At 36.2% G+C, this 144,179-nt stretch overlaps 1 protein-coding gene across 1 annotated transcript; it reads left to right on the top strand.

The window, feature by feature from the left end:
- Positions 1 to 19,569: 19,569 nt before the first annotated feature.
- Positions 19,570 to 108,486, top strand: Vlet (COMM domain containing 10 protein valette). Its single transcript, XM_090401690.1, has 7 exons — positions 19,570 to 19,796; positions 39,895 to 39,985; positions 49,301 to 49,411; positions 66,508 to 66,579; positions 75,199 to 75,282; positions 82,866 to 83,030; positions 108,311 to 108,486. Exons 1-7 carry the CDS (start codon positions 19,765 to 19,767, stop codon positions 108,347 to 108,349), a joined length of 594 nt encoding a protein of 197 aa, XP_090257816.1. The 5' UTR covers positions 19,570 to 19,764; the 3' UTR covers positions 108,350 to 108,486.
- The last annotated feature ends 35,693 nt before the right edge of the window (positions 108,487 to 144,179 follow it).

Below are 144,179 nucleotides of genomic sequence, written 5' to 3' on the forward strand. Positions count from 1 at the left end.
AATAATTTAGTCGGAGGATGGCATTAATGATGGCTACCAGATGCATAACCCCTTTGCGGGGAAGTAACTTGCGTACCTTCTTTGTTATTCCATCTGGACCCGGAGCCTTTTTGTTATTTAGTTTTTTTAAAATCTCATATATTTCTGTTGGTGACACGGATTTGTTATTGGATTGGAGTGAGCCATTTTGAGTTATTTAACGCACTTGGGTGTGAATTTTACTTACGAAATTTATATCTGTATTGATATAATTGGGGCTGCATTGTTTTGCTAAACTGTCAGAAAATGCTTCAGCTTTTTCCTCGTCGTTGTAGACAACATTAGATTCACCTTGGATTGGAGGGAATGTAAAACGCTTTGAACGGGGTGATTTCATCATTTTTCATATTGATTGATCCTCTGTGTTTAATTGGTGAATTTTGTTATTCCAGAGTTGGTGTCGGTGGTCCTTTAGGGCATATTGAACCTGGTTTGTTGCTCTATTGACTGCTTATTTATCCGCTGGGTCCATTGTTCTCTGATATTGTCTTCTTGATCTGGGATAAGACGTTTTATATCCTCTGGGAGTTTATTTGATGGTGCACATTTGGTTATACTTGTTACCTGTGTTATAGCTGTCAGTAGTTGTTTTTTAAGATTTTTCACTGCTTTTTTCTATATCTTCGGCAGATGTTATATGCGGTATTGGACCAAGGTTTTCCTGGAAGGCTGAGGGAAGTTAATTCCAATTTATAAATGTGGTGTTGTTTTCCATTAAATCTTGTATGGTGCCTAGTCGTAATATGATGGGGTTATGATCAGAACTTAAGTCGTTGATTGCTTGTATTTGATAGCTGTGCGCTATGTTTTTTAATATGGCTATATCTACACCAGGACGTCTGATTGCTCCGTAATGTGTAGGTTCAGTGGGTCCTATTACTTTTATATTTCTTGAAGTGGTGTAAGAGTTGAGTATTCTTCCGTTGATATTTGAGTTTCTGCTGTTCCAGACTGAATGTTTGGCATTAAAATCTGCGGCTGTAATCACTGTTCTGCCTGTATTTAGTGTTACATCTAATTCAGATTCAAGGAGTTTTTTATTTGGGGGGTTGTAGGCTGCATATATCGTAACGCTGCTTGTGTTTTCCATATGTATTTCTATTCCTGTAGTTTCCATGTGTTCTGTTTGGGGTTCGGCTATTTAATTATGTTTTATGTTTCTTTCCACAAAGATGGCAGTGCCTCCACCTCTAGCAAAGCATCTGTCTATACGGTAAGTGCTATAACCATTGATTCTAATTTTGTCACTTAATCGAAGATGTGTTTCATTCATGAGGATGATGTCTGTTGGGATTCTGCTGCAAACTCCTGCAGCTTCTGTAATTTGATAGATAAGCCATTTGCGTTCCATGAAACAATTTGTAACGATTTCGGTTTTCTTTTAGGCTTATCCATTAAGAGTTTCCATAAAGAGCGATTGTGTGTGTGTTTGGTTTCACCTTGGCTTCCTGAGTTGGGTTGGTTTGTCGGGTTCAGCAAGCATTACGCATAAGTTGCTTGTTATGTTCAGTAGGATAGGTTTATTGGTTTGCTATGACTGATTTGATTTTGAGTCTTTTTGGAAGGTTGATCGTGTAACTTCAGCATACGATCTTCCATTCGTTGTGGAGACTATGGTTTGATTGGAGGACATGCGTTCTTGAAGAGGTTTACTGGTTTTGAGTTGTATCTTTTGGTTTTGGGGAAATGCTATACAGCCCCTATCGTTTTCATGTTGTGGTCCTCCGCAGTTTGCACACATTGCTGGAAGTGTGTGTGGGGGGTTTATGGCATTCATTTGATGCGTGTTTGCCACCACATTTCACGCAACGAAATTCTGCCTTGCAGCATTGTTGTGCATGCCCAATCTTCTGGCATCTATAACACTGGGTTGTAGTTGATTTATGTTTCAATGCTTCAACTTTTATGATTAGATCACAGATGGTTTGGAGATTGTATATATGTTTTTGGTCTTTGCTTATTTCCACCAGAATTAGGGAATAGGGTGTTTTATCAGCTCTCCTCGTTCGGCTGACTTTAATTGGGCTAAATCCTTTAAATTGGAGTTCTACAGTGAGGTCTTCTATTTGTAATGTTTTAGTAACTCCCCTTAATACTTCTTTTAAATTTTTCTTACTGTTGAGTGCAAAAGCATGGTATGGCAGGTTGTTGTTGTCTAGAAGTTTGGTTATTTTTCTGTAGTCTGATGACGTTTTAGGCTGTATGCATATCCCTTCTTCTGTGTTTGTTGTTTTCATGAAGGTACCCTTTCTTTAAGCTCATTATCTGGTTCTATCTCTGCTGTTTTGCGTGTATCTGCAGTAGAGGAGATTTTCCTTTTCTTTTTGCCCGTTTGGAATTCTGTGTTGATTTCCAAAAACTGCAGAGTGTTATCTAGCGATGCAGCATGCTCTATATTCGTGGAGTGTCTTCTGGTTCAGTCAACATACTTCCATCATTTAAATCATCCATCCTATCCTCTGTGACTGCTGTAGGGGGGGATGTATCTAACAGTTTTACTTTCCCTTGCCAGTTGTCGCTCAATAGTTTTCCTAATCTTAGAAATTCTCTGTAAACTCTTTCGAATATGCTTTCATTTGAGTGGTTTTGACATGTCTGATAGGAGATAATAACCCTGTTAGAATAAAGTTTTGAGAAATGGGTACTAGAGCCCAATGTAAATATCCCGTAGATCAATTCGATCTACCAGCATAGGTAATAAACTTTTGCACTTAAAAGTTTTCAAAACAAAATTACTATCGAATCTAAACCAAAACTCAAGACATTATTTGTCAAACTAAACGATATTACATTCACTAGGCTTTATACGATTCAGCTAATCCTAATCTTAACTCCTAATCCGCGATAGCTACCTGGAATCAAAACTGAAATCATCTTATCATAATCACAACACTAACAAGCGAGCCGCACAATGAAACAATTGAAAATTGACAATTGACATTTGTGTCTTTAGGGGTGAAGCAAGATGCTTTTCATATTCCCCGCTATCTGTTGTGGTTACAATAAGGGTAAAATTTATGAGCAGTTTGCTCGCCCTGAATGGGCATGGAGAAGGAGGTTAATATAGCTTTTGGAGGTTAATATAGCTTTTGGTCTTCTATGTTTGAATATGTCCGTTGCCTCGTATGCTGCAACTTGCTGAACCAAATCGTTGGGGGTGTGTGGACGTCTTTAGGAAAAACTTGGATGCTAAGGATTGTAGAAAAGAGAAAATATAGGGATTATTCGTGTCTCTATGAAGTTGATTGTTTCTAACATACCACGGGGCGTTCGAATCATTCTCAAGCACTTATTCTGCACTCGTATTTTAATAATGTTAGTATTAAAGGTGCGGCTCCAGGGCTGGAGAGGCATAGCTGATTATAGGACGAATCGTCATCTGGTATAGCTGCAATTTGATTATTATGTTGCTGAGCATGCTATTTCTGTTAATTAGGAGATAGACTGAGCTATGGCTTTAGATGCCTTTGCACACATAGACTTGACGTGTTGGTTGAAAGATAGCTTTTTGTCGAGAATTACACTCACGTATTTTGTTTCTGTCTGCCAGGGAATTTTAGTATTGAATAGTAACACATCTCCTGCAGGAGACATTGGCCTTTTCGAGAAAATAATGGCTGAACGTTTTTTGGGAGTTGGCTTCCAATCTCCATTTAGAGAACCAACTCTCCAGCTTTAGAAGGTTTTCTTGAAGCTTTCTGGTAATGAAATGGGGTCTGAGAGATCTGGTTAGCATTGCTGTATCGTCTGCATACAGGGCCAAAATGGAAGACATCGGATTGTGCGGGATGTCTGATATGTATACAGAAAACAGCAATAGGCCCTGTGGCACTCCAGCAAAGATATAGCGCTGGGACGATGTAGAACCGTTGATTTTGACTTGCATCGATCTATTTTGAAGATATGAATGGATCAGATGAACAACCACTTTTAGTGAGGTACCGGCTGAGATAAGTTTGTGTAGGAGTCCAACATGCCAGATTTTGTCAAATGCTTTGGATAGATCTGGGAAAATAGCTCCTGTGCACTGGTACCAGTTATAGCTGGTGGTGATATATTTCACAATTCTGTTTATTTGCTGAGTAATACTATGGTGTTGCCGAAAACCAAACTATTCTTTAGGGAGAATGTTTAGGTCATTTACTGAGGTTTGGAGTCGTGAGAGGATGACCTCCACAATCTTACCCAGATTAGAGATGAGACTGAGTGGACGATAATTTTGCGGTAGGTGTGGGTCCTTGCCTGGCTTATGTATAGGGATTACATCAGCCAGTTTCCAGGTGGAAGGAAAATAGTGAAATCTTAAGATTGCATTTAACATACTGGTCAAGTGCACTACAGCTTTTCGAGGCAGCAGCTTAATCACCCTATTTGAGATGCGCTCTGGTCCAGGAGCTTTATTGTTCTTAAGATTTTTTAATAATACCATTTAATTCAACAGGTGATGTGGGTGCAATATGGTCAGCACTAGTATCTGGGAGATTTAATGTGTGTCTGACCTGTCTGTGGATTTTATACAAGTGATTGAAATCTAAGTTGTTATAAGAAGGTTTGCACTGCTCCTTTAGATTCTTTAGTATGGCTTCTGCCTTATCTACATCTGTGTGAACTAAGCCCTGTTTTGAGATTATGTGGGGAAGGATCTGTTTTTATTTCTGATGTTTCTCAGTAATCCCCAGATAGAGTGATCAGTAGGTGAGAAAGAGGCTAACTTTTTATCCCAAACTTAGTTTCATTGAGTTTTAAGTGCATCCCTTACTTCCCCATTCAATCTATTAAGAACTGTTTTGTCCTGAGGAGCGCGAGTGTTACGAAATCTCTTCCTAGCTCTGTACGTCTCTCTCTCTCTCTCTCTCTGATCAGGTCCATAATATCTTCAGGCAAACGATCAGGCTTTGGAACAGGTTTGTGGAAGGTTGCAACTGTTACAGCGGACTTAATCTGTTGGGCGAGGCTAGTCACTGCAGATTCCACACCTTCTGCTGTGCATATGTGAGGGACAAGTCCAATTTGATCCCTAAGTGCTTTAGACAATCTCTCCCACGATATGCCTCAGTGAGAGGGAGGAAACAGGTGTTCTTGTTCTCCCAATTGTAGTAGAATTGGATTGTGATCCGATGACAACTCGTTTAGTGATTTAAGGCTGTACTGAAGTTTAATGTCTTGAAGGATAGCTATATCCAAGATGTCAGCAATGCCAAACGTACTGAGATGAGTTGGTTCGGTAGGTCCAGCTACAACAGCATAGTTTGATCGTGTGTAGATGGAAAGGATTCGGCCATTTTTATTGGTAGATTTACTGTTCCAGACAGGATGTTTTGCATTGAAGTAACCAGCGTTGACGACCGGTCCTTTTGCTCCAAGGATGGCATCCAGATCTGAGGTCAACAATGTCTTTAATGGAGGGTTGTAAGCAGAAAAAATTTTAATGTTTCCAGTTGAGTTTGTGAGGACATTAATTCCTGTGATTTCGGGGTTGGTGGTTGTAGGGTTGGTTATCGAATGATGGTTGATATAGTTTTTGATAAGGGTGGCTGTACATACACCTCTCTACCCAAGTCTGTTGTTTCTGTAAATCTGATACCCTTTGATTTTTAGGTTGTCAGCAGGCCTCAGGTGAGTTTTATTGATCAGAAATATATTTGGGTTATATCTATTATTGAATTCCTGGATATCTAACACTTTATTTTTGATACCGTTGGCATTCCAAGCGATAATCCTAAGCGAATCTGGGGCGATTTTTTTCCTATGCATCAGAGAGTGCAGATAATATGGATTTGGTTTGCTGTAAGAATCTTTTTGTAACACTTAGTGATGGATTTGAGTTGCTGAAATCCTGCAGCATGTTTGAAAGAGAAGATATGATAATAGCTGATACATTTGAATGTATATTTGCCACTTTCTGGGTTTGTACTATCTGTTTGGAGCGGGCCACATCAGCAATGTTCTCACTTGATGTTGAAGATTCATTTTCTTAAGGGGCTCAGTTAATGGTGAGCGAGCACCTGTTGTCATGTTCTCACTTTTGGAGGACTGAGGAGCCTGAACTTCATGAACTCTCGCACTAGATGACGAGGTAGATTGATTATTTGGATCGTTCCATCTGTTTTGGGAGTGATGTATACACCCTCTATAATTAGCAGGGTGAGGACCCCCACAATTAGCGCACTTAGATGGGGTCTATTTTGGCTTGGCGCAGGTGTTTGTGGGGTGATTCTCGCCACATTTTAGGCATCTGTACTGGTCTTTTGCATAGCTTCTGCGCATGGCCAAATTTTTGACATCTGTGGCACTGCCCAGAAGATGCTCCCTTTTTCAATGGTTCTCAGGTGATTTTAAGTCCGCAGATTGATTTTAGATTGTATATGTCTTTGTAAATATTATGAATTTCTACTAAGACTAGAGGCATAGGTGTCTTGTTTGATCTGAACATTCTAGTGACCTTTATGGGAGGTAGATCCTATAAGTTGAGGTCAGTAACTATTTCATCCGTGTCAATGAATGAAACAATAGAATTAGAAAATTTTATTATAAGATTGGCTGATTAATAATAATATGGTGTGTAAACAATTTCAAGAAAAAATAATCTTCGAAATAATATTTACAAAAATCGAAAAAGCAAATTTTAATTTTAATTTTTTTTTAATATTAATTTTCTTCATAAAAACCGGTCGGACACCCAATAAGTAACCGCATTATAAACTCACACTTTTTTCTTGATAAAGAAGGAATTCATAAGATTATTTCTGTTGAAAAACTTCTCAAACGAACGCTGTTATCTCTTTAATTTATGATATGTTCTGTAATGAATTGACAGTAAATCGATTGCATCATGTTGTTCCGATCGACCTCTGTGCAGTCTTCTACACAAAACAATTTTCCACGACTACAAAACCTTCGCTTGTTCAAAAACACATCAACAAGTTCATTCCCTTTTTTTCCCTTAAATACTTGCCCAAATACGCCAGTGACATGCTATGTAGGTTTCTCAGCCTCTATCGTATGGGATCAATAAAAACCAAAACATTGGAAGATTGGAAAATCAAGCAAAATCCACTTTAAGTGAAGAATTAAAAATGAAACCAAAAAGGTGGAAGCATCGCAGTTCTCCAGAAAGTTGTGTCACCGTCCAACCATACGAAACACTCTTTCCAAGATTTGGAATTGTAAATTCCTTGGGCCTCTTCGTCTATAATGTGTTTCGCCAATATAACACGATTTAATCAGAATTGTACGCTTGTTGGGACTGGGGTATTCGCTAGCTGCAAGTTTAGCAAATTCTTCCACATATTCAGTAGGAGGTGGTTTGTTGAGCATTTTTAACACGCAATTTATGCACGGGAATTACACGGCGTTTCTTAAACTTTTGAGGCTTTTATATTTGAGTTCTAATTTGAGTTCAGTATGGAATAACTTAGCTTGTTTCATTCACACGCTATCCAAACAAGTCCACCCATCACGCCGACGTTATCAAAACTATTCCATCATCGCACGATCACGGTAAGTATTCTTACCAATTTTAGTTGTGTTATTTAACACTCATTTGCTTCTTAGAATCATTATCTGTAAAAAATTTCAATACTTTTTTAAATAGAGAATCAGTACCAGCCTGCAAAGGTTAGTCAATTGGTAGAGCCTCTGCTACTAATGGCTCTCAGTTAAGTAAGTTTGAGCGCGGTTAGTAGTTGGAAGGAAACCAATCGTTCGATGCTGTTGGCACACTCTCCCTCGATGAGTCTTTGGACTCCCTGGAGGTGTCAAATTATAATAATAATAATAATAATAATTATAATTATAATATGTATCCCAATGTTTTCGCACAAAAACATTATGATAGAATCGTTTCAACACTTCTAGCTTATCTCACAGCGATGGCAGTTGTGATGTTGTTGCGATCTGATTGGTTTGCGACCTCTGCCAGGTCTGACTCCCAACGATCCGTTTCTTCCAAACGACTAATCATTTGTTGCAGAGCCACAGAGAGTTTTCGTTCACTAGGCCGCGATAGGTGGTGCTGCGAGGAGTGGGCACTCATAATTGTTTGCATCAGCAGTTGGTAGTGAGCCCTTGATTTCGAGGCATTTTCTGATATTCTTCTCGCAGCTAACCTCTTGGTACTGCTTGTAGGCAAGGTAAAGTAGAGTGGTGTTGTCAAAAAGAAACAGATCGTTGGGAGTCAGACCTGGTAGAGGTCGCAAACCAATGAGATCGCAACAAGTGAGTGAAGTTGTTACTGCCGTTGTGGTGCATGTCATGCTGTATCAAGACACATGGATGTGCCTTACACAAATGTCTGGAAATTTCTACAGAAGATTCTGATTTTCTACCCATTCAAGATCACCCTGATATAGGAGTTGCACTCGCAGGATTTTGAAAGCTGACTGACATTCGCTTGAACATTTCTTGCTCGGGTGGAGTTGGACGCTGCGCAGCCATGGATGATTTTGTGTGGAGATGAGATTCACTTTCACCAGAACGAAGCTGTGAATATCCACAGTAACCGAAGATGGTCTATGCCAGGGGTGGCCAACCTTTTATAGGTCATGCGTCAATTTTTTCATTTTTTTAGTTAAGATGTGCCATACAAACTTATACTACTTTTCAGGCCTTTTAAAACATGGTATATGGATATATTTAACAGTTATGCATAAAATGATTTTTTATATATATGGTAATATAGACACTTTTAGCAGTTTTAAATAAAAGGATTTCATATAAAGACAATATAAACATTAATTATTTTATTGACTTTTGAAATTGCTTTGCTTTTGCTAAGCTTGTAATGTTTGGAGTTAAATCAGTTACAGAAAGCATCAAACAGTTTTTCAAATTTGAATCAGTCAGTCGCGACCGTAGTTTGTTCTTAATCATTTTCATTGATGAAAATGCTTGTTCGCATCTGTATGTAGTTCCAAAACGATATGACTTTGAGCAAATTTTCTGAGTTTTGGAAAATGTTCACAGGGCAACGATCGCCAGAAATTAATTATATCAGATGCATCTGGGAGTGATGGAAGTTCATTATATTTCATTTTCAATAATGAATTGGTTTTGAGATCAATAAATTCCATTTGTATGTTACTAGGTATCGTCAAGATTTTTTGTTCAGTAAGCTAAAAGGGATTTATAAATGCAAGTATGCAGTATGTTTTGGCAAAATTGCTAAAAAGACTGTTAAAGGACTCTTGCAATAATCTGAGTTTCTCAGTATATTCTGTAAAGTTGCCATTATCTTCAAAAGATTCACTATGTTCTTTTAAATGTGGTAATTGCCTTAAACCCCCGTTTTCTAACTGGGGAGGAACAGTTTTAATTTCATTTTGAATGCCCTGATGTCATTTATTAATCTAGGAAACAATTTGTTCTTGCTCTGGAGTTTCAAATTTAGATCATTGAGGTGGCTGGAAACATCAACTAAAAATGCTACATCAAATAGCCATTTCTCATCATACATTTTTCCTCATGCAGCTCATCCTTCTCTTCCAGAAAATTCTGAACATTTTCTTTCAGCTTCCAAAATCTACCGAGAACTTGTCCCTTAGAAAGCCAGCGCACCTCACAATGAAGGATGAGATCACCATATTCCATATCCAGCAGTTCACAATATTCTCTGAATTCTCTTCTGTTTAACCCTTTTGCTCTAATTTTATTCACACACTTTACAACTGGTATCATACCATGCTTCAAATTTAGAGTTTTTCCACACAGAGATTCTTCATGTATAATACAGTGATACTTTAATAGAGAACGACCTAAAAACCTTTTAAGTAAAGTTACAGTCCCAGAAACTCTACCTACCATTGAGGGTGCTCCATCAGTGAACACTGATCAGCTTACAAGAATCTAGTTGTTGATTTTCTAGACATGACTTTACTTTGTCAAATATGTCTGACCCTCTGGATTTTCCATGAAGTGACTCAAGACCGATAGGTTCTTCAAAGATGTTAAAATTACAATCAATTCCTTTAAAAAAAATGCTTAATTGGACTACAACACACATGTCAGCGGATTCGTCCAAGGCTAAAGAAAAGAAAGAACAAGAATGAACATGGTCTTTCAATTGCTCAGTAACACATGGGAAAGTTCTTCGATGCGTCTTGTAATTGTTTGCTTGGACAGAGCAATTTGGTTTACTTTTCTTTCAACATTCTTATCACCAAGACATTTTGCAAATTTTTCGAGACAGGGCTCAACAACTTCCTCTCCATCAGAAAAAGGCTTGTGTTTTTTAGCCAACACAAAGGCAATTTCATAAGATGCTTCCAGCATTGCCACACTTTCACAAGTTCGTTTCACAAATATATTTTGTCTCTTCAGTTTTTCTTCTAATTCAGCTTGATGTTTTCTATAGTGTTTGTTAAGATCATGCCTTCTATTATCTGAGAAAGTGCTTTCACAAACAATGCGCAAGGTTTTCCTGAAGGACTCTCAATAAATAAGAACTCATTTTCCCACGGATCATTAAACTGGAGCTTGCTATCACCTTCTGCTCATTTTCCTTTGCAAAGTAATGGGTAACTGACTGTAAAAAAATATATTTCAAAAAGTAAAGCTTATTATTAAATAATTTATTTAAATTATTTTATCGTTTTAAACATTATGAATATTCAAAAACAGTTCTACAAGTTTAAGATAAGATTCCTGTTTTCATGAAAGCCTAATATAGTTCTATAAGTTTAAAAATCATATAAATATTTTTTTCAAGGAGAGTCTCGTCTCTCTCTCGTAATATATTATGTCCAATGAAATACGAGATCGCTTCCTGCCATAAAAAAGTTGATCAGCTGGCAATCCCACACACAACCCAAACATCATCATTACGAAAGCTTTGCTGATGATCAGTTAATTTTTAGGAATAAACCTACTATACGTAAATAAAAAGGAAAGATATTATATTAAAAAACATAAAAACACGCACATAAAAATACAAAGAATAATTGTAGATTTCAGTAATCAGCAAATTAGGGGAGCGGGCAAGAACTTCACATACGCGTTCAAATTGAAAAAAATTATTTTTAAATTTACAGAACTATATTATGCCTTTATGAAAACAGAAATCTTATCTTAAATTTAAAGAACTGTTAATAAAAACATATAAGTTCGAAAACACAGTTGTTCACTCACATCGAATTAGAAGTTCATCGAACATTATGACACGAGGGTCTGATTGAGTAATTGGTGACGCATGTCAGCATTTGCCGGTGCCTGTTGCTTCAAGAACAAGTATAATAAGTGCGCACTCTAGAATTCAGTGATAGGTTAATTGTGTATATATATATATAAAGGTCCTTAGTCCTTATAAGGACTGGCTTAAAGGGGCGAAGCAAGAATGCTTTTCATCTTCCCCGTTATCTGTAGAGGACAGTGTAGGGATAAGGTGTTATTGAGCTATTAAAGCTCTGATCATAGCAGGAGGGTAACAGCAATAACCGAGCCTCAGTTAGAACTTCATTGGCTACAGCACTGCCATCTATTACCCTTCAAGGGTATTAATCCATATCTTTTATATAAAGGTTTTAGTAATACAGAGCCTTATCAACTTTACCTATAAAAAAAGTTGCAACAAGGTGTTATTATTTTTAATAAAAATCTCTGGAGGAGATACAGCTGAAAATTAGTTTTTTATCTTGGGTAATGTATGTTAGGGATACTAAGTAATTTTATAAACTTAGTTAGTTTACTCCTAATCCCAAGTAAGCAAACAGTTAAGTTTGCACCTGAACGTAGTTCAAGTCTAAAGGTGGTGCAACTCATAGTAAAGGTGGGAAAAGCTGTGATCACTATTCTTAGTATTTTCCATAATGTAAAGCACATCTCAAAGTGGCGCATGCGCCATAGGTTGGCCACCCCTGGGCTACGCAAAATCTGCATGCAATCCAACAAATCGGTTGGATTGCACTATACGGTTAAACCGATTGGATTCAAGGGTTGTTCTGTTACAGTTAATCCGTTAATGCTCTACCATGACGCTAATCGCACTTAAGAGAATAAGAACATGGTAGGGATTTACATAAAAGGCAAAATATCGTTCGTGTTATGATCCTTGAAAAATTGTTAGGTATTTTGTGTATTTTATCCACTTCAGATGGTAGGGATGTTAAGCGATAGGCAAAGGCGAACGAGTTCATGCTGAAATATCATTAGATATAAATTTCTGATATTAAAGTTTAGCAATCGGACATTGCATTACAGGGAGTAATGCAATTTAACATAATTCGTTGTTCAGAAAAATTCGTTTCTCAAGGGAATGTGTCATGATTCATATAATGGTATTTTGCAAGGAAATAAAATAAAAGTTCATATTTATTTTAATAAACCGTATATTAAAATATATATAAATATTTAACATAATGATCTTCAATGCAAGCATCTAAAAATTGCACAAAACTAATTTCGGCAATATTGTCAGTAATATGAAAGAACGTAAATTGTCTTGTTCCATTGCACTGATTTGAATAATAAAAACACAGAATATTTATTATAACTGCTAAATAAATTCATTGCAAAGGCTGACCTTTGGTCATTTTAGGACTGATTATTTATTTTCATACATGTGAAATTCGATTCATCTTTGAGAAGAAATCCAATAAATAAATTGTGCAACAAAAAAGTTTAAATATCAAAGGACAATGAAGAAATTCCAAGTAATAACACAGTATACTTCAAGTCAACTGATACAAAGGTCTCTCTCTCTCTCTCTCTCTCTCTCTCTCTCTCTCTCTCTCTTAGAGTTAAACCGGTAAAGGCTCTACAATCACCATTAAGGGATTATTGGGAATGGATGGTAATTGCAGATGAAAAAGCGAATGTTGTAATGTTTTGATTCACGAAAAATCCTAAGATATTTAAGTATTTCATCCACTTGCCGGTTGGGACGTTAACACGCAGTTCTGTTCTATTACCAACAATAAAGATCGTCCTACACTCCTATTTTTATTTTATTTTATTTTTAATGTTCTGATATCGTTTCTTTATCAGTTTCATCTTCTTGTATCGATTTGCTCACCAAGCTTGTGCTGGGATAACGCATGTTAAATCAATAGCCTCTAAAAAATTTGTATTTTTTAAGTTAAAATGCTGCCAGCTCTAGAATATTGTTCTCGCATTTAGAATGATGCACTTGAAACCACTAAATTTTTGATAGTAAGCAGAACAAGGCAATCCTCTCATACATGAACACACTATCACAGATCCCTTCAGTAACTTTCTCATAAGCACTGTTTCTATATTTTGTGCCTTTTTTAATATGTACTTTTTATGGGAATTGCTCAGCTGATATTGATATGTATGCTACTATCATTTCACTGATCGAATCATTTAAGAACTAAAGTATCCACATGTCTATATCTATGTATCACAATCTCCAGGCATATTTTTCCAACATCTCATATATATATATATATATATATATATATATTAGGAGAATTCATTTTTACTCGGTTGGAATATTATAAAATAAGTTTAATGACTATTACCGAGAGAAAAGATGGCAAGATATATTTAACAAGATACTACTAGTTTACTAGTTTCGTTACAAGAACATCGTCAGGTATCATACTCAAAGAAGTATATAAAAAATTACAGAGACTTAAAATTGTACTAACAGAACAAGTGAAAAACAGTAGCATGTTTGAAAAAATGCAAGTATGAGTTCTATACAAACGAATACTACGCGCTGTCGCGAGTGCGCCAGTACTGAACAGAAGCAACGTGTGCGTCCGAGTGATTGTAACTCAGGCTGTTGTTGATATGAGAGGAATCTAGAGAAATTTCTCTTGATTCAACAATCTTTCTTTCGAGTTCATCGTAGCACACATGGATATTAGCAGTTTGAGTCCAGTTTACAATGTGCTGGCGGCCTTCGTCTGAGTTAGCAGAAAAGAGAACGTGGCTAGAGAGAGCGCTAGCTCTAGTCCTGTTATAAGAGATATCTCTACGGTGTTCATCCAAACGTAGAAGGATGGATTTAGCAGTCTGTCCATAATATGGCTTTCCGCAATCACACAAAATCTTGTAGACTCCTGGAAACTGAGTAGGAAGATGTTTCTGTTTATGTTTGCAAAGTAATGAACGAAGTTTTGGAAGCGTAGTGTAGCACGTTTTGAAGTTAAATTTCTTTAGAATCTTTGCCAATTTTGGTGAGTCTACAAGATTTTGTGTGATTGCGGAAAGCCATATTACGGACAGACTGCTAAATCCATCCTTCTACGTTTGGATGAACACCGTAGAGATATCTCCTATAACAGGACTAGAGCTAGCGCTCTCTCTAGCCACGTTCTCTTTTCTGCTAACTCAGACGAAGGCCGCCAGCACATTGTAAACTGGACTCAAACTGCTAATATCCATGTGTGCTACGATGAACTCGAAAGAAGGATTGTTGAATCAAGAGAAATTTCTCTAGATTCCTCTCATATCAACAACAGCCTGAGTTACAATCACTCGGACGCACACGTTGCTTCTGTTCAGTACTGGCGCACTCGCGACAGCGCGTAGTATTCGTTTGTATAGAACTCATACTTGCATTTTTTCAAACATGCTACTGTTTTTCACTTGTTCTGTTAGTACAATTTTAAGTCTCTGTAATTTTTTATATACTTCTTTGAGTATGATACCTAACGATGTTCTTGTAACGAAACTAGTAAACTAGTAGTATCTTGTTAAATATATCTTGCCATCTTTTCTCTCGGTAATAGTCATTAAACTTATTTTATATAAAAAAAAAAAAAAAAAAATCAGCTAACGCCTTTTTATTCCCGTATACGGGGAGTAGGCGAGGCCATTTAGCCCTATCTAACTTTTGGAGACTGAGTGGGCAGTTCAATCTCCACTGGTACCCAATCAGAGACAGATGGCCCAAGGCTATCACTAATTAAGCGGTACGCAGTGAAGAGAGACGGCTCAAATGTGCCGCCATCTCGTGGTCTCTAACCCTAACACAATAATGTGGGTTCTACGGTCGATTTTCTGGAGTTTACAGGACGAAAAACCCGAGTTTCCGGGAGGAAACTCGGGTTTTTATATATTATACAGGGTGTTCGGGATAAATTTGACAGTTTCGTAAGGAAAAAGAAAATCTTCTTTGTATCTATTAAATTTAATGAATTGACAAAAAAACATTACAGGCAGAGTTAATTACAATACTATCAACAAGATTTACTCAAAATAACCACCATTAGCATCGATCACAGCTTCAATTCTGCTTCGGAACCTCGAACAAGCTGATGCTACAGTCTCCCTGGGAAGGGCTGCAAAAACTGTTTGAATTTTATCCATTAACTGGGCTTTTGTATTACTGGAAGTGCGATTGGTGTCTTTTTCAACTGCGCCCCATACAAAATAATCCATGGGGTTAAGGTCTGGGGTGTTTGGAGGCCAAACATTTGGACTGGTGAAGTCGTAGAAATTTTCAGACAACCATTTTTGACTTTTCCCAGAGGTGTGGCAAGGGGCCGAATCCTGCTGCCATACATACGGCCTACCATTGGCTACCCTTGTTATCCAGGGCTTGACTACAGTTAGCAACTCCACGAACAAAGCCCGAATTCCAATGCCAGGGTTCTTCAACACCTGTTCCTGCAGATTTGCGAGGAATTCTGCTGTACGAACGCAATCAGATCGTCTGCTAGGGATCTTTCTTCTTGCTACATCCTCGTAGTCACCATTGCAAGTCTCTAGTTCATGCCTGATTGTTTTTACTGTATTCAGGGAGCATTGGGCAGCAGTCGTAATATCCTTATTTTGATGGCGGGCACGAATCATCATGATACAAGTTATTCTCTTCCATGATTCAGGTGGGTTCCAGCTATCCATCCTTTCTGACATCTTGTATATGAATGAAGAAGGGTCCAAACTTTTAAATGAAGAGAAGTGTGTGTTAATACATGTAACTTACGGAAAAATATAATTAATTATAAATATGTCAAATTTATCCCGAACACCCTATATATATATATATATATATATATATATGTGTGTGAAAGAATGAAACATATTTTTTAATAAGAATTGAATGACTTGAACCGAGATTTATGTGAAAAGGTTTTAATATAAAAACACGACTAGTTTCGGTTGTAACAGCCTTCATCAGGTGACATTATAAAAGAACGAAAAAAGAAAAAACACTAAAACACTGAAGCTTAAATAAACTATGAACATCATGGAGAGTCTCTGTACATAATTGAAATTAAATTCTTTCGTTTGTTGTATTGTTGGGAAAGTATATGCTAGTAGTATCTCGTGAACGCCAGTCATGATTACAGCTGAATGGCTATCTGGGAGGTTGTAGCTGAAGTTATTATTTAGATGAACAGGATTGAAGATGATTTCCCTAGATTCCACAATTTTTCTCTCTAGTTCATCATTGCAACGGAAAATGTTAATAGATTTTCATAAAGTCTGCTGGGAAAAATCTACTGATATTCCTTATTTTGGGCAGACAGACAAATCTGTTGAATTGCGTATGGAAGAACACAGGAGAGACATTACTTGCAAGAGATAGAGAGCCAGTGCATTATCAAGTCATATCCTTTTCTCGGCTAATCCTAATAATGAAACCCAAAGTCACAAAGTCTGCTGGGAAAAATCTATTAACATCTTCCATTGCAATGATGAACTAGAGAGAAAAATCGTGCAATCTAGGGAAATCATCTTCAATCTTGTTCATCTAAATAATAACTTGAGCTACAACCTCCCAGATAGTCATCCAGCTGTAATCATGTACTGGCGTTCACGAGATACTACTATAGCACGTACTTTCCCAACAATACAACAAATGAAAGAACAGCTTTAAATACAACCACAACGATTTAATATCAATTATGTACAGAGACTCTCTATGATGCTCATAGTTTATTTAAGCTTCAGTGTTTTAGTGTTTTTTCTTTTTTCTTTCTTTTATAATGTCACCTGATGAAGGCTGTTACAAGCGCCGAAACTAGTCGTGTTTTTATATTAAAACCTTTTCCCTTAAATCTCGGATCTAGTCATTCAATTCTTTTTTTTTAAATATATATAAATATATATACATACCCCCCCCCCTCCCAAAAAAAAACGACCGCAGTGCGCACACTATTCAGACAATAGCATGTTGTGTTAGTGTTAGGAATCACGAGATGGCCAGGCTTCTCTGCAGTCTCTTCATAAGCTCAGGTACTCCCCTTAAGGAGAATGTATATATAATTCACTGATGTAATTGAAATTATTATTGTTATTATTCAATAAACATTTTCATACATATTTTAACATTTCCTAATCAGTACCATAATGGCACCTCTTTGCTACTTTTGCCTCTCTGGTATCAGTTTAAAAAAATAATCTTCTAAGACGATTTATTCATAAAAAGGAAATAGGGACTTCATTCTCTGCTACGTTTTGAAGACCAGTGGAAACAAGTGTCCATCTTTCAAGCATTTACTGATAGTGAGCCTGAAATCGATAAATCAAATGTCTTCTGGGTAGAATAAGAGAGCTGCAGACAACATCAGCCATTGCGTGGTCCAAAATCCTAATATTATATTTATTGTCTGTAATATCAGTTCTAATGCTGATTGCTTGGTATTGTGACTTTAATAACCTGAAATTATAGCAGGAAAAATCAGAAATTAAATAATATGAGGACGTAGAAGATTAATATCTCTGGTTGACAATTAGAACTGAACTCAGAACAATTTTTCTTTAAATTGATTTAAAATCGATACGTAAGTGGAAGACATAATAGTAAAGACCTACAGAAGTCACATAAAGTATATTAATTATTTCTGTATAGTTTTCAGCTGTTTCATAACCATTTTCCATACACTACCATAAGAAGAGATAAGGCATGAAGACGAACTATTAAACTGAAAGCTCGTGATATTATTTGCACTATCGACTGCGAAAGGATAACTCCGTCTACATTGATAGATATTAAGCAATCAATTGAAATTATATATATATATATATATATATATATATATATATATATATATATATAATGAAAAATAAAATAATAAATCCACTAATGCATTTCTGTACCCTATAAGGAGTAGGCAAGGCCATTTAGTAATATCTAACATTTGCAGACTAAGGGGGAAGTTTAATATTCACCAGTTGCCAATCAGAGATAACTGGACCAAGATTATCACTATTACAATCCGCATTCGGTAAAGGGACGGCTCACAAGTGTCACCATCTCTTTGTCTGCAGTGCTATAATTTTCTTGCCAGAAGTAGTGTTGTTTCTATAGTCGTTTTGTTGAGTTTACAGGACAAAAACCGAGTTTATGGCACAAAAAAACTGTCTTCCTTGCAAGTGCTCGACTAAGTCGGGAACCTGCCCAAAAACTTAGATGAAGTTCCTCTAGTCGGTGACTAGAATTTATTTATTTGTAATAAATTTATTTATAAATTTATCATCCTAATTTGGGAATCAAACATATCAAAAGCCACTTTCATTCCTCCTTCCTACCGAGTGCAGTGAAACGTTTGCACATTATATTCAGGAATAATAATAATAATAATAATAATAATAATATTCCTCTACGCTCGAATGCAGGACTGTGCGCCTGTGCACCTGTAGGCCTTGCTCGAATGGAAGAAGTTTGGGATGTCTACAATCTGATCATTATGCCTAGGAGAAGTGCAAGATACCAGAAATCCTACTTTGGGAACCAACCATGGCAAAAACCACTTTCACCCCCCCCGATCAGGGAGCGGTGTTTCATCAGAAGATGAAACTCTCGTTCCGCCTACAGGTTACCTGACATCTCAAAGGAGTCCAAATGTTCATCAAGGAGTCGTCTGGTATTTCCTTGAACTAGTCAGAAAAAAAAAATCAGCTAACGCCTTTTTATTCCCGTATACGGGAGTAGGCGAGGCCCTTTAGCCCTATCTAACTTTTGGAGACTGAGTGGGCAGTTCAATCTCCACTGGTACCAATCGGAGATAGATGGCCAAAGGCTATCACTAATTAAGCGGTACACAGTGAAGAGAGACGGCTCAAATGTGCCGCCATCTCGTGGTCCCTAACCTTAACACAATATATTTAATGTCTGAAAATAATGTGGGTTCTGCGGTCGATTTTCTTGAGTTTACGGGACGAAAAACCCGAGTTTCCGGGAGGGAAAACCCGCTTGCCCGTGCCAGAGATCGACTAACTCGGGAACCGGTCGAAAAAAGGCTTAGAAAAATTTCCTCTAGTCGGCGACTAGATTTGAACCATCAAACCCTTTCTTCGTGCGGTCAAGCGCTGTAGAGTGCAAACGCCACTTCTACTAAGCTACACAGGCTCTGAACTAGTAAGCTGTGCATTTGTGGCGGCTATTTCTACCCGCCACAAATCGCTGTGTTGCCACAGCTCCGTTTATGAAAATAAACCACATTGCGGGAGGCTTATATGGTGTTCCTCATCAGCATATAAGTGGCCGATCGATATCTTCACACTTTGCACATTTGTCTGTAAATGATTATTTTTAACTGTAGTTTAGATTATTTTTTATCTTAAAAACATCCGCTAGATGGCTTGTTGTTTGGAAATGACAAAATTTTCAATGTTTATTTACTGAGAGGATGGGTTCTTGCAGAGATAGCGGTGAGAGTATTTTAATAACCAATCGTAGTGTTATCTCATTTACATAGAATATGGGTGTTGTGTGAAATTAACTCGCTTAGTGATGAAAGAGAAATTTTGAATATTATCTTAAATGAAAGCAATTCTTTAATATAAAGGGAAGTATAAGCAAAATTGAATATGGCTTTACCGATGTTTGTGTTAACTCCCAGGTTAGTATATATGTTTGTGTTAACTGCCAGGTTAGTGTGTGCGGGCGTTTATATATATATATATATATATATATATATATATATATATATATATATATATATATATATACACACATACATACACACACACACACACATATATATGATATAATTGATTTTCTCAGCTAAGAGATATTTTTGAAGCGGATTAATGATTCTAAGCCGAGAGATAAAAAATAGAAACAGTTTTATTTTAAGTAAACTGCACAACTGGTTTTCGTCTTCTTAGAAGATGAAAACTAGTTGTGCACCTGCAGAAGTCTTCAAAATATATATATATATATATATATATATAAACGCATTTTTTATTTGTTCTCATTAGTGAATATACGCATTTTTTTATTTGTTCCGTTAGTGAATACACTGAAGTTTAATCATTAAATAAATACATTTTGGGCTACTGACTGGAGTAGGTAATCCATCACACCAAAACATATGTAGGTAACATATATATATTATTATTTGACACCTCCAGGGAGTCCAAGGACGTACTTTACAACTCTGTCTCAGCCCCTCATTCCACCAACTACAACTAACCACAACAACACTAATGCCATCTACCGCCCACCACCACTAGTATTTCTATAATCACAAACAGCCATGCCCACGGCGGGATTCGAACCTGCAGCCTTTTTTTTGGCTGGAGAGTGGATATGCTAACCACTTGGCCAGCCAGTTCAAACATTCTCTAAAATGTGTATGTTTGAAACTCATCTATGATGTGGAGAACTATTACGAGGGCCTTTTCAGGAAGATGAGCCCTGGTCTCATATGAATCTGGTACTGTTTTTCATCTAAAGAATGCACTAATTCTGTTAGAAGAATACATGCAATTAACTGACATAGTACATTATGTGACCAGATATACAACATTATTCTGTATTACACAGCATTTACTGGTCCTGTACAGCAAAACGTACGGCATTTGAAATATTTTATTTACCTTAACAGAAAGAATAAACTATGAACATACATTAGTTGTTTATTCTGAGGAACTTTTTCATGTCAAATTATTTTTTGATTATATGCCAAACTTTTAAAGTTTGACAAAATTATCATCGCCAATCAATGTAATCTAAATTTATGTAATACCAACGTTTTATGTTTTGTTTTTACTACTATAATTTACATAGTGTATGTTTAATGCATGTAATTTGTATTCTGTTTTGTAAAACTATTACCTATTTTTACTATGCAATTCACAACCATCTGTAACAAATGGTAACTGGGATAATGCCCGTAATAAACGTTATGATTGTTATTATTATCATAAAACAAAGTTTAGATATGATATCTTTTGCTTTTAAATTTCATTCATGAAATAAACAATTACGCATGACAGCCAAAGCTGTATTCTCCCTTTTTTTAATAATAAAGGTAATTTAAGTTATTGTTAGTTTGAGGTCTTTCAGTACTTCACTCATGTCGTTACAAAATTGATTGTGGAGCAAAGGAAACCACGAAATGATATATTGATCATGGTTATAGTAATGGTAATTTAAAGAATGATATTTTGTTGCATGTTTCAAAATCAAAGTTTTACCTGTAGACATAGTATTACAATTGTTGTTTTTGATATCATTGATCCCAGGTATTCGCAGAAGTGATACTTTGCTATATCTTTTTTTTTATGTGTTTAAAAATTGGAAAGTTTATAATTATTTTAAAATATTTAATTATTTTTTAATAATCAGGTTTAAACCATGTCAGTAAAAAGAAAACGAAGGGATTTCAAACTAACAGATAATTTGAAAAAAAGAGTATTCATTTATTAAGGAGTATGAACAGGAGGGATATGTTTCATGTACAATCTGTTTGGGAAAATTTTCTATGACCTCTGAAGGAAAGAAAGCGCGATATCACAAGGCATTTAGCTTCTGATAAGCATAAGAAAGCTCTACAGGCAGTTTCTTCATTTGTAAAGATGACCAATTTTTTCCATCAAACTGAATTTGGGATGAAAGAAAGAGAATTAGCAATTGCAGAGGCTGTGTTTTCTTTCCATACCATATATCACAATCAAACTTTTAGATCCATGGACTGTACAACCAAACTGATCCACAAATTATTCGACAGCAAATTCCCATGTGCAAGGACAAAAGCAGAAGCTATCATCAAGAATGTATTAGCACCACATGCATTGAAAGAGCTTGGTAAGGAATTACAAAATATAAACTTTATATCTGTTTTTTTCTGATGCATCAAACCATAAAAATGTAAAACTTTTTTCTACTATCATTCATTATTTTGATTCAAAAAGTGGTGTGAAGAATAAGATTATTGATTTTGTGTGTCTACCTGGGGAAACTACATACTTAAGGAATTGACAGCGTACACTAGAAATATAAATTATATCAACTTTAATATATACTTTCCAATATTTTCTGATATGGCAGGAAATATTCTACAAACAGAGGGGACAGCCATGGGTTCACCACTTTCCCCACCCTTGGCCAACTTCTTTATGGAGACTTTTGAAGAGAAAGCCTTAAACTCTGTCCCACAAAAACGAACCATATAGCTTCGCTATGTTGATGATGTGTTCACTATTTGGCCACATGGCTCTGACACACTCCTCTCCTTCTTAACACACTTCAACAACCAATACCCCAGAATCAAGTTCACCCTGGAGAAAGAGAAAACAACAGCCACCCTTTCCTAGGCACACTAATCACCTGCCAACCTGATGGAAACTTGGTTTTCTCAGTTAATAGAAAACCCACCCATACAGGCAGATACATTCACCAACAATCTCCCCCCCCCATCATAACAATATGGAATTATTAAGATACTATTCAACAGGGCAAAACTAATCTGTTCAAATGACCAAGCCCTAACTACTGAACTAAATCACATCCTTAACACTTTCTCAGCCAATGGCTACCCCCCCCTCCCAAACCAAAAAAATACTAAAACCAGTTATCCACACACAACCCACCTCTCCCTTCACAAAAAATATTATCTAAATCCATCACCATTCCCTACATCCGAGGCAGCTTGGAAAAATGAACAAAATCCTAAAAAAACATGACATGACCTCTTGTTACAGACCATATAGAAAATTGGCATCCCTTATCCACTCCACTAAAGACCAGCCACTTCCCCTAGACCTACCTGGTGTATACCAGGTCCCTTGCAGCTGTAAATTGTCCTACTTTGGCCAAACAGGCAGGATAGCATATATCAGAATCTCAGAACACAAGGACTATATCCGATTTCACCAGTACAGCCACTCAGGGCTTGCAGACCATGTTCTGGATACTCGCCACAAATAAGGTGGAAAATAGCCACAGTAATACACTGCAGCAAGTTCAAATATGAAAGACTATTCATGGAATCAGCCTCAGCCCTTAGGAACATGCCAAACCTCAACAAATTTGGATGCATGAGACTGTCACAAGTTTGGGAAACATATATCAGAAGAACTTCAGCCCAAAGGCCAAGAACACCTAATATAGCCCACCAGGGGGCACCATCAGGACTTTAGGAAAATGGTAGCTTCCTCACTTCGTTTCTCATTTGCTGTTATGTAGTACTTGCATGCACGTGTCTTTATCTTAAGTTCCCATGAAGATGGCAACGTGACGTTGCCAAAATATCGGAAAGTATATATTGATGTTGATTTAATACAATTCCTTAAGTATTTAGTTATCATGTTTAACCAACATATAAGCCTTTCTACAAGAGTTACCTGTGGAAACTGTAGAGCTTATCAGCAATTCTATCTTAATTGTTCTTGAAAAAAAAACAATTTATTTAAGAAGGTTGTTGCATATTGTGCTGATCATGCAAATACCAATCTTGGTGGTGTAGCTAGAAAGGGTATTAACAATGTCCTCACTATACTGAACAGAAGTTTAGAGCAAAATATTATTGGAGTAGGTTGTGCAGCTCATATAGTTCACAATGCCATTCAAACTGCTGCTGATCTTTTAGCATTAGACATGGAGTCTATTGTAGCAAAAATTTATAGCCATTTTTACATTTACGCTGTCAGAGTAGAATCTTTGAAAGAACTCTGTGAAGAAGCAGAAGTTGAATATCACAAAATACTAGGCTACAGTAAAACTAGATGGCTAGTTTTAATGCCTGTAATTGAGAGGATTCTGAAATTATATAGTCCATTGAAGTCATATTTCTTATAAGTGTCCAAGAATAATTGAACTCTTTTTCAATGATAATACCTCTCAGTTGTGTGTAACATTTCTTCATAGTCAGGAATCACTATTTGAGGCAGTAGTCAGAAACATTGAAGGAAATGATTGTACAATAACAGAAGTCTCAGAGGAACTTGATATGCTAAGAGCAAAATACAGAGAATGTCTCAAATCAAACTACGTTCCTATTGGCATAAGAAGAGATTTAAGAATTTTAGAAAATGAGGGAAGCATAAAAAAAATTTATTTCTCATGTTGAAACTTTTTATAGTAACTGTTTGGAATATTTGGACATGTGGTCATCCCAGTTCCTGGAAATTAAGACATTTAAATGGGTGAACCTTAAAAAGTAGGATATCATGGCATGATTTTGAGGCATCATTGGAGTATATAGATTCTAATTTTGGAAAAAAATCATGGAATATATGAAAATAACCTTTTTGATGAGGTTTCTTGTTTAAAGAAGTATATAATTGCTTCAAAAATTGAAGAATGGAAGGAGAAAAAAAACTCCTACAGGAGATAGATGGGTTGAGATATTTGCATTTTTTGAGAAACAAAAAGTGCCTTATGGTAATATAAAAAAAACAGTGGAATTTGCCCTTTGCTTACCTGGGACAAATGCTGTTACAGACAGAGTATTTTCAGTTGTGAATAAATTATGGACTGCAGAGAAAAAAAACACAATTAAAATTTGAGACAATAAAGGCCATTATTATTGTGAAATATAATATGGTTGATTCCTGTGAAGATTTTATGAGTGAAATATCAGGATGATGAATTATTGAAAATAATTCATTCTTCCGAAAAATATGTTTAAATTGTTTATTTGAAGAGTTTTAATAGATATTCATTGTATAAGATAAATATGCTTCGTGCGATATTTACTTTTGCATATATTATTAAAAATTTAAATAAAAGTTGCTTTTAATAAATATCTATTGCATAAATAATATAAATACATTTTTTGGGGGGTATTTACTTTTGCGTCCATTATCGAGAATTTAAATAAAAATTTCTTGATAGTTTAGCAGTAACAATATTATTAATGAGTAATAATAACAAGAATAAAAGCAGAATATTTTATTGAAAAGGTATGATTATGTTTCTGTTGGGATAAGAAGAAATACAGCAATTTTAGAATATACGCCTGGAGGGAAGGCAAACCTGCAAAGCAGGAAACAAAAGTTATGCAACCAGTGGAACGTGTCCAGCATTGGTCCTTGGAGGGAAGGCAAAACCTGCAAAGCAAGAAACAAAAGTCATGTAACCAATGGAACATATCCAGCATTGGTCCTTGGATAATCTGGTCACTATTTCAGGAAGATGAGCCCTGGTCTCATATGAATCTGGTACTGTTTTTCATCTAAAGAATGCACTAATTCTGTTAGAAGGATACATGCAATTAACTGACTTAGTATCTAGTTGCTTGAGCTGTAATTCAGAATGACTTGTTTGTGTACATAATTCAACAACTATAATTTCTGACTAGTAACCAATTATTGCATCCTCATGCTCTTGGATGTATTCACGTAAATGGGGAGAATCCAATCACCTTGAATGATGATGATGTTTACTGATGGCGTTATTCAAGAATGAATTGATTACGATGAAATGAGATGTATGTAGAGTGAAATTAGATGTATGGTGGATACGAATGGAAAGTGCAGCAGAATAAAAAGAAAGATAATGGTGAGAGTGAGAAGAAGCAAATGACTCAGGAATGGCACTATATTTTCTATCATTAAAGGTGTGGTTGATGACAGGGTGCATAAGGTATGTTTTCCAGGAGGGGGAATAAACGGGTGATAAGGCACTAGATATGAGAAGTAAGCATGTGAGAGAACTAGTGTAATGAATGATTTGTTTGGGTGTAGGAAGAATGTCAGATTTGATCATCAGCAGATTATTGAAGAGAGTGAAAGACGACAGTTTGTGTGTTGTCCAGGTACGAATGAGTTATGGTGGAAAAGAAAGATATTGAATAGAATGTTAGTCGAAATGTGTGAAGAGAACAGAGTACAGTTTATGAATGTGTGGGGTTGTTGAGGGACAAATGGAACTGTATAAGTGTGATGGACTGCATCCGAATGGTTTTGGAGTGAGTCATTTTGGGAGGTTGCTGTTGGAAGGAAGGGTGATGAGTGATGCAAACAGGTTATCAGTGGAAGTCAAAGATTATGTGAATGAGCAGGAGAGTGGACTAGGTGAGACTGAAGTGGTTGTGAATGGAGAAGAGAATGTGAAAATAGGAAAGCAAGTTGAATAGGGCCAGGGAGGTCAGGGGGAAATGGCATAAGGAGAGTTAGATTCTGAAAGGATTAATGAATACACGTATGTGAATGGTCAGGAATACATGGGGTTTAGTCTGGGAGACTGTGTGGAGCCAAAGATGAACAGTCAGGAGCAGGTGAGGAGTAGTCAGATGGGGAACAACATGAGTAGAACTCATTGTTGACCAAGAAATGATTTATGTTTATTTATGAATGCTAGGAGTGTCAGAAATAATGGAGATTAAATTGTTGCATTTATTGAGTTTATGTGCCTGAAAATAGTTGGAATAAGTGAAACATGGTTGGATGAGAATAATATCTTAATGGGAATAAAAATGAAGGAATATGACATTTTTTGTGAAGATTGGAAAATCAAGAAGGGAGGAGGAGTGCTAGTGATGATAGAAAAGGAATTATTTTCATGCAAGGTTGAGATATGGTTTTGAATCGATATAGTGTGAAGTGGGGGGGGGGTGATAGAATGAGATATATGGTGAGGTGTTGCTACTGGTCACAGAATGTGGAGACAAAGAAATGTCTAGGTAACTTGGCTAAGTAAGCATGTAGAGGGTGATGATCATTATGAATGTTTTCGACTACAGCAGTATTGATTGGAATGAAGAGATAACATCAGGGAATAAGGAGAATGAATTTCTCGAGTTCTTAAGGGACAACAATCTTAGCTTGTACATAATGGAGGGAACACAAGTATAAGAATCTTAGATCTTGTTATATTATCGGAGGATATGATTGTGAATGGAGTGTCCACTCTTCCCATGGTTGGAGAGAGTGACCATGAAGTGATCACCTTGGTGGCAGCCAGTCACATGAGAACTTCTATTAAGAAGGGATATATGTGAAACTATAAGGCTGATGATTACGGAAAGCTCAGGAGATAACTGGGTGCAATAGCATGGAAAGAGGAGTTGAGTGGTAAGGATATAAATATTGTGTGGGCATTGATCAAGAGCTGTTTAACAGCAGCAATGTGTGAGCATATTCAAATTGTAAAAAGGCTAAACAAGGTAGGAGTGAAATGGATGAATGAAGAGATTAAGTGTAAAATCTGGAAGAAGGCCGGATTTAAGTCCCCCGTTACAATTAGGTCATCTTGACTTGATGTCTGCTGTATTGCTTTTTGCAAATCTGTATAGAACTCATCAATGACTTTGATGATGATGAAGTTGGTGAGTATACTCGAATAATAGTCAGTCATCCAATTGATTTTAAATCTTGCTTTAATTATTGGGTGAGATAGGATTGTAAGACTATAGAAAGTTTTGAGCCGTTAGCTTTAATATAAGTGCTACTTCCTCTTGGTGTTTGTTGTCCTCCCTGCCTGAAGTTAAAATTTTGTATTGTCCATGGTGAAATTCTCCTTTTCCAGTCCATCTGGTTTCGTAGAGTCCAATCACTTCCCATCTGTAGTTGTCTAATTCATGCAGTAGTATTTCCAATGCTCCTTCCAAGTGAAGGGTTCTTATGCTCCTTGTTCCTATGCTTGTCATGTTTTCCCTGTCTACTAGGTGATGTTTTGTTTCAATAACATATTTTTCACCTTCACCCTTTTGGTTCCCTAATAGTGGGCACGACCCTTGTTTGACCAGGCAATGGTCAAGCTGGCATGCTTCTTTAGGTTGGTTTGAATTCATTCAATTTCAATGGCTGTTTCATCAAGTGTCAACCACCACTCCTTGACATGAATTCAGCCACTCCTAACATGGAGTACAGATGCTGTTTGCAGCCGATTCACTGAATACAGTTGCTGCTTTAGATCACCATATCTTACTACCCTCACTAGTTTATTTTTTTAATTATTTTTATTGCTACCCTCACTTATTTTCTTATTAATTTAATAATGCTATCAATAACGATAAGTTGATATGCTTGATATCAACTTTAAATTGATATCATGAGTTGATATGCTATAGCCTGGGTCTTCATCTTCACTCGACATAACTTGTTTACTTTGAATTTTAGTTATTTCCATTAAGTAATATCTTGCAATGTAAAACTGTGATAGTGATTGACTTGATTAGTCTGCAAAAATGTTGAACCTGAAATGAATTCGTTCTTTCATAAGAACTATCTGTTCATTCTTGAAACATAACTAAGAGCAGATTTGTAACAAGAGGAACTTTATATCGCTTTTTCCATTGAAGGCGAGTTAGCAGTTTCATATGGGGAAGGAGTAGGGATTTTTCTTTCAGAAATTTGGATTTTTCATCTCATGTATAGGTAAATTGGCCAGAGAATATAGTTTAAGACCAAAAAAAGTACTATTAGTAGTAGTTGGTAGCATTTCGTGTACAAGGAGGGAAGATTAAGTAGCTTATGTGGTTGTTGTGTGGAATGCCCTTCTGTGATGAATCCTTGTGACTCCTTGGAAGTGTCACATAATAAGTTAATACTTTATTCACAACTTTATTACAAAACTCAGTTAACAAAATTCATTTCTCTTATTTTTTTATTTATTTATTTATTGGGGGACAGCTGGTAATCTGAATATGGGTAAATCAAAACAGCTGATCACCCTACCTCATCTGCTTGTGATCATATCTGGTGAAATGGTGTCCATGTAATTAATGATGATTTTAACAGTAGCATTGCATCTCTTGCTTGCTCTTTTATAAAAGCATGGTGAAAGTAATGTTTTTAAAAAAAGGTAATACAGTGTAATTTTATTGAGAAAAAAGTGTGAAGATACAACTAAGTAAGTTTTTATGTTGGGCCCATATATGAAAAGTTGATTGATCAACCTGTAGTACATTAGCACTGTGTAAGGAAAGAGCTTTGCAAAAGGAGGTGCTTATTCACATTAGATCTGAAGGCCTGTACATTGTATTCCTTAGTAAACAGAAGGGAGTGGAGACTGTTCCAGAGTACTGCAGCAACAAAATGAAGTAGGACTATGAAAGGATGTTGGATGGCAGCTGCAATTGTTTTAGTGGATTTGGTCGGGAAAAGGAGGAATTATTGATGCTAGCCCTGATGAACATTTACTATGGAAATGTTGAAGACCCATGCAGTAGATACTAAATGACTATGTGAGAGTGGTTGTGGAGTGAGTTAATAAGAGAATGAGTCATTAATAAGTGATTGCTCTCTTCTGATTTGTCAAATATTTTTAGGCAGTTCTTGAGAGGCAATGCCCCAGATGTGTGAGCAATATTTGATAGATAGGCAAATTTGTTATTTGTACAGGGTTAATAGCTGTTCAGAGGTAAAGTAATGCCTTCAGTGAAAGAGGAATCCTGTTTTTTTGGATGCTGAGGAGGCAGTCATTGTAATGTGTTTATGCCAAGGAGGTATCTTGATGTCAAGGTAATTCCAAGGAGAGAAATCTCATCTTGCTTAGAGATTTAGTTGTTGACAAAGGTAAGGCTGGGAGAATATGGTTCTTTTTGTGGGAAATAAGGCAGAACTGCATTGCACAGGCATTTAAATTCACAAGGTTATCTGAGCCCATCAAAGAATGGTTTAGAGATCAGAATTTAGTTTGCAGCAGTTGTTGTTTTGTGAGTTGTGGTGGTTTGTTTAATACAAGGGTTAAGTAACCCTTGTATTAAAGCAAAATATGTATCAGATTGGTCAACTTTGAGTATGTTATTGATATATAGAAGAAAGAGTGTGGGCGAGAGGACATAATCTTGTGGGACCTCAGAATTAGTTACATAGAAGATTGAAAACTATCCATCAGCATCACACAGTGTGTTTCCAGTCAGAAAACCAGCAACCCAATTGCAGAAGTCATGGGACAGACCAAATGATGGGAGTTTACTTAATTGACCCTGGTGCCAGACGTTGTCTATAACTTAGGAGTTATTGAGTGCAACACTTGGGATTTTCCAAACTTTTCCATGGTACTTATCCATATAATAAATAATATATTTAGTTTAATCCTTTATCCAAGTGTGAGCAAACAAAGTTTGCACCTGAAAGTATCTTCAGGACTGGGGTAAAGCAAGCTAACATCACTCCTATCTGAGTATCTCCCATAATGCAAAACACATCTCCTTGCAGATATGTCTAATGTTATGCATTAAGGGAAGGGCCACTACCCAGACTAGTTTCGACCTTTATTGAGGTCTTTTCAGTGGGAGATACTGAGACAGGAGTGATGTTAGCTTGCTCCACCTTTGCAAGGAGTTGCCTGGTGTTGTACCACCTTACCCCAGTCCTGAGGATACTTTCAGGTGCAAATTTTGTTTGCTCACACTTGGATAAAGGATTAAACTAAATTTATTATATTCTAACCAAGTAAAAAATAAACTTTCAACATCTTTCTCTAAATCCAGAGTAATTTATTAAAAAGGTGGCACACCATTTGGCAACTCCTATAGGTAGAGATGACCTTGCTAATGCTTCTGGCTGGTATCGCCACTTGAGCCTGGCTCCCACTGAAGAGCCCTCAATAAAGGTCGAAACTAATCTGGGTAGTGGCCCCTTCCCTTAATGCATAACGTTAGACATATCCACAAGGAGATGTGTTTTGCATTATGAGAGATACTGAGATAGGAGTGATTGTTAGCTTGCTCCACCTTTGCAAGGAGTTGTCCTAGTGTTGTACCACCTTATCCCAGTCCTGACGATACTTTCAGGCGTAAACTTTGTTTGCTCACACTTGGATAAAGGATTAAACTAAATTTATTATATTCTAACCAAGTGAAAAATAAACTTTCAATACTTATCCATCGGTGAGCAGATCACCTGTTGAATGCTATTGGTGGTCGTTTATTAGTTGAATACTTTCAAGGTAATGTAGGAGTTGGGTGTTGATGTGTTTGTGGTTGGTTTGTCATTTTCCTTCCAGTTATTGCCAGAGTTATCATACTTATTCCTTGCTGAAAATATGGTCAGGCTGGGCTTTGCACACTTGATTGAGCAGAAGTGATTTTGAGGTCATTCACAGCTGCCATTAGTTCTGATGCATTTGCCAATGTGTCACAGGTTATTACTTTCACCAGTCAGAAAATTTCCTCCGATCCCTTCTTTTGTTCATAGGTTGGAAATGGTGGCATCTGGTGGTAAGTAAATAAAATAATAGGTTTTATGCTTTCTTACCACCTGTTCAAGAATATGTTCATTCCATTTGCATTATATTCTATAAAGTAGTGGGAAAAAATTCAGATTGAAATGTCCCAGAAATTTATGAAATTATATTTTCTGCTACTAAAAATTATTTCAAAAATTACATATTATTCTTTTTGTATACTTTGTAAAGGTATAGAGTGGTACCTATAGTGTCAATTTTTTAATGTCATGATAGGTTTATATTCTTATTAGAATCTTAAAAAAAAACAGGCAAAGCACAAAACAGTACTTTATTGAACCTTATTTTTTGATACTCTAATTGAACACATCGTTTACAACTTTTTTATGTATCTTTTACAAGGCATTTTTAAGTGGATGTAAATAAGTCACATCACTGAAGTCACATCACGTTTTCTAAAGGCTTTTCCATATAGCATGTTTATACACAAAGTAATGTCTTTGAAAATGAAACATAGACAAGTTTTATTTTCAGACCATACTAAAAATAATAGTATATTAAATTTAACATCCATCACAAGCATAAATGAAGTAGAAAATATTGCTCATCAGTCTTCATCTTTGTGCTTTTCAACTTATTCCAGTAGTTTAATTGGAGCACATCTAATATAGGGTGTTACGTCTTCGTACTAGCCCTGTTATTATTAGTTATCTTATTTACTTCTCTTACTTATTCTCAGCTATTCTGTTGCCGACAAATTTATTCTTTTAAGTCGACTGTGCCAGCCGGCAACTGAATTCTGACACACAATTTAAAACTACTGAAAAACAATATAGGGATCAAGTAGTTTGCAGTCGTGTCCCCCTTTCTTAGTTGCTAATGGATTCCCCTACTAATTATGCATGGTCTGAAATTTAACAACTGGTAACTCAATTCTCAGAACAATGACAGACTCATGTGGTTTGAATTAAAGAAATACATTTATTTAGACAAATACATATATACACTACAGTTAGAAATTCCAATTCTAAAGAGTCTGAACCCTCCCCCTTTTTTAAGTTAATATATCCAAAAGGTTTACTCTAAAATCTTATACTAGCAATCTCATACCCTTCTTTGTGTAACTACGTTCAGGTTCGGTTAATTTTTACAGAGTTGCTCAGTTCCCATATATAAGAATAACACATATACATAGATATATTCTACAATCCTAATATGGAGCATATCAGACGTACTCCGTCTTGCAAATTTCACATGGGACAATATTCTCTCTTATGCTCAGGCTTTATCCCCCCCCCCCAAAATTCAGTTAATATTCAAATTTAAGTTTAACACAATGATATAAATGTTTCTTCCAACATAAACAGTCCGAAACCTTGGTTCCCAGTTCAGCTTAAGCTTAGGGTGTCACTTGCTCTTTAGACGTAGACAGAAATGTCCAAAAAGAAAACAGTTCTTTAGATACAAAATGGAAGTTGACTATATGGAGCTCCTTAACGTTCTGTTTCTTATACCCTCTTTGGTTATTATTCAATTTTAATACGAAAGCTTGCACCTTACCATTCTCGCTTTTCTGGTAGTTATTGGGACTTCCTTAATTAGACCTCCAGGTTTCCTCACCGTATATTTCTTATGGCGTCTGCGACACACTTCCATTCTTTCGAAAGAGGTTCACCTCTTCACTGATTTATACGTTGGCATGGCTAACCAATGGCTCTTTTCTGGAACTCTGGCCGCATTCCTCAGTTGTGGCTACGGTCGACACGGCACGCACGCAACGGGAAAATGTTGCTGGGTGCGGCGGCAAGCTTTACAGCTGTCCAGCACTTGGATCAGGAACCAGGAACAGAAAAACGAGAGCGATTGAATTATGCGCCGAAACCTATATAGCTAATGTGAGCACCCTCTCTTGGTGACTACTTCATGCACATAACGGCGGCCGATTGGTCACCGCAACTCCGAACTGTTTTTTGACATGGCTCAATACATATATCATCTTATATACATCTTTCAGCATTTATACAAATTTTTCCTTTGTTAAATAATCCACAAACATTATCTATTTAAGTTATGGGTTTCTCAAAATTCACTTAATATCTACTAGAAAAATGGTTAGACACAGTTCTGAGTTACCAAAATGCACATTTTCTTCTGGAGGCATAAGCATGTCCATATCCATGACTTTTAACGTTACCTTATGTTGGGTCAGAAATAGGATGACTCATTAAAAGTGAATCAGCACTTTTTCCGACGCAACAAAGCCCCCCCCCCCTTATCTAAAATTTTACTTTAATGAAGTTACAGAAAAATTTTGTACATTTTATCCCCCTCCCTTTTATTTTAATATAGGTTCTTTTATCTGATTCCATTAGTTGCTCAACACATATGAGTGGCCTTGCTCTCTACATTGTTTATTTGGAATTGTGCACCTATCACTAGTTTGGTCTTCATTTTCTGCCCCTTTACAGGTATTAGTCAGCTTTTTTCTCGTGATAAGATCATGTATTTCCTCGATCCTAAATTTGTCTTTTCTATTTGGACCATTTTCAGTGCACTGAGAATTCTCGTGCTTAGGCGTGTCCTTCCCCTTTCCATTCTATGGCTCTGATTGGCATTGCTTGGATCCTTTGTTCGAAGGAACTTAATCTCCCCTTTGAGGTAGTTGCAGGAGAATCCATTCTTCCACAGAAAATCCTCCCTTAAAATTAGCCCTATGTGGGAGATGGAGCTCTTTGGTAGAATCAAAAAGTTTTGCCATGCATAGAGTCCAAACTCAGGTAGTCCCACCTTCAGTCTCACCACTTTAGTAGCGTGTATTGGGAAGGGGGATATCCCTAAGATCCCAGTTGATTTCTTCAGATGTTTGATTCTATTCTCCACACCACGCCCAAGTTCATTGATGTGTTTTTCAGATATTATAGAGGCTTGGGAACCAGTGTCAATTAGTGCTTCAAGATTTCTCCTGAAGATTTTTCCTTTCACCACCATTCCGGGGAAATTTTTATTGCCCTGTTCCCCCTTTTTAGTGGATTATCTAGCACACGTGAGCGATGTTGCCTCTGGTCGGTATCTGGTTCTACGATCATTTTGTGCTATAAAGCAATCTCGAGCAATATGCCCCAACTTGTTGCAGTTGAAACACCTGGGAGACTCTCGGCAGTAGTTTTTTTCACACACTTTCTCTGAGGACAAAAGGGGTCCAGTTCTACACTTGTAGACAATTCTTGCAGCTTCCTCATCATGTGATCCATTTTCTCCAGCATGGGTTCTACACTTGTAGACAATTCTTGCAGCTTCCTCATCATGTGATCCATTTTCTCCAGCATGGGTTGCTGTAGTCTTTCAACCTCGTCGCTGACAATTTTCTTTACCTTTTCTTCTTGCAAAGAGGTGAGCATTTGATTTTTGGCTGGATCAGTTGTTAGCTGATTGATCACGGCATCAAGACGTTCCACGAGTGGTCTTTGTATCTTCTGTACCTCTTGCCTGACTATTGATCGCACTTCGTCAGAATTACTAGCACCTATTGCAACACTGTAAATTGACTCAGAGTTGCTTTCTTTGTAGTCTTTTAATACCCCTTTTTATTTCCCTTTTTCTTCTGTTTCGTCCCTCACAGGGTTTGGATTCTTGTCAGTATGCTTGTTTTTTCTATTAACATTAATGTGACTGACAGAGGTTCTGGGATAGATGTCTCCCAACAACTGTTCCCTTTCAAGCACAGCATCATAGCATTCCTTTAAATTTTGTATCGTCTTCCCAGATGCAGTCTCCTTTAGCTCCTGCCTCAAACCAATTCTAAATATCTGGAATACAGTTCATTCCAGATGTCATTTTTCTTCGTCAGGGACACATAATGTGTTTGCAAATGTGATCATCCTATTGTGATAGTCAGAGACACTTTCCTTTTCCTTTTGGGTTTTACTCTGGAGCTTCCATAGGTTAGGCCCTATGTTTTTTGTTTTGAAAAACTGGGAGGTTAGGATCTGTTTAAACCTCTGATATTCCAGAGTTTCCTTTAATAAGGGTGAGGAGTAGAGAAAGCTTTTTGCTCTTCCAACCAGTTTACTGTGAAGCAGTATGATTAACTGGAAGTCACTCCATCGCCCTATCTTTCTGAGCTCCTCTATATAGTCAAAATATGCCTCCACATCGTCAGATTCTTCTCCAGAGAACTGAGGGAAGATTTGTTGGGGGTTTATGATTTTAAAGAACTCTGGGTCGCTCATGTCGGTTGTAGTAGGTAGGGACATACTTACACTCTTAGATTAACACTTTATTCTTAACTCAAAATTTCACTACTATACTTTCAATTCTTAAATGAGTTCTGTTTCTGAGATTGAGATCAACTTATTGTGCACATTAAATTTTCAAGCACATCTTGTCGACTGCTGCGCCATTGTTATTTCTTGTACTAGCCCTGTTATTATTAGTTGTATTATTTACTTATCTTACTTATTTTCAGCTATTCCGTTGCCGACAAATTTATTCTTTTAAGTCGACTGCGCCAGCCGGCAACTGAATTCTGACACACAATTTAAAACTACTGAAAAACAATATAGGTATCAAGTAGTTTGCAGTCGTGGTCCCCCTTTCTTAGTTGTTAATGGATTCCCCTACTAATTATGCATGGTCCGAAATTTAACAACTGGTAACTCAATTCTCAGAACAATGACAGACTCATGTGGTTTGAATTAAAGAAATACATTTATTTAGACAAATACATATATACACTATAGTTAGAAATTCCAATTCTAAAGAGTCTGAACCCCCCCCCCTTTTTTTTTAAGTTAATATATCCAAAAGTTTACTCTAAAATCTTATACTAGCAATCTCATACCCTTCTTTGTGTAACTACGTTCAGGTTCGATTAATTTTTACAGAGTTGCTCAGTTCCCATATATAAGAATAACACACATACATAGATACATTCTACAATCCTAATATGGAGCATATCAGACTTACTCCGTCTTGCAAATTTCACATGGGACAATATTCTCTCTTATGCTCAGGCTTTATCCTCCCCCAAAATTCAGTTAATATTCAAATTTAAATTTAATACAATGATATAAATGTTTCTTCCAGCATAAACAGTTTGAAACCTTGGTTCCCAGTTCAGCTTAAGCTTAGGGTGTCACTTGCTCTTTAGACGTAGACAGAAATGTCCAGAAAGAAAACAGTTCTTTAGATACAAAATGGAAGTTGACTATATGGAGCTCCTTAACGTTCTGTTTCTTATACCCTCTTTGGTTATTATTCAATTTTAATACGAAAGCTTGCACCTTACCGTTCTCGCTTTTCTGGTAGTTTTTGGGACTTCCTTAATTAGACCTCCAGGTTTCCTCACCGTATACTTCTTATGGCTTCTGTGACATACTTCCATTCTTTCGAAAGAGGTTCACCTCTTCGCTGATTTATACGTTGGCATGGCTAACCAATGACTCTTTTCCTGAACTCTGGCCGCATTCCTCAGTTGTGGCTACGGTCAGCACGCACTGCAACGGGAAAATGTTGCTGGGTACGGCAGCAAGCTTCACAGCTGTCCAGCACTTGGATCAGGAACCAGGAACAGAAAAACAAGAGAGCGATTGAATTACGCACCGAAACCTATATAGCTAATGTGAGCACCCTCTCTTGGTGACTACGTCATGCACATAGCGGCGGCCGATTGGTCACCGCAACTCCGAACTGTTTTTGACATGGCTCAATACATATATCATCTTATATACATCTTTCAGCATTTATACAAATTTTTCCACAAACATTATCTATTTAAGTTATGGGTTTCTCAAAATTCACTTAATATCTACTAGAAAAATGGTTAGACACAGTTCTGAGTTACCAAAATGCACATTTTCTTCTGGAGGCATAAGCATGTCCATATCCATGGCTTTTAACGTTACCTTATGTTGGGTCGGAAATAGGATGACTCATTAAAAGTGAATCGGCACTTTTTCCGACACAACAAGGGATTTCAATTAAAATACAAATTATGTTTAAAAAAATGTGAAGAGTTGCAGTTATCAGTTTGCCTTTAGACGGCCTACATACACAAACAAATTACAATTGAGAATGGAAACATCACACAACAGGTGGTGAAATATGGAACTAGGCTACTCTGAAATTTGTAATTTGGTTATACAAACTTGGTTGATCGAGGTCATATAATATATAAGATTGATTAGACCTCAAGTCTGGATTAGCCTATCATGGATTTGTCACTATTCATGTGATCCTTTGTAATGATATCAGATTGCTTCATCAAAGCATCTTCAAATGTGAACACCTGTTCAAAGAAAACTTGGAAGCATTGCTACATTGTCTGAATCTTAAAGCACAGTGATAGATTTGCAAAATTTGGGAGATAGTAATTTTTTACTGCCATTAAATATCCCCTCCCCCATTTCAAAATTGTGTTTAGTTTTGAACCTAGAATGCAAGACTGCATCTAAAAATGCACATTATAGTTTGCTGTATTTGAATAGCACTCCTGTAGTACAGTTGGAACGGTAACAGGACAGACATCCTTTGATTGGAAAAGACCTCAGTTTGATTCTAGTCATTGAACTTTGTGGACTTTTTTAACTGATGATGAGTTAGCCAATCTCATGTGGAGATATCAGGGTTTTGCTCTTAGAAACTCTGTTTTCTCATCTTGTATACAAGCACATCAGCCCAAGAACAATCAGTTAACTAACAAAAATACGATTAGTATTTTTACCTGTTGTATTTTGTGTAGCAAACTCACCACCTATGAGTTTGAGAGTTGTGAGATGATGAGAATTGTGCCTTTTGGTGCCTTGCAAAAGCCATTAAGCATAATAACTTTTGCCTGTCTATGCTTCCCTCTCTTTCTCATCCAAATGGTATAGCAGGGCCTCTTGGCATCATTTTTCTCATCTAACTCCACAGATAATGAAGGCAAATCATCCCTTTCTTTACCTGAAAGATTGTATTTTATGCCTCCTGTAGCCTTCCACCCAGAAAAATATCAGAAGAATTAAACAAGTTGCATTCAATATCACCAGTTGTGCTCAATAGATGTACTCCTGAACCAATATCTGTTCTTTATCATCTATACGGTATATTATACTGACCTGGTACCCATTGTACATCATTGAAGAAAGTCCACTTACAGCCAATTTCAAAAAAAAAAAAGGGGAGGGGGATAAATGCTACCTCGCCAACTATCTACCTCAGTGTAGTCTAAAGTAATGGAAAAGGTCATCAAAAATCTGTGCTATCTGCAGAACTGTCAACTAATCAGCAACCACCAATGTGGATTTTGCCAATCAAGATCCACAGCAGATCTCCTGACCTACATCACCTACCTCTGGACATGTGCTGTGAAAAAAAATTGGAGAAACCTGTGCTGATGCATTTGCTATTTGTATTTTTACCATTATATAAGTTATTTTTTGCAAGAAAACAGGCAAAATTAGTATGAAGGTGTGAATTGGTAGCATGAAGGGCTTCTCAGCGTATTGTCATCTTATGGTCTGCTTCCCTCCTTTGTAATTGGATTGCCAGTTTTCTCTGGTAATTTACTACATCTAATGGTGGAAGGTGTTCTCTCTTCAGTTTCCTGTTAATGCAAGTGTTCTCAGGGCTCTGCTATTTCACCAATCCTCTTCCTTATGTACATAAATGATCTGCTCTCACTGACCTCAAGCCCTGTTCACAGTTTTGCTTATGATAAACTTTGCGCTGATCAAACAGCTTCAAGATCATCTACGATAAGTAATCTAAACACTGATCTTTACACCATCCTGCAATAGGGCAATAACAACAATATAGTCACTGTTTCCTAAACACAGTTTTACCTGTTTTCTTGCCAAAAATAACTTACTACTTCATTTACTTTTCATAATGCTCACCTTAACAGTCAAGACCAGATTTCTCCTCTTGGACTGACTCTTATATATCTGGTATACATTTGCTTACTTTATGCAAATGTCAAATCTGCCCAACCTTGGAATATTGCTCTCACATTTGGGGTGGTGCATATAAAACTTCTCTAAAAACCCTTGATGCAGTCCAGAAAAGAGCAATTTAGTTGATTAATGATCTCCCTCTCTTATAGACTCCTTTTAGCCCATATCACAGATGGTCAATTTCAGCATGTTCTCTTCTACAGTTATTTCCACAGTCACATTTCTGCAGAGCTAACATTCATTATGGCCCCCATTTTTGCTAAACCTGAAGGAACACAAGCAACAGCTGCCTGATATCCCTTTTCAGTTGAACTGCTGATTCACTGAACCTGTTACTCCCAGTAATCTTTTATTCCATCTACCTAAATTCTATGGAACATCTTTCCCATGAAGTATTTTTTTCCAAGGACTAGAACTTCCAACTCTTCAAGAATAATATCAACAGGTTATTTTGACTGTAGATAACATTTATATAAAATATTTTTGTTAATGATTTCATATTAATGAACATTTTGCTATATTAATTCCCAAATTTTAAGCAAACTTGGAATTTGCCAAAGTATTTAATACTTTGGCACTTATGTGTTTTTGTAAATATAGTGAACAGTAATAATTTAAGTGTTGCTTAATCTGCAATATAGTTTATTATTATTATTACTATTATTATTAATTCTCTGTATATTTGTATTCTTTATAACCTAGACTTGAAGTTGCAGTTGGTCTGATTAACCAAGTAGATGATTCCAAGTTTGTTCTGTTGTTATCCCACATCATTCAGAAACTTCATGTTAAGGTAATTTTTGAATATATATTTTAGAATATAGACTTGAATAAAGTGGCAGTGAGCTATAGGAAATTCCCATCTTCACTGTTTTCCTCTCCTCCCCTTAAAGCTTTTTTGTAATCTTTCTGTACCCATTGCATTTGAAAGCTAGGAGACCAGTGAATATGACCTTGCTTTTTGGGACACTTCCATACAGTATTTTCTTGATGACATTGTGCAACTTATGGACAGTTCAATGGATTCCAGCCTTTATTTTCCCTTCTCAGTAGACTAGGAACCACTAGAAGCATAGCCAAAATATTGTGGGAAAATACTTTTTATGTGGAACATTTCTCAAATGATGTAAACTCTGCTTTTCTCTCATTGAAGTATATGCCAACACTGTGACTTCATTATTGATCTGTTGCCATTATTTAAACTACAGCGCTCACTCACTCTTCACCCTAGGTTCATGTTGAGAATGTTGATGAAATTTGGTTGAATCCTTTTCAAGCTAGTGTATTTTAATCATGGAATGATTTCAATTGTAAGCTGAATACAGTGATGAAGTATTAGTATTTCATATCCTTTTACTTTCTCTCCTCCATGGAAAAACCCCTCCATGCCTCACATGGAGGGTGCTGCCCTGTGAATGGTACTGGGCCTATTCATTCTTCCTCTTTTTCTACTTTTCTTCCCATATCCTTTGCTCTACTTCTCCTGAGTCTTTTTTACTATCCTCTTTTCCAGACCACCATCACTGGGATCCAGCGTCGTTCTGTCAAGTTTGCTGTGCGGTGAGACCTGTGAAAATCCAGAAAGGGGGGATCCTAGTAGTCTTGCACTACTTTGGCCTCTGCTTTGGCAGGATGAGTGGTCCTGGATGGTCCAGTCAGGATCAATCAGCTAGTGGGCTTGCTTGCAAGGGTCAGTGGTGTAGCAGTAAGTCTCTCACCCCATGGTTTGGGGTCAGGATCCAAGGCTTGCTGTGGTGCTGGTATAGCGTTCAGGTAGCCCTGTCATTCCACTCCCGAGCACAGTCATTGCTTGCCGGTCAGTGGATGTCCATGTGTGGCTTTGTGGTGGATGGGGAGCTCTGGCACCAAACTAAAAACTTCTTGAGCATCAATTGTTCATCCTCAAATGTTTTAGGGGCCTTAACAAAGTCCCAACCATTGATATCTTTGATATAACATTTATTAACAGAAATAAGAAACAAAAGATATACGACAGTAGTATAAATGCACCGGTGTTTTTAATCATCCATGCAACAAGTGAAAAGACAATATGGAAATATTGTAAAATCCGATGCGGCGAAATTTTGTTAAAATTCTCCAACATTGATTTTACGGAGGTTATTAATCATGCAAAGGAAAAAAAACAGAATTATATATTACTGTATTTTAATAGTTAAATACTGATTGTTGACTTGTAAAGGTAGCTGACTAAAAGAATGACATAGAATTGTTCATGAGTTATAAAATATTGTAATGGTTCAAATTGTACATAAAGTTGATTTAATGTTAAAATCTGATGCAAAATTGTAAAAATAACCGAATGTTAAAATATTTGTACCTCAAGATACAAACATTTAAACAGCATTATGTTGGCGATGTGAAAGTGAACAAAGGTGCTGAAGGTCACTCAGATGTGGAGATTTTGCCGCCAAAATTGAAGGGCAAGACAACTGACATCAGTATGTTTACAGAAGATCCAGGAACCTCCGACCCTAAAACAGAGAACTTCGGATTGTATAAAAGAGGTGGTTAGAACCTCATAAAAGGCTCTTAGTTTTTTCTCTTGCTGCAGTTTGTTGGCCCACTCGGACTCCCGAGATTTTGTTGGAGCATGACCCCCACTAGGTACAGGGAACCCCAGGAGAGGCAGTTTATTCTTCGGAGATGTGTTTCCAGTAATGGAATGTGCCACATGCGACCAGGTACATGGTGCCTACAGTACATCCAGTACCAACGGAAAGCAATGCTACGATTCCCGGGAAAGAACTACAGAGGGACGACTGCCAAGAGCCGATCAGTGAAGGATAGTATTTAGGATGAAAGGAGGCAGTCAGCAGAACCACCATAAATCTTCAAACCTGGCACGACTGTATATGATACTGTTAATTTGTGAGTAGATTCTATTGTAGTAATGCTAAGGTAACAATTAAGCATTATATGTATATCCAATGAATATAGCTCTGCTAAAACAATTGTTAAGTTTTAACAGACCCAGAGGAAGACTTATATCTTGGTCTTCGTCTGGGTTGTTTTCCTGCCAACCTGGCAGAGAACACTTGTTTTGCTAATCTTTCCTTGCCCATTCTGTTTAAGCGACCATACCACCTGAGATTAACTCTGCTAACGCATTCCTGGATGCTGACAATAAGAGATAATTGAGGATGAGTGTTAGCTAATATATATCAAAAAAGAATGTTTAGCCAACGATGTCGTTTGTAACAGCCAGTAATTGCCTAGATTTGTAAATAAGTTATTTAAGTATTGTGAATGGCAGGTCTAAATGTAAAGGTTAAGATTTGAGCTCAAGATAGGCATTAGAAAGAAAATGTTCAGTTGTGTATTATATTGTAAAGTTGTTTATGTCAAATAAACATGTTCATCATCATCAAATTCCTGCCATGTACCCTCAAAGGGTGTACAGGATATGATAGTACTACATGAAAAATTTACACCATTACTAACTTCCTATCTACAATTTTCCTCCAAATCAGTCTGTTAAATGTTACAACTCCGATATTATCAGGACTTATATTTCTGTCTTCTAAGGCACTTTTTATTGTATCAATCTACCTATATCTTGGTCTTCCTCTGGGTCGTTTTCCTGCCAGCCTGGCAGAGAACACTTGTTTTGCTAATCTTTCCTTGCCCATTCTGTTTAAGTGACCATACCACCTGAGATTAGCTCTGCTAACGCATTCCTGGATGCTGACAATGTCAAGTTCTTTCTTAATATCCATGTTTTTAATATGATATTGCCATTGATGCCATCTGTTCATGCATCTAATCTTTTTCAGGACTCTCATATATGCGGTCTCTAGTCTTTGGTCAAGTGTTTTACTTCTGACCCAGCTCTCAGATCCATAAGTTAAAACTGGTTTGAACACTGTCTTATATACAGCTAATTTAGTGTTCTGACTAATTTCTCTCTTATTCCATATGAATTTATTCAATTGATTTCCTACCATTCAGTTTTATTTCTCTTTTTATATATGGGTACTATGAGAGCTCTACTCCAATCATTGGGAATTTGTCCTTCTGTCTAGGCCTTTTGAACTATGCAGTGCAGCCATTTTATACCACCATACTTCATCATTTCTGGTCGAATATCATCTACTCCTGCAGCCTTTCCACATTTCAGGCTTTTGATGGCTTTTCCATACTTCAAGTATGGATATGTATTCTTGACTGTATGCCTGTTGAGTGTTTTTTTACCACTCCGCTGTCATCACTAGTTGTTTCATTTAGCAATTTTTCGAAGTAATTACTCCATACTTCAATGATATCTTTTTTCTCCCATTTTCATGTCACCTTTATCATCTCTAAGTTCTTTTACAGCACTCTTTCCTCCATTTCTAAGCTTCTTCAACAACCTCCAGAATATTTTGCCACCTTCTTGATATTTATTTTTTATGTTCTTGCCAAAGTACTCCCATCACTTTTGTTTAGCCAGTTTTACACAGTGTTTAGCTTTCTTACATTTGTCTCTGTATTCTCTAAGAGCACAAGCTGACTTATTTGCCAGCGACTTTTGATATGCTTTCTTCTTTTCCTTCACTGCCTCTTTGACTTCCTGTGTCCATCATGGATTTCTGATTTTTCTATCCTTGCAGACAACCTCACCACATGCCTCTCTTGCTGAATCAATCAGGGTTTTCTGCAAGGTTTGCCACTGAATGTCCAAGGTTTGGTTCTTGTTCTCAAACTCTTTCATTGTTTTTTAATAATCTTTGTGTATTTTAGTCTACAGTTCACATCTGAGAGCTGCTCAACTTTTATTCGCTTTAAAACTTTCTCAAATGTTATTCTTTTCAATATGAAATTCAATTTTATCCTGCTCAAGACTAAATAGTGATCACTTCCAATTTCAAATCCTCTGTAAACTCTGGTGTCTTGCACCAGTGAGAAAACATCACTATCAACAATAATATAGTCAATGAGACTTTTCTTATTCCTTGCCTCTTCTCTCCATGTGAATTTGTGCACATTTTTATGCTGGAACATGGTGTTAGTAATAACCAGTCCATGTCCTGAGCAGAAATCCAACAAGTATTTGCCATTATTATTAGCTTTGCTCTTTTCTCCAAATTTTCCCAAAATATTTTTGTATGTCTGATAATCATTTCCTACTCTGCTATTTAGATCCCCAACAAGGACCAACTTTTCAGTTTTCATTGTATCAGTTGCTTTTTCTAAAGCCTGAAAAAATTCTTCCACTTCTACCTTAGTAGAACTTTCTGTGGGACCATAGGCACAAATAAGTCTCATTGTCCAGTTCCCCATTCTCATATTTGCCCACATTACTCTACTTGAGACTGACTGCCATTTAAGAAGATTAGCCTCGTATTTTGTGTTGAATACTATGGCTTCTCCTTCTTTTCCTTGATTGTCATTGCCTGAATATAACATTTTGTATTTATTGCTCAGAAAGATCTTGCCAGTTTTTGTCTTTTTTGTTTCAGTCACCCCTATATGTCGATCTGGTACTTATCTAATTCCTCAGTTAGATCCAATTTTTTCGATCCAAGTTAGATCAGTACTATCAACATAAGAAAGCCACTCAGGCTTTCTTATGTTGATAGTACCGATCTTTAACTCTGGTGATGTTGAGTTGGGGTGTGTTTTCAGATTTCTTCCAGTAGCTGACTTTTCGCTGTTTGTCCTGTTTCCTTGGCAAAAACAATGGGGGGCCTTGTTTAACCAGGCGAAGCCCCAACCGGCATGAAATTTTGTCGTGTTGTACCATTTTGTATTTTGGTTTAACCAATAAGAATACAATTTGATCTGCTAAATCCCAAATTGCCAGCCCATCCTCGTTTGTTCAGTATCCCGGTAGATACCCAACAGGGTGCACCATGAGAAGGTGAGGATTGGACATTAGGTCAGAAGCCCTGGTCGGTTCTCTGCATTCCTTTAAAGGCTATGTGGAGGTCTCCTCTCAGTTATACAGCTTTGACCCTTAAGCACCCCATTCTTTTGTGACTTTTATTTTTCCCAGCATCTATTTTTTTTTATTTTTTAAATTTTTGTTTGTTTAAAATTATCGCATGATCTTTGACCAATACACTGTCTCACAAAAACAATCAAACCTTTGTGTCTAAAATAGACAAATTACCATGATTGAATAATTAAGGTTTATTTTAGAAAATGATCTATCCGATAAGTGTTATAACTAATCTTCTTGTGCTATACAATTAATTCAGGATGGCGCAGTCGATAAATAATATAAATATTTTCCTGAATTACATAGCATGGGAGATAGTAACCTGTAAAAGTGAATTGAACTATTCCAAAAGTCTCTTCACTAAAAGTGTGAGCACTTGTATGAAGTTGAGGATTACAAGTGGGGACTAAGTTAACCATTCTCATGCATGTTAGAATAAGGTAAAGAATTATTTAACAGAGAGTAACCGTGTAAGAGCATAAGCTATAGTATAGATATAATAGAAGGGAAAATTTTGAAGTAAACATAGTTAAAGAAAAGAAGAAAATAATACAAAGGTGCAGTCAACAGACAAAGACAACAGTAACAACAACCGACAACTAATATTAAATAAACAAAACAATGTCACCCTTCTATATTCAAAAGGGTTTAGAAGGACTGGCAGGACCTCCCAAAACTGTTAAGTAATTATGTTCTGGTGATATCCTTGTGGAAACATTGTGTCGGCAATATTTTGAGAAACTACTGGGAGCAACTTCAATGGGTGGAATGGAATGCCAGTCATAATAACACCTCATATAACACTCAATTACTGTAGAGGAGTGATATCAGAATGCCATCTCCTTGATGTTCCTGATGAGGAGATATGTTCAGAGCTTAAATATCAGGGAGTGATTGGTATGAGCCGCATCCTAATATGGAGGAATGGTCACCTGGTTTCAACTAGGAACATTGTCTGTACTTTTAATACATCTAAGCCTCCAACATCTGTAAAAGCAAGGTATCTCAGCTGTCAGGTATTTCAAAGATTGGTATGAGGTGCATCCTAATATGTAGGAATGGTCACCTGGTTTCAACCAGGAACATTGTCCTTACTTTTAATACAGCTAAGCCTCCAACATCTGTAAAATCAAGGTATCTCAGCTGTTAGGGGTGTACATCCTTAATCTTTGCTAAGATACCTTAAATGTCGGAAATATGGGCATTCCCAAACTGCCTGTCATGGTTCTACTGGTTCTACCACCTGTGCCCAATGTGTTAGTAAAGAGCACAATAACAAATCTTGCTCTGCAAAAAAAGCTAAATGTCAATTGTCAGGGAGATCATCCAACTTACTCTCATGCATGTCAGAAGTGGAAAGATGAAGAAGAAATATAAAAAATTAAAACAGAACAAAACCTGTCATATCAGGATGCAAAAAGAAAGCTAGCCACCACCACACCTGCTGTAAGATCCTCATATGCTGAGAAGATAACAATTAAGAAAATGTCAAGAGCAACTCAAACTCGTCTTTTCCACCATCTGATAATTTCACCATACCTGAACTTTATGATCGCGAGTGCTCTGTTGAGCACATCAATCACATGACCTGTGGCCTTACTGGAGAGAAAACTCCATAAATGTCAAATTTATGGAGTTGTTTCTCTGATTTGTCAAAAAAATTATGGCAAAGATATCACTTAAAGATAAACCACCAGACATCCCCACAGAAAAAAATGGCTATTTTGGTATCCACTGAAAGTAAATTAAACTTGCCAGCTGACCCTAACACATCAGATGTATTGAATATTTTACCAGAAGAAGAGATGGACACTTGCCATCCACACTTCCCAAAAACAATTGATAAATATAAACCTGACAAAAGTAACCCCCTCAATCTCCCGAAAACCAGACATGTCTATAAAGCCAAAACAATAAGAAAATTTCTACAATGGAACTGTCTTGAGTTTTGCCAGAATATCGATGATAACAAGATTTTGTTGGAGAAACACAAACCTTTCTGTTTCTGTCTACAGGAAACATACTTAAGACCCAATGAGGACCCCTTACCTTAAGGAATTTCACTGTTGTATGCAAGGACAGAACTGGAGGTGGTCCTGCTCATGGAGGAGTAGCTATTCTGGTGGTCAGTCATATCTCTTTCCATCATGTCCAACTTAATACTGCTCTAGAAGCAGTAGTGATTCACCTCTCCATGGGATTTCTTATTACAGTATGGTATGAAGGGCCCCATCGTGCCAGGTTGGCTCTGTTCAAGGTGGTGGTGGCGGCTCTGTGATGGTTTGGGAAGCCTTCTCATGTGGCACATTAGATCCCTTAGTGTGTCTGGAGAGGTTCTTAAATGCTGCAAGCTAACAGAATGTGCTGGCTGATCACCTACAACTTTTATGGCCTTTGTGCATCCTGCAGCCAATGGTCTGTTTCAGTAGAACAATGCATTGCCCCCATTGGGCTGCAACCACCGAGGCATGTCTTGAGGAATGCTTATCTGAGTTTGTGACCATCCTCTGGCCTCCAAGGTCCCAGGATTTAAATCTGATCGAATCTCTCTGGGATGCCATAAGAGCAAAACATCAAATTCATGTATCTGGGACTGATCTCTAAGGCACACTTGTGGAATGCAGCAACAGGCATGGCTGGAATTACCTCCTGCATCTGATGGAGTCATTGCCTCAGAGAGTACAGACTGTTATTCACACTAGAGGACTGACACACACACACTATTAGGTAGGTATATATAATGTTTTGTCTGTTGTGTGTATATGCTGCTTGAAATCTTATCATCATAGTTTATTTCTAATTTTACAATTATAAATAGGGAAACCCAATCAAAACAAAAATAGTCTGTTTACACTAAGATAAGACTTGGAGTTCTTATGACGTGAAGGAAAACCAGGATTCTCTGTCATATGCTAATTGAATTAAATTAATACATGCAGAATCAAGAAACAGTTTCCTTCAAAAATTGTATACATGTAGTATTACTATATTTAGTTTAAAAACAGTACAAGAGAAGGAAAAAAAAAGGAAGAAATTGTAAAATCTTTCTCATTCTGAAGTTAATTAAAATATAACTGCTGTTAAAATATTTCAAATAGTAAAAAGATAGGGCATACTTCAGTTAATTTTTTCAGGCATTTAAATTTAAAAAAAAAAAATTCGAATTTCTCATTAGTTTTTCAGAATGTATAATCTACTAGCAGGGAAAAAAAAAAGTAACAATGTACTCTAAGCAAGGCAATTATGTTTGTTATGCTCTACAAAATAAAAGAAGGGAGGAAAAAATGGTAAAATATCCTCTCTGATTTTTAAGTTATTCCTGAAAAATTCTGTGAAAAACTGTTTCAGTTAATTTTTTCAAGCATTTAATTAAAAAAAAATTAGAATTTCTCATTATTTCTTCAGGATGTATGATTATCTATAGCATTATGGTTTTTGTAACAAATGGAAATGCCTGAATCTAAACAAGTCTCTTTAATATCAAGTAATTAATCAGTAATTATCCAGTGTATTAACAATAAACTCTTATTGTCTTTAAGTGATTCGATGATATATGAGGCATTCATTGAAACAGCTGTTTTGAGCAACTTTCATGTGCAATTCACCATCTGAAGTATACATACTACACACAGAATAGAAGTTAATTCTACTGTGACACTGTGGTAAAATAGGACCTATCTAATTAATGCTGCCAGCCTGCTTTTTTTTTTTGCTATAGAAAAAAAAAATTACATAAAAATATCAGGAAATTTAAAATGAAAACTACATTTCTTCGGAAAGCCTAGTCTTGTTAGTATTAATAAGTACAATAATTGTTTAGATAATTAACATCTTTTATGATTTTAATGTGATCTCACATTATAAGATCAATGCCAAGCCAAAGGTAACTACCATCAACCATCTAAAACACAATGTGCACCATCATTTCATCTCAGTGATCAAATACCATGCATATTATTCCACTTGCACTGAGTGATATTTAGATATCTAGGTATTTTGGAGTTTTCTGGATGTTAGTATGCTAATAATCATTTTGCAGCAGCTTAACTTTTGCTATAGAAATTCATTTCTGTAGAAATGCAAATTTCATGGTGTTGGTTTGATTTTATTTTGCATTCAGTCTACCTAAATAAATTTTAAAACATAGATTGTATTGTAATCTAATAGGATGGCGAAATATTTACTGAAGAAGAAGAAGCTAAGCTACAAACTTCTTTGTTACTAGAGAATGATCAGCTTAAATTGGTAATTGAAACATTAGCATTCTTCTTTGAACAGGTGAGTTTTATTGTTAATAAACAGTTTTAAATATTACCATAAAATGTGATATTACTTATGTTTTTTTTAAAAAAAAAATCTTTAATTTTCCTCAATTTAACAAAATCCTTTACAGGGAATGCAAGAATAAACTTTAAACATGGGAAAAACGTGTCAGCATAATTAGATCATAAAGCTACCATTTAGAATACTCTGTTTTCAAAAAAAAAAAAAAAAAAAATGTTATCTATTCTTTGACCATTGTATATGATTCTGTGTTAGCCTTAGTTTAGTTTAAGTGTCAACCCATGACAAAATTTTGGCATAGTGCAGAAAACCTTGGATGTTGATTATTCAATAAAGCTTCACGGTATAAACAACACTAAAAAATAGAAAAAAATGCATCTGTTAAACTTACTAATATTTCACAGTATAAACAACTAAAAAGAGGAAAAAATACATTTATTAAACTTACTAATATTTTTCTCGTTTTTCTACCCAGCATTTTCAGAGCACAATTATAACTATGACATATAATAAATTTAGTTTAATCCTTTATCCAAGTGTAAGCAAACAAAGTTTACGCCTGAGGTATCTTCAGGACTAAGGCAACTCATGGTAAAGGTGGACCAAGCTCTCATCACTCCTTGTCTCAGTATTTCCCATAAGGGAAGGGCCACTACCCAAACTGGTTTCGACCTTTATTGAGGTCTCGTCAGTGGGAGCTAGATGCAGAAGTTGATATACTAAGGCAGAAGCAATGGAGAGGTCATATTTATCTATATGAGTTGCCAAAAGGTGTACCACCTTATTAAATTACTCTGGATTTAGAGAAAGATGTTGGAAGTTTATTTTCCACCTGGTTAGACTATAATAAATTTAGTTGAATCTTTTATCCAAGTGTAAGCAAACAAAGTTTGCACCTGAAGTATCTTCAGGACTGAGGCAACTTGTGGTAAAGGTGAACCAAGCTCTCATTACTCCTTGCCCCAGTATCTCCCATAATGCAACTCGTATAGGTAAATATGACTTCTCTATTGCTTCTGCCTTAGTATCATCACTTCTGGGTCTGACTCCCACTGACGAGACCTCAAAGGTCGAAACCAGTCTGGGTAGTGGCCCTTCCCTTAATGCATAGCATTATACCTGTCCGCAAGGCAATGTGCTTTGCATTATGGGAGATACTGAAACAAGGAGTGATGAGAGCTTGGTCCACCTTTACCACGAGTTGCCTCAGTCCTGAAGATACTTCAGGTGTAAACTTTGTTTGCTTACATAAAGGATTAAACTAAATTTATTATAGTCTAACCAAGTGGAAAATAAACTTCCAACATAACTATGACAAGCATCCAACACTGGACTAAATAAATATGAAAAGCAGTTCACATCGTAACTGAAACTGAATTAATGTCCTTATATGGTGCCCTCTGTGGGTTGTATAACCATAAGTTAATTTGGATAAATCAGGTCTCAGAATGATGGTTTTCCAGATCTTTGGCAAAACTTCATCCTCTTGCACATCCTGGAGTGTATAAAGTTCCTTGTGCCTGCAGTTTAACCTATTTTGGACAGACTGGTAGATCAGTTAACTTTGAAGGCAAAAATTATATTAGCTATCATCTGTATGGCAAGTTGAGATTAGCAGACAATGCTCTGGATACCCTTTTATATAGGAATAGTTGGAGGGAAAATTGAAACTACACAGAAGTTACTATAAGTCTGAGAAACTATTTTTAGAATCAGCATCATCTATGAAGCACTCTCTCAACTTTAACAAGATGGTTGCTGAAGTTGGGAGAGTGCTTCATAGATGATGATGCTGATTCTAAAAATAGTTTCTCAGACTTATAGTAACTTCTGTATGGTATCAATTTTCCCTCCAACTATTCCTATATAAAAGGGTATCCAGAGCATTGTCTGCTATCTCAACTTGCCATACAGATGATAGCTGATATAATTTTTGCCTTCAAAGCAGATGTTAACTGATCTACCAGTCTGTCTAAAGTAGGTTAAACTGCAGGCACAAGGAACTTTATACACTCCAGGATGTGCAAGAGGATGAAGTTGATGTTTTGGAAAACAGATTAATGTAGCTGAATAAAATGTTTGAAAGTAGCAAGGAAATCATATTTGCAGGAAACTTTGGCTGTTTTTTTCTGATCTTTAATATATGGAATGGAAACAGTTTTGCTGTAATCTTGTGTGTTGGTCGCAGGAGAGATGGAGGGGTGCATGCAGTGTTTTATCTGTTTTATATGGGCTGTAGCAATTGGCTAAAGAAGTGTTATAAAGGTCTCTTGAGCTCATTTTCAAGGGCTGTGTTTGGAACATATAGCTGTAATTTGGTAAGCAAGTGTTTTGAGGGTACTATATTGTTGGGGAGAGTGATGGTACAATTGCTTATGTAAATACCTTCCTATTGGTTTAAGTGTGGCTGTTTTGATTGGTTTTCAAAATGTTTCATACAGAAGTTAGCTAGAGGAGTAGAAAGATTGGAAGCCATTTCAATCCCATCCAGCTGTTTGTATATTTTTTCTCTCTATAAGAAATAACCTGAATACATGGTGAATCTGAATAGTTCAATTATATCAGGGAGAAATGTGATTTAATGAGGTCAAGGTTTCTTTGAAAGGTAATTAATGAATAGTGAAGTAATATCAAAACCAACCATGATTCTACAATCTGTCAAGGTTAGATTTTTATTAGTGTTAAAGTGTAGAGAATTTAAATAAACGAGGGAGAAGTTGCCTGTGAGGGGGTAAAGTGATTTGGATAAATGTTTGGCCAGTTTGAAAGCAGAACTGCCTATACTCTAGTGCTGGATGAAGGGGGATATTAGGTTTATGAATTTTAATGATCCCATATATGTGGAGTAATTTGACTTAAGGGTTAAGCTTTTTGGTAATTTCTTTGGGCCAAGATGTAACTTTTCTTTAATAATTTATACACTTTTTTTCTTTTGGGATTTTGTAGGATCCCGATCTACAATGTGATAAGTAGCATAGTCCTTAAGGGGATGATCCATTGTTCTTTTGCGATATGCTTGGTCCATAATAACAGTAGCATTTCTTTTGTTTGCGTTATTACAATAATTTATTTAAATAACTTGCATAACAATAACTTGCATAATTTTTTTAAGTGCTGATATTTCCTTACTTGGAACGTTATTCTTGGGAGGTTTGGGTTTTGTCAAAATACTAGCCACATCCAAATGAATGTTATTAGTCACGGGTGCAAGATCATTGATACTACATTTCATGCTAGTCATTATTTCCAAAACTGGTATTTTTTTTGGTCGTGATTGTGCAGTTATACCTGCAACTAAGTATGCTATGTCTTTTGAGAGTGGCTGCGACAATAAATTTACTGCTATACATTCTTGTAGCTGCAATCAACTGTGTTCTGAAGATATTGGGTAGAAAACCAGAAAAATATTAGTGTTTAATAAATGTATTTTTCCTCTTTTGTTGTTATTTATACTGCAAAGATCTATTATGAATTTTGAACTTGGGTTGGCATTTCATTCTTAAAAATAATGCTTTTGCTGCACTCTAAAATTGCATCTTTCCAATTTAAATTTGTTTTTGTGTAACACGTTTGTTCTCATTCAGGAGGTGTGTGATCTATGGAAAGCTCATGTTCGAAGAACAGCGATTTTTCAATTTGAATAAATTTAAAGCAGCCTTAATTCTTACCATAGATTTTAAGTTCTTACCAATATTTTATAGAAGCATATTTGGTAAACCCAAGGTGAGGGAAGGCTGGAGCCAAATAAGATAGTCCTATTTTTGACTGGTTTAAGTGATATTTATCCGATCTATGTAAGGAGGAACTTTTTTTATTCTTTTAGAATTACACTTATATGGAATGGTTAAGTAGTAAGACATATTATGACTATCTGCTAGTCATAATATTTGTCTCATAATGATTCCAAACCATTCAGACCAAATCCAAAGAAGGCTGATGAAGCCATTGATAATATTGAATTACTGCCCCATTGCTTGTATTTCTGGTTCTTTCATAATATAGGCTCCTTAGCATTCATTAATTACTCACCTGAGGTAGAAATTAATGTAAGTAATGGATGCACATTTTTTTTTTTTATTACACATCTTTCAAATTCCATTCCCAAGGCTTCCAGATAATAATAATAAGCAGCTGATTCTTCACCATTTTGAGAGTACAGAAAGTTTTTTCTTCCCAGACATCCTATTTCCTGCTTTACTCTTTAGTAGTTAACCTCATCTGATTAATCTGACTACACCATGAGAAAAATTATACACAGATCATGTCAATGAACAGGTAATAAATGCATTTGTGTAAGAATGCTCTCAAACTTGATACACTTAGTGTATCAAGTTGGATAGCATTGATTGCTATCCTCTATCATAAAATATGTTTATTAGCAGTAGTACTAGATTTCCATGAAGTCAACTCATCTTGGGAGGTGTCCACCGTTGCATACAACTTGTATGCAACAGTGGACACCTCCAACTTTTCATCCAACTGTACCTTAAACTCATCCAATTTTTGTGAACTTGCCACACTCTCAGTCATTGCATTCCACTTACCAATGGTTTTCTATGCAAAGAACCTGCTCTTCATCCCCATCCCTTCCCTCACTCTGTCTTTATACAATTTCCAGGGATGACTTCTTATTTTACCTCTTCCACGTTAACCTGATAACTCCCCCCCCCCTTACCAACTTTTATGTCTCAGTTATATCCTCTCTTCCTCCCTATATTTAGAAGGTTTTGCAAATGACACTTTATCAGACATACTACAGACTGAAAACTCCCTTTGTCAAAGCTTCTCTAGACCCTTTCCATCATATCCTTATCCCCCATGAAAACCAGATGACCAAATCTGCATACAGTAATTTGTATGAGGCCTGATTAAGACCTTATCCAATAGAACTATAACTTGTATACTTCTGATTTCCAAGGTCCTGTCCTCTTCATCTTTGCTGTAATCCAATGTGATGTTTCACAGCTTGAGCAATGTGACCCCCCCACTAAACTTAAGGTGCTTGTCTAAATAACTCATCTCCTCCACTTTCAAAATTTTCCCACAACTTTAACACTTGCCTGCTCGTACTATTTGTTCAGATCCTCCTTTAGGGCCCCAACTTCGTGACTCATTGTTTTCCCCAACTTTGCGTCATCTGCAAATACTGCATATCTCCAGTTAAACTTATCCCTGTATCATTAATTAAACAATAACTGTCTCGAAACAAACCAGGGTGACCTGGCACTAGTGACTATCCACTTTGAGGATACTGCCTACTCTCCCAACTTGCTAATATTTTGATGGCCAATTATCTATCCAAATTACTAATCTGGTACCTAACCCATCTGTTCCAGTTTTGTTACCAACAAAATCTAATTATACTGCTCAGGGCCGCCCCTAGGAATTTTGCCACCCCTTCTCCCTTATTTTTAGTATAGTTTATGCCAACTTTGTCGCTCCGTGCAAATGCACATCTTGCACCATCGGTAGAGCCGGCCCTGATACTGCTGTACATACATCTCCCTTGGGGCCTCCATAGCACAGTCAGTATAGATGAAGCCCTTTGTCGGAAAGACCTGGGTTTGGTTCCCATCGGTGACATGACGAACCTTTATCTGGCGTCTTTTGATGAAAGGTGAGTTAGCCAGTCTCATACAGAGGTAGAGGGTTTTTTTTTTCCCTCTCCCGGAAACTCTGGTTATTTTGTCCCTCAGAACAGGCAAACCAGCCCTGTGAACACTCGCTGCTACAGTCAAAAAGTACATTCCCTCCCCCAACAACAGGCTGGCTGGAGGTTGTAATAATGAAGTCACATCTAATGTAACACGTGGACCCTGCATCGGAAACAGGATAAACGTGCAGACGATGAAGATATTATTATTATGTTCCATTGATTCGTTTTCGACTCCTGGTGATTCCATGAACATACACCCTCCATGCAGATAGATCTATCCCTGGCCACATCTTTCAGAATTTCCAAGCGCATTCCAATTGCTTCTTTAACTCCATCCACCCATCTAATTCTTAGTCTTCCTCTTCTCCTGCTTCCATCAACTTTAGCAAGCATTGTCATCTTCTCCAGACTGTCATTTGCTCGCATAATATGTCCAAAGTATGACAATTTTTACTTGATGATCATAGCTTCGAGAGAGAGCGCAGTCTGGCTTTATTCTGTCTATCACTGATTTATTGGTTTGCTTTGCAGTCCATGGTATTCTTTAGTAAGCGTCTCCAAACCAATAATTCAAATGCATATATCTTCTTTCTTTCACTCTTTCTCAGGGTCCAATTTTCACATCCATATCAGGGAATACCATTGCTTTCATGATTCTGATTTTTGTTGCGAGGCTAATATCTTTAAAGATCTTAAATTTGTCATTGCTTTCTTTCTGAGTAATAATAATCTTCTAACTTCTTCGGTACAATAACCATCTTAATCAAATCGGGATCCTAGGAGCACAAAATTGTTAACTGCTTCATTTTCTCCCCATCTATTTCAAAATCATTAAGTTCACATGTTGCCATAACTTTTGTCTTTTTGATGTTAAGTTTATTGTTTAAGTTTAAGACCATATTTAGCACTTTCTTCTTTAACTTTCATAATAAGTTCTTCCAAATCTTTTTTAGATTCTGTTAGCAAGGTAGTATCATCTGCATACCTCAAATTATTAATATTTCTTCCACTAATTTTAATTCCAACTGAAGACTCCTCCAGCCCTGCCATTCTTAAAATGTGTTCGCTGTACAAGTTAAACAGGTACGGAGATAAAATACATCCTTGTCGCACCTTTTTACCTATTGTGAAATACTCAGTTTCTCCAAAATCTGTTTGGACATTAGCCTCTTGTTCATAATAAAGATTCCTCAGAAGGATATTGAAATGCTCTGGTACTACCATTGTTCTTAACACATTCCACAGCTTTACATGATCTACAGAGTCAAAAGCCTTGCTTTTGACTCTGTAGTCAAGGAAACAAAGGTAGACATTCTTTTGATGTTCCTGTGCTCTTTATATTATCTATCTCACATTGGCAATTTGATCTCTTATTCCTCTGCCTTTTCTAAATCCTGCCTGTTCATCTGGCATTTCCCTCTTCATGAATGGTTCCAGTCTTTTCTGAATGATCTTAAGTAAGACTTTACTTGCATGAAAAATCAGTGCTATAGTTCTGTAATTTTCGCACTCTCTTGCATCGCCTTTCTTCAATAAAGGCATATAAATTGATTTTTTCCATTCCCTAGGCCATTTAGTTGTGATCCAAATTCGCTGACATAGAGCTGTTAAAATTTTAACTGCCTCTTCTCCCAGGGCTTTGAGCAGCTCAATATTCCATCTCCTCCTGGTGCCTTCTTACTGGATAGCTGTTGCAATGCCCATCTCACTTCACTCTCCAGTGTTACTGGCTCCTGTGTATAATCCTGCTCTTCAAATTTCTCAGTAATTTTGGAGTCCTTTCTGTAAAGGGCTTCTGTATACTCTTTCCATCTTTCTTTGATGTCTGCAGCTTCTGTAAGAATATTGGTAGACAGCTGAAAGAGGAGTGATATGACAGGGCTATAAACTTTTTTTGAGAAGATGTTATAAGGTATTAGTTGATAAGTTTTTATATGGAAGGGGGAAGAGAACAAAGGGATCTCTCACAGAACTGTGAGTGAGTGACTGGAACATAGCAAAAGTTGCAAATACAACTCAAAGGATAACTGCGATGTTGAAGCAAATCTTGACATGTAAGGATAAGAAAGTCATTTTGTCTCTTTATTCTTTATTTACACAATAATCCAGGTGCAGTCTTTGATAAGACTGCACCTGGATTATTGTGTGCGGATTTGGTTTCCTGGGTTCCAAGGGGATAAAGAAGCTGTGGAAAGGGTAGGTTTCTCTACTGCCCAATCAATATTTGGATGATTGAAGTCACCCATAATAGTTACTAATTTAGTTCCCATCAGGGTAATTTGGCAATGCATTTCTTCATCCACAGTAAATGAACCACAAAGTCTATAGCAACACCCCACCATATATTTCATCCTGTTATCCTCCACTTCACACCAGATAGCCTCAAACTCATTGCTACATTGGACATTACTATAATTTCTTTCATGTGTTTCTATCCTCACTGGACTCAAGTCATAAATTATTAAAACACTTAAGGAATTGAACAACGTAGTTAAGGATATAAATTAAATTATACTTTAATAAATATTTTCCGATATTTCGGCAATGTCACATTGCCATCTTCTAAAGGAACTTACAAAAAAAAAGCACGTGCACCAAAATAGTTATCACCAAAGCGGATAAGGGAAACGCAACTGTAGTCCTTAACCAAAAGGACTACATAGGTAAGCTGAATGCTCTTCTCTTAGATCGGGCTACTTACCTCCCCATCAATTACAATCCCACCAACTCAAATTAGAAAACTTCACAGGCTCCTTAAGAGAGTCACTTCTTGGCCTGTAGAAGTTACCAACAGATTAAAGCCATTTAACTCTATACCCCCCCCCCCCCCCGTATTTACGGACTCCCAAAAATACATAAAGAAAATGTGCCATTACGTCCCATAGTGGATGGCATTGATTCCCCCACATACAAATTAGCTAAACATTTGGCCAAAGAGCTCACACACTATACTGGCAACACACCATCACACATAAAAAACTCAGCCCATTTCAAAGCCAGCATAGATAACCTTACACTCCAGCATACTGACATAATGGTCAGCTTTGACGTCTCCTCTTTATTCACAAATGTCCCACTCAAGGAAACTCTAGAGCTAATCCAAGCTAAATTTTCTCCAGATATCTCAGCCATATTTCAGTTCACAATGAACTCAGGCTATTTCGTTTGGCAAGGAAAATTCTACAAACAAATAGAGGGGACAGCCATGGGTTCACCACTCTCCCCACCCTTGGCCAATTTCTTTATGGAGACCTTTGAAGAAAAAGCCTTAGCCTCTGCCCCACAAAAACCAACCATATGGCTTCGCTACGTTGATGATGTGTTCGCTATTTGGCCACATGGCTCTGAAACACTTCTCTCCTTCTTAACACACTTAAACAACCAACACCCCAGAATCAAATTCACCCTGGAAAAAGAGGAAAAAACAGTCTCCCTTTCCTAGACACACTAGTCACCCGCCAGCCTAATGGAACCTTGGTTTTCTCAGTTTACAGAAAACCCACCCATACAGGCAGATACATTCACCAACAATTCCCCCCCCCCTCACAACAATATGGAGTAGTGAAAACACTATACAACAGGGCTAAACTAATCTGTTCAAATGACTTGGCCCTAAACACTAAACTAAATCACATCCTCAACACTTTCTCAGCCAATGGCTACCCCCCAAAAAAAGTCCAAAAGATATTAGAACCTACAAACCACAGATCCCCTCCCCCCTCCACAACAAGGATTACTCTAATCCATCACCATTTCCTACATCCGAGGCACCTCGGAAAAGATTACCAAAATCTTAAAAAAGCATGACCTGACCTCCTGAAACCTTACAGAAAATTGGCATCCCTTATCCGCTCCACTAAAGACCAACCACTTCCCCTAGACCTACCTGGTGTATACCAGGTCCCTTGCAGTTGTAATCTGTCTTACTTTGGCCAAACAGGCAGGACAGCGAATATCAGAATTTCTGAACACAAGGACTACATCCGGTTTCACAAGTACAGCCATTCTGGTCTTGCAGACCATGTTCTGGATACATGCCACAGAATACGGTGGAAGAAAGCTACAGTAATACACTGTAGCAAATACAAATACGAAAGACTATTTATGGAATCAGCCTCAGCCCTGAGAAATTCTCCAAACCTCAACAAATTTGGTTGTATGCGACTGCCCCAAATTTGGGAGGCTTACATCAGCAGACCTTCAGCCCAACGGCCAAGAACACCTACTTAGCCTGCTAGAGGGCACCATCAGGACTTTTAGGAGAACAATAGCTATAGCTTCATCTCTTCATTCCCAGTTACTGTGTTTGTAGTGCCTACATGCACATGCTTTTTTTTTGTAAGTTCCTTTAGAAGATGGCAATGTGACATTGCCGAAATATCGGAAAATATTTATTAAAGTATAATTTAATTTATATCCTTAACTACGTTGTTCAATTCCTTAAGTGTTTTAATAATGCATAACTAACGTATAAACCTGTCTATGAGAATCAAGTCATAAATATCATTAGAAATATCATTAGTAGTACTTCCCACTTCTTTCTCTTATTTCTTCTGTCATGCCTAAAAATACTATATTCTATATGCTTGATTGTAGTTACTACGTCCAATGCTGAGAGCCAGGTTTTACAAATGCCAATGATTTAGGCCACAACATATTCACCAAAGCAACAAACTCAACCACTTACTTTTTTTCTAATGGCCTGGAATTTGTGTATACACATAAAAAGTTACTTCCTTGCTTTTTCTTATACTCAGATCTACAGTCTGCTTGGCCCAATTGGGCAGCTTTCTCTTTTTTCCTTCCCTAGATGCACTCATAATGTCTGAACCTAAACCATAGTCCACCCCTTCAGCAGATTCATAATTGTGCCCATTGACATTCTAATCACTATTACATCCTCACATTCTGTCTGAACTTATATGCACATCCTCAGTGTTCCTCCCAAGATGATCTAGTTTCCCTGACACTTTGCATTAGGTCTCATTCCAATAAATTTTTTAGGCATCTGATGCCAGATCCATTCAAGTGCAGGCCATCTCTCTTACACAAGTCTTTTCCACCATCAAACTCGCTCCACACATCCAAAACTTTGCACTCATTTTTCTACATATCTTGTGCATTAAATCATTTGCTATCAGAGCCTTCCTTCTTAACTCGGTTAAGATGGAAGGTTCTGATAGAAATTCATTAATTCAGCTCCCTATCTGAATTAATAAATTTCTTCAATATCTCCAAGTTTTGCTTCTTGTTTTCAACTGTCATTTTTTTTTTCTTGAATAGTGTGTTATAGTATTGTCTACATTTCACCTGTAAAACCTACTCAGCTATAAATTTCTTTAAACTTTCTTACACATTTTTCTTTTCAGTATGATATTAATTTTTCTACTGCTTAAACCTGTGTGATTACTTGAATTTCAAATCTGTATACTCTTGTATCCTGAATTAGTGTAAAGATCAACAATAATATACCTCATGCAGAGGTTTCTGTGGCTAAGAAGTTCAATCGAATCATTCTGGTTTTGTGACCATTTTTTTATTAAAAAAGACTGTTTTTTTAAACTAAAAAAAAGTACTAAAAAACAAACCCGACAAGTTTCGTTAGTCATCAGACTAACATCTTCAGGGGTAAAGATAACAGTTTAAAGCACAAACTATAAGAAATTACGAAAAAACAAGTTCATTTATTGGTATTATGAACATCAAAAAAGTTCATTAAAAAAACGAATAACAGATCTATACAACCATTTATACATGTTAGCTGGAAACAATGCTATTTGATGTCACGTTCTGTGGTTCACTTTCACTCTGTCCAAGGTCTGAACTGGGTAAATTTTTAATAAATGCTGACCAAACTTGATTTAAAATCAAGCCTCGATTTTTGTTGCATTGAGTAGGAATTTTAATTATATTTGCTGCCTCTTTGAATTTTCTTATGAAACAGTTTTTATCAATGTAGGACATGTTTGTTCTGTCCCAGAGTACATCATGACCAGTAGAAGCTGTGTGAAATGCCAAGCCAGACTTATTTTCTCTCTTTTTTTGTACATCCTTTTGATGTTCGCTCATGCGGATTTCTCCCGATCTCCTCGTCTGGCATACGTAGCAGATGCTTCAGGAACAATGGATATATAAACTCCTGGTTTTTTCATTGGGTGATGTGGAGGTTTCAGAGGATGAAGAGATTTTGATATTTTTTCAAGTGGCAGGAAAGTCACTTTTATGTTGTACTTGTAGAGAAGTTTGGCTAATTTATCTGTTACATTTTTGATATAAGGAAGGGTGACTGCATTCTTGAAGGCTTGTTTATTTAAGTTTCTTGTAGATGCTGTATTGAGAATTTTCTTAATTGTTTTAGTTTTGAAACTATTCAGTTGTAGGATCTGTGTTAAGTATTATATTTCTTTCTGCTTTTCTTCTGTACTGGGGATGCTGTATGCTTTATCCCTTAAGGTTTTTATGAGGCCTATTTTTTGCTTGGGATGGTGGTGTGAGGTAGCATGATGGAATCTTCATGTGTTTGTTGACTTTCTATAAATGGAGAACGATAATCTGTTTTTTCTTTCATTTATTTCTATAAGGATGTCTAGGAAATAATATACCTCATAAGATTTTTCTTTTATCTCGTGTCTTCTTTGCATGTCTTCACATTGCAACATCATATTAATGATTACTAGTCCATGTCATGAATAGAAATCCAGCAGACAATTACCATTATTATTAGATTTGTCCTTTCTCCAAATTTTCCTAAAACATCTTTGTATGCCTGGGATTCATTTACTCTTCTGATGTTGAAATAATTAACAAGTACCAGCTTTCCATTTTGTTTTTCTGCTGCTTTCTCTAATGACTCGAAAATTTCCTCCATTTCTTCTTTAGGAGAACCTTCTGTGGGACTATAGGTACTAGTAACTTTTGTTGTCATAATTCCTTATTTTGAAATTTGTCCTTATAATACTTGAAATCACTTGATAATCAAGAAGTTTATCTCATGTTTGGTTGAATACTGTTGCTACCTGTTCCTTTTGCCTGTCACTGTTGCCCGATTATAATATCCTGTTTTATTTAGTAGGATTTTGCCTGTTGTAGTCTTCTTCATGTTTAACTGGGCAATGAAATTTCATCATGCTGTATCATTATATTTGTTTCTGATTTAAGCCAATACAGAATATGATTTAGGCAGCTAAGTCCCAAATTGCCAGTCTGTCCTTGTTCTTACAGTATCCACTGGATAATACCTACTGATAGGACAGCACATGAAGGTAAGGATTGGACCAAGGCCCTAATCTGTTCACTGCATTCCTTGAAGGTTATATGGAGGTCACCTACCAATTATCCATCTTTGACCCTTAGGATTTTTCTTGATCTGATTGGTTAATTTCTTCTCATACTGTACTTTTGCTGTCTTGACCAAGCAACTCACCTTACTGACTCCTTGTACTCCTTGTGCAACTTAGTATTACCAGTGTGATCTTTAAAGGCCTGTGGCATAAGTATAAAACAAATTACACAATAATCCCAGTAATTAACTTTAATGGAAGTACAGCTCTTTCCTACTGAAAATAACAGTACATCATCAGTGTGTAAAAACAAGCAAATCAAAGAACAGGAATACCAGGTACATACAACAATTGGTTTACCAATTAAAAGCGGTTGTCATGAGCTAGAAATTAATAAATAATATTAAAAATATTTTTGATGTTTTTTGATGAAGATTCTCATTTTATGTAAACATCAAAAATAGTTTTAATATTATTTATTAATATATTTGTTTCTATCTCGTGGCAGCCGTTTTTAATTGGTAAACCAATTGTTGTATGTACCTTGTATTCCTGTTCTTTGTGTTCTTTGATTTATCATTTCTACAGACTGATGATGTATTGTTATTTTCACTATGAAATAGTTATACTTTCATTAAAGTTAATTACTGTGGTTATCGTGTAATTTGTTGTTTAGTATTACTGGTATTTAATTTGTGCTGCCCCATTGCCTTCTTCCTGACTGTGCTTTTGTTCATTCATTTAGCAGTGTCAACATCCACCTGCATTCTGCAAAATTCCCACCTGCTTTTCTTCACAGAAACCCAACTTTTAGTCTCTTCAAGCACCCATTTCATCCCCCCCCCCTTTCAACTTCTTTCAGCTCAAAGGTGGCATTTGTACATTACATTACATTTGCTTTAATACCATGCCAAAAAGCATTCAACTTTCAATCTCCCAATCATGGTCTACTTTGGCTGAAAATCTTTCTGCTGCACTTTGTCAAATATATATATGTTTGTCTATGTCAATCTCCCAGTGTCACTAACCACTCTGACCTTTTCCTTCTCTGACTTCACAGACCAAGCAGGTAGAGTTGCTTAGACATTTGTCATCACAAATAACCTTAGACAAATTGGTCACATGCCCTGCAGAATACCAGATAACCCCCAAACATTCTGTACCTCTTCCTCACTGGTGAACCCTCCAAATATACTGTGAAGGGTCTATATACCTTAGGTAATTCAGACCACAACTTTTTGCTTATCTTCCCTCTCTCACCACCACCAGTAAACACTCATATAGCCATTTGTAACTAAGAGTTGTCTGACATCATAAGAATGCCAAGTGGGATGACCTTTGAAATTTCTATGCCTTGTTCTCTTAGCTGGATTATTGCCTTCAGTCTTCTGACCCGAGCATATACTCCCCATTCTATATTTAACTCCCATCCTCTAATATAGATGTGCCAAGGCTGTAGAAATGAAAAACCAAGCATATTGCAGCTAGCTATCATCAAGACTCCACCTTCCCTCACTGTTTATACCAAGTACAAAACAGCTGCAAAAAAATCATCTATGCACCAAAAAACTATTTCCAAAGAGCCAAAAGCAGGAAACTTACATCATGACCAAATGGTAGCTATGCGTTTTTGTCTCTTACCAAAACAATTGGCCATAACTTTTGTCCAACACTGTTCCCACTGGCACTGCACCCAGATGGGCCTATTGTATCACCACTTACAGAAAAAGCCAATCTCCTGACATCATACTATTCTTTAAATGCCTGCATAATTGATTTTGGTAAATGTTCCCCAACCATTGCAAATATCCACACTCAATGCCTTCTCTGCCCTTTCACCAGAAAATGATCAGAAAAAAAAAAATCCTGTCCAAATTAGATACCCAAAAAAGTCCCCTGTCCCTGATGGGGTCATGGGACATTTTTGTGCCATTTGGGCATGATGCAATTTCCTGTTTTGCTAATTTCTGATATTTTTGGTATCTAATTTGGACAAGAGACAGTTCCTCTCATTAGCCTCAAAATTTATGCTCCAGAATTAACTGCCATTTTATGTTGGCTCTTTATGCTCTGTTATTCCACTGACATCTACCCAATACTCTAGAAATTAACCTATGTCAAACCTATTCCCAAGAAGGGTGATAAATTCTTACTGTCAAACTACTTCCCAATCTCTCTCTCTCTCTCTCACTTCCATTCTCTCCATAGTAATATAAAGGACTATCAACACCCAACTCCTATGCTACTTTGAAGATACTGGACTAATGAGTTGAAAGTTTATTTTTTCACTTGGTTAGAGTATAATAAAATTAGTTTAATCCTTTATCCAAGTGTGAGCAAACAAAGTTTGCACCTGAAGTATCTTCAGGACTAGGGTAAAGTGATACAACACCAGGGCAACTCGTTGCAAAGGTGGAGAAAGCTACCAACACTCCTAACTCAGTATCTCCTATAATGCAAAACACATCTCCTTGCAGATATGTCTAATGTTCCACTATTTCCACTAGGGCCTGGCTCCCACTGAAGAGACCTCAATAAAGGTCGAAACTAGTCTGGGTAGTGGCCCTTCCTTTAATGCATAACATTAGACATATCTGCAAGGAGATGTGTTTTGCATTATAGGAGATACTGAGTTAGGAGTGTTGGTAGCTTTCTCCACCTTTGCAACGAGTTGCCCTGGTGTTGTATCACTTTACCCTAGTCCTGAAGATACTTCAGGTGCAAACTTTGTTTGCTCACACTTGGACAAAGGATTAAACTAATTTTATTATGGACTAATGAGTAACTGCCAGTATGGATTCTGCCATTGTCATTGACCTATGAGGGTGGTCCCATAAGTTTCCAACCTGACTAAGTTTTAGAAGTGATAGAAAAAAAAACAACTATGTCACGTTTCAATATAATTTCCCTTTACTTCAACACACTTTTCACATCTTTGAATTAACATTTCTATGCCCTTGAAAAAATAGTCTATTCTTTTGTCTGCAAAATGGCCTAAAACTGCATCTTTCACCTTGTTATCTGCAAATATTTTTCGTCAAAGGTCTTTCTTCAGTTTCGAGAAGAGGTAGTAGTCGCTGGGTGCTAGATATGGGCTGTAGGTTGAGTGTTCAGTCTCCTGGAAGCTACAGTTCTTCACTGCAGCCATTGCAACAATAGCTGGAGCATTGTCGTGAAGCAGGCGAACACCATGACTCAGCATTTCTTGTCTCTTCTCCTTTGTGGCATTGCACAGTTTGCGCAGGAGTGAAGCATAATATTCTGCATTCATGGTGGTATTCCTTTCCTTGAAGTCAATCAAGAGAATTCCCCAGCAATCCCAAAAGATTGTTGCCATGATCTTCTTGGTGGACTGAGTGACCTTGGCTTTTCTCGGTGGTGCTTCGCCTGGTTTGCATCACTCCATGGATTCCCTTTTAGAAAGAGAATCATAACAAAAAGACCATGGTGACAATGGATTCCAACATTTCTCTCTGATTCTCTTGGCAAAAAAGTTCTAAAAACTTGTAGGAGTAGGTCACATGATGCTCTTTCTGAATTGAAGAGAGAAGTTGTGGCACCCACCTTGCACTGACCTTCATGTGAAGCTTCTTGTGAAATGTGAAAGACAGTTGCTATAGAAAGCCCCAACCTTGCTGAGATTTCTTTGAGCTTCAGCTGTCTGTTATTGAGCAGTTCCTCCTCAACAAGAGAGACGTTTTCTTCAGTTGTCACTTCCACAGGCTCATCACAAGTATCATCTTCGATGCTCTCTCTTCCTAGGCAAAACTGTTTAGTCTATTCCTTCATGGTGGAATATGAAGGGGAAGCTTCCCTATAAACACCATCCAATCACGTTGAAAAAAATCATTTGACACGTACGTTATTCAAGGTATGTGTAAAATGAATGAACAAAAATCCTTTTGATCTAAGGAATACATTCACATGTTGCTGTTAAATAGCTCTTATTTTATTTTTTTCACATTATAGTCTAAATGTCACTTAAATTTTACTTTTTTTAGTTGGGTTGTATACATTTTGTATATAACTTGCAGGGTTTTTTTTGGGGGGGGGGACTTTTACTCCTGCTAAAGAGTAGAAGTAAACAACTATTAATATTCATTTACTTATACTAATATTTACTGAACTTGATTATATTTATAATTCCATTGTAGGCAAGTTATCATATTGCTAAACCTGAGATGTTCAGTCAACAGTTAAACCAGCTAAAACTAACTGAAGAAAAGGTAATCAGAATTCGTTATAGATTTTAGTTTGTTTATTATAAATTTGGTACTAGCTTCTCATTTATAATAAAGGAATAAAAAGTTACATACCAAATCTAGAGTGACCAAGATTTAGTATACAGTCTCTAATAACTCAATATAAGGGTTTGGTTTGACCAAATGAAAACTAGTCTCCTTCCCTCCCTAAATGTAGAGTTTTGCATCATAGTAGCTATATTCTTAATTGTTAAGAGCTATGATTGCCAAATTCAGGATACAGGCTCATATGAAGCAAATGGCACATTTTTTTCTCAGCAAAAGCTGCCTACTTGAAATATTTAGAATTGTATCAATATCTACACACTGAAAATGGGACATGCAGAAATGGTCAAAATAGCAAATAGAAGCCAATGTTTCCACTGAGAAGACCGATAAAGTGATCATTTATTCAAGTACAAAATAAAAGTTTTAAAATTTTTTTTTTTCTAGGAATAAGAAAGCATCTCTTTTTTTCTCTTTTATTATATATTCTTCGAAATATTTTTTTTTTGCATCAATCCCAAATGTGAAAGATTGAAAAACTAATATAACATCAATTGCTATGTGTAGAGACTAAGAGGTAAGTATGAATCTATTGCTGTATTTTTCGAGCAACTCAAGATTGTAATCTTTGGAGAAGATATTGTGTGTGGAGGGAGTTATTTCAAAGAGCTGAAGTAGATGGAATGAAAGAGAGGTTGATTCAAGCTGCTCATGTCTTTTATAATCTTAGAAGAAAGTGAAGAAATGGTGGTGGTGGTGGCCCAGATTAACAGAACATTGTCAATGAAAATGTTTGTAGAAGAAATATAATGCAGAAACAAAACATCTATGAGAGCAGTTGGAATGAATCTGAGAACTTGGGTTGGGGGTCTGAATACCCTTTAACATTTAGAATGCAGTCCTTTGATTGCATTTCATATAATATCAGGTCCACATTTCAGTTTGTATGGATTTCTGGTTTGAGCATACTACTTTATGTAAACTAAAATTTTCAAATGACACATGCATGGAAAATTAGAGTGGCTCTGACTGCCAAGTATGAGCATACATTTGCCTATTGTCTCCTTCCATTACTCAATGATAATGATCTTATCAATTTAGAACAACAGCATGCATTTGAATATGCGGGCAGTTGTGAAGTAGATGAAAATGAATATCAAAGGAGTTTACTTTCAAAGAATTCAATGACATGCTTTGCACTCTTCAAACTTTAAAACAGCAAATTATGGATGGTGATCCCAATGTTGAATGAAATGCAAGTTTGCTGAAACTTCAAGAAAGATATTAGCTACTATAGAAAAATGTATGACAAGAAGCATTAAGGATTGCTGCAGGTAGGTTTAGGATTTATTGGCACATGGATACCTAAGGCCATATTGCAGAATGGCAAAGATTACAGAAGGTTAAGGGTTGCTGATGTCATTTAAAGAAAAAATAATAATAAATAATAATAATATATATATATATATATATATATATATATATATATATATATATATATATATATTGACAGTTAAACTGATTACTTTCCAGAATGTGTGGATATAGGCATACTTCTGGAAACTCAACATTTGAATGGTGACAATGTTTCACTTGGTTCTTGGAAAAGATGATCAGATTTAAATTTGTTTGAGCAATATACCTAGTTTGGTTCCAGCAAACTTTATCGCTAATGTCATTGGCATGACAAGTGAGGCCATATTTATCAGATTAAGTATTTGATGTAATCTTGGTATTCTTGAATTCTTATTGATTTTTGTTTAGTTCTGTTGAGTTCCCCAACAGAAGACATTCAGTTGAATAGATGTAGTGAGCTTGGTGCATGAAATTTTGGTAATGCCCATTCTCTGTGATGAATAATAATGTGAAGATGGACAGATGGATGTGCTGGCTAGTAAAGAGTCTGATAGACAGAAATTTTTATTTATTAAAACAAACAAACAAATACAAAATTTTAATTTATTAAAAAGTTGTGGTAATTCAGTTCTTGATTGAGATCAGACTGCAAAGTTGCCATTCACAAAATGAAACCAAATACAAGATCGAGAGAATATGGTACTTGAAAGTTAGCTTTCTAAGTGCATCATAAAATAGTCTGCTAATGCAGAAGAGATAGGTAAATTTAAATAAGTTAACATTTTCTAATAAGAAATCAATTTCTCGAAGTGCTATTTTGGTGTCTTTGCAAACAATGAAACGTTGAAATCAGTGCTAATTTTAATATAAGATCTAGAGTGGCAAGTATGGTCACTCTAGATTTTAGATTAAAATAAAATCCTACACCATTAAGACCAATGTTGTAGATCAGATGTAGAGGATAATCTTCTTTAGGCATCATAAGAAGACCATAAACTATCTAGTTCTATCATGATGAATACATAATTTGTCAACTGTAGACATATCTCAAGACTGTACGTGGTGTAATAATTTATTTAATCAGTTTTATTAACTTTGCAATAGTTCTCTTCTGATTATAATAAGTAGATCTTTCACGCAATATTGAGTTTGTGGTTATACTCAGTAGCATTTATTAGAACTGTAGACATATCTCAACACTGTACATGATTTTGTGATGTAATAATTTTTTTAATGTTTTATTGGCTTTGCAATCTCTTCTGATTACAATATAATAGGTAGATCTTTCACTAAATACAATATTGAGTTTGTAGTTATACTCAGTAGTATTTATTAGAACTGTGGCGTTAACTTAGTTGCTACTTATGTTGATGATGTTACAATACAAAGTGTGTAACATTTGCAGTTCAGAAGGAGATATTTACTGGAGGAGGTTTTGCTATGCATAAAATCTGGGCAAGCAAGCAACTAAAAATTAATTTGTTTGGAATTGTTTATGTTTATTAACACACAAAAAATTTGACCAATATTTTTTGTGTGTTAATTATTCACTTTACAAATATGACACATCTTAAAATGAATAATAACCTCTATGGCAAGGGCTTGAAGCTAGTTTTGTTAAATGAAGCTTACAGAATCTTGAGCTTTAGTTAAAGAAAACCAATTTAAAATCTAGACTCAAGTTTCTTAAATACATCATAATTCTGATATTTTTCCTAATTAAAAGCAAACATTAACTTAGTTACATATGTAGGATATATATATATATATATATATATATGTGTATATATATATATATATATATATATATAAATAAATAAAAGTGATCAGGGCTTTACTAATAGACCAATGACCATTGTCAAAAAGCAAAATAAACAAATCAGAAATTAAAGATCTTCATAATACTTCACAAAATTGTCTCAGCCAGATGAGCTCATTTCAGGCACAAACTTAATTTGGAAATTCAAATTGTTAGAACAGAGAAATCACAACAAAGTTCACCTGCCACCCACCTCTGTTCATAATGAAGAAGTCATGAATTTAACCATTTGGCCTCTTAAAGAAAATGAATTTGCTGTGAAATCAAAAGATCTCAATTTTTCTTTAGTTTCGCTTGAATACTATACCTAAAAATTTCTGGCAGGCATTTTTATTTTATTTTATTTTTTTTAAACAGTAGGTGCTAGTGCACATTCTTTGCTAGCAGAAAAAGTTGAAAATTAAAACCATACTGCATCTATATGCCACGTGTCACTATTAATAAAGGTAACAGTATGCTGTACTATTATGTACCATCCCAAAAAAAAAAAAAAAAACACTGATAGTAGGTGTAAAAAAGTATTCAGAAATTATGTGTAGATGAATCTAATTAAAGTTTGAGGTTTCTCAGATTTTTTATGAAGCAGAGTGAAACCTCTGATGAATATCTTCTCAGAATTGCAAGTGATTTTTATGGGGAACCCATCCACAGAAGGTTAGTCAACACCACTAGTAATGTGGATGGTCAAGAATGAACTTGTTCACATTTATATGCTGAAGACCTGTGGATTATATTCCTTTGGAAACATAAGATGGTAGACTGTTCCAGACAGCAGCAGGAAAACATGAACAAAATTAGGAGAAATTTGTTCTGTGAGTTTGGATGTACTGGGAAGGAATGTTGATTAGTTGCTGTACACATGCAAATAGTTTGACACAGTGGGGTATTATTAATGCCAATTCTGATGAACAGTGGCTGCAGTATTCATAGAAGATGCAAGCAGCAGAAACTGAGTGACTGTGTGAATCAGTCTGACTGCCCTTTTCTGTTCAGAGTCTAGTATCTTTAGGAGCTCTTAGGGACACCATCCCAGATGTGATAGCAGTATTCATTGGTCAAATGGATTTGTGATTTGCATAAAATTAGTAGCTGTTTAGAGATAAAGTAATGCTATGAGTAAAAAAGAGAACCTAATTTTTTGGATGTAGAAGAGACAATATTTGTGATATCTTTGTGCCAGGAGAGAGAGAGAGAGAGAGAGATTTGCAGTTAGCATTATCCCAAGAAAATAAATCTCTTTGTGCATTGAGATTTGGGTGTTGTCAAAAGTTTGGCTGGAAGAGAAGGGTTCTTTTATTGTGGGAAATAAAGTGGAGCTACATTTTGCTGGCATTGAAACCAATAAGGTTATCCAAACCCCCCCCCCCCCACTGATGAATGTTTTGGAAATCTGAATTTAAAGTATTAGTGGTCAAGGTTCTGGAAGTAGCAAAGATTTGTGCATTGCCAGGTCAGGTTTGCAAAAGAAAAGTATAGAGAACGAATGGAGGGGGGGGGGGGGGGTGAGACCTGGTTAAAAGCAAGCCTTGGAGATATATATCAAGGGCAACCATTTGAGACAAAAAAAAACTTTTCCATGGTTCAGTGTTGATGGTTTCCATTAATTTGGATAGGATTGAGGTGAGAAAAATTGGACAGTACTCCTGGAGCACAAAAGCCTCCTGGACCTCCAAAAGGTCAGTTGGAGGAATGCCGTATGAGGCCAAGGAACTTTTTTTTTGTATCCAATTTGAGCAGAATTTTTCATATATCTTTTTGGTGAAGGGTCTAACTGGGTGTTGAATGTTTGGAATGTTGGAGACATTTACTAAAATCAGCAGTGTAAGAATTGGAGAAGTAGGAAGCCAGGAGGCATTTTACTTCCAGTTGTCTTTTTCTGTGGGTGATGATGCAACAGAACCATCAGGACGTAATAGTGGTGGGAGCAGTGTTGGGCCAAAGTTACAACCAGTGGCTAGAGACTAGAATATATGGCTGCCATTTGGACAGGAGGCAAGTTTCCTGCTTTTAGCTTTCTCAAAGTCAATTTTTGATGTGTTGATAGTTTTCTTGCAACTTTTAATGGTTTTAATATAGATGGTATAGTTAGATGGCATTCAGGATGCAAGCTAGTTATGGTATGCTTAGCTCTTCTCCTGTACAGCCTTGGTACACTTGTGGGAGAACCAAGGCTTAGATAGGGATGAAAATTTAGGGTAGAACAGGAAATAAATGTTTCCATGCCAATTCCTTTCCACTAGTAAGGAAGTGGTCTGGTAGGTTTGTGTACTATTTGCAGTCTTTGGTGATAGCATATTTCTTAGCCTCTCTACCAGCTTGATCTCTGTAGTTGGAATAAGAGAGCCAGCAGGTGTTGTGAACATGAAAGTCTCTAAGAAAGATGCCCTCACTATTAGAAAAGTTGTATTGAAGAACGTTGATATTTAAAGAAAGAAAACCAAAGTCCAGCAGTTCCAAACAGCTATCAAGCCAATGAAACTTTAACCAGAAATGCTAATAAAAGATGAATATATGGGCTCTTGGGTATAATTCTTATTTTTAAAATAGTGCATTTTGAAAACTGGTCAATTTTGTCATGTAGTACTAATGCTAATTTTTTTTAACCCATTATTAGTACTAGCACAATTTTGTATCAACTACCTCTCTTGCTGAATTACTGTGAAAAATAAAAAAATAACATGTTGTAACGATGTGGAATTTCTAAATACCTAGCTAAGCTATGGAATCAGCATACTATTTCTTGGTGGATCACTAGTTTCCAGTTTTTGCAAATTCTTGTTTTTGATCCAACTCTCAGATCTATACCATTTTTGGTATAGATCTGAGAGTTGGATCAAAGGTTTAATTTGATCCAACTCTCAGATTTTAATTTGATCAAAGGTTTAATTCAACCCATTATTAAAATTTAATAATGGGTTGAATAATCTGTTACAGCTAAACAGCTGTACTGTTATATACTTGTTATAAACCTAGTTTTTAATAAACAGTATGATGGTTTATCCTATCTCCATTGTCACTCTGTCTGTCATTGCCTATGTTTTCTATCTAGCAAGCTAGTTTATATATTTTGCTGAACAAAATCAGCTGATGTAATTTTAGTTAACAAGTCTCTTATAAAGGTTTATTGGATATGATTGAACTTACTATACACATAGACGAAGCATTTATATTCTGTAGATATACACTTATATTTCACAATGAATATCTTATCACTTCATCTGTGTGAACATACGAAAAGAATGGACAGTTATACAAAGCGAGAAAAAAATGACAACATATGTTAGAGTGCTTTCTTTCTTTCTTTCTTCCTTCCTTCCTTCCTTCCTTTCTACTGCTCTCCAGCTAGTCACTTGATACTGTTAGGAACTGAAAGAAAAAACTAAACAAAATCATTAACATAGCTAAAAATACTTAGCCAGTGGGCAGCGGAGTGCAAGACTCATTTCAGTGATGTAAAGGTCTAAGTTGGCTACATTTATTCAGAGACCAAGTATGGACCAAGTTTTTTACACTTCAGGTTTTAGGCAGTGGAGTGCAAGGATGCCAAGTGGATAAGTTTTCAGAAATTTTCACACTTCAGGTTTCTAATAAACAAAGTGGTGGTCATATCAGATGATAAAATTCATCTATCACCTGAAGGCATAAACATCCATACCTGCAGCAAGACTTTTGTCCCCATGGCTTTGGTTGGACAGCAGAAATGCCGTCCACTCAGCTAATCAAGCCAGCAAAAATTGGACTTTACTAGTTCCTCAAGACCCTATTGAATATTTAATCAAATATACGCTGTTGAAATATTACAAGATAGCACCATAGTTTTGGATCTTTCACTCTTGCATTTTTCATCAGCTGATCATGTTGCATAAAATCGATTTTGGTAGTCTGTTACCATTGCCGTAAGCCACTGATGTAGCATTTTATCATTACCTCTTTCTTTTGATATCTAAGTTTTTCCACCATATCCCATTGAAATTATACAATGTACAGTTAACTTTAGGGATGTATCTGTTTCACATATGGTATAATAGCTGATATGCTAGCAAATATATCAGTAAGTTTCATTCAAAAATATGTGTGTTCTCAATATATATTTCAATATAGTGAAATAATCATTGGGATGAAATGGGATTCAAATAATTCACCTCCATCCATCCTTTGCATCTGTAGTTTCCAGTGGCACGACTTTGCATCTAAGAGACTTCTTGGAGTAGCAGTGATATCTAAGATGTTGAAACTGTTATGTAAATCTATATAAAACAGAACTCCTCTATACCTGTTTATTCTTGAAAAGGGGTAGGTAGTCCTGTTTTTTTTTGGAAGGAAATCAGTCAGTAGTTAGTTTCTACATTCATCATCACTGGAAGATGAATTCATGTCATGCCAGTGGAGAAATAGCAGTGATGTGAAAAATACGGTGGATAACTGCTGCGATGTTGTGTTTCTAACCCTATCTGGCATTGTGTAATTTATAGGTATGGTTAATTCTTCAGTTTGTGTTAGTTAAAAAAAAAAAAAAAAAAAGTAAAGTTTTGTTTCAGAGAAAAAAATCATACTTACCAGTGCAAAAACAAAAAGTCTAGAAAAAGTTCTAAGTCACTGACTAGAATTGAATCTATAAGATCATTCTGCTGATCTGACATTACCAGAGTGCCATGCAGCTATTATATGTGTTAAAAATAAGCCCTTCCATTACTAAACAGTAAATGATATGAGCCAAATGGGATTTGAAATTTTAATTCAAATATTGTATTATGCAAAATATGTGATGTAGATAATTTGTAAAAAAATAAATAAATAAACGCATAAAAGACATTGAAAAGGATTTACGAGGGAAATGGATGACACGGTTATAGTGGAATATGGAACCACTGTTGTATATATTTGTTCTAATGGTCAAGTAATTTGACTCTTTATGAATCCAGTTTTGGTGATGACAGGACAATTAATCCTGTTTTCAGAATTTGCTTGTCTCTGACTGGTTTGTCTAGTTTGCAAAGCCTTTATACAAGACAAACTTATTTTAGCTGAAAAAGCTATGAGTTCCTTTATCTTAAACCTGATCCAAACTCAGGTCTTTCCAACCAAAGCATATTGTCACTGCTGACGGCACTACAGAAGTGCTCCAAATATATTTAATTAGAAAAAATTTTGCAGTTCTTTTGATTGATTTTTATGTCATCCATAGGGGAAAAAAAAAAAATTCATTAATCCTGAAGTACTTGTTTGAATCATATTCATTTGAAGGCAATTTAAGATGAATATTACAATATCAAATTTAGAGATTATTTCCACATTTCTGAATCAAATGAAATTATTTGATATTTAATTGGAAATACATTGTTTCACTGAAGCCAAAGCATAAGTTATTTTTGTGAGTAATGCATTTCTTGATATTCTTTACAGTTTCTTTTTTGAAATTTCAGACTTCTGCTATTGTACAAACATGGACAACTAATGCTCGGATTGTGACAGAAAGAACAAAGAAAAAGTGCATTGCTCCATATCAGGTGACAATGGTTTATTTTCTTTCAAGTAAGGTGGATTTTAATAAATCTTTCTTTTAACTTTTTAAGCTTTCTGTGATTACAGCATTCTATACATTTCAGCAACAGTAATCGGCTGCTAGAAAGTTTGATAGTGTTAAGCAACATCAAAAGTAAAATAACACATTAACTAGTTGACATTTGCTAGATTTTAAACCAGCATCTTCAGAACATGAACAACTTGTCATAATGTACAGGCAGTGACAGTAAAGAGAAGTTTTTACGATTTTTGGGTTGATCTTAAAATGACAGCTTCCCAATTTTTAGGTAATACTTATTGGAGTTAAGAGAATGTTTGATTGCTGTTCCTGACTCTAAAAATAGTCTAATATCTGAAACAGTTGTAATCATTTATGTATAGCACATCAATTTTCTACATCTAATCCTGTATAAAGTGGTATACCATAATGGCAGGGAATGTATTTTGTTCTCTGAGACAGATGTTAATAGAATTTCCTGTCTATTCTGTAGTAGGCTAAAAGGTGCATGACACTCCTGGATATGATAGAAGATGGAGTTTGTTCTTTGGTAAGCAGATGGGGTTGCTAGTTTGAATAGTTTGAACATGGTATGAAAATCATATTTATTTAGTACTTGGCTATCTTTCCAGATATATGTATATACATGTATCCCAGATAGAGAGAATAGGAAATAGGAATACTAGTACTTAAATAAAGAGCCAATAGGCTTCACTTCAGCGATGTAAAATTATTTAAATTAAGGGGATATTAAATCCCACATTATTTCAAAGCTGAATAAGAAACTCAAAGATAGAAATCGAAGCGTTTCATGCCGAATATATAGCAAACTATAAAAGTTTCGGCGGGTTGTAGTGTATGCTAAAACACATGGTTCAATACCAGGGCAACTCGTAGCAAAGGTGGGTAAAGTTCTGATCACTATTCTTAGTATTTCCCATAATGTAAAACATGTCACATCTCCTAGGAGATGTGTTTTACATTATGGGAAATACTAAGAATAGTGATTAGAACTTTACCACCTTTGCTATGAGTTGAAAGTTCCAATCACTATTATGCCCCATTGACACCATATAACTGTAGCGTTTTGAATAGCTTGTCTCTTGGCACCTTGTCATATGCCTTTTCCAGATCTACAAAACTTAAATACAGATCTCTGGTATATTCTCATGATTTCTCAACTATCTGTCGTAAAGTGAAGATCTGCTCCTGATAGCATCTATTTGGCCTGAATCCAGCTTGTTCTTCAGCAAGCTTTTCTTTCACAATTCTTATCAATCATTTCTCAAGTATACTTGCATAAATCTTACCAGGAACACCTAGTAGGGAAATTTCTCTGTTATTCTCACATTCAGTTTTATTTCCCTTTTTATATATGGGTACTATGAGAGCTCTACTCCAATCATCAGGAATTCGTCCCTTTGTCCAGGCCTTCTGAACTATGCAGTGCAGCCACTGTAAGACTTTTATACCACCATACTTCAGCATTTCTGGTCGAATATCATCTACTCCTGCTGCCTTTCTACATTTCAAGCCTTTGATGGCTTTTTCTACTTCAAGTATGGATATGTATTCCTGACTGCATGCCTGGTCAGTGTTTTTTACCACAGTGCTGTTTCATTTAGCAATTTTTCAAAGTAATTACTCCATACTTCAAGGATATCTTTTTCTCCTGTTTACATGTCACCTTTATCATCTCTAATTCCTTTACAGCACTCTTTCCTCCATTTCTAAGCTTCTTCAATAACCTCCAGAATATTTTGCCACGTTCTTGATATTTATTTTCTATGTTCTTGTCAAAGTCCTCCCGGGACTTTTGTTTAGCTAGTTTTACACAGTGTTTAGCTTTCTTACATTTGTCTGTGTATTCTCTAAGAGCATAAGCTGGCTTATTTGCCAGAAATGTTTGATATGTATTCTTCTTTTCCTTCACTGTCTCTTTAACTTCTTGTGTCCACCATGGAGTCCTGATTTTTCTATCCTTATAGACAACCCCTCACCACATGCCTCTCTGGCCGAATCAGTCAGGGTTTTCTTCAAGGCTTGCCACTGAATCTCAAAGGTTTGGTTCGTGTTCTCAAACTCTTTCATTTTTCTTCAATAATCTTTGTGTATTTTAGTCTACGGTTCACATCTGAGAGCTGCTCAACTTTTATTCTCTTTACAACTTTCTTATATGGTATTCTTTTTAATATGAAATTCAATTTTATTCTACATCAAGACTAAATAGTGATCACTTCCAATTTCAAATCCTCTGTACACTCTGGTGTCCTGCACCAGGGAGAAAATATCAGTATCAACAATAATGTAGTCATTGATACTTTTCATATTCCTTGCCTCTTCTCTCCATGTGAATTTGTGCACATTTTTATGTTCGAATGTGGCGTTAGTAATAACCAGTCATGTCCTGAGCAGAAATCCAACAGGTATTTGCCATTATTATTAGCTTTGCCCTTTTCTCCAAATTTTCCCAAAATATATTTGTATGTCTGACAATAATTTCCTACTCTGCTATTTAGATCCCCAACAAGGACCAACTTTTCCTTTTTTATTGTGTCAGTCTTTCTCTAAAGCCTCAAAAAATTCCTCCACTTCTACATTAGTAGAACCTTCTGTGGGACCGTTGGTAGAAATAAGTTTCATTGTCCAGTTCCCCATTCTGATATTTACCCATACAATCTACTTGAGACTGCCTGCCATTCAAGAAGATTAGCCTCATATTTCGTGTTGAATACTATGGCTACTCCTTCTTTTTCTTGATTGTTATTGCCTGAATATAACAGTTTGTATTTATTGTCAGAAATATCTCACTAGTTTTTGTCTTTTTTGTTTCAATCACCCCTATTATGTCGATCTGGTACTTATCTAATTCCTCAGCTAGCTCCATTTCTTTGCCATTCAGGCGTCTTATGTTGATAGTACCGATATTTAACTGTAGTGATGTTGAGTTGGGGTGTGTTTTCAGATTTGTTCCAGTAGCTGACTTTTCGCTGTTCACCCTGGTTCCCTGTCGAAAACAATGGGGACCTTGTTTAACCAGGCGATACCCCATCTGGCATGCAATTTTGTCGTGTTGTACCATCGTTCTGTATTTTGGTTTAATCATCATCATCAAATTCCTGACATGTACCATCAAGGGGTATACAGGATATGATAGTGCTGCATGAAAAATTTACATCATTACTAACTTCCTATCTACAATTTTCCTCTAAATCAGCCTGTTACTTGTCAAGGTTCCAACATTATCAGATCTTATATATCTATCATCTAAGGCACATTGTACCGTATCAATATTAATCCACCTATATCTTGGTCTTACTCTGGGTCCTTTTCCTGCCAACCTGGCAGAGAACACTTGTTTTGCTAATCTTTCCTCGCCCATTCTGTTTAACTGACCATACCACCTGAGATTAGCTCTGCTAATGCATTCCTGGATAATGTCAAGTTCTTTCCTAATATCCTCATTTTTAATATGATATTGCCATTGATGCCATCTGTTCACACCTCTAATTTTTCTCAGGACTCTCATATCTGCAGTCTCTAGTCTTTGGTCAAGTGTTTTACTTCTGAGCTAGCTCTCAGATCCATAATTTAAAACTGGTTTGAACACTGTCTTGTATACAGCTAATTTAGTGTTTCGACTAATTACTCTCTTATTCCATATGAATTTATTCAATTGACTTCCTACTATACCAGCTTTGTTGGTTCTGTTGTCTATTTCCATATTTAATTTACCATCTTCACTAAAAATTATGCCTAAGTATCTGAATTGTTTTACTTGTTCCACAGGTTCTCCGTTCACAACGCAATTGCCATTTTCAAAGATTCTACCTATTTTCATTGTCTTTGTCTTTTTATTGCCGACCTTCATACCTTATCTATTACAACAGTTACTCAATTTAGTCAGGGAATCTTGCAAACTTGTAGCAGATTTATTTAGAAGTATAACATCGTCTGCATAAAGCAAAGAGCTGACATTAACATCTCCAATTCTGATATCATGTTTAATACCACTTTCTTTCATAATGTGATCCATATAAATAATGAATAACAGAGGGGATAATGTATATCCTTGTCTGACACCAGATTTAACCTTAAACCATCTTCCTGTACTTCCTTCAATTCTAGCTGCTGACTTACAACTGAAATAAAGACCAAGTATTGCTTGATAAAATGCCCCATTAACACCATATAACTGTAGCATATTGATTAGCTTCTCTCTTGGAACCTTGTCATATGCCTTTTCCAAATCGACAAAACTTAAATACAGATCTTTGTTATATTCCCATGCTTTCTCGACTATTTGTCATAAAGTGAAGATCTGATCCTGACAGCCTCTATTTGGCCTGAATCCAGCTTGTTTTTCACCAAGCTTTTCTTCCACAGTTCTTCTCAACCGTTTCTCAAGTATACTTGCATAAATCTTGCCAGGAACACTCAGTAGGGAAATACCTCTGTAATTCTCACATTCAGTTTTATTTCCCTTTTTATATAGTACTATGAGAGCTCTACTCCAATCATCGGGAATTTGTCCCTCTGTCCAGGCCTTTTGAACTATGCAGTACAACCACTGTAAGACTTTTATACCACCATGTTTCAGCATTTCTGGTCAAATATCATATACTCCTGCTGCCTTTCCACATTTCAGGCTTTTGATGGCTATTTCTACTTCAAGTATGGATATGTATTCATGACTGTATGCCTGTTGAGTGTTTTTTTTACCACTCTGCTGTCATCACTGGCTGTTTCATTTAGCAATTTTTCAAAGTAATTAATCCATACTTCAACGATATCTTTTTCTCCAGTTTTCATGTCAGCTTTATCATCTCTAACTCCTCTTACAGCACTCTTTCCTCCATTTCTAAGCTTCTTCAACAACCTCCAGAATATTTTGCCACCTTCTTGATATTTATTTTCTATATTCTTGTCAAAGTCCTCCTATGACTTTTGTTTAGACTTGTTTTACAGAGTGTTTAGCTTTTTTACATTTGTCTCTATATTCTCTAAGAGCACCAGCTGACTTATTTGCCAGCAACTATTGATATGCTTTCTTCTTTTCCTTCACTGCCTCTTTAGCTTCCTGTGTCCTCCATGGCGTTCTGATTTTTCTATTCCTTGAAGATAACCTCACCACATGCCTCTCTGCCTGAATCATTCAGGGTTTTCTTAAAGGCTTGCCACTGAATTTCCATGGTTTGGTTCCTGTTCTCAAATAGTTTGAAGCTGGCTTTGAAGTTTTACAACCGGATTCCCTTCCTGACATCAACCCTCGCCATTTATCCGGGCTTGGGACTAGCACCTATTGAGGCTAGCTTGCCTCCTTCGGTGGCTGCATAAGACAAAATGACTTAGCAAGATAGGAATGACTCACCCCTGGCCCTCGAATACTCTAATAGCATCAGGGGGAAGGAGCAAGGAGAGGAGAAAGAAGCAAAGAAAGAAGAGGAGGGACCAGTCTACAGAATAATATAACAGATGTATATTACATGAAGTAAGGCATGGTCCAGCATCTGGTACCTCGGGTATGCCATGCCCATACTCACTAAAGTGAGCCCTTGAAGGCAGAAGCTTGGGTGGCCAAAGAAGAGATGGAGGGAACTGGTAGAAGAGGACTTGAGAATGAAGAACTTGGATGTGGTGACAGCCCAAGACAGGAAGGTGTGGAGGAGACTCATTATCAACAGTGACCCCACTTAAGCAGGAGAAGCTGCAGAAGAAGAAGAGGTTCCTGTTGTCAAACTCTTTCATTTTTTCTTTAATAAGCTTCACATGTGAGGCTGCTACAGTTGACATCTGAGAGCTGCTCAACTTTTGTTCGCTTTAAAACTTTCTTACATGTTATTCTTTTCAATATGAAATTCAGTTTTATCCTGCTCAAGACTAAATAGTGATCATTTCCAATTTGAAATCCTTTGTACACGCTGGTGTCCTGCACCAGGGAGAAAACATCACTATCAACAATAACATAGTCAGTGAGATTTCTTGTCTCTTCTCTCCATGTGAATTTGTGCACATTTTTATGTTGGAACATGGTGTTAGTAATAACACCATGTTCCAACAGGTATTTGCCATTATTATTAGCTTTGCTCTTTTCTATGTTGGAACATGGTGTTAGTAATAACACCATGTTCCAACAGGTATTTGCCATTATTATTAGCTTTGCTCTTTTCTCCAAATATTCCCAAAATATTTTTGTGTGTGTCTGCAATCATTTCCTACTCTGCTATTTCGATCCCCAGCGAGGACCAACTTTTTCTTTTTCATTGTGTCAGTTGCTTTTTCTAAAGCATCAAAAATTTCCTCCACTTCTATCTTAGTAGAACCTTCTGTGCGACCATAGGCACAAATAAGTCTCATTGTCCAGTTCCCCATTCTGATATTTGCCCACATCACTCTACTTGAGACTGCCTGCCATTCAAGAAGATTAGCCTCATATTTAGCATTGGATACTATGGCTACTCCTTCTTTTCCTTGATTGTTATTGCCTGAATATAACATTTTGTATTTATTGTCAGAAAGATCTCACCAGTTTTTGTCTTTTCTTTCAGTCACCCCTATTATGTCGATCTGGTACTAATTCATCAGCTAGCTCCATTTCTTTGCCATTCAGGCTTCTTATGTTGATAGTACCGATCTTTGACTCTGGTGATGTTTAGTTGGTGTGTTTTCAGATTTGTTCCAGTAGCTGACTTTTCGCTGTTCACCCTGGTTCCCTGACTAAAACAATGGGGACCTTGTTTAACCAGGTGACGCCCCAGCTGGCATGAAAATTTGTCATGTTGTACCATCATTTTGTATATTGGTTTAAGCCAATAAGAATACAATTTGTTTGGCTAAATCCCAAATTGCCAGCCCATCCTTGTTCATCCAGTATCCAGGTAGATACCCAACAGGGTGCACCACGAGAAGGTGGGGATTGGACATTAGGTCAGAAGCCCTGGTCGGTTCTCTGCATTCCTTTAAAGGCTATGTGGAGGTCTCCTCTCAGTTATACTGCTTTGACCCTTAATCACCACTCAGGGTGTAACCAATTATTTTTCCTCTTCTGTTAAGGTCACCTTTGTTTTCAGCATGTGTTTCTTGAATAAGCAGAACATCAATGTTGTTTCCTCGTATTTTTCAGAGATAATCACATTTTGCTCTGTTAATTTCCTCAATATTCAGTTGACTAGTCTTAGGCTAAATTCCCATTTTTTGTCACATCATCAATAAAATCAGTGTGGTTTGACTGCATGCCTTAGCCAGGAGAACTAAGTGTTAGACTGGCTCCCAAATCATTCTAGCTCAATTAGCCTTACCTAGGGTGCACCACAAGGAGGTGAGCTAGATTACATCCCATCTGGTGTAATAATACCATGGGATAATAATAATAATAAAAATTTTCAGTTCTTTTAGAGGTTGAGTTGGAGCTTGTTATTATTATTATGAAGTTATTATACCTGTAGTAGTTAAATATTAAGTGTTTTGGCTAGATATCTAATTCATTACAACTACTAGATTTTTGTATTACAAAAAAAGTTGATATATGATTATATTTTGATCTTCACTTAAACATAACATTTTATTTAGTTAACCAATGTGAACTGGGATATTCGACTTGAGTTGGCTCAAACAATTTTATCAAAGTTGAAGCGGCCATTGTCAACAATTGAATTCCAGTTAACTTCAAGAAGTGCTTCTGAACAAGTACATCTTCAGTTTACACATGAACAGTTATTTGATTTCTACAATCAAGTAAGTCTAGATGAGTAAAGTAATGCACTATAAAATAATTAGTTTTATCAAAAGTTGCAGTAATTTTAAATTTCATATATAATTTTTGCAGTTTTAGGGATTAATTTTATGTGAAGAAAATTGTCAAGATGCTAAATAAATGATTAAATACACACCATCTTGGAATGACAAAATAACTTTTAATTACCCATGGCATCTCATATTTTTAATATATGAAAATGTCTAGTAACAGATTTAAGAAATAATGAATGAGCATCAAACAATAACAGATACATAAATTGTAGGGCCAGTATCCAAGAGTGATCTTTTGATTAGAGCTGTTTAAGTGATACTTTAATCAGACATCAAAAATGACAACAATCTGACTTCAGTCTCTCCTTATCATTTGCCATTCTACTTTCTTGATGCTGGTTTGTTTTTGCTAAATGAGCTGTGGTGAATATAAAATATTTCTCATTCTGGTTTAAATAAATACCATCTAGATGTTGTAGATGACTGATGGCTTTCATCACTGTCATCTAGAAAAAAAAAAAAAAAGCAGAGTGGTGGCACCAATTTGTTTCTTTAATCCCCCCCCCCCCAGACCACCTGAAGTGGATAAAACCATCCTGTTCTGAAATCCATGTTTGGACTGCAGAGCAACATTGCAAGTTCTCTCTCTCTCTCTCCCCTTTCCCATCTTTCCCATTTTTGCTTGCTTTGCCTCCTTCAATTTCAAAATGTTATCATTTCAAGGCTGTGAGGAACATGCAGAAAAAGATAGAACTCGCCTATTGAAAGATCATAATCTTCATTGCTTATTTTGGAAGTTATTTTCACTTGGTTAGACTATAATAAATTTAGTTTAATCCTTTATCCAAGTGTAAGCAAACAAAGTTTGCACTTGAAGTATCTTCATCGCTGAGGCAACTCGTGGTAAAGGTGGACCAAGTTCTCATCACTCCTTGTCTTAATATTTCCCATAATGCAAAGCACATTTCCTTGCAGACATGTGTAATGCTAAGCATTAAGGGATGGGCCACTACCCAGACTGGTTTTGACCTTTATTGAGGTCTCATCAGTGGGAGCCAGACCCAGAAGTGGTGATACTAAGGCAGAAGCAATGGAAAAGTCATATTTACCTATATGAGTTGCCAAAAGGTGGTACCACCTTATTATTAAATTACCCTGGATTCAGAGAAAGATGTTGGAAGTTTTTTCCCACTTGGTTAGACTATAATAAATTTAGTTTAATCCTTTATCCAGGTGTAAGCAAACAAAGTTTGCACCTGAAGTATCTTCAGGACTGAGGCAACTCGTGGTAAAGGTGGACCAAGCTCTCATCTCTCCTTAATATCTCCCATAGTGCAAAGCACATCTCCTTGTGGACATGTATAATGCTATGCATTAAGGGAAGGGCCACTACCCAGACTGGTTTTGACCTTTATTGAGGTCTCTTCAGTGGGAGCCAGACCCAGAAGTGGTGATACTAAGGCAGAAGCAATGGAGAAGTCATATTTACCTATGCTATATAGTCCTGAAGATACTTCAGGTGCAAACTTTGTTTGCTTACACTTTGATAAAGGATTAAACTAAATTTATTATAGTCTAACCAAGTGAAAAAAAAAGTTTCTAACATCTTTCTCTGAATCCAGAGTAATTTAATAATAAGGTGGTACACCTTTTGGCAACTCGTATAGGTAAATATGACTTCTCCTTTGCTTCTGCCTTAGTATCACCACTTCTGGGTCTGGGTAGTGGCCCTTCCCTTAATGCATAGCATTATACATGTCTGCAAGGAAATGTGCTTTGCATTATGGGAGAGATTAAGACAAGGAGTGATGAGAGCTTGATCCACCTTTACCACAAGTTGCCTCAGTTCTGAAGATACTTCAGGTGCAAACTTTGTTTGCTTACACTTGTATAAAGGATTAAACTAAATTTATTCATTGCATATTTATCAAAGGAAACAAGAAATAAAGGTGTTGGTTGGAAGCTTGCATGGATCAGTAAAAATAATATGATTGTTGGGGAGATACAGATTAATCATCAAGGAATTAAACTTTCACCTACAGTTAACTTAAACACTCTCCTTTTTGCAGACGACCAAATAATAATTACAAATTCTGAAGATAACTTACAGAAAGCTATTTTAAATCTAAATGAGATATCCAAAGATTATGGTATGATAATATCAACGGAAAAATCAAAAACTATGGCCTTTAAAGGACAAGATCCAGCAAGAACTAAAATAGTATTAGATAACAAGATCTTAGAACAGGTGAATTCATTTAACTACCTAGGATGTATGATCACTTATGAAAATGAAAAAGATATAAACATAAAAATTGCAAAATATTTAAAAATAACAGGAGTAATTAACTCTATATTTAAACCAAACCTAGTTCAAAAACAAACCAGGCTAAAAGTATACAATACATTAGCCCTACCGGTCTTAAGTATGGAAGCGAAATCTGGACAATAAAACAAAAAGACAAACAAAGATTAACAACAGCAGAAATGAAGTTTATGAGAAAAGCTGCAAAGTATACCCTATTTGATCACAAAAGAAACGAAGATATTATGAAAGAATTAAACCAAGAACCAGTAATTGAAAAAATTAAAAAATATAAACAAAAATGGATGGAACACGTTCAAAGAATGAAAACAGAAAGATTACCAAAACAAGCCTTAAAGTACAAGCCATTAGGAAAAAGAAAACCAGGACTTCCTCTTAAACGATTCAACGATGACTTCTAAGGCCGGAACAGGCCATACTAGGCCTAAATCCTTGATACGTATGATGATGATGGTATTTATCAAAGTAAACAAGAAATAAAGGTGCAGGTTGGAAGCTCGCATGGATCAGTAAAAATAATAAGATTGTTGGGGAGATACAGCATTCCTATTATTGTTGTATCCCCCAACAATAGAACGGTTCTGTAAGTCAGCTTTGTTTCCATATAGTGTGAGCCAGACTATTAAAGGGTAGTGAATTAAGTGATCAACAGATGAATAATTTTTTCATTACTATAGCAGTTATTCCTAGATAGAATGCAAGTAGCACTTGGTGAAACACTGCTGAGATTGTGCCTAGTGTTTTTCACCACATGTATGGTGCACCCCCCCCCTCTCCCGCTTTCCCATTAAAACTTTGTGTGTGCTTTAAATCCTATCTCTCAAATATCATCTTCAAAGATTGTCATAGTCTTCCTTGCCACTACTCTTCCCCTAAAAGAAACCTTAGAAATAATTTAGGTTCTGAATTATTTCTGAGCTTTCTGCTTTATTCATTACCATGCACTTGGTTTATTTTACCAGGCATGTTAAACCTAACACTAGAATGAAGGCACTGCTATGTATCCTCAGCAATCATTTCAAGGAATATTTTCATACAAGGGCCTTGATATTGTTTTCCCACAAACTGACCACATGGCTTGCTGCGCTAACATCATGTTCACCAGTCTATCAAACAGCATAGATGTGTTTAAAACATTTTTATTATACCTTTAACAGCTTAGATCCAATTTTGTCTTTGAAAAAAGCAAACAATAATTGTCTGCTCTTCCTTGACACTGTACTCACTTGTTTGTCTTTTATTTTTTTTGTCTACAGGAAACTTACCTATGCTGGTAAGTACATAGTTATGGCTATCATCTTTCACACCATCACCACCACACCTCTGAACAGTATATTATTAAAGCATAAGCTCATAGAGGCCATCTGTTCAAACATACTGTACTCATCATCAAACTTCTGATGTACCATCAAGAAATATACAGGATACAATGATATAATTTCATGATTAAGTTTACATTATTGTTTGACATCCTATCAGTAATTTTCCATATTAATAAGTTTTGTCAGGACTCCAGTAGTAGATGTGTATTTCAGTTTTCTAATAGGGCATGTTCATCTACATCAATCTATCCAGATCTTAGTCATCCTCTGGGTCTTTTTCCTGACATTTTGGCATTAAACCCCTTTTTGCTAATCTGTTCTCTTTAAGTGACCATACTACCTTCAATTAGTTCTGCTCACGTGTTCTTGAAATTTTGTCACTCTTACACATTAAATGTTTTTGTGAATCTGTAGTGCATTTCATACTACCATGGGCAAGCTAAGGATTTTTGTTCTATTTTTTGTTAATTTTATATATAGGTAGCTCTCAATTTTACGAGTTCATTTGCTCCTAGTGTGCATTTATAAAACAAAAACTCATAAAGTGGAAATTCATTTCCCTTAGAAGTAATGTTAAAAACAGGGCCTGCATTCTTGGCAGTAAAATTTAACCATAGAAATGTTATATAATGATTGATAAAACAACAATTTATGCTTAAACTATAATGAGTTATAGTTTAAGAAATCCAAAGAAATGATAACATAGCCTTTAAAATCAGAGCACATTTTTGACTTCCTTCGAATGTGTTTCTCTGTACTTTGAAAAACGGTGCACACATTTGAAGTGCTTAGGCAATATTTCACACAATGATCTTTAAAGTCATTTTGGTTGCATGTTTACCTATGATCTCATATTTTCTTTCCAATGTTATTCTCTTTGCTGTTTTTTATTAACATCACTCTATGTAGTATTAGTTTGTTTTGGTATATTGAATGGTGTTGTATTAATAAGAGGATAAATTTGAAATAAGACAGAAAATGAAGAGCACCACAACCACTCTTTGTAATGTCAATATTTATGTTATGTGAATCAGTTAAGTGCTTCCATCTACCTAAACAGAATGTAATTTCTGTATTATAGCTATCTTTCATTCCTAACCACACACATAGGTGAGTGGTTTGAAATACCTGATTTATGAACGTTTTGCATTTATTGCAATTAATGTTCAGATTTTTGATTTTGTTAATTTTTGAAAAAATAACTCGTAAAAGGTAGAACTTGTAAAATGGGAACTGCTTGTATATACAGCAATCTCTTGATTAGTTCACCTCCGACTAGTGCATCATTTTTTTTTTCTGCACCCAAATTCGATTAGTGCACCTATATACATCTTAAAAATAAATGTTACAGATTTAAAAAATTTTATATCTATACATTTTTTATGTTAACTATTTTAAAAAATCACTCACCAGGATGGGATATTTAGTTACCGATTTAAAACATTTTACAGTTGTTTATTAATGACATACTACACTATTTCCATGTGCACTATGTTCCAAATTTATCACCAAAATTTATGTTGTCTGCTAATTACATAGCATTTTGATGAATATATCTCATGCCTCCTTTGCAATTATTTTCCGTACTTTTTTTTATTTTAAAGTATTTTACCAACCTTTATTCACGAGTAAAAGAATTAGTGAGCAAAAAAATAAGTGTGAAAAAGATTCAAAAAGTAATCTCATTGAAAGAAAAACTTGAAATAATAAAGAAAAATGAACAAGGCAAGTCTGCAGCAAAGACAGGACAAGAACAGAAAAATGGGTGAATCAACTATAAGAGCAATTTTAAGCAAAGCTGCTGAATACAAAGAGAAAGATAAGGTTGCATCAAGTTCATCATGTATGCAGACCACTCGAAATCAAAGTATTATAATGATTGAATTAGAGAGACTTCTTTCTACATGAATCAAAGATTGTAACCAAAAACGGATCCTGCTAAGCATTGACCTTATTAAATCGAAAGCATCAAGTCTCTTTGCAACCTTGAAAAAAAGGGCTATCAATGATGGAAAAGAAGAATTCCACGCTGGTGCTGGGTGGCTTGAGCATTTCAAAAAGAGGAATAGCCTACATAATGTTCTAATCATAGGTGAAGCTGCAAGTGCAAATAAGGAGGTGGCCACAAATTATCCAGAGATTTTGAAGAAAATTGTAGAAGGGGACTATTGTGACCAACAAATATTTAATGTCGATGAACCTGACCTTTTTTTGGAAGCGAATGCCTTCCAAGACTTTTCTGACCAAATCAGAGAAATCTTATAAAGTTGCAAAGTTGAATGAAATTACTGCTAGCAATATGCGAGCCGTTTGGAAGCACATTCTTCCACATTGTGTAAATGATTTTAGAGGCTTTTCAAATTAATCTAAGTTAATTAAATCTCATTATGAGAAATTGAGTGATTTTTCTGGGAAAGAGATTTCCCAGAAACAATTTGAAAATATTTTTCGTACAATCAAAGTTTTTAAGCATCAATCTTAGAGGCTGACCCTGATGAAGAGAGAAGCAGTAAAATTTGCAGAAGTAGTAGAAGAGGCGATAGGGCCATATTGTCAGTTGCATGACAAAAAGAAACAGAATGCCTGCCAAACTATGTTAGCTCAATTCTTTGTTAAGAAGAAGAATAATAAATTTATATTCTGAATATGTTTTATTGTCTTTCAGCTTCATGGTTTTCCTTTAACTATGCCCTGAGACATACTCTAATTCTCTTATTAAAAAAAAATTGAGGAACGAATTATGCTTTTTCCCATAGGTTATTATATTCGATTAGTGCATTTTTGATTAATGCACCTGTTTTAAAGAACACATTAGGTGCATTAATTGAGAGATTGCTGTATATATTTTTTGTATTTTTATTTAATATTTACATTTAAGAAACCTTACTCTAAGACACCAAACATGGAACTTTTGTCAATCTACCTCATGCCTCCAATAAGTCAGGGGAGGGGGTTATGAAATTCATTTCCCACCTAAAGATAATCACAAACATCCATGTCTACACTGAGATTTGACTGCAGCCTATTGGTTGGAGACTGGATATGCTAACCATTCAGCCAACCAGCTCAACAAACAATGGTAACAATTGTCAAGTTCCTTCCTAATATTTTAATTTTTAATATGATTCTGCTACATGGCAGTATCATATCAAAACTCATATCTGTGGCCTGTAGTGTTTGATTAGCTGCTTTATTTCTAACTCAGCTCTCAGATCCATTAGTTAAATTGGTTTCAGCACTGCTTATGTACTGATAGTTGAGTGTTTTTTGGCTAATTTATTTCTTATTCCTTAAAAATTATTCACTATACTCTTCTCTGAAAAATATAAAAAAATATACTTACTTCTACACTCTTCTTCAAAATCCAGATCAAAAAATTCCATTGTCATCCCTCACATCCAGGTCACCTTTAAAAAAAGAGTAGGAATTATTAAAACTTAAAACTTTCAAACCACCTTTTTTATATGCACATCTGAACTCTTCAGTGTGCTTAGAATCTGGGATCCCATGGTCCTTCAAATTGGCTACTTAAAAAATACATCCTTACCTAAACAGCTATTCAGGGGTTGCAGACTATCCATTGATTTAGATCATGGTCTTTATTATGTACATTCATATTTAAATCTGAAAGACTGTTTTTGAAATCTGTCACAGCTGTACAGCATTTCCCAACTTAAATAAATGTAGCTACTTCACATTACCAGAAATCTGGGAGACTATGTGACTAGCATAATAATCAATATCTTGTTGTGTTTGTAGAGGTTGCCACTTACTCTAGGATTGGGTTCATCTTGGAATAAAATGACTTTTTCGGTGTACGGTGATTTAGTTAGTCTCTTAGGGATTAGCACATTTTTCAGCTAAAAAAGATAAATGTCAGCCTGGGAACATTGTATTAGAAAGGAACAGTGGGGCACTTTGTGTCCAGGTGACATAGCACATATATAGCAAATAAAAACTAAATTTTGCATGCACAACCTTCATGTAAAGTTTTATCCAACTTTCAAATAGCTGGTATTAAAAGAGATGGATTCTGTATATTTTAGTGAATTTAAAAATTCCTCCTCCACTCCATCCGTCACAGTTGCATCTATGCCAAAATATATGCTTGGCTAACTATTGTTCAATGATAAAGAGTTGTCAATTTTAAAAAATTGTAACTTTTTTTGTAAAATTAATATAAATTAAGTGCTTGCATGTTCAGTTAATTGAATCAAGTAGACTAAAATTCAAGCATTTACATCTATATTTGCAATAAATTAGAAAATAAAAAATGTTAAAATACACAAATTTAAATGCTTATAAGTGTTTTGCTTCTGGTAAACTCACTTTAATGTCTTTTGTGAATTCTAGTATGATGTCTTGGTGGAACTCATTGCAGCAGGATTTTACAGAAAAGAAGTCTGGGTGAGAATGAAGGCAGTGACCCTTCAGTGATATTCTGGTTCCCATCTTGTACTTGTTCTTAAAATGATCAGTTAGTTCTTTATAATTGTCAGCAACTGCATTATCCCCAAACCCCTTCATTATATCTCTGAATGATATCCAGCTTCTGGTTCTGTTGGAGTAAGGTTTTTCAAATTTTTCCATTTCTTTAATATTAGTAATTTGAGGGCCAACATGTTTGGCATCTGAAATTTTTGAAAATCTGTTGGGGTTTACAATGCAGGTGCATTTTTTCCCCTCCAATGCTTTAACAAAGATTTTCATGAGACCCAGGTTAATATGCAGTGATCTCAGAAAGATTTTTTTTTTTTTTTTTTGAGATCATTGGTGGTGGTGGTGGTGGGGGGGGGGGGTCTATGTTTTTCTCTCTTTCTGATTAAAAAATTTTTTTTAGGAAAGCTGTGTTTTCTTTCAATGTGCACATAGCTTTAGAAGACTGCTTCATGCTTACTTGCTTGTGTGTAGGGTATAGGCCTCCCATCTACCTGTCTTGCAACAAAATACTTTTAAGCTTGTTTTTAGAACAGTTCACAAACAAGTGACATTCTTTCAGTTCATTAACTCCATTCCTTTCTCTAAAAAGGCCATTCATCATAACAGTAAAAATTTGTGTTTTGACAGTCTGTATACACAAAAATCTGATATTTAATGCTTCATGTCATTAGGCTCAGCAGTCTGTCATGACCAAGTAGGTTTCACACGAAACCTAAGTAATGTCACAACAAGACCAATAATAGTAGCTACAAAATCTGTTTTGTCTTTGCAGAAGTAAAACCTAAGTTTCCAAGAAGTAAAGCCCTTATGCATGTTCCTTGTGTCCCAGAGAGGATTTGAACATAGGTCTTTTCAGCCAGAAGGCACTGTTGATAATAAACTGAGCCGTGTAGGGGATAAATAAGACAACCTTAATTATTAGGTAGCTAATTAGATTATTAATATTGTTCTCAGACTAAATGTGATATACCTTAGTGGTAGATCACATTTAGTCTGAGGACATTAATATATTTATTTAATGGCTCAAATGCTGATTGGTTTAAAAGTGTTCATTTTTTACAATTCTTTGTGCAGAGATCTCTAGAAATCCTAGAATAATGGATGAATGTTACTAATCTGTGTTGGTAGATCCCCTCCCATCTGAAGGATCTACAGAGAGGTCACACAAAAATTCAAGATTCAAGGGTTCGTTCCCTTGAACCAGCTATACTTTTTTCCTTCCGAATTCATTAGCCAAGAAAAATGCAGTCAGCTCTTACAATGACAAACTCTGAAGAATCACATGAATAGTTTATTATAGTGGGCAGTGTGCTGTAGTGAATTTTTAGCATAGCATTGTATCTGTGGGAGTTTTGTTGCAGCTTTTCAGAAGTTTGTTATGGTGAGTTAATTTGTTATAACTGTGTTTGCTATAAGTGAGAATTAACTATGCAGCTCTAGTTTGCAAACAACTTCAACCTTTTGAATTAGTGAAAGTTTGGAATGCACTGGAGACTGGATGTCTCTTTTTTGATTAATACAGTAGTTTGGAGTTTCTATGAATAAGGAGGACAGTCATAGATCGTAAGGCACTTCACACTAATCCTTGTAGCTGGTGAAGAAGTTACTTTTGGAGAAGGAATTTATGGATGCTTGCAATGTAGTGGCATTTAAAATTAAATTTATTTAAAAAAAAAATTGTTTCTCCTTTCAACCCTTTTTTTAGATAAATTTTCAAAAGTGAAATCAGAAACATGTGCTTTGAAATCATTTTGTTTAAAATTAATTTTTTATGGACATTTAATTTATAAATTACTTTGTGCGTTGCATTCTTTGGACATACCGTCAGACAAACTTTTAGGATTATCATTATAAAAAAAATGTTAATTAACAGTTGACTCTTACTATAGGAAACTTACAGAGTCTGCAGGAATAACTTAGTTATAGTAGATAGGTCACTATTTGTATTTCTTTAGGAAAGAATTGCACTTAGCTTTGATTGCAAATTTTCTCACAAGTAGTTCATTACACTGGAATGAGCTTGTAATGGTGCTTGTTGTAATAACAATCATTTGTTTAAAGCATATCATCTGATCTTTTTAAGTAAATGTTAACAATATTAAATTAATAATTCCAGATACATAAAAGAAAGCAAAAAACTGAATGGTAATATTTTTAGTTTTAAGTTTTCAAATCAGTTTAAATAAACATCAGGTCTTTAACTCAGCTTAATATATTTAAAATACTATATTTAATAATGATAAAATTAAAGAGTAATGGAATAACACTTACATTAGGAAAAAATTATTTACTATTTGTAAAATTTTGTGCTAGGTTTCCAAGCCATTGTCAATACACTTGAAAAGAGATTTCCTAAAACAGATGCATTTTTTAAATATACAATGGCTAGGGAACCTAGCTGAAAATTCTACAAATATTAAGTAATTTTTTCCTAGCGAAGTTTCATTCTGTTACTCTATAATTTTATCAGTATGTCATCCACTTATGTTTCAGTATTTAGATCTAGCCATATAATTACATTGAATAATTACTGTTTCATATTATTATTATTAAGAGAGACTTCCGGTGAATCGGACTCATCGAGGAAGGTCACATATTACACACATCATCATCATACCTATTCTTGAATTCATTCACACTGCTTGCACTCATGACATCCAATGGCAATTCATTCCAATCCATGGCTCAAATGCTGATTGCCTTCATTCTCGGCTTCCAAGGATGCCCTCTCGTCCTTTCCCCACTCTCTATAAATTGAAAAATTCTATCAATTGAAATCCTGTATGACCCTTTCAGAAGTTTGCAAATCAATCATATCACCCCTCTTTTTCCTGTTTGCTAGTGTCTGCAGTCTACAAATTCTCAATCTGTCTTCATAATCAATATTCCACAATCCTGATATCATTTTTAACTTCCCTTTGTACTCTCTGCAATATATATATATATATATATATATATATATATATATATAAGAATCACAATGGAAACCAGGAGACCAGACCTGTGCACCATATTCCAAATGGCTAGGGAATTATCAAGGCCTTGTAAAGAGGCAAAATAACATCCTTATCTTTACATGTGAACGATCGTTTCAGCATTGCAATTATCTTTTGAGCTTTATTTGCAATCTTTGCCACATGGCCCCTGAACTTTAACTTAATATCTATTAAAACTCCAAGATCCCTAGCCTCATCGGTTTCTTCTAGCCTAATCCCACCAATATAATATGACATTGGATATCTAAACCAAAGTGAATGAATTTACATTTACTGACATTGAACTGACACTCATTTTCCCATGCCCAATTCTAGCCTATTAAAATCATGCTGCAAATACTGCATATTGGCAGCATTCTTGATTGCCCTACCTATCTTTGCATCATTAGCAAAGATAGGTTGGGTATTTCAAATTCTTCCCAATATCATTAATGTACAGATTGAATAACAGTGAACCAAGCACTGATCCTTGTGGTACACTCCTTGTTACCTTAAATCTTGTAGACTCACATCCTCTCATATACTACTTTTTGATATCTGTCAGCCATCCTCTTATCCATGCTGATATTCTATAATCCAACCCATTTTCTCCAATTTATGCAACAGTCTATCATGCTGTATTCTGTCAAAAGCCTTAGCAAAATCCAAATGTATCATGGTATATCCATTCCCATTGTCTAGTTCAATGGTAACATTGTTATAGAATGTGCGCAAGTTGCTAAAACATGACCTTCCCTTAGTAAACCCATGTTGTTAATTGCAAAGTAGAGATTCACTGTAAACCCATTTCTGAATGCGAGCCCTAACCAGTTTTTCCAAAATCTTCACCACCACTACTAAGATACTAATCAGCCGATAGTTGGATACATCGGTTCTTTGCACCACCCTTGTGCAATGGAATTACCATACATTCCTTCCATTCCTACAGAATCTTCCCTGTTCTGACACTCGTATTAAACAGCCTGGTCAAAGGAATGGCCAGTTCAGCTGAACACTCTTTTAGCACAATTACTAAAAGAGTGTTCAGCTCTTTTAGCAAATTCCCTCAGTCCCTATTGCTGAATTCTAATTCAATTTGTGTAACAGCTCTCATATCTCGTCCTCATACACCTGCATTTCTTCATCTAGTGAAGAAGTAACAGTGAGCTCAATGTTGCATACACCAGGTTGATAGCTTTTAACAAAATGGGTACTCATTAACCGAACAACCTTTTCTGCATCTGTAACCTCATGCCATCAGGATTTAGAAGAATTATTCTTTCATATTCATTCTTTCTTTTACTTGCAGCATATTGATAGAATTCTTGTGGGTTGTCTTTAGCACGGAGAGCCAGTTTCTTTTCATACTCAGACTTTGCTTTCTGTACAACAGTTGACTATTCCAGCCTGCTGCTTATAACATTCATAACGGACGTCATCCTTATGCACACAATTTTTCATTCGTAGGAAAAGGACATCATCCTTTTCTTACGAATCTCTTGCTTAACAAGATTACACATCCATTTGACTCCTGCTCTATTTATTCTTCGAACTCTTGAGACACATTCTGATATCACATCATTCAAGTGTTGTTTAAATGCTTCCCATGCACTCTCAATATTCTTTCCATCCAGCAACCGATCCCATTCCACTGAACTCAGTATACTCCTCAGTTGGTCATAATTTCCTGCTTTGTAGTTCAGCATGTAACCTTTTCTGAATGGAACATTCATAAACTTAGTCACTTCCCGAGTGAGTACTGCATGATCACTGTCACCAATCAGAGGCAGAATAGTTATGTCATTAACTGAAATGCCCTCTGACACTATAATCAAATATAACACTCTTTGCCCTCGAGTTCCTTCTGTCACATGCTGCTTGAGAAAGTTGTCTCTCAACAGCTCAAAAATTTGTGATTCATTTTTTCATCACTAGCAACCAATCCACCAGTTCTGTAACATCCCACTATGTAATTGATCTTGTTAGATTCCACCTCACACAAGATGGCTTCAGCCTCACCATGACATGAAATATTGTTAGTAGTGGTACTTCAATCATAGGTCTCGATTCTAGCTGGATTCAAGTCATCCGATATCATTAGCAGCCCCCCCCCTCCTATTATTATTATTACAGGCGACTCCAAGGAATCCTTAGGCTCATTGAGGGAGGCTCTAAACATCATGTCCATCACAACTATTCGACATCCACACAGTATCTATCATTCTTTGCCTTGAACTCATTTACTGTCATAGCATCCACAACAGACTCCGGCAGCTTATTCCACTCATTCACAACTCTAAAAGTAAAAAAACCCAGCTCTAACACCCTTACTAACCACACTCTTGCCCAGCTTCCATGGATGTCCCCCAGTCCCCCCACCACCAGTCCTGTTTTCAAAAATATCCTCTGAATTAATCCTATCGAAACCTTTCAGCAATTTGATTGTCTCAATCATATCTCCCCTTTTTCACCTATCAACCAATTTCTGCAACCCACAAATCTTCAACCTGTTTTCATAAGGTTCATTCCATAGACCTGCTATCATCTTGGTCACTCGCCTCTGGATCCTCTCAACCCTCCTCCCCATCAAGAAGAAATCTAGGTGACCAGATCTGGGCACAGTAGTCGAGATGGGGTCTTATCAAGGTTCGATACAGAGGAACAATAACTTGCTTATCTCTGCTCGTCAACAAAATATTCTTCAGCATCCAAGTGATTTGATGAGCTGATTTAGACACATTTTGCAATGTGTCCCCTAAACTTCAACTTCCTATCCACCAACACTTCCAAGTCCCTGGCCTCATCAATATCCTGGAGTACAGTTTGTGATATACTGCTGCTAATCTTTTCACCCCAAAATGCATAACCTTACATTTTGCCACATTAAATTGACATCCATTCTCCTTAGCCCAGACCTCCAATCCATCCAGATCATCCTGCAAAATTTTGACATCTTCTGCATTTACTATTGCCCTACCCAACTTTGCATCATCAGTGAACAAATTAACCGTTCTTCTCAGTTCCTTCCCTGTATCGTTAATGAACACGTTAAACAGCATTGGAACCCTGTGGCACACCGGTAGCCACAGGCCGTCTTTTGATCTCTACTCCTGAGTAAACTACTCTCTGGTATCTCTCCATCAACCACCCTCCTATCCATCTCACCAACCCTATATCCATTCCCATATGTTGCAGTTTACATATTAGAATTTCATGTGGTATCTTGTCAAAGGCTTTAGACAGGTCCAGCATTATCACTGTAAACCTATTACCCCCTTTTCCAGTTCAGCCGTCACTGTGTTATAAAACCTGAGCAAGTTACTGAGGCATGATCTACCCTTCACAAAACCATGCTTTCCCCCCATACAGTATCTCATTTTCATCAATCCATTCCTGTATTTTTCCCTTGACAACAACTCCTGATATGCTGATCGGTCGATAATTTGCAATAATCTTGGATCCTCCTTTATGCAGTGGAACTATTTTCCCCTCTTTCCATCCCTTCGGGACTAAACCAGACCCGAGAGTCAGATTAAACAATATGGTCAATGGCAATGACAATTCTTTAGCCGCTTCACATAAGACCCGTGCTGGTATACCATCCAATCCCACAGATGTATTCACGTTAAGGTTCTGTAATAGACTCTTGGCCTCCATTCATTCACCACAATTCCCATATAAACTAATGGTTCCTTCATTCCTTCAATATCACCACCTGGATGATATACTCTTGCAAAGTGCTCACTTAGTAATTCCACTATATCGACTGATTCGGTGACCCCGCCTACCATCACCATTCCTTAAAATCATTTTGCCGTGTACTGTTTTTCTTTTACTTGCAGCATGTTGAAAGAACTGTTTGGGATTCTCTTTAGCTTGCATGGCTAATTTTCTTTCATAATCCGCTTTTGCTTTTCTTACCACCCTCATTACTCTTCTGGCCTGCGCTTTACACCGTTCATGTACCTGCAGGTCACCTTTCTCCTTAAATTCCTTCCATAGTTGTTTCTTTTTTTGCCACTCAAGTTTAATAGTGTTATTCATCAAATTAACCCCTACTTGATTTAATATTCGGACTCTAGGTATACAGTCAGCCATAACCTCCTGCAAATGCTTCTTGACCACTTCCCATGCCCTATCAACATCCAGCCCTTGCAGTTTTGCATGCCATGGCACTGAACCAAGCAATCTCCTAAGCTTGTTATACTTGCCAGCACAGTAATTTCACATGTACCTTGTCTTAATCGAAAATTTCACACATTTAGCCACCTCCCAGGTCAAGACCCTATGATCACTCTCACCAATAGGTGGCAACATAGTCATATTCATTACAGTCAGATTCTCAGATGCCATTACTAGATCAAACACTCTCAAACCCCTAGTATTTTCCATTACATGCTGTCTCAGATAGCTATCTCTTAGAAACTGAAGAAAATCCAGTTCCTTCCTCACATGTGTCCTCTCCTCTTTCCAATCAATGTTACCATAGTTGAAATCCCCCATAATAATTACCCTCCTTCCACTCATTTCATCAATTTGTGTATGCATACTATCTCCACTGTCTATTCCATCACCTGGTCTATAGCAGCACCCAACTGTATATTTTGTTCCATTAGTCTCAATCTCACACCAAATAGCCTCAAATGAGTTCTTTTCACTATCCTGCAATACAACTTCTATTCTCCATGGCTGCAGTTCATCAGCTATCATCAATAACACTCCTCCCCCCATTTTATTCTCTCTGTCCCTCCTGAACATACTATACCCTATACATTCTATCCCACTAACTATCATCTTTTGTCAGCCATGTTTCACTGATGCCAATAACCTGTGGCCAGGAAGAGCCAACCAAGGCCAAAAATTCTTCCTTGTTCCTAATACTCCTGGCATTAGTATACATGAAATGCAGAGGTCAATTTGTCCCACCCCTATCTTGATGCATTATACTAACTATCCTATTCTGATTTCTTGTCCTTCGTACTGGCTCGGGCACATTACATACATTCTTACACTCAACTGCCTCACTGATGTTTCCCATAGTTTCCCTGATTTTGCACATCCACTCTCACTTCACTCAGCAACACTTTTTCCAGTCTTCGCACACCAAATCCATTCAAATGTAAGCCATCCATCTTGTACAAATCCTTTCGCCCATCAAACTCACTCCACACCACACCATCTGCATAACCTGCGCATAAAGTCATTTGCGATTATGGCCCTTCTTCTAAACTCTTCTCTGTCATACTGCGGCAACAGATTCACTATCCTAACTCTGTCACTCTTTTCTTTCGCTACCTCTAAGAATTCCTTTAAGTCCTCTCTCATATCAAATTTATCTCCTTTCAAATCATTCGTTCCCGCTACGGCTATCATTTCTTTCACCCTCTGCTTTTGCGCTGTAATACTCGCATCCTTAATTTTGCACCCGTATCCTCTCTCTCTCCTGCTTAAAAATACTATACCTTTGACACTCAATACCAGTTAGTAGGTCTGATTCTGATAGCCAGGTCTCACTAATACCTACAATTCGAGGTTGCAATATATTGACTAAGGCAACAAACTCTATCCCTTTGTTTTGTTTCTGCTACTCGCATTTGTGTACAGATATAATAATCCACTTGTTTGTTATTTTGTATTGTCTTATCTGCAGTTTGCCTGACACAGTTGGACAACTTGCAGAATCTCTATTCTCTAATTTCTTACACATGTAGACAACATCTTTGCACACATATTAGTGGAAATCTTCCAGAAGTCAATTCTTAATGCTGTACATAATAATCTAATGAGTGACTGAATTGGAAGACCTTTCTTTTGTCATGTATGCAGTTAATTGAAAATACACAGCAATCCGTGAATTATCAAACCACAGCAGAAGAATAATTTGTTTGTTGGATAATTCAAGAGTTCGATAACTGAAGGTACAAATGCATAAAATTATAACTGTAAAATTTTCCATCCCTCACATGGCATTTATTTGTTGCAGGAATTGAATTCTCTTGTGTGTGGGTGACAATGAAATGCAAGTGCACTCCCACATGCACAATTGATGCAATACAAGAAGTCATTTGACACACCAACCCATTCGAGGGTGAAGATTTGTTCATATGTCCGAGAAATCACTGAATTCATTCATCAGTTGCATCAGTCTTGGGACTGGTAGCTCAGCAGCAGTTTCCTCCATTCCGCTCTGTCATTGGCTTTCTTCTTAACCTCCTGGTAACTCCTCAAACCCATGCTGTCTTTGACTTGTTCAAGAAAGCTTTCCTTGGTCTGCCTCTTCTTCTTTTCCCCTCTATTTTGCCTTCAGTTATTCTTTTCACAAGTCCATCATGTCGAAGTATATGTCCAAACCACCTATCCCTTCTAATTTTGATCGATTTAATTAGAGTTCTTGTTTCGTTTATCTCTCTCAGGACTTGTTGGTTTGATTTTTTTTCTGTCCATTTTATTTTGTTCATGCAGCGCCAGCACCACATTTCAAAAGCCTCCAATCTTCTTACATCTTCTCTGCCTAGAATCCAGGTTTCACATCCATACAGTGCAATGCTCCATATCAGTGACTTTACTAATTTTTTTTTCAATTGTAGGTTGAGTTTTCCTGTTAAAATGCTTTTCATCTTAGAGAATTTGGCTTTTGCCTTGTCTTGATCTTATGTCTTCTCTTGTTCTGCCATCTTCTGTTATTAGGCTTCCTAAATATTTAAAGCTTTTCACTTGTTTTATTTGTTTCCTGCTGATGTCTATATGCTCTATATTGATAGGGATTTTGCCTGTAACAATGATTTTAGTCTTATCTGTATTGATTTTCATTTTATATTTTTCAAGGTTATTATTATTTAGTAATTCTAGCATTGTTTTTAACGTTCTTCTGTTTTCTGCTACAAGGGCTATGTCATCAGCAAATCTTATACACATGACTTGCTCACCAATGGTGAGCAAGTCACTGAACTCATACAAGCCTAAAATCATAACAAACCTAGCTAATGTTCATGGTAGTGTGAGTGTTAGTTGTATCAGAATCAATGTGATGTAAGTCAGGGATGGCCCACCTTTTTTTATTTTCCATGCATCGATTATTTTCACGTATAATTTCAGATGCATCATTATAGCTCTTGTATCCTTAAACATTTCCTGTAAAAATATGTTAATATAGATATATTTAATATAGACATGATATATTGATTTAATATAAAAACAGGATAAGCATTACTTAATGAGACTTTTCAGTATGTTTTGATTTTGCCAAACTTTTAATGTTTAGAGTTAAATTAGTTACTGAGAGTACCAGAGAATTCTTGAAATTTGAATCAGTCAATCATCAGCAAATTTTGTGTTTTAATCAATTTCATGGCTGAAAATGCTTGTTCACATCTGTACATTGTTACGAAATGAGAGATATAATTCTGGGCAAATTTTCTTAATTCTGAAAAATGCTCACAGGGTAATGAACACCAGAAATTATGTCAGAAGCATTTGAGACTGAGGGAAGTTCATCAAATTTCATGTTCAATAATGAATTTGTTTTCAAATCAATAAGATCCATTTGTATGTTACTAGGCATCTTCATGATTTTTTGTTCACTAAGCGTAAATGGGTTAGAAATGCAAGTATGCACTCCTCTTCTTTAGCAAAATCACAAAAACAACTTTCAACTGACTCTTGCAACAACCTGATTTTTTCAATATATTTTGTGAAATTGCCATTATCTTCAGCACATTCATTCTGCTCTTTTAAGTGCAGAAACTGGCTGAAATCTTCATTTTCTAACTGACAGTTTTAACTTAATCTTGAACCCATTAATATCATTCATTAAACTAGGAAAACGTTTGTTCTTGCTCTGCAATTTCAAATTTAGATCATTGAGATGGCTGGCAATATCAATCAAAAAATGCTAAGTTAAACAGCCAGTTGTTATCACATAAAAGGGCTCTTTTTCTCTTCTAGAAAATTATGAATAGTATTTTTTGGTTTCCAAAATTTACTCAGAACCTTCTCTGGAAAGCCAGTGCACCTCACAATGAAGAATGAGATCGCCATATTCCAAATCTAACCTTTCAATATTCTCTGAATTCTCTTCTGCTTAATCCTCTTGCTTTAATTTTATTCATGCATTTCATAATTGGTAACATAACATGCTGCAAATTTAACATTTTTCCACACAATTACTCTTGGTGTATAATGCAGTGATATTTTAGTCAAGGATGGTCAAAAGTTTTCAAGCAAAGTTGTAGTCCCACTGACTTTACCTATCACTGATGGTGCTTTGTCAGTACAAACACTGAGTATACTAGAATATCTACTTGTAGAATTTCTAGATGTGATTTTACTTTCTCAAATATGTAGGATTCTCTCGTTTTTTCCATGAAGTGATTCAAAAGACCACTAAGTTCTTCAAAAACGTTAAACTTATCATCAATTCTTCTTCTTAGAAAAATGCTTAACTGGACTACATTACATCTATCAGCAGGTTTGTCCAAAGCTAAAGCAAAAAAGTACAAGCACAGACAAGGTCTTTCAGTTGTTCAGATACACGAGAGAGTTCTTCGGTGTATCTGGTAACTGTTTGCTTTGACAGAGCAATTTTGCCTACCTTTCCTTCGACATTTTTTATCACTAAGGCATCGTGCAAATATTTGGAGACAAAGCTTAACAATTTCTTCTCCATCAGAGAAAGACTTCAATTTTTTGGCTAATGCTGAAGCAATTTCTTGGGACACTTCTGTTATTGCCCAAACTGTGATAACTTCTTTTAACAAACATATTTCACCTTTTTTTTTTTTTTTAATTTCTTCCTTTTTCTTAATCACATATTCTCTCCCTAATCCAGACCTGAGCACTAGCTTCAGTTTTCCTCCTCTTTCAGTCTAATGTTGTGTTTTATGGTGTCTGTTAAGATGATGGCTTTTATTATGCGAGAAAATGTTTTCACAAACAATGCCCAACCGTTTTTCTGACAGATATGCTATAAATAAGAACTCATTTTCCCACTATTTATTGAATTCACTGCTTCTGTTTCTTTTTTTTTTTTTTTTACTCATTTTCTTTTGCACTGTGCTGGCTAACTGAATGTAAAAACAAGATTTAATTTTCAAAAAAAAAAACTACAAATGTTCACAAAGGATGACCAAAGCACAACTCCATAGCATAGGAGTATCAATTGTAAACTGCTGACAACAACCTGCGATGCACTGCTGTTGCTAATGCTTGGCACCTCAGGATCAAACAAGTGAATGAGCAAAAGATGCACAAAACAAAACTCCTAAAAATAATTACTAAGTTTTACCTTTTTTTCTACAGATCATCATCATCATCAAATTCCTGCCATGTACCCTCAAGGGGTGTACAGGATATGACAGTACTACATGAAAAAATTACTTCATTACTAAACTTCCTATATCAGTTTTTGGTTAATACTTTTTACATAAATGGGCTTACTTTTTTTATTATCATTGGGGTCCAGTGTGCCATAGGTTGCTATTCCTGATGTAAGTAAAATTTTTCAGTATTTAAGACAAGCAGTTTAAAAAAACCATTCCTGTTTATATTAAGTACAAAGTCTGTTCATCAGTAATTCAATCAGTGCTACTATAATGAAGTAGGAAAGTACTTAATGCTTCCAAAGTGGTTGATAGGACCAGAACTGCTAAAAGTCCTGAGTAATTTTGTTGTTGTTGCTCAAAGCAACAATATCGGATTGCAACAAGAAGCATTCATAAAACTGTTCTGAAAATCACTTGAAATTAATTTTAAAAATATGGACAGAGAATTATTCTGCATTTTTATGAAGAAAGCTGTCTAAGTTTTGAACATGTGGAGGGAACCAACTCTAATCCATACGAGTATTAGGATGACTTAGTTTACCATCTGACAGAAAATTTTTTATTCATTTCATTAAGTATTAGTGAAGTATACTTTAATTGATTTTTATGTATGTTTGTACTATTTGTGGGAATGCTTGCCTCAATACCATTAAACTGCCAGAAAAAAGAGGAACTTTTTATAGATTATTTTTCCTTTTTTAGGTGACTTCAGATTTGAAGATAGTGTATATCACTTTTCACAATTAACACACATAAAGAGGGAGGGGGAAGAAGACGAAGAAAGCTAAATATAAAAAAAAAAAAAAGTTACAGATTAGCACTAATCTTCTTATGTTTTGTATTTCTTGTGGCTTATAGAAGAACCAGTGACTGTTTGCAGATATGTTTGTCTTTCTTTCTTTATTAGAAGAGTGTAAGATGGAAAGACATTTTCACTTGCTATATAGTTCCATTTATTTATGTAACTCCTACCACAAAAGTTTTATTTGTAAACCTATAGTATATTTATATCATGGATAAAATAAGGATTTTTTTTTTCTAGTTTTATTGATTTTATTTGATTTTTTGTATATTTTTTACATAGTCTGGAAATCCTTCCCTAGAGATCAAACCTGGAACTTATTCAAGCCACTTCAGGCCTTCAGTAAACAGAGCATTGGGCTTGCACTGGGTAATGAAATTCATCTTCCACCTAAAGACAATCACATTTATGCCCACAGTGGGGATTCAAACTGCAGCCTATTGGTTAGAGATCAGATACATTAACTACTCATCAAACCAGGCCAGCACACAACAATATTTTCTTTTGTAAAATTTGTAGGAAAAATTACTCCAAATTTTGCCCATATATTAGACTGATATAGACTGCTGATAATACAGGGAAGGAAATATTTGAGTTTTTACAAATAAAATGAATTAGGATAATAAGATATTTTATTACTCATTGAAAAAAAAAAAAACTTAAGGGATATTACATCCGATATTGTTTCTTAGCCGAATAAGAAACTCAAAGAGTTTCGTGCCAAATATAGAAACTATATGAAGTTCGGCGATTCCAAGCATAAGCAAATAGCTGGATAGTGCAACTGACCCATTTGGTAGTGCAACACACTGAGGCAACTCATAGTAAGGGTGGAGCAAGCTCCAATCACTATTCTTGGTATTTTACCCATAATGTGAACTTAGCTCCTAGGAGCTGTATTACTGTTCTACATTATGAGAGAAGGTCACTACCCAGACCGGTTTCAACCTTTATTGAGGTCTCATCAGTGAGTAGGTAGACCTAGTTAATACCAAGTTTGTAGCGAACAGAACTTACATACCCTACTATGAGAATTGCCAAGAAGGTGTCCTAATAAATTGCTAAATATATGAAGAGCCAAAGGTTTCAATCTGGCGACATGAACTTATATAAGTTAAGGGATATTACATCCCATATTTTTTCTTAGCCGAATAAGAAACTCAGAGTTTCATGCCAAATATAGAAACTATATGAAGTTCGGCGATTCCAAGCATAAGCAAATACCTGGATAGTGCAACTGACCCATTTGGTAGTGCAAAAACTTGGTATTAACTAGGTCTACCTACTCACTGATGAGACCTCAATAAAGGTTGAAACCAGTCTGGGTAGTGATCTTCTCTCATAATGTAGAACAGTAATACAGCTCCTAGCAGCTAAGTTCGCATTATGGGTAAAATACCAAGAATAGTGATCGGAGCTTGCTCCACCCTTACTATGAGTTGCCACAGTGTTGCACTACCAAATGGGTTAGTTGCACTATCCAGGTATTTGCTTATGCTTGAAATTGCCGAACTTCATATAGTTTATATTTGGCATGAAACTCTTTGAGTTTCTTATTCAGCTAAGAAACAATATGGGAATATCCCTTAACTTATTGTTAAGGGATATTACATCCCATTACATGTCGCCGAATTGAAGCCTTTGGCTCTTCATATAATTAGTAATTTATTAGGACATCTTCTTGGAAATTCTCATAGTAGGGTATGTAAGTTCTGTTCGCTACAAACTTGGTATTAACTAGGTCTACCTACTCACTGATGAGACCTCAATAAAGGTTGAAACCTGTCTGGGTAGTGACCTTCTCTCATAATGTAGAACAGTGATACAGCTCCTAGGAGCTAAGTTCACATTATGGGTAAAATACCAAGAATAGTGATCGGAGCTTGCTCCACCCTTACTGTGAGTTGCCTCAGTGTGTTGCACTACCAAATGGGTCAGGTGCACTATCCAGGTATTTGCTTATGCTTGGAATCGCCGAACTTCATATAGTTTCTATATTCGACATGAAACTATTTGAGTTTCTTATTCAGCTAAGAAACAATATGGGATGTAATATCCCTTAACTTAAATAAGTTCATGTCGCCGAATTGAAGCCTTTGGTTCTTCATATAATTAGTAAAAAAAAAAAAAACTAATTCTTTACACACCAAACTTGTGGCTTTTTTGGGGTTTATAAAAAAAGTACATAAAATATACATACAAATAAATGACTGCAGAGTTGTTCAAAAGCTGAAAAAATTGTTACATTCGAAATAAATAAATTCATCCTAGCAAGAATGCATGCGTCGGCTGCAGTGGGGATGCTGCATAGACAAAAAAAAAAAAAAAAAATTTTTTTTCCTAATCAGTAACCACTTTATTAATAAATAAATTTGCATATTAAAAAATTGCTTTATTAAAAATATTTTGCTGTCACCATGAACAAACACCAATAATAAAAGTTTCGTATCTCGCAGAAATAAATAATTGTCAGAAATAATTCTGACACTGCGTTAGATCACAGTGCATTTGTTTCGTGTAACGATAATTGAAAAAATATAATTTTCATATTTTCAACAGTGATGCTCATCATAATTCAGCCTTGTATTTATAATAACTATATGTTATTTTAACAAAATAAAATAAGATTTACAAAAAATAGTTCGCCCTCACCATGAACATGCACCAATAATAAAAGTTTCCTATCTCGTAGAAATAACATGTGCAAGCATACAATACGCTGCCTAAACGAGCAGTATCAGAATCACTGGTAATGTGCAATGAGAAGTGCAAACGAATATCAGCGCGACTAGCTGCAATTGACCTAACGTGATAATTCCGAGACTGCATTACATTGCAGTGCAATCTAAAACATTAATCGAACAATTCCAATTATTAACTATTCAATCAATATCAAAGCATAAGCTGTAACCTTTAACATGTTGTATTGCATTCATATAATGTTGTAAGCATTGTTATTATTTATAATTTTATTTTTTATTAAATAGTTTTTTTTTATTAATAAAATATTTTTTATTAAATTAAATTTTTTCCTTGGGGGTGCGGCAGTGTCGCAGTGCTTATGTATGAGCCGCCACTGGTCAGCTGTCACCTGGTAAACATTGAAGATAATTGAAATCTAACATGATTTTAAAACATCTAATGAGAAATTTCCAGATGTCATTCAGTACATGTTCTTGGTTTCTGTTAAGAAAGCCATGTAATTAGATAACTGTCATGGATTCTTTGAGAAGTCTAGAGAAAATATTTTCTTCTAAATACATCATAGTGGAAATATCCTGGTCTCTTGTATGGCTAGTAGTTGAAATATGGTGAGCCAGACCTGATATCTCCTTTCTTTTGTGCTCAATGTCTTTATGTTTCTTCTCTTTCACATTGAAACTATGGCTTGTCTATCTTACATAGACCAAACCACATGAGCATGGTTTCCTGTAAACTACCAGGCTGAAGGATTAAACGAGAATATAATTTTTTGGCAACTTCAATTTAATATACAACCAAGTGAAAAACTTTCAACAGCATGTTTTTGTTGTTAATTTTCTAAAGTTCGTAATTTTCTTTTGTCAATTAAGAACATGACATTTCATTATATTTTTCAAGTTCTGTGTTTCAAAATCAGCACTATAAACTGATTTTAAAACTCAGAACCCGTATCAAGTTTTGCAGTTTCTGCTTCCACTTCTTTATTTTCTGCAAACAAAATTAAAGGATTATTATGAATCTTTATTAGATTACTTGGAAAATAGAGATAAAAGAAAGCAGGGGATAGACAATATTTATCTCTTACTCAGAAATATAACAGTGTTACTATATTCGCTGTATTTTTTTTTTTTTTTTTTTTTAAGGAATGGACATAATGTCTAAATGTCCTGCAGAGTTCTTCCAACTGGTAATCCATTGCAACCTCAGTATAACCATAGCTTATAAAATTAGCAATTCTGTTTTCTCTTGTTGAGACCTTTAATAGGCTATATTCATAAAACTAATCTTGGTATACGCAATTTTTCAAACATCTCTTAATTATGAATAAGGCTTATAGTGTTGAGTTAATATTTTTAATATAATTTTTTTCTCCTTTGTTAGCTGGAAGTCATTCAAGCACAACTGGATGCACTGAGATAAAAACTACAGATGTTCCAAATTTTCTTATTAAGTTTTGATAACTGATCTTTTAACCAAATAGTATGTAATTTATGGATGTGTGTGTATTCAAATGTTACAAAAAAATAAAATTGCATCAAGGTTGTTATAATTTTAAATGTTACTCATTTTAATTAATCACTATTTTTTCTGCTGATGTAAACATGCAAAATTTGGAGTATGTACTAGATTTTTATAAGATTAACTTGCACAAGATTTTAGCAAACATGCATTTTACAAGCTACAACATGGCTTTATAGCCATTTTAAACTAATTGCAAACAGTGGAGATTGAAAGTTGGCTATAACAAAACTGCATCAAAATCACGTACTATAATTATCTACACTGAAAGCATATAATGATCATTTAATATGTCTAGCTAACAAAATAACAATATTTTGTTAGCTAGACATTTGTTATTGTTATTATTCATCCTCTCATGAATTCCTGGAGGCCAAGAACATTGTTAAACTGCTTAAAGGGAAAGGAAGCTCCACCTAATGTTTATCCTGACAGTTTGTTACTTCTAGATTTAATGCAATATCTCTGTGATATCTTGTACATTGCTTATACAGACAAAATCTATTTCCTCGTTTATTTATATAGTAAACTTGCATGTTATCATGAAATACCTAAGTCCTGATTGCATTATATACATCATTATAAATTCTCTATGTAAAAGAATAGAAAGCCACATAACACTGTCCAGAAATTGGCTATATCTTGCCATAAAGATGTACTTATCATATGCAGATTTATTATTAAGTTATGCATTAACTGTATATTTTGTCTGTTAGTAAAGTTCAAAATATACATTATTTCAAACTTTTCATAATTAAGTATGAATGAATATTAAGACCCTAAATATTTAAAGACTGTTGATGTGTGTATTTATACACTCAATGAACAAAACATTAGATGCTTACTAAATAACTTAAGGAAATTACAACGTACAATAGAATATACATTAAATTAAACTTTAATATATTTCCAATATTTCTGCAACATCACGTTGCCATCTTCATAGGAACTTACAATAAAGACACGTGCATGCAATCACTAAACACAGTAAATGAGAACGAAGCGAGGAAGCTATGGTTTTCCTAAAAGTCCTGATGGTGCCCCCTAGCGGGCTGTGTAGGTATTCTTGGCCATTGGGATGAAGGTCTCCTGATGTAAGCCTCCCAAATTTGGGGCAGTCTCATGTAGCCAAACTTGTTAAGGTTTGGCATGTTTCTTAGGGCTGAGGCTGATTCCATGAAGTCTTTCATATTTGAACTTGCTACGGTGTATTATTGTGGCTTTCTTCCACCATAATTCTGTGGCGTGTATCCAGAGCATGGTCTGCAAGACCAGAGTGGCTGTATTGGTGAAACCGGATGTAGTCCTTGTGTTCTGAAATTCTGATATTAGCTGTCCTGCCTGTTTGGCCAAAGTAGGACAACTTACAGCTGCAAGGGACCTGGTGTACACCAAGTAGGTCTAGGGGGAGTGGTTGGTCTTTAGTGGAGCAGATAAGGGATGCCAATTTTCTATACGCTCTGTAACAAGAGGTCATGTCATGTTTTTTTAAGATTTTCGTAATTTTTTCCGAGGTGCATCGGATGTAGGGAATGGTGATGACTTTAGGGTAATCCTTGTTGTGAAGGGGAGGGGGGGTTTACTGGTTTCAATATTTTTTTTAGGGGTAGCCATTGACTGAGAAATTGTTGAGGATGTGATTTAGTTCATTGGTTAGGGCACTGTCATTTGAACAGATTAGTTTAGCCCTGTTGTTTAATGTCTTAACAACTCCATATTGTTGTGAGGGGGGATGGTGGAATTGTTGGTGAATGTATCTGCCTGTATGGTTGGGTTTTCTATAAACTGAGAAAACCAAGGTTCCATCAGGCTGGCGGGTGACTAGTGTGGTCTAGGAAAGGGAGGCTGTTGTTTTCCTCTTTTTCCAGGGTGAACTTGATTCTGGGGTGTTGTTACAGACCATAGAGAAAATTGGCATCCCTTTTCTGCTCCACTAAAGACCAACCACTCCCCCTAGACCTACCTGGTGTACACCAGGTCCCTTGCAGCTGTAAGTTGTCCTACTTTGGCCAAACAGGCAGGACAGCTAATATCAGAATTTCAGAACACAAGGACTACATCCGGTTTCACTAATACAGCCACTCTGGTCTTGCAGACCATGCTTTGGATACACGCCACAGAATTATGGTGGAAGAAAGCCACAATAATACACCGTAGCAAGTTCAAATATGAAAGACTATTCATAGAATCAGCCTCAGCCCTAAGAAACATGCCAAACCTCAACAAGTTTGGCTGCATGAGACCGCCCCAAATTTGGGAGGCTTACATCAGGAGACCTTCATCCCAACGGCCAAGAATACCTACATAGCCTGCTAGGGGGCACCATCAGGACTTTTAGGGAAACCATAGCTTCCTTGCTTTGTTCTCATTTACCGTGTTTAGCGCCTGTGTGCACGTGTCTTTATTATAAGTTCCTATGAAGATGGCAACGTGACGTTGCCGAAATATTGGAAATATATTAAAGTTTAATTTAATGTATATTCTATTGTATGTTGTATTTTCCTTAAGTTATTTAGTAAGCATGTATAACCAACGTTTAAGCCTTTCTACGAGAATTACAAAACATTAGGATACCTACCCAATAGCATGTCAGTCCTCCTCCTCTAGTGCGAATAACAGCCTGTACTCTCCGAGGCATTGACTCCACCAGATGCTGGAGGTAATTGCAGCATTGTCCAATACTGCACATTAGATGCTGATCCCAGATACATGGATGTGATGTCTTGCTCTACAGCATCCCAGAGAGATTCGATCAGATTTAAATCTTGGGTACCTTGGGAGCCACTGGATGAACTTTTAGATGAGTGTTCTTCAAGCCATGCCTGGGTGGTTGCAGCCTGGTGGGGCAGCCCATTGTACTGCTGAAACAGGCCATTGGCTAGAGGATGCACAAAGGCCATGAAAGTGTGTAGGTGATCAATAAACACATTCTGTTAGCTTGCATCATTTAAGGACCTCTCCAAACACACTAAGGGACCTAATGTGTCACATGAGAAGACTTTCCAAACCATCACAGAACCACCACTTCTTGAACAGAACCAACTTGGCGCAATGTATGCATGAGGCTGTAACCAGGGCTATGGCCTCATGCTGTCGAAGGCCCACCCCCCTCCCATGAGCTCAGTACAACTGATAATGGGATTCATCAGACCACATAACTCTAGTCCACTCTGCAGAGATCCAGTTTTCATGATCCCAATGCAAGCAAGGTACAATGCCCGATGACGAGCTGTTAACAGTGGTACACAATTAAGGCGTTGGCTCCCCATGGTATGCAGGGTGCGCTGTACAGTTCTCTTGATGATGCTGCTTGGACCTCTGTCATTGAATCTGGTTGTGATTTGTGCCACCATTGCCCTGTGGTTGGTCTGTTACGAGCCTGGAAGGTCTGCGTTGACCCTGTTCATCAATGATGGGTGGTCACCAGCATTTGCTCACTGGTACATCTGTTGATGGTATATTCATGATAGACCCTTGATACTGTTGCCCTTGGGAACTCTAGGGTTCTTACCACTTGGGCAATAGAATGACCCACTGTAATGCTCCAATAATACATCCACAGTCAAAGTCACTAAGATTGCCACATATACCCATGTTTGTCAATTGCACTACATTGTTGAGAAGCCCCACTGTCTGCATTCCTTTTGGTTATGTTTCACTTTGCACGGGGGGATGCCATTGTCAACTTCTCATCACCCCTATCTCTAATGTTTTATCCAATGAGTTTATATATTCTACAGTAACAGTCAGAAAGTTTAAATGGAAATTAGGAAAGATAAGTGAAGATATTAATAAGAGTAACATGAATCATGAAGATATCAGCAAATCACTTCCATTATTGACATTTAAGCATGTGTAGTCAAAAAGTAATGTACTAAAAAATGTTTATTAATAAAGTTCCTAATGAAGGCTAAGTTTTTTTGAAAGGTGTAAAATCATTATGGTGTATGAGGCTGGGAACAGAAAAATAATTTACTGATAATTTGCTCATTAAAGAGCAGATGAGAATTGTTCAAAATATATTAGGATGACAGAAGAGGACAATGGGCTAGTTCAGTCACTTTGAACCCAGATGACTGTGTGCAGATACTGATTATATTGCTTATGATTTTTTAAAGAAAAGTGAAGGAATTATAAATGCAAATTTACTTGACATCCATGAAAGAATAATAACAATGGGATTGTCAATTAGTAAATTACTTCCTTGACATTTTCAAGGATTTTGAAAGATATTAAGTGAGAACAGTGTTCCCAAAATATGACCACTTGTTGAAGAAAAAGTAACAGCCAGACTATTGGACTGAAGCAGCTGTAGATGTCAAATGGCATTTGATAGGAATGAATCGAGGTAATTTTTTATTTAGTCTGAGAATAGAGAGAGATTTGATCTTATCTGGATTACTTCAGGAGTAAAAGTTTTTTTGGAGAAATTAGGACTTATTTTGAATGAACTAGACTTAAGTCAGTCTTCACCTCAATGAAGGATAATATGAAGATTAGCACTGATGAAAGGTTGGTGGGAATATCACTGGGCAGTTTCTGACCAGCACATGATAAGTCAGTGATGGATAAAAGACAGTGGCATAATAAATCCCTCCATTTAAGAAATCAGAACAAAAGTAAAAAAATCTAAATTTTTAAGTTATTTAAACCTATACATATGCATGAAAATCTTGATATATATACACACTGCTTTGAAAGAAGCCAACAGACACCGCCGCTTCCATAGGCAAGGTGCATCCTTCCATAATAACGAGTTAGGTGTTTGTAGCTGGTATAAATTGGAGGAATATGATGCTCCCAAGTCATTGCAACTGTGTCCAGGTGTGAAATGACCACAAGAATGGAACTGAGGAGTTTGAAAGCAGTGTTGTGATAGGATACCATGTTTCAGGCCTATCCATTCAGTAAATTGTTCCCTCTCAGGTCAACGATCAGTGATACCATACTGAGATGGAAGCTCAGGGAGTCAACTACAAGTGCTACCTGCAGTGGATGACCCACCACACTCAGTGAACTTGACCTAGGGTGCTTTGAAGAATAATATGTAACAATCGCCATTTGTCAGCCAACCCATTGAATGCAGATTTCTGGGCATTGACTTTAACATGAATCTGCACAAAAGCATTCAGAATCGAATGTAATGCAAGTCTTACATTACCTGACCCAACATGCAGATTCATCTTCAGTGGTGAAAAGAGCATTGTACAACCAGGCGTGGAAGCTTGGAAAGCTGTGTTATGGAGCGACGAATCATGCTCTCCCCCCCCCCCCCCCCCAAGCTCTATCGAGCAGATAGACTGGTATGGTGGTGAACATCTGTCAGAATGCATAACCCAACCATGAAATTCAGAGGATGCAGTGTGTGGTCCTGTTTTCCCCTGGTTTGGCCTACCTCTGCTTGTGGGGCCACGAACATTGAATATTCTGGACAATGAAATGCTTCCTACTTTGTGGCGTTCTATGAAACTGACTTGTCTCTTTCAGCAAACCAGTGCACCTTGTCATAATGCTGCTAAAAACACTTGACTGGCCTCCACAGAACCCTGATCTCAACCTTAATGAACATCTGGGATGAACTGGAGTGTCAGATGAGTTCAAGGGACATCTGCTTCACAACACTCCTGTACTTACATTCTTACAGGAAGAATCATCCAAAATTCCCATTGATTGCTATCGTCTGCTCGTGAAAATTATGCCCCATTGGTTTGTTCCAGTCATCACAGCGAAAGGTCTTGCATCTTATTAAGGTGGGTTCCTCACAATACGGTGTCCATTGATTTCTTTCCAAGCAATGTATATTATTAGTGAAACACTGTAGTAAATTCAATTAATGAATAATTTTAAAAGTTTGTCAACTGCCCAACATAACTAAAGTTTAAATCTACTGAGAGAAAAAATAAAATCCTGAAAGACTGAGGATTCACCATGTCGTATATTGAGTGTAGCAGTTAAAACTTATTGCCAGTTACAAAGGACTAGGAAAAGACAGTATAACAAGAGTTTGCTAAGAACACTGGAATTGAGAAACACCATGCCAGATCTAAGTTCCTGAAAATGTCCAGAGCAACTGTATGAGCCTTCCACAGATCTTACTTTGACATGTCCAGAGGTATGTTGTTTATTATTTTAACGGTATAATAGAACACAGAAACTAAGTAAATAATTAATTTATTAACTTGATGCTGATATTTCGCTGGTATTATAACCAGCATCTTCAGAGCACAAAAACACTGTTTGTCACAATACGCGAGACTAAAACAACATGGTGTACATTAACAAAATTGTAGCAGCAACACAAAGACTAGAGTCCTGATTTTGGCGCCCTCTATCTGAAAAAAAAAAAAAAAAAAAAAAAAACGCTATCATATATTGCTAGAGTCCTAGAAAAGTGCTAGTTTTTCCTTAATATGACTGTCTCCCAGATCTTCGGCAAGTTAATACAGCCATATTTGTTGAGATTTGGGGTGTGTTTTAGGGCTTCTGTCGCCTCTAAGAACGCGCATTACGAGAATCACTGCATAATATTCTAAATACGGAACTTTGGCAGATCTTAGAGAACATCACCGACGCAACGGCAAAAAAAGAATTCGACAGAGTCAAAAACCGGCACCAAAAGAAGTTCGAAAATCTACAACAACAGAACACCATACAACGACCGCAATTACAACAAGACCTCGTCGTTGTGAATCTATCGTCACTCACCTTAAGCAAAGAAGCCACAACTGCTTTAAGTCGAGGGCACAACTTTGCCATAACTCCCAAGCAAGTTCCAAAAGCCGAAATAATAGCGTCCATCGAACGAGGAATTTACGACCTGCCTCCAACAATAGCTAACAACATACGTTTAGATGTGGCCAACATCCTAATCAAGTCCAAGCCTCCAAAAAATAATATCCCACATAAGGAATTCATGGCTATAAAAGAGCTACACAACAACAGCCAGATTACCATAACAAAAGCAGACAAAGGAAATGCAACCGTGGTGATGGACACAACTGAATATGAAAACAAAATGCACACACTATTACAAGATCAGTCAACATACAAAATTATAGATCGCAATCCCACCAACACACAAAAGAATACGGCACGAAAATTATTAAAAAAAGTCACTTCCTGACCCAAAGACACAGTTAACAAACTCAAACCCTTCCATGTTAGAACACCGAGGATCTATGGATCACCAAAAATTCACAAACCAGGCACACCCCTACGCCCAATTGTGGACAGTATAAATAGTCCCACATACAAACTGGCTAGACATTTAGCAAAGCTACTAGCCACTCTCACTAACAATTCTCCCTCCTTTATCAAAAATTCAGCACACCTAAAAAGCATCTTACAACACCTCACCCTAAAAAGCTCAGACTTAATAGTAAGCTTTGACATCACTTCACTATTCACAAATGTACCACTAATAGAAACCCTCAATCTACTGAAGTCACACTTCCCCCCCTTGATATATTTGAACTATTCAAATTCACAATACATGCAGGATATTTCACATGGAAAGGGAAAATATACAAACAAATTGATGGGACAGCCATGGGCTCCCCCCTTTCTCCCCCCCCTAGCCAACTTTTACATAGAACACCTGGAAAAACAAGCAATCAATACAGCCACTCTCAAACCAACACTTTGGCTACGCTATGTTGATGATGTGCTTGCCATTTGGCCACATGGCCCTGAGACATTGAAAACATTCCTAGCACATTTAAATAGCCAACACCCAAAAATCCACTTTACTATGGAACCGGAAGCCAACAACTGTCTGCCCTTCCTGGATACACTCATTACACGTCTCCCAGATGGTTCCTTATCATTTTCAGTTTTCAGAAAACCCACACATACAGGCAGATACTTACGCAAACAATCACACCATCATCCTTCTCAACAATATGGCATTTTAAAAACGCTAACCCATAGAGCGAGAGCAATCTGTTCAAATGACAAGGCTCTTACTGCTGAACTGACTCACTTACGCCACACCTTCTTGGCCAACGGCTACAATCCACAAAAAATAAACAAAATACTAAACACTCCTAAGAAACCCCTCCCACCATCCACCACAGAGAACTACAACAAAACAGTCACCATCCCTTACATTAAAGGCACATCCGAAAAGATCTCAAGAATTCTCATTAAACATAAACTACGCACTACATTCAGACCATGTAGCAAATTAGCCACCCTCATCCGCTCACCCAAGGACAGCATTCCTCCTTTATCACATCCAGGAGTCTACCAAGTACCCTGCTCATGCAATCAAGCCTACTACGGTCAAACAGGAAGAACTGTGAATATCCGCATCAGCGAACATAAACGATATGTCCGGAAATATCATTATGGGAAGTCAGGCCTAGCAGACCATGCTCTGGATACCCCTGCACACAGGATCAACTGGAAAAACAAAAGTACTACACAGAAACCCATATAAATCAGAGAGATTGTTCTTAGAGGCGACAGAAGCCCTAAAACACACCCCAAATCTCAACAAATATGGCTGTATTAACTTGCCGAAGATCTGGGAGACAGTCATATTAAGGAAAAACTAGCACTTTTCTAGGACTCTAGCAATATATGATAGCTTTTTTTTTTTTTTTTCCTCAGATAGAGGGCGCCAAAATCAGGACTCTAGTCTTTGTGTTGCTGCTACAATTTTGTTAATGTACACCATGTTGTTTTAGTCTCGCGTATTGTGACAAACAGTGTTTTTGTGCTCTGAAGATGCTGGTTATAATACCAGCGAAATATCAGCATCAAGTTAATAAATTAATTATTTAATAAATTAATTATGTCCAGAGGTAGGTGATCAAAGTAATAAGTCCTCCCATCCAACCCAATATACCATTTGTGGGAAATTACAGATATTTAGAAAAATTAAATGTGGAAACTTGCATGTTTTGTTGTCATTGTCCTATTAATGCTATAGTGACACTTTTTGAAAATGATTCTTTAATTGTAATTTTATTTGTGTTCCAACTGTGCGTATGATACATTGCTGAAAATTTTACAGCTAATAAATTTATTTCATGTAAGTTTGTTTTCGTGTTTAATTTTTCTAAGTATGTCAGCTTACGTACCAATATTAAAGCAGCAAAGTACAGATAGCAAAGAGAACAGGACTGTAGTGAGAAACACAAGAATGCTAGTCTAATGGCAGGAATTGGCTGAAAATGGGTTAAAAAGTGATTTTAGTGTAAACAGTATAAAAATATTTCTTTAAACTCGATGTTTCCCCTTGTCTAAAGCCTTAACCAAAGCCAGATATTACATACAAAGAGCAACTTACATTTAAAATCCTCTTCCAACATTTATCTCTACAACTAACCTCTGTCTTGTGGAAGTTTAGAGGATAAGTGGAAGGAATGATAGGGGCATGAACAAGGAAATTGTGGCATTTGTTATGAAATTTCTAATATGCACCATCAAAACAATGTATATGATACTATAACAGTAATAAAGGTTTCATGTAGTACTAATTTTAATCAAAATTAGTCTGCTATATGTCAGGACTCCTAAGGTATTTTTAACTGCACCAATCCACCTCAATCTTGGTCTTCCTCTGGGTCTTTTTATTCTGTCCTGGCATCAAACATCTATTCTGCTAACTTTTTCTCTCCATTCTCTATAAGATCATACCACCTGAAATTAGCTCTTCTCACATATTCCTCACTACTAACAATGTCAGTTGCCTAATATCTTCGTTTTTAATATTCATTATTTATATAGATACTCCATGCAGTCAAAAGACTCATTGCAGGAGACCCATTCCGTCCATTAACAATACCTATCATATCTCTTTAAAACTGTTGGGCACTCACAACCACCTCTGGCAATCCATTCCATTCATTTACTACTCTACAAGTAAAAAGCCTGGTCTGTACACCCTTACTAACCACATTCTTAGACAATTTCCAATTGTGACTCTTTGTATGATAGAAACTTATAAGCTTCTATCATACTTCTTCTTGTCTACCTGTCAGCTGAACCCTGCAGCCTGCACTCTCAATCTTTCCTCATAGGGAGCATTCCACAGACCTATTACCAGCTTGGTCACTTGTCTCTGAATCCTCTCCACCACCTCCCGTTCCCCAAGAAACGTACTAAATCTGTGCACATTAGTCAACATGTGGCTGAATCACAGCCTTATAAGAGAGATAATAACCTCCCCATCTTTACATGTCAGTATGCTCATCAGCATCCAAGTAATCCTCTCAGCTATTTTTTCAACTCTTGCAATATGTTCTCTGAATTTCAAATCTCTATCCACCATCCTCCCCAGATCCCTAGCCTCATCAATCTCCTGTAAAATAGTGCCATCAATATTATACGAGTGTGTAATCTTTTCATGCCAAAGTGCATTACCTTACATTTTACAACGTTGATTTGACAACCATTGTTCCTTACCCACACTGCCAATTTATTTAAATCATCATGTAAGATATCTACATCATCTTTATCACCTATAATAAATTTAGTTTAATCCTTTTTAAACTTTCAACATCTTTATCAACTATTGCCTTCTCCAGTTTTGCATCAGCGAACAACTGAATATTCCCATTCAACTACCTCTGCTATATCATTAATGTACAAATTAAAGAGTAATGGGCCTAGGACACTCCACCAGCCTCATATACATTCCCATTTGCTCCAAATTATGTAATAGTTTCTATGAGGTATTCTGCCTTTGCAAAGTCCAGCAGTATCATGGTGTGGCCATTTCCTGTATCCAATTCTGTTGTCACCTTATAAAATGTGAATAAATTACTGAGGCAGAACCTACCTTTTACAAAGCCATGCTGTTCCTTATAGAGCATCATATTCGTATTCATTTTACTTTCAACCAACTTTTCCAATACTTTTACCACCACTCCAGAGATATTAATTAGTCTAATTTGCTTCTTCTGTCTTGGAGCCACCTTTATGTAAATGGAACTATCTTACCCTCTTTCAGAACCTTGCAAGAGCTGAACCTTAGATTAAGCAATGTCAGAGACACTGCTGGTTCACAAACTGACATATCATCCGGGCCCACTGCTGTATTCACATTAATGTTTTTCAATACATTGAGTACCCCAATTGATGACAGACTGATGTGGTCTGTCACCTTAGTAACTACACCATACAGTAAAATCACCACATAGATCCAGGGTGGGAAACCCTTGGCATGCATGCCAAACGTGGCATGCCAACAACTTTTTTCCAGCATGCAACCCAGGGCTCACCTTAAAAATAATTAAATAAATAAATACATATTCAACATCTTAACCTAAAGGAACTTCAAAAAGTGATGCAAACAGTAACCAAGTTACATTTCTGCACATGCTTTGAATAAAAGACAATTTCAGAATCTATTGAATGAGGTGCATTCAGTGTACAAAGGACTAATAATGTACAACAATGTTTGTTGACTTAGTTGAGGTCTTGTTCTGAAGTGATTTGTTGAATGCCTGGATGAGATAAATCTCTTTTGATAAATCCCTTAATTTCATTAAGGGATTAATAAAATGTCTTATAAAGAAATGTATGACATCGTGTGGGTCTGATGTTTTTTGCAGATTTTTGCGAACATTTAAATGATTTAAACCTTAAACTACAAGGCTCTGGTGAAACTCTTGATGTTATATAGGGGTTTTTAAGAGGGATATAAACAGTGAGAGATTTAGATATATTCCAAAACGTAAAGAAATACATCAATGATCTTCAAAAGGATGAAAAAAAAAAGACCGCCAATGTCTTCAAAAGCTATTTTTAAACATCATTGTGTCAGCTGTTGAGCAGTTTGTTTCCAGACACTATAACACTGGATGAATTAGCTTGCAGATGTTTTCATGGATAAATATGGATGATTTTGAAATGTAGTTGATTGATTTTCAAAGTAGCTCAATTTGGTGGCAGAAATTTGTTGAACTCAGAGTTGACTTGGAAAATATTGAAAAGGAGCAATTAGAGATGGGAGTAACAGAGAGAAGTGCAAAAATTGAGGTACTAAGGACTTGGAATACCATTCCAGAAACTTTTGCATGTTTAAGAACTCTTGCAACAGCATTACTATCCGTTTTTGCATCTACGTATTCTTTGAATCATTGTTCTTGGTGATGAACTTTGTTAAGTCTCATAATAGGAGTAGCCTTGCAGATGAAACTAGTAGCGCATGCATATCTCTAAAGGTTACAAAATATAAACCTGATATAAATTATTTGTCATCAGTGGTGCAGCAGTAACAGAAGTCTCATTGATGCTAAATAAATAAAATGTCCACTATTTTTCTTTCTCTTGTTTTGATTTAATGTTTTCTGCTAAAAAATATGGTAAAGATTAACTTCTGTTTAATTTATTATGTAGGTAAAATAGCGTTTTATCTGTAAGTTTTATATATTACTCGTAAGGAATTAATAAAAGAATTTGTGCTGTAGTCAAGTAAAACGATTATGAGATTGTGCATAATATATTGGAAAAACTTATCTCTGATTGATCTTTATAAAAATACAAAAAATTCAGAATAATTTACTCTTTTGCTGATCTTAAAAATTGTCTTTAAATTCTGTGGCTGTATATGGCAACTAGAATTACACTTAAAAGCAAATAAAAAATATCCATATTATCAACAGAGTAGAAGTAAAAATCTTTTTACTTCTACTCTGTTTTTAAGTAAAAATTCTGTCACTAATTTTTACATTCATTTAATCTCACATGACTTACAATAATCACTCATAATATTCTTTGATTTTGCTCTGCTGTGATTTTTGATTATTTGAGAAGGTTCTCCCAATACTTAAATGACAACAAATAATAATATATTCTCCAAAATTTTGGTTGGCACTTGAAAAAATTTTGCATAAAAGATTTGGAGATTTTGGCACACACACTTAAAATGGTTGCCTACCCCTGACCTAGATGATCTTGCAAAGTGATCAATTAGTGACAACTATTTCTTCTGCTTGTGTCACTTTCCTACCAGCATTGAGTAAAGTTATCTTTCCATAATCTTTCTTTATCTTACTTGCATTAGGGAAAAAACTTTTGGATTTACTTTGGCCTGCTTAGCTAATTTTCTCTTGAAATCTGATTTAGCTTCCCTTACCATACTAGTTACCCTTCTTGCTTATGCATTATACTGCTCATTTATATTCTTTCCACTTTTTTTTTTTCCAGCTCTTGCTTTATATTGCTAGTCATCCATTTAATCCTTACTCAGTTTATCCTTCTGACCATAGGTATGCACTCTGATACAGCCTTGCTCAAACAATCCTTGACTGCTTCCCATGCACTAATGACATTCATTCCCATGTAGTTTCTTATGCTATGGCACTTCCCCAAGCCTCCTAAGTTTGTCATAATTGCCAGCTTTGTAGTTCCACATAAACCTTTTTGACTGAAATTTCCACATGTTCAGTAATCTCCCAGGACAAGACTTTATGGTCACTTTCTCCCAATCGGAGGTAGAGTTGTTACTGCAGTTCTAGATAGATCTTCTGATGCTATTACCAGATCCAACACTCTCAAACCCCTGGTTACTTCCATCATGCTGCTTCAGGTAATTATCCCTTAGTAACTGTATAAATTCCATTTTGCTATATGCCCTTTCCTCCTTCCAATCTATATTGCCATAGTTGAAGTCTTCCATGATAATTGCTCAACCTGCACTCATTGTGCTAATCTGCTGATTCATGCTGTCCACATCTAATATGATTCTGCTATTGTTTACTCCCTAATTTTTCTTCATAACCTTCATATCTCTTGGCTCCAGTCTTTGGTCACTTCTGTTTTGAACCCAGCTCTCAGATCCATAAGTGAAATTGGTCTGACTGTTATCTTGTATACAGTTATTAGTGCATTGATTAATTTCTCTGTTATTCCATATAAATTTATTCACCTGTCTCCCTACCATATCAGCTTTACTTATTCTGTTGTCTATTTCTATATATAACTCACCATCAACACTAAAAATTTGCCTATATAGCTCAACTGTTTTACTTATACTGTAGGATCTCTGTTCAGGATGCAGCCGATGTTTTAACTTTCATTTCTTCTTGGATAACATTTGTATATAAAGTCTATAGATGATCTCTGAAAGGTGCATGTGATTTGATTATTTTTCATTTGAATTATGAAGTTCGTTTTAATCCTACTCAAAACTAAATGGTGATCACTTATTTCAAATCTCCTGTAGACTTTGATATCACTATCAACAATAAACATAGTCAGTGAGACTTATTTCTTGTGCCCCCTCTCTCTCTCTCTGTGTATGAATTTGTTGGAATATGGTATTAATAATGGTTTTTCTATGTCCTGAGCAGAAATCCAGCTGGTATACTTATTATTATTTGGAGTAAAGAGCAAAGCTGCTCTTTTCTCCCAAACATTCCCATATGTCTGGTAGTTATTTCCTACCGGACTGTTTAGGTTCCCAACAAAGACCACCTTTTCCCTTTTCAGCCAGCTTTCTCTAATGACTTGAAAAATTCCCGCACTTCTTATTTAGTACAACCTTCTGTGGAATGACAGGGACAAATAACTCCCATTGTCCAATTCCCCATTTTGATGTTTTTCATATCACTCTTCCCATCCCCATGAGGCACCTGTTCATGGTGGAGGGAACCTCCCAGTGATGGTACTGGCCCTTTTCATTCTCCCCTCTATTTAACTTTCCAGACCACCATCACTGGGATCCAATGCCCTTCCACGGACATCCAGAAAGGGGATCCTGGTAGTCTTACACTACATTGGCCTTTTGCTTTGGTAAGATGTGTAGTCTTGGATGGCCTAGCCAGAATCAATCAGCTAATGGGCTTGCCTGCAAGGGTAAGTGGTGTTGCAGTAAGTCTCCAACTCCATGGCCCAAGGCTTGTTGTGGTGCTTGTATAGTAATCAGGTTAACCCTGGTGTTTCACTCCTGAGCACAGGCATTGCTTGCTGGTCAGTGGCCAACCATGCGTGGCTGTCTGGTCAGCATGGAGCTCTGGCAATGAACAAAACATCTCTTGAGAATGAATTTTCATTCTCAGATATTTCAAGGTTGCTAACAAAGTCACAACCAAGTACCAATATCAGAGATACATAATTTGAAAACAGAAGTAAGAAACAAAAGATGTGATATCAGTAAAAATATACCAGTGTTTCTGATCATCCATGCAACAGGTGAAAAGCCAATAGGGAAAATGTCGCCCTTCTTTATTCAAAAGAGTTTAAAAGAACTGGCAGGATCTCCCAAAAAAAGTTGGCAAACTTCGTTTTGGTAACACCTCATAAAACAATTCTTGTAGAGGGATAATATCAGAATGGGATCTCCTTGATGTTCCTCATGAGATATGTTCAAAGCTTAAAGATCACAGAGTGACATGCACAAGGTGCATACTGATGCATAGAAATGGTCACCTGGTTCTGACCATGAATATCATCCTTCCTTTGGATACACCTAGGTCTCCAACATCTGTACAGTCTCAACGATCCTGGTACACTGTACATCCCTAATCCACTAAGGAGCTTTAAATATGGATGTCCCCAAACTGCCTGCCATGGCTCTACCACTTGTGCCTGATGATCTTGCTCTGCAAAAGAAAGTTAAATGTGTCAGCTAGATCATCCAACTTACTCATGTGCATATCAGAAGTGGAAAGATGAAAAAGTAATACAAAAAGATTAAAACAGAACAAAATATATCAGGATATGAAAAGGTCAACAGCATCTCAAAACTCATGTCTATTCTACCACCTGATCATTTCACCATACCTGAATTTTATGACTGAGTGCTTCTCTGTTGAGCATCATTCACATAACCTATGATTTCAAAAACGGTTCCATTCAATGAGAACCCATTTGTCAAAAATTATAGTAAGAATATCACTTAAACAGGGGGAAAAAATGGATATTTTAGTATCCACTGAAAATAAATTAAACTGATCCTGACACATATGATGATGTATAGAATATTTTTCCAGAGGAAGAGATGGACACCGACTGTCCATACTTCCAGAAATCAATTGATAAATATAAACCTGATAGAGGTAAGCCCTCAACCTCAGGAAAATCAGACAAGTCTACAAAGCCAAAACAATAGGAAACCTGTTACAATTCCATTTATCAGCAGTTTCCTGTCTTTTCTTGTGAAGACTCTCACAAGAAAAGAAACACAAGCCTTTCTGTTTCTGTCTGCAGGAAGCACATTTAAAACTCATTGAGGACCCTACCTTAATGAATTTCATTGTTGTATGCAAGGACAGAACTGAAGGTCCTCCAGCTCATGGAGGAGCTATCCTAGTGAGCAATCATATTCCTTTCCATCACATCCAGCTTAATAAGGCTCTGGAAGCAGTAGCAATTTGCCTATCCATGGGATTTCTTATTATAGTATGTTCCATTTATTTACCACCAGGTGCTAAGTTAAATGAAATCGATCTCAGTAACCTTATCTTGTAATGTTCTTAGCCCCTACTTCTTTTGGATAACTTTATAATGGTGTAGTGCCATCACAAATGGAGATCATATCATTGAACAAATCCTTGACAATAATAACCTTTCCCTTTTGAATAATAGACTCAATACTTTCATCCATATGCCTACTTACTCCTATTCTGCAATTGATCTTACAGTCCGTTCCCATACAGTTTTTTCCTACTGCTCATGTAAGATGCCAAAGTGAATATAGGTGGAACTGATATTTCCTGTTATTTGTATGCAATCTTCACAGGAACCATCGTTCCACAAGGATGTCCATATGAAAATGGACTAGGCTGACCTGAATACCAAAATTTAATGTTGATACAGTCAGTCAAACACCTATCAATGAAGGAGTAGTTTGTAACAGATTGAATTGTCCAGGCAGCAATAGCCTCATTTCCAAAAACATCTCAATTTCCACTCTATCCAAAGCCTTAGTAGACCCCAGGGTGCCAGGACAAAAAAAAAGGAAAGATCAAGACAGTATGGGGTATATTTCGTAGATACCCCCAACACATCAAACTTAATAACTTTTAAATGTACTTGGGCCAAAGCATGTTATGTGAGATTTCAAAGTCAAAAACAATCTTGGTTGGATCCAATTTACATAATGGATTAATCAAACAGCCAGTGCAAAAATCGTATGAGATAAAAACTGGAAAATGAAAGATAGATACAGAACAACCCATTTAGACCATAATGGAAGTGTTATAGCTGATCTTGAAGCTGTTGGAGACACTTTGGCAGAAAATTCTAGAATCTCAGAAACAGCTTCATATTAATATTACATTCATAAAATTTTAATTCAAATGAATTTTGAAACCATTTTTTCAACCATTTGTTAAGGATGAACCAAAAAAGTATTGTCTTACCTCCAGTGCTGTAGGTCCTGGTGACATCCACTATGAAATGATAAAACATCTTCCATGAATCTCCTATTCTTAAAATACAGCAGAATGCTTACAGAGAAAGAGTTTCTAGATTCTTGGCTTTAGTCAGTTGTCATAGCTATGAAAACATAGCTATCTCCCCCCCCCCAAAAAAAAAAGAATCCAATGCAAGCAAACAATTATCAACCTATTGCTCTGGCCAGCTGTCTTTGTTAGATATCAGAGAAAATGGTTAATGACAAACTTCTCTGATATTTAGAAAGAAACAATCTTCTCCCCATTACATAATGGGGAGAGTGACATGCATAGACACCGTTCAACATTATACCATTTAGAAACTTGTATAAAGAGATGCATTTTCTTGAAATTAGAACATTTCAGTGTTCTTTGACATGGAAAAAACTTATGACACAGCTTGGAGATATTAAAATATCTCTGTAACCTAGGTCTCAGAGGACACCTTCCTATAAAAATAAATAAACCAGCTAATGCCTTTTATTCCCTATCTTATATTTATTAAAAACTTTCTGTCTAGCTGAGTCTTCCAAGTCAGAGTGGGAAGTATAGCATCTTGGCCATATCACCAAGAACAGGGTTTCCCCCAAGGCTCTGTCTTAAGTGTGATACTTTTTGCTGTCAAAGCAAACTCACTGAACACCTTCCTCACACTGCAAAGTTCTAGAAAAAGAAAGATAATCGAAGAAAACAGAGGATTCAATAAAATGTGGATAGAAAAATTTGCATTTATAGAAGTAAATGGAAATCCGCAATGTTTAATTTGCCATGTACGACTTCAAAAAACAAATCAAGTAATGTCGAATGACATTTTCGAGGAAAACATTTAGACTTCAGTAAAAAATATCCTGAGGGTGATAATAGAAAAAAGCTATTAAAGAATTATCAAAGAAAACATTGCTTCAACAAAGAAATTTGTCAACGTGGACGAAATCTTCGTCAAATACTACTGAAGCAAGTTTTTTGTTATCCCTTGAAATAGCAAAAGCGGGAGAACCTTTTACCGATGGTGAATTTCTAACAAATTGCATGAACATAATGTCTTTGAAATTCTATTTAAGGATGTGAAAAATAAGGACGAGATACGTAAAAAAAAATTAAAGATTTACCTCTTTCGGCTAGAACTGTCAAGGAACGGATTGCAACAATTTCTAGAGAAGTTTCAAATATGCAAATTATGGATATTAATTCTGCCGCTTTTATATCTATTGCGGCTGACGAATTAAATGATATTTCCGATATGGCACAATGCTGCATGATGGCTAAATATATCGCATCTTCCTGTATTCGAGAAGAACTTCTTGATCTGCTAACACTTAAATTTAAGGATTTTAAAAAACATCAGGAGATGATGAAATTTATATTACATCTGTTAAATTGCAATTTAAAATTAATAGATATTGAAGCTTTACCTGGAATATTAATTGCAGAACTACAAATGGAGTTTCAGAATAAACCTGAAGCTCCATTCAGAATGGAATGGAGATTCCATTCTATGGAAGAAACACCACTAATATTCAAATACCAGGTGACTTGCTTTTGGGGTTTTGACTCTTTTTGGTTCAACATACAATTGTGAACAATTTTTCTCTTCAATGAATTACATTAAAAATAAGTATAGGAACAAATTGACTAATGAAAGTTTGAAAGCCGAATTACTATTAAAGTGCACGACATACAATCCAGATTTAAGTAAATTGGCTGAGAAGATGCAAAATCAAAAGTCTCATTAGTGAATTTTAAATTAAAACAAGCAAATATCTATTAAAATACAAACTATTGTATTTTTGTTCGGACTAATTCTTTTTGCAATACAAATTCTGACTTTTTGCAATATTATACTTACTTAAACATTTTTTGTGATTAAAAACTTAATCCAGCTTAATGTTGTTTTATTTATTGAACATATAATAAAAAATTTATATGCAAACATAAAAGAAGTATTTGATATCTGGAAGTACTGAATTAAAAAGAAATTTACCAAAGTTTGAACTAACTACAACTTTGAGTCAACAGAAAAATTTGAATTGAAGTTGCAGCTCCCAAAATTTTGTTATAATTAATTTTTTTTTTGGTGGAATGGCTCTTTGGTTCAAAGAGGTTCCCAACTCCTACTGGAAACAATACTCTATCCGTTGACTTCACAACTGATTGTTATTCCCATGACATGAAAGTAATTGAAAGACAACTTAAACATGCAACTGATCTTGTGTATGCATTGGCTGTAAGTAATGGGTTCAGGTTTTCAGGAAAAAAAAAATTGTCTGTGTACACTTCTGCAAAAAATGCACCCCACACCCAGATCCTTTGTTAAGAATGGGACAAACTATTATTCCAATAGCAATATAAGCCAAGTTCTTAGGACTCATCTGTGACAGAAAACTTGCACACGTGTCTGTCATGTGCTTCCTACTTGTGATGAACCAGAAGTTTTCAACCAATGATAATATCTATCACAGAAGCTATGAAAATTTTTTTATTAAAAAAATGTTCACAGTTTCAGTGACAAAGTGAAAAATGTATAAACAATTACATATTTTTGAAGATAAAATGCTAACAACTTGTGGCACCAGTGGCAGGTTTACATATTAGACCAACTGGATCCAGTTTATTCCATATTTCAAATTTACGTCTCTTAGTGCTACATTCTCTTTCTTGACTGTCTGGCTGTTATTATTATTACTGCACCCTCCATGAAGTCAGCAGACTCATTCTTTTCAACATGCTTTGTTGCTAGTCAATGAAATGCTGCTTGATGTCATGCAGATTTCACTGGTCACATCCATGTTCTTTATAGACTCTATACTTGGTAATATAGCCTTCAATGTGTTTTTTTTTGTCAGGAGGTAAATATCTTCTAGAAACTACTTTCTTGACTGTCTGGCTGTTATTATTATTACTGCACCCTCCATGAAGTCAGCAGACTCATTCTTTTCAGCATGCTTTGTTGCTAGTCAATGAAATGCTGCTTGATGTCATGCAGATTTCACTGGTCACATCCATGTTCTTTATAGACTCTATACTTGGTAATATAGCCTTCAACATGTGTTTTTTTTTTGTCAGGAGGTAAATATCTTCTAGAAACTACTTTCTTGACTGTCTGGCTGTTATTATTATTAATGCACCCTCCATGAAGTCAGCAGACTCATTCTTTTCAGCATGCTTTGTTGCTAGTCAATGAAATGCTGCTTGATGTCATGCAGATTTCACTGGTCACATCCATGTTCTTTATAGACTATACTTGGTAATATAGCCTTCAACATGTGTTTTTTTTTTTTGTCAGGAGGTAAATATCTTCTAGAAACTACACTGAAATATTACTATATACTCCTCTTCAGTATTTTTTTATGCACACTGAAGAAAATTAGTTGCGGTTTTGGAAGTGCTCTGCTCTGATATCAGCAATGGTAAGCCCCAACAGTATATACTCTACACAATTATTTACATATACATTCCCTCTTGAACTGCTTTTGCATTGTCAATATTTTACAACTCATTCATTATAATAAAATAATTGTAAATAATTAATAGAATGTGTATTTTACTTGACTAACTTATTCAAAATACACACAAAGCCATATTGTAGGCCCATGCCAAAACAAGAAATTGTTTACTTCTCATTCCATGTTCTTACACCATGGAACAAGCATTCTTCCCAGCTTCGACTTTGCTTTAGCTCTCCTAACAATATCCTGAAGGCTAACATTAATCCTTTGTATTAATAGAGAGGGATTTTGGAAACTGTCCAGACACTCAGAAGATGCTGTCTGTATACATCCTCTTGGGGATCTCTGACCAAGGCAAACCCAAATAGGAATTAGCTCACACAAGCTGATACCTTTATGCTACCTATCACCACCATCTGGCATAAAAGAAGCAGAGCCAACGAGGAAGAGAGAAACCAACAACTAGATCTCATTGGCATAACTTTAAAATGATTATGAACAGAAAACAATTTTTAAAAAAATCCTTCAACAATATTACGGAGAAACTTCAAATACCTGGGACCAGACTAAGAGAGAAGGTGTAACATAACCATACGAGGGTGTGATGAAAAGTTATGATAATCACTATGAAGGAATTGAGGTAGAACCATCATCAAATTCTTGTCATGTACCCTCAAGTGGTGTACAGGATATGATAGTACTACATGAAAAATATTACATCATTAGTACCTTCCTATCTACAATTTTCCTCCAAATCAGTCTATTACTTGTCAAGACTCCAACATTATCAGACCGTATATTTCTATCGTCTAAGGCACTTTGTACCGTATCAATCCACCTATATCTTGGTCTTCCTCTGGGTGGTTTTCCTGCCAACCTGGCAGAGAACACTTGTTTTGCTAATCTTTCTTCACCTATTCTGTTTAAGTGACCATAACCACCTGAGATTAGCTCTGCTGATGCATTCCTGGATGCTTCAAGGGTTTTACTTCTGACCCAGCTCTCAGGTCCATAAGTTAAATTAGCTGTATGCTAAACTGTCTTGTATACAGCTAATTGAGTGTTCCGACTAATTTCTCTCTTATTCCATATGAATTTATTCAATTGACTTCCAACCATACCAGCTTTGCTGATTCTGTTGTCTATTTCTATGTTTAATTTACCATCTTTACTAAAAAATCGTGCCCAAGTAGCTGAAATGTTTTACTTGTTCCACAGGCTCTCCATTCACAACACAGTTGACATTTTCAGTGATTCTACCTATATTCATTGTCTTTTTCTTTTTATTGCTGACCTTCATACCATATCTATTACGACAGCTATTCAATTTAGTCAGAGAATCTTGCAGACTTGTAGTGGATTTATTTAGAAGTATAACATCATCCGCATAAAGCAAAGAGTTGACATTAACATCTCCAATTTTGATATCATGTTTAATATCAAAATTTCCTTCATAATGTGATCCATATAGATAATGAATAACACAGGGGATAATGTACATCCTTGTCTCACACCAGATTTAACATTAAACCATCTTCCTGTACTTCAATTCTAACTGAAATAAAGACTAAGTATTGCTTGATATAATGTCCCATTGATACCATATAGCTGTATCATATTGAATAGCTTCTCTCTTGGAACCTTCTCATATGCCTTTTCCAAATCGACAAAACTTAAATACAGATCTTTGTTATATTCCCATGCTTTCTCCACTATTTGTCATAAAGTGAAGATCTGATCCTGACAGCCTCTATTTGGCATGAATCCAGCTTGTTCTTCACCAAGCTTTTCTTCCACAATTCTTCTCAACTGTTTCTCAAGTATACTTGCATAGATCTTGCCAGGAGCACTCAGTAGGGAAATACTTCTGTATTTCTCACATTCAGTTTTATTTCCCTTTTTATAAATGGGTATTATGAGAGCTCTACTAAAATCATCAGGAATTCGTCCCTCTGTCCAGGCTTTCTGAACTATGCAGTGCAGCCACTGTAAGACTCTTATACCACCATACTTCAGCATTTCTGGTCAAATATCATCTACCCCTGCTACCTTTCCACATTTCAGGCCTTTGATGACTTTTTCTACTTCAAGTATGGATATGCATTCCTGACTGCATGCCTGGTCAGTGTTTTTTACCACTGTGCTGTCATCACTGCTTGTTTCATTTAGCAGTTTTTCAAAGTAATTACTCCATACTTCAAGGATATGAATCAATCAGGACTTTCTTCAAGGCTTGCCACTGAATCTCCAAGGTTTGATTCCTGTTCTCAAACTCTTTCATTTTTCTTCAATAAGCTTTGCATTTTAGTTTACAGTTCACATCTGAGAGCTGCTCAACTTCTATTCGCTTTAAAACTTTCTTACATGTTATTCTTTTCAATGTGAAATTCAATTTTATCCTGCTCAAGACTAAATAGTGATCAGTTCAATTTTGAATCCCCTGTACATTCTGGTGTCCTGCACTATCAACAACAACATAGTCAAAGAGACTTTTCTTATTCCTTGCCTCTTCTTTCCATGTGAATTTGTGCACATTTTTATGTTGGAACAAGGTGTTCCAGCCTAAAAATGTGAAGTAATAACCAGTCCATGTCCTGAGCAGAAATCCAACAGATATTTGCCATTATTATTAGCTTCGCTCTTTTCTCCAAATTTTCTCAAAATATTTTTGTATCGCTCAAAATCATTTCCTACTCTGCTATTTAGATCCCCAACAAGGACCAGCTTTTCCTTTTTCATTGTATCAATTGCTTTTTCTAAAGCTTGAAAAAATTCCTCCACTTCTACCTTAGCAGAACCTTCTGTGGGACCATAGGCACAAATAAGTCTTGTTGTCGAATTCCCCATTCTCATATTTGTCCACATCACTCAACTTGAGACTGCCTGCCATTCAAGAAGATTAGCTTCGTATTTTGTGTTGTATACTATGGCTACTCCTTCTTTTCCTTGATTGTCATTGCCTGAAAATAACATTTTGTATTTATTGCTCAGAAAGATCTCGCCAGTTTTTGTCTTTTTTGTTTCAGTCACCCCTATTATGTCGATCTGGTACTTATCTAATTCCTCAGCTAGCTGCATTTCTTTGCCATTCAGGTTTCTTATGTTGATATTACCGATCTTTAACTCTGGTGATGTTGAATTGGGGTGTGTTTTCAGATTTGTTCCAGTAGCTGACTTTTCGTTGTTCGCCCTGGTTCCCTGGCGAAAACAACGGGGATCTTGCTTAACCGGGCGACGCCCCAGCCGGCATGAAATTTTGTCATGTTGTACCATCATTTTTTATATTGATTTAACCAATAAGAATACAATTTGGTCGGCTAAATCCCAAATTGCCAGCCCATCCTCGTTCGTTCAGTATCCAAGTACATACCCAACCGGATGCACCAAGAGAAGGTGAGGATTGGACATTAGGTCAGAAGCCCTGGTCGGTTCTCCGCATCCCTTTAAAGGCTATGTGGAGGTCTCCTCTCAGTTATACAGCTTTGACCTTTAAGCACCCCTGAGGTAGAGCCATGTAACATATATTATTCTACATGTTCTCCATGAAGTGTTATGCACTTGTTACCCCTGCATCATTTGCAATCATCTGAGAAAAAGTCTTTCCTTGTTGCACAAACCAGTCCTCAGCTGCGGATATGACATCATTTGTGGTCAATTTAGTTCAAGTGTTTCTTTAAATTTGGGAATAGGAAATAGTCAGATGAGGCTAGGTCTGGCAAATAGGGTGGGTGATGTAGGGTTTGAAGCCCCAAGTTGTGTATTGTCTGTTGGGTTTCATGAGCAATGTAAGCAGGTGCATTGTCCTGCAAAAGCAACATGCCCCTGCTCAGTTTCCCACAGTGTTTTTCCCTTCAGTATCTCTTTCAATTCCTTCAAAGCTGTTGAATAAGCTGCTGCTGTAAGTTTCGCCTTTTTTTGAGGTACTTGGTAAGGATCACACCATCCATATTCCAAAAGACAATGGCAAGAACCTTCCCTGATGACTTTTGGGTTCGGAACTTATTTGAATGTGGAGAACCTGTGTGTCTCCACTCTATTGACTGTTGTTTGGTCTCTGGGTCATAGTGATTAAGCCTTTTTCAACAGTCACCATACAAGCCAAACAATTTGCACCTGATTTCTCACAATGACCCAAAATCCCTTGAGATGACCACACACACACGTTCTTCTCTCTTGATTGGTATTCAAACATTTGGGGAGTCACTTTGCTGAGAGCTTCTGCATGTCCATATGTTGGTGGGTAATGACCCCAATTTGTTCCCTGGATATCCTCAGAGTCTGCAATGTCTTGGGCTGGTATTCCTCTATTATCATGGATCATGGCATGCACTGCATCTATGATTTCAGGCGTGATTGCTGTGGAAGGTCTTCCTGATGGGGCATCTGTTATCTCAGAATGTTCAGTTTTAAACTTGGCTATTCATCTGGCAACTGTTGGATATTCTGGGGCACAGTCCCCTAAAGTCTCACACAAAGTATGGTGAATCTTAGTTGTGGACTTTCCTTGTAGGACACGAAAAACTTGATGATGGCTCACACCTCTGTGTCTTCGAATTTCTTCAAAACCTCGGATATATAAGAAGACATGTCAGAGGGACTGCATCCAGAATATCCAACAGTTGTCAGTTCATCAAATTATTACAATTTGATGGAACAAGTTACAGCTGAAAAATATATATATATTTTATAAAATAAATTCCATATTAAGACAAACTCTTAGAGAAGGATGGCAGGCAGAAATAAGTTTTACTTTCAAATCTTATCAGTGATGTTAATAGAAAGCCCCTCCCATCTCCCTTAAGGTTTATAACCTACAAAATCTAAGCTTTCCTTCGGGAATAGCCATTCATACCTTTAGTCATGCATGCATATTCCTTTTTACACTTTCTCTAAGATATAAAGTTTTGTTTTCTTATACAAGGGCTCAAAACTTATATCACTAGTAGATCTGAATGAGGGTAAACTTAAATAATATATCACTGGCCTGATTTGCTGAGATGGTTGGCTTACCTGCTCTCCAACCAACAGGCTTCAGGTTTGAATCCCACTGTGAACAAGCATGTCTGTGATTATCTTTAGGTGAGAGATGAATTCAGATGATTTCAGGAGGCCTCAAAAGAAAAGTTCCACATTTGGTCTTTATAGCAGAGTATTCTGGATTACATAAAAATATGATTAAAAAAATCTTATCTCCCAACAGTACCTGTACTGTAAGTTTTTAACCTTTTGTGAGTGGAAGTTGCATAAATGTATTGCTCTATCTGCTTGCAAAGTTTCCACAAAAAAAAAAAAAAAAATCTTATTTGCAGTTCTGCCTTCTGTTTCGTCAAGCAAAGTGATCATCCAAATTTAAATACAGTATTAATAGTTTAATTTATTACGATTTTTTATTGTATACTTTAAATAAAATATTATAAAAAAACTTATAACATTTTAACATTGACAATAAACATTTATTCTGATGTCATAAACTGCTTACATGGATGTATTTTGCAAAGGCATATGTAAATTGGAGATGTGGATATGAGGGTGGCTGATAGATAGATGCCAATGAGTAATAGAGTAATTAGAGAATAATAGAGATCTGCAAGTTGTCCAACTGCGTCAGGCAGACTGCAGACACAAAAATAAACAGGTAGATCATTATGTCTGTATACACAAATGCCAGGAGTATTAGAAACAAAGGGATAGAGTTTGTTGCCTTCGTCAATATTTTGCAACCTCAGATTGTAGGTATTAGTGAGACCTGGCTATCAAACCAGATAACTGGTATCGAGTGTCAAGGGTACAATATTTTTAGGGTAGGATAGAAAGGAGGTGGCATGCTGTTAATGATATTGGATGACATGAATCCATTTAGAGTTGAGGCCTATGATTGTAGTAATACTAACAATATTTCATGTGGCAGTGAGTTTGAAGAAATCTGGTGTGAAGTGGAATCTAACAAGACTAATTGGATACAGACCTGGTGGATCGGTTGCTAGTGATGAAGAAATGCATCACCAAATAGAAAAGATGAACGGGAATAGAGTAATCATAATGGGAGACTTTAATTATCCAATTATCGATTGGGTAGCAGTAGAATCTCATGAGAAGAATGAAAATGCATTTATTGAGCTGTTGCAGGACAACTTCCTCAAGCAACATGTAACAGAAGGAACTCGAGGACAAATAGTGTTAGATTTAATTATAGTGTCAGAAGGCATTTCAGTTAAAGACAACTATTCTGCCTCTGGTTGGTGACAGTGATCATGTGGTACTCACTTGGGAAGTTACTAAGTTTATGAATGTTCCATTCAGAAAAGGTTACATGCTGAACTACAAAGCAGGAAATTATGACCAACTGTGAGGAGTATACTGAGTCCAGTGGAATGGGATCGGTTGCTGGAGAAAGAATATCGAGAGTGCATGGGAAGCATTTAAACAACACTTGAATGATGTGATATCAGAATGTGTCCCAAGAGTTCGAAGAATAAATAGAGGAGTCAAATGGATGTATAATCTTATTAAGCAAGAGATTCGTAAGAAAAGGATGATGTGGAAGGAATACTGTGTGCTTAAGGATGACGCCTGTTATGAACGTTATAAGCAGCAGGTTAGAATAATCGCAACTGTTGTACAGAAAGCAAAGTTTGAGTATGAAAAATAACTGGCTCTGGTTGCTAAAGACAACCCACAAGAATTCTATCAATATGCTGCAAGTATTCTAAATTCTGATGGCATGAGGGTTACCGATGCAGAAAAGGTTGTTCAGTTAATGAGTGCCCATTTTGTTAAAAGATATCAACCTGGTGTATGCAACATTGAGCTCACTGTTACCTCTTCACTAGATGAAGAAATGCAGGTGTACAAGGATGAGGTATTAGAGCTGTTGCACAAATTTAATAAGAATTCAGCAATAAGGAGGACTGATGGGATATCAGCACATGCTAAAAAAGTGTTCAGCTGAACTGGCCATTCCTTTGACCAGGCTGTTTAATATGAGTCTGAGAACAGGGAAGATTCCACAGGAATGGAAGGAATGTATGGTAATTCCATTGCAGATGGGGGGTGCAAAGAACCAATGTATCCAACTATTGACTGATTATTAACTTAGGAATGGTGGTGAAGATTGAAAAATTGGTTAGGGCTCTCATTCAGAAATGGGTTGATAGTGAATCTCTACTTTGCAATTAACAACGTAGGTTTACTAAGGGAAGGTCATGTTTTAGCAACTTGCTCACATTATAACAGTGTTACTATTGAACTAGACAAGGGGAATGGATACACCATGATACTTTTGGATTTTGCTAAGGCTTTCGACAGAATGCAGCACGGCAGACTGCTGCATAAATTTGAGAAAATGGGTCTAGGTTATAGAATATTAGCATGGATAAGAGGATGGCTGACTGACAGATATAAAAAGTGGTATTACAGGGGACGTGAGTCTGCAAGATTTAAGGTGCTAGTGATGTTCAATTTATTAATGATATTGGGAAGAATTAGAAAAACGACATACAGCTATTTGCTGATAATGCAAAGATATACAGTACAGTACAGTATATACAGTACTTGCAGAATGATTTGAATGGGCTGAAATTGTGGGCATGGGGAAATGGGTGCGAGTTCAATGTCAGTAAATGTAAAGTCATTCACTTCGGCGTAATTAGATAGATATCCAATGTCATATTATATTGGTAGGAGTAGGCTAGAAGAAATTGATGAGGGAAGTGATCTTCGTATGATAATAGATAAGAAGTTGAAGTTCATGGGTCATGTGGCAAAGATTGCAAATACAACTCAAAAGATAATTGCAATTAAAACGAACATTCACATATAAAGATAAGGATGTATTTGGCCTCCTCTTTACAAGGCCTTGATAAGACCTCACTTGGATTATTGTGTGCAGGTCTAGTCTCCGTTGCAATTCTGATATACCGGAGAGAGTATAAAGGTGAGTGTTAAAAATGATATCAGGATTGTGGAATACTCAGTATTAGGACGATTGAGAATTTTTAGACTGCAGACAGAGGAGGGATACGATTGAGATTTACAAATTTCTGAAAGGGTCATACAGGATTTCAATTGATGGAGGGTGGGGAAAGGACGAGAGGGCATCCTTGGAAGCTGAGAATGAAGGGCATAAGGACTAGTTTTTTCTCTCATAGGGTGGTGCGTGATTGGAATGGATTGCCATTTTATGTTGTGAGTGCAAACACTGTGAATGAATTAAAGAATCAGTATGATAGCTGGTGGGTGTAGAATGTGGCCTCTCTCGATGAGTCTCTGACTCCCTGGAGGTCTCTCTTAATAATAATATGTAGAAGATCAGAATCCAGGAGAAAGCAGATGTTTAGCATTGTGCCTCGGGGCTCTACTCTTGGATTACTACTGTTTAATTTATACATTTAAAATTATATTAAGGAATGATTTTAAGGAAAATATTCAGTTGTTTGTCGATGATGCTTGGAATGATTTAAATAGGCTGACAGTATGGGAAAAAGATAATGGATGCCCTTTTAATGTGTAAAAGTGTACAGTTATGCATTTTGAGATGAAAAGATCATAAGCTGTGCTAATAATCTTTTCACCCCAGTATAATCTTTGCATTGATGAAGCTAGATATTTGGGGGTATTAATAGAGAATTGCAGTTTAGAGAGCAAGTTGCTAAGGTGGCCAGGATAGCTCAGAGGATTACTTGGTTATTGAAGAACACACAATCAGAGATAAGGTAGTTATCATTCCTCTTTATAAGCCCTTCATACATGAACATCTAGATTATTGCGCTCAGGTCTGCTCACCTGTTTTTCTTGGAGTTAGGGAAGTGGTGAAGAGTATCCAGAGGCAAGTGGTTTGTGTAATGCTTCCCATGATAATAGATTGAGACTTTGTGATAGAAACATCATCATCAAATTCCTGCCATGTACCCTCAAGGGGTGTACAGGATATGATAGTACTACATGAAAAATATTACATCATTACTAACTTCCTATCTACAATTTTCCTTCAAATCAGTCTGTTACATGTCAAGACTCCAACATTATCAGATCTTATATTTCTATCGTCTAAGGCACTTTGTACCGTATCAATCCACCTATATCTTGGTCTTCCTCTGGGTCGTTTTACTGCCAACCTGGCAGAGAACACTTGTTTTGCTAATCTTTCCTTGCCCATTCTGTTTAAGTGACCATAGCACCTGAGATTAGCTCTGCTAATGCATTCCTGGATGCTGACAATATCAAGTTCTTTCCTAATATCCTCATTTTTAATATGATATTGCCATTGATGCCATCTGTTCACACCTCTAATCTTTCTCAGGACTCTCATATCTGCGGTCTCTAGTCTTTGATCAAGTGTTTTACTTCTGATCCAGCTCTCAGATCCATACGTTAAAACTGGTTTGAACACTGTCTTGTATACAGCTAATTTAGTGTTCCGACTAATTTCTCTCTTATTCCATATAAATTTATTCAATTGACTTCCTACCATACCAGCTTTGTTGATTCTGTTGTCTATTTCCATATTTAATTTACCATCTTCACTAAAAATAGTGTCTAAGTAGCTGAAATGTTTTACTTGTTCCACAGGGTCTACATTGACAACACAGTTGATATTTTCAACGATTTTGCATATTTTCATTGTCTTTGTCTTTTTGTTGCTGACCTTCATACCATATCTATTACGACAGCTATTCAATTTAGTCAGAGAATCTTGCAGACTTGTAGCGGATTTATTTAGAAGTATAACATCATCTATATAAAGCAAAGAGCGGACATTAACATCTCCAATTTTGATATCATGTTTAATACCATTTTCCTTCATAATGTGATCCATATAGATAATGAATAACAGAGGGGATAATGAACATCAGTGTCTCACACCAGATTTAACATTAAACCATCTTCCTGTACTTCCTTCAATTCTAACTGCTGACTTACAACTGAAATAAAGACTAAGTATTGCTTGATATAATCTCCCATTGACACCATATAACTGTAGCGTAGTGAATAGCTTCTCTCTTGGCACCTTATCATATGCGTTTTTCAAATCAGCAAAACTTAAATGCAGATCTTTGTTATATTCCCATGCGTTCTCGACTATTTGTCGTTAAGTGACGATCTGATTCTGACAGCCTCTATTTGGCCGGAATCCAGCTTGTTCTTCACCAAGCTTTTCTTCCACAGTTCTTCTCAACCGTTTCTCAAGTATACTTGCATAAATCTTGCCAGGAACACTCAGTAGGGAAATACCTCTGTAATTCTCACATTCAGTTTTATTTCCCTTTTTATATATGGGTACTATGAGAGCTCTACTCCAATCATCAGGAATTCGTCCCTCTGTCCAGGCTTTCTGAACTATGCAGTGCAGCCACTGTAAGACTCTTATACCACCATACTTCAGCATTTCTGGTCAAATATCATCTACTCTTGCTGCCTTTCCACATTTCAAGCGTTTGACGGCTTTTTCTATTTCAAGTATGGATATGTATTCCTGACTGCATGCCTAGTCAGTGTTTTTTACCACTGTGCTGTCATCACTGCTTGTTTCATTTAGCAGTTTTTCAAAGTAATTACTCCATACTTCAACGATATCTTTTTCTCCTGTTGTCATGTCACATTTATCATCTCTAACTCCTTTTACTGCACTCTTTCCTCCATTCCTAAGCTTCTAAAACAACCTCCAGAATATTTTGCCACTTTCTTGCTATTTATTTTCTATATTCTTGCCAAAGTTCTCCCATGACTTTTGTTTAGCTAGTTTTACACAGTGTTTAGCATTCTTGTATTTGTCTCTGTATTCTTCCTGTGTCCACCATGGAGTTCTAATTTTTCTATCCTTGCAGACAACTTCACCAGATGTCTCTCTAACTGAATCAATCAAGGCTTTCTCCAAGGTGTGATTCCTGTTCTCAAACTCTTTCATTTTTTCTTCACTAATCTTTGTTTATTTTAGTATACAGTTCACATCTGAGAGCTGCTCAAGTTTTATTTGCTTTTAAACTTTCTTACATGTTATTCTTTTCAATATGAAATTCAATTTTATCCTGCTCAAGACTAAATAGTGATCACTTCCAATTTCAAATCTTCTGTACACTTGGTGTCCTGCACCAGGTAGAAAACACCATTATCAACAATAACATAGTCAATGAGACTTTTCTTATTCCTTGCCTCTTCTCTCCATGTGAATTTGTGCACATTTTTATGTTGGATCATGGTGGTAGTAATAACCAGTCCATGTCCTGAGCAGAAATTCAACAGATATTTCCCATTATTATTGGCTTTGCTCTTTTCTCCAAATTTTCCCAAAATATTTTTGTATGTCTCACAGTCGTTTCCTACTATGCTATTTAGATCCCCAACAAGGACCAACTTTTCCTTTTTCATTGTGTCAGTTGCTTTTTCTAAAGCCTCAAAAAATTCCTCCACTTCTACCTTAGTAGAACCTTCTGTGGGACCATAGGCACAAATAAGTCTCATTGTCCAGTTCCCCATTCTCATATTTTCTCACTTTACTCTACTTGAGACTGACTGTCATTCAAGAAGATTAGCCTCTATTTTGTATTGAATACTATGGCTACTCCTTCTTTTCCTTGATTGTCATTGCCTGAATATAATATTTTGTATTTATTGCTCAGATAGATCTCACCATTTTTTGTCTTTTTTGTTTCAGTCACCCCTATTATGTCGATGTGGTACTTATCTAATTCCTCAGCTAGCTCCATTTCTTTGCCATTCAGGCTTCTTATGTTGATAGTACCGATCTTTAACTCTGGTGATGTTGAATTGGGGTGTGTTTTCAGATTTGTTCCACTAGCCGACTTTTCGCTGTTCGCCCTGGTTCCCGGCGAAAACAATGGGGGCCTTGTTTAACCGGGCGACGTCCCAGCCAGAATGAAATTTTGTAATGTTGTACCATCATTTTTTATTTTGGTTTAGCCAATAAGAATACAATTTGGTCGACTAAATCCCAAATTGCTAGCCTATCCTCGTTCGTTCAGTATCCAAGTAGATACCCAACAGGGTGCACCACGAGAAGGTGAGGATTGGACATTAGGTCAGAAGCCCTGGTCGGTTCTCACATTCCTTTAAAGGCTATGTGGAGGTCTCCTCTCAGTTATACAGCTTTGAACCATAAGCACCCCTGATAGAAACATTAGGTTACTAAAAGGGTTTTACAGGATTTATGGATAGGAAATATTTGAGCACTTAGATTGAAGAGGCAGAAAAAGAAATTATCCCTTGAAATTGAGTAAGAACCTGATTAGCAAAGGTGTGAGAACTAGGTATTTTTTTTATAGTAGAGTGGTGAATGAGTTGAATTGGGTTGTCAGAGTCAGTTGTGAGTTCCTTATCTCTCAATGAGAGGCACAATAGATACCGTGTAGATGATTTTTGTCTCCCATGATAAGCCTACACACTCCATGGAGGTTCGTGTGCAATAATAACTAACAAACATGTAAATAACATGCAACTTTAGTAATGTACTTAAGAATTAGTGTAAATAATAATTCAAACAATACCACTTATGCTATTTACACATTAACTGTTAATGCTCTGCTAATAGCCACACATGAAAAATCACACCATGCAGCATTAATGAAACATATACAATTCAAATATAGATAGAGATTAGTGCAGCAAATGCCCATGACCCAAATAATGAATCATTGCTATGAAGCCACAATTCAGTTCTGTGGTGATATCAAAAAGACTTCAAATCACATAGTAGGTTATACTAAAATGATAGTTCTTTGGGATAGACATAAATGATAACACCATGCTGATAATTTTCTTAAATTTAATAAATTGCATATCGAGGCCACCAACAGTTACATTTACACTTAGTTTTCCAGTGATGCTACTACACTTCAACAACCTGTGACTGGTGAAAAATCTTGGTTCCTTTAAACTACATTGTTCTGCTGCTATACTGAGTTATACTGCTATACAAGTCTTGCAGCATTTTTGTACGCTACATACTTATAACAGGGACTCGGATTATGGTTGATTAACTGAACTCTCATCCTGGTTTCCTGGCTCAAAATGCTACCAAAACTGGGACACTGAGTTAAGCCTCCCTCACTTTCTATACACTTTTTCTGCTTTCATGACTGACTTTAGAGTGTCTTGCAAAGTGATGGTGACACCTATTTGGCTGCTGTACGAGGGTTGTTTGAAAAGTTTTGGTAAATTTCAAATAGATGGCAACACGATTTGTTCATTTATACCAGTGTTGGCAGGTATCATCTTTTTCATGACCCCTGGCAAAATTTTAACCATGTGCGATGCGTAGTTCTCATTTGGCAAACATTTAAAATGACCTTTCTTTCCAAAATGTATTTAAAATGACAGTGTTCGCATTTTTCATAAAAATGGAGAGAAACAAGTTTTGTGCAGTGATAAAACACTTTTATCTGAAGAAGTGGACGGCCGCACAGATCAAAGCCGAGTTAGATGCAGTTGATGGGAACTCTGCACCAGCATTAAAGACTATTAATTTTTGGATAAATGAGTTTAAACGTGGCCGTAACTCCACCGAAGATAAAGCACGCTCCAGATGCCCGACTGAGGTCACTACAAAGGAAATGATTGACAAAATCCATGGCATCGTTATGGAAGACCGCAGAGTGAGATTGTAGACATCTCGACTGAATGGGTGTATAATATCCTGCACGAAAAATTACACATGAAAAAGTTGTGTGTGCTATTGTTGACTGTCGATCAAAAACGAATGCAAAAAGCCATTTCAACACATTGTTTGGCAAAGTTTAATTGCAATTTGCAGGATTTTTTGCATCAATTCGTGCCTGTAGATGAAACATGGATCCACCACTACACATCTGAGTCCAAGCAGCAGTCAAAACAGTGGACAATGCCTGATGTAAGAACACTGAAAAAAGCACGAACACTGTTTTTGTCAGCTGGGAAGTGACGGCCATTGTTTTTTGCAATTCCCAAGGAATTATCATGATAGACTATTTGGAAAAGGGTAAGAAAATAACAGGAGTTTATTATGTGTCATAGTTGGACCATTTAAAAGAACTGAAGAAAAAACGGCCAAGATTGGTGCACAAAAAAAGTGCTCTTTCATCAAGACAATGCACCGTCCCACACATCTGCTGTCAATGGCAGATTCAATTTTGTTGCATGAACTGAGGTTAGAATTGGTTCCACATCCACCGTATTCTCCAGACTTGGTCCTGTGTGACTTCTTGTTCCCAAACTTAAAAATTTGGCTCGGTGGGAAAAAATTTTCTTTGAGCGAGGATGTCATCAAGGCTGTCAACTATTTTTGCACAATTTGACAAATCCTACTTTTTAGATGGGATGAAAAAATTGGAAACTCATTGGACCAAATGTGTAGACATCAAATGTTGAGAAATAAAGGTCATTTTTTCAAAAAAAAAAAAAATGTTTAACTTATTTTTTTACCAAACTTTTCAAACAACCCTTCGTATGTACAAAAGTACATAGCTAATTGCTCTAAGTTTTCAGAGTGGATTGTTTGGATACCTGCAGTGTGCATACTCATTTTCTTTTCTAGAACATATAATTTTTAAAAAAGGAACTTTTATTAGTACTACAGGGCAGCCCACAAGTCATGGAACATGCCATAGTAAGGGCGGGTCTTTCACCAATAGATTTTTTTAAATTAGTTATGAAGAACTAGATTATGTAAATGCCTTCCGTTTTAGGCTTCACAAAGATGGGCTCTTTCTACTGAATGCTCCATGACTTATGGGCCACCCTGTACTATATATGTTACAATCTTATCCAAATATTTGTTTATATATATTCTTGCTAAATAAAGAATAAATACTATACTATATAAAGCAAGTGGAGGTTGGGAATTGTTATGGAAGATCATTGGTGGATGGGATGGGGGGGGGGGGGTAAAGAAATATATCAGTTGTAACTGGGGATGGACTAGAAGTAGCACTGATGATATTTGAA

The sequence above is a fragment of the Typopeltis vanoorti genome, chromosome 12, assembly GCF_054136105.1.
Source record: "Typopeltis vanoorti isolate ZY-2024b chromosome 12, IOZ_Tvanoo_1.0, whole genome shotgun sequence".
In the NCBI taxonomy this organism is placed as follows: Eukaryota; Metazoa; Arthropoda; class Arachnida; order Uropygi; family Thelyphonidae; genus Typopeltis; species Typopeltis vanoorti.

What these genes read in the sequence shown, in the direction of transcription:
- Vlet (XM_090401690.1), top strand. Translation starts at nt 19,765, where the DNA reads ATGGCTTTACCGATGTTTGTGTTAACTCCCAG. An exon ending in TAAAACTAACTGAAGAAAAG is followed by an intron (nt 66,580 to 75,198) that starts GTAATCAGAATT and finishes TTGAAATTTCAG; the next exon opens with ACTTCTGCTATTGTACAAAC. An exon ending in TATTTGATTTCTACAATCAA is followed by an intron (nt 83,031 to 108,310) that starts GTAAGTCTAGAT and finishes CTCCTTTGTTAG; the next exon opens with CTGGAAGTCATTCAAGCACA.